This window comes from Hordeum vulgare, chromosome 6H, assembly GCF_904849725.1.
Source record: "Hordeum vulgare subsp. vulgare chromosome 6H, MorexV3_pseudomolecules_assembly, whole genome shotgun sequence".
Lineage (NCBI taxonomy): Eukaryota > Viridiplantae > Streptophyta > Magnoliopsida > Poales > Poaceae > Hordeum > Hordeum vulgare.
The window spans coordinates 5,686,454-5,829,382 of NC_058523.1; the positions used below are offsets into that span (position 1 = coordinate 5,686,454).

At 45.4% G+C, this 142,929-nt stretch overlaps 11 protein-coding genes, 1 long non-coding RNA gene and 1 pseudogene across 14 annotated transcripts in view; 5 read left to right on the forward strand and 8 right to left on the reverse strand.

The window, feature by feature from the left end:
• Window positions 1-2,740, reverse strand: part of LOC123401396 — a 3,560-nt gene extending 820 nt beyond the window's left edge. The window contains exons 1-4 of the mRNA XM_045095185.1: window positions 2,479-2,740; window positions 2,050-2,371; window positions 739-1,877; window positions 38-107 (exon numbers count right to left, since the gene is read on the reverse strand). Coding sequence (XP_044951120.1) covers window positions 58-107; window positions 739-1,877; window positions 2,050-2,192 — 1,332 coding nt within the window. The 5' untranslated portion in view covers window positions 2,193-2,371; window positions 2,479-2,740 and the 3' untranslated portion in view covers window positions 38-57. The remainder of the gene's footprint in view (window positions 1-37; window positions 108-738; window positions 1,878-2,049; window positions 2,372-2,478) is intronic.
• Window positions 2,741-4,628: 1,888 nt separating this feature from the next.
• LOC123401626 (extra-large guanine nucleotide-binding protein 3-like) lies at window positions 4,629-10,803 on the reverse strand. Its single transcript, XM_045095462.1, has 9 exons — window positions 9,622-10,803; window positions 9,388-9,525; window positions 7,468-7,572; window positions 7,178-7,360; window positions 6,625-6,802; window positions 6,303-6,547; window positions 5,782-5,954; window positions 5,502-5,690; window positions 4,629-5,407 (listed from the first exon to the last, which is right to left on the reverse strand). The coding sequence occupies exons 1-9, from the start codon at window positions 10,570-10,572 to the stop codon at window positions 5,020-5,022; spliced, it is 2,550 nt and encodes an 849-aa protein (XP_044951397.1). The 5' UTR covers window positions 10,573-10,803; the 3' UTR covers window positions 4,629-5,019.
• A 12,956-nt stretch (window positions 10,804-23,759) lies between these two features.
• Window positions 23,760-24,642, reverse strand: LOC123402755. The gene has a single exon (XM_045096707.1). The coding sequence runs from the start codon at window positions 24,493-24,495 to the stop codon at window positions 23,998-24,000; it is 498 nt and encodes a 165-aa protein (XP_044952642.1). The 5' UTR covers window positions 24,496-24,642; the 3' UTR covers window positions 23,760-23,997.
• Window positions 24,643-30,342: 5,700 nt separating this feature from the next.
• Window positions 30,343-33,524, forward strand: LOC123403176. The gene is made up of 4 exons (XM_045097131.1): window positions 30,343-30,446; window positions 30,542-31,743; window positions 32,586-32,669; window positions 33,234-33,524. The coding sequence occupies exons 2-3, from the start codon at window positions 30,594-30,596 to the stop codon at window positions 32,624-32,626; spliced, it is 1,191 nt and encodes a 396-aa protein (XP_044953066.1). The 5' UTR covers window positions 30,343-30,446; window positions 30,542-30,593; the 3' UTR covers window positions 32,627-32,669; window positions 33,234-33,524.
• Window positions 33,525-38,118: 4,594 nt separating this feature from the next.
• On the forward strand, window positions 38,119-38,612 carry LOC123406262 (histone H2B-like). The gene has a single exon (XM_045099748.1). The coding sequence runs from the start codon at window positions 38,174-38,176 to the stop codon at window positions 38,423-38,425; it is 252 nt and encodes an 83-aa protein (XP_044955683.1). The 5' UTR covers window positions 38,119-38,173; the 3' UTR covers window positions 38,426-38,612.
• Window positions 38,613-53,355: 14,743 nt separating this feature from the next.
• LOC123406261 lies at window positions 53,356-54,202 on the reverse strand. Of its 2 annotated transcripts, XM_045099747.1 has the most exons (2): window positions 53,941-54,202; window positions 53,356-53,865 (listed from the first exon to the last, which is right to left on the reverse strand). In XM_045099747.1, exons 1-2 carry the CDS (start codon window positions 54,085-54,087, stop codon window positions 53,638-53,640), a joined length of 375 nt encoding a protein of 124 aa, XP_044955682.1. In that variant the 5' UTR covers window positions 54,088-54,202; the 3' UTR covers window positions 53,356-53,637. The 2 variants fall into 2 exon arrangements, with proteins under 2 accessions (XP_044955682.1, XP_044955681.1); XM_045099746.1 differs by having other exon boundaries at window positions 53,356-54,201.
• Window positions 54,203-55,520: 1,318 nt separating this feature from the next.
• On the reverse strand, window positions 55,521-56,659 carry LOC123406260. Its single transcript, XM_045099745.1, has 2 exons — window positions 56,349-56,659; window positions 55,521-56,185 (listed from the first exon to the last, which is right to left on the reverse strand). Exons 1-2 carry the CDS (start codon window positions 56,570-56,572, stop codon window positions 55,774-55,776), a joined length of 636 nt encoding a protein of 211 aa, XP_044955680.1. The 5' UTR covers window positions 56,573-56,659; the 3' UTR covers window positions 55,521-55,773.
• Window positions 56,660-57,893: 1,234 nt separating this feature from the next.
• LOC123406259 lies at window positions 57,894-62,870 on the reverse strand (annotated as a pseudogene).
• Window positions 62,871-66,661: 3,791 nt separating this feature from the next.
• On the reverse strand, window positions 66,662-70,577 carry LOC123406258 (lipoxygenase 2.2, chloroplastic). The gene is made up of 7 exons (XM_045099744.1): window positions 70,001-70,577; window positions 69,579-69,868; window positions 69,247-69,475; window positions 68,807-69,169; window positions 68,615-68,700; window positions 68,332-68,442; window positions 66,662-68,118 (listed from the first exon to the last, which is right to left on the reverse strand). The coding sequence occupies exons 1-7, from the start codon at window positions 70,371-70,373 to the stop codon at window positions 66,772-66,774; spliced, it is 2,799 nt and encodes a 932-aa protein (XP_044955679.1). The 5' UTR covers window positions 70,374-70,577; the 3' UTR covers window positions 66,662-66,771.
• An 11,238-nt stretch (window positions 70,578-81,815) lies between these two features.
• Window positions 81,816-89,906, forward strand: LOC123406263 (WAT1-related protein At3g30340-like). Its single transcript, XM_045099749.1, has 10 exons — window positions 81,816-81,904; window positions 82,608-82,687; window positions 84,565-84,767; window positions 85,053-85,115; window positions 85,347-85,463; window positions 85,533-85,938; window positions 86,338-86,489; window positions 88,483-89,074; window positions 89,304-89,455; window positions 89,658-89,906. The coding sequence occupies exons 2-10, from the start codon at window positions 82,673-82,675 to the stop codon at window positions 89,788-89,790; spliced, it is 1,833 nt and encodes a 610-aa protein (XP_044955684.1). The 5' UTR covers window positions 81,816-81,904; window positions 82,608-82,672; the 3' UTR covers window positions 89,791-89,906.
• Window positions 89,907-93,564: 3,658 nt separating this feature from the next.
• LOC123404848 lies at window positions 93,565-94,788 on the forward strand. The gene has a single exon (XM_045098795.1). It carries the CDS (start codon window positions 93,565-93,567, stop codon window positions 94,786-94,788), a length of 1,224 nt encoding a protein of 407 aa, XP_044954730.1.
• A 2,859-nt stretch (window positions 94,789-97,647) lies between these two features.
• On the reverse strand, window positions 97,648-100,192 carry LOC123402642. Of its 2 annotated transcripts, XR_006611323.1 has the most exons (5): window positions 99,986-100,192; window positions 99,670-99,724; window positions 98,953-99,015; window positions 98,423-98,477; window positions 97,648-97,898 (listed from the first exon to the last, which is right to left on the reverse strand). It is a non-coding gene; the product is annotated as an uncharacterized LOC123402642 (long non-coding RNA). The 2 variants fall into 2 exon arrangements; XR_006611324.1 differs by lacking the exons at window positions 99,670-99,724; window positions 99,986-100,192 and adding an exon at window positions 99,506-99,537.
• A 2,855-nt stretch (window positions 100,193-103,047) lies between these two features.
• LOC123406010 (wall-associated receptor kinase 4-like) lies at window positions 103,048-106,524 on the forward strand. Its single transcript, XM_045099513.1, has 4 exons — window positions 103,048-104,008; window positions 104,458-104,934; window positions 105,054-105,149; window positions 105,253-106,524. The coding sequence occupies exons 1-4, from the start codon at window positions 103,084-103,086 to the stop codon at window positions 106,464-106,466; spliced, it is 2,712 nt and encodes a 903-aa protein (XP_044955448.1). The 5' UTR covers window positions 103,048-103,083; the 3' UTR covers window positions 106,467-106,524.
• The last annotated feature ends 36,405 nt before the right edge of the window (window positions 106,525-142,929 follow it).

Below are 142,929 nucleotides of genomic sequence, written 5' to 3' on the forward strand. Positions count from 1 at the left end.
GGTATATACACAGAGAAAAAAAGATAAATTACATCACCTGTTCAACCAACAGAGACATCACCCGTTCACATGTTCAGCTCCACCATCTCCAGCAGCAACGCGCCTGACTACAAGCAGAAGATACCCAATAAATGAAGTCACATATATTGCCATGTGCAAGGGAGAATAAATAATACAAAATTATCAAGTAATGAAGGGCATGTTACAGGCTTATGGCAGTTTAGATATTCATAGAAGATTTGCCCATCTAAAAATATCCTGGACGAATTTGCTCTAGTTATGTCAAATGGGTGAAAACAAAGATGCTCAACTTGAGAAAGTTGACTCGTAGAATGTACATTAATTAGTACTATTATGTGCTAGTCAAATAATTACTTTACAAGTAAAGATATTGAGTGAATGAATAGAACATGCTTTGAGTTCTCAAATGTGCCAACCGAACAACCATTTCACAAATTAGGTCAATATATAAGCACATACTGATAGGATTAGCTTTACGCATATAGTGATGACTAGGCAGCAATAACTCTAGTTATAGTAATAAACAATGGTTGAAAAATATCATAACTACCATCACCCTGGCAAAGAAACGAACTACTCAATTTGCTATCAAATATTTAGTCAACCCTCAAGCACACTGGTCATATTGCAGCAGAATGTACCAAAAGTAATTAGAATGGAACTCAGCAAAAGTGACTGGACTTTGTTACATATGCAATTCAGAAACAAGGTATTTACCTGTAGTATAGAAACTGGTATAGGGATAATATATTCTGAAACTCCAAGGATCTCCTCTACCAATATTTGTGAACTGCATCGTCTCAAGCTGCAGCGTGAAGTCACCTGAATCCGAAGAAAGAAAGATGGTATTTGTGTCCTCGTCATACCCTCGCATGAGCAGTACGTTCACGTGCGGGGATCGTGGAAAACGCTCGTCCAGTTGAACCGTTTTCTGTAGCACCCATGAGACAACACCATCAGAGTTAGATTTGCTTGCCCATAACTGAATGTTCTGTTTTGACAGTTGAATAACAGCCATGCCAAGGGCGCCATCATCTGTCCTTAAGGGCTGAAAACGCATGAAGTGGGAACCATGGACATCTGTCGGCTTCTTGACAATACTAAGGCTCTGTCTTTCAATATCAAACGCAAGGACATCACCTTCTTGAATCAACCAGTAAACTGCACTCCCAATGAGGACGCCGGGCCTTGACAGCATCGGACCTGTAGTCACTATCGAGATAATATTTCCCCAAAAACCAGACGCCGAGTCATAGACAACACCAAATGCACGGGTGCGGCAGGCGCAGATCAAAACTAATTTGAATGGACTTGAGAAGCAATCGCCATGCACATGTCCATCTTCGGCGTCAACACACAGCAAAGTGCTGTGCCAGTACAAACATTTGGCGTAGTTGTCGAGCCCCTTTGGAAAAGGCACGTGGCGCTGTTGTCCAGTTAGGGGCTCCCACACGACGATCTCACGCCGCGGCTGGCTGATCAGGACAGCGAGGCCGTGGCGGCAGCCCATGAAGTCCCAGTCTGATTCCTGCGGCACGGCGAATCGCTCGGCGGGGGTGCGGTCCGGCGGGTCTAGCAGGGGAGTGAAGAGTGAATCTGCGCCAACATGCCTTGAGAAGAAGCCGAGCAGAGGAGGCTTCTGGTGGTGCTTGCGGAAGCGCTTGCGGAACACGGGGTCGGAGAGGATGCTGCCCCAGCGCTTGCATACGGCAGACGCGCGGGGCAGGGAGGACGGCTTCGGAGGGAGACGGACGAGGATCTCGATCAGGAGGTTGTCATCGCCGAGCACCGTGGACACGGAGCCGGCACCTTTGAGCACGAAACGCCGCAGCCTCCTGCCGTCCACACGCGGCGAGCTGGCACAAAAAAGGAAATCAGATCAATCGACACACTTACGCAAATCAGGGCGGCTGCCAGGATCAAACACACATATGCACACGCACCATCCATCATGGCGTAGCATACACAATGTAAGTAGTGTACTGTTCAAAAAAGAAGAGGGAGAGGAAATTGGATGGGGAACCTTACCCTTGGCCTTGGGGAACCTCAGCGGGATCCATCATCCAGCTACCAACACACCTTGTCTTGTTCTTCTTTTTTTGAGGCAAGAATGAAGGGAGATCTGAGCTGAGTTGGTACGAAGACTGTCCGTAAGCTATAACATGGCCCATCCAAGCTCAGCCGAATCCATCAGCTACAAGATCTAGGCTTCACTTTGCTCGCAGGAACGCACATCACTATCTAAAGTCTAAGCTGCTAAATTTGACCAATGGCGGCACGTACTCTTGGGCGGTCCGAGTCGAGATCCCCTCCCTCAGGCGATGGCGAGCTGGCCAGGGTTCCTCCCCTCCTAATGGCGAAGGGAGGAAGAGGATCAGCAAGGAATGCAGACCGAACTGGAATCGGGTAGCAGGATCTCCCTTTGGAAAGAAAGCAAGAGGATTTAGGGGCGCTCACCGTTGCTCCCGGAGGAGAGGAGCCGTGCCGGAGCGCCGCCGTCGGTCGCCGGGAGGAGCTGGCTAGCTAGCCAGGGGCAGGACCGTAGGATCTCTGCGGAGGAGGTCGAGGGCTTGTCTGATACGGGATGCGGCGCCGAAGGGGATGGGAGCGGCGGCCGCCGGCGCCGGATGTGGTCGGCGCACGGGCTGAGACTCCCTTTCTTTTCCTTTCTTGCCCTTCCAAATGGTTGCTGTGTACGGTGCGTACAAGGGTATCAACGTCTTTCCCACTTGGTGTGGTAATGTGATACTCTACTCTACTCACTGGCACTAACTTAGGCACCTTCTAAATACTCCCTCCGTTTCTGAATACTCTTGTAAGTTTTTATATAGATTTTATTAAGAGCATTTTTATGGTACCCTGTACTGTTACAGATCAGATGGAGCAGTATACAATTGTCCACCGTTGATTTCGTAAGGGTAGTATGGTCATCATTTTCTGTTTTGCATTGTAACGTCAACCCATCAACAATCGCGGTCCCTCTGTTCGTTCTGCAACCTGAGCCGTAGTTGAACTCATCATCCCGGCGTGCTCCTGCCACAACCCTTCGCCTGCACGCTTGGCCTAGACTGTCAGGCACTCCTCGGCTTCACCGCGGTGTCCTCACACCTCCAGCCGTGCCTCCCGGCGTGGCGCGGATCATCCTCTCACGCACGTCTACGTCCGTCAGTACAGGCTGGATCTCGCTAAAAATTTACACGTTATTTGTCTTTGGTACCATGGTGGTTCATCACTTATCTTTTTTTTGTTTGTTCATCTATAGAGTCCTTTCATTGACAGCTTCTGAAATAGGCACTACATCTAATTTCCCTAACCAGGGGTTGCCAAATAACAGGCGCTCGTTGGGATCGGACAGGGCATACTGCCGAGCGCCTGATACATGAGCATGTCGTGGAAGGGGATGCGTATGAAGACGAGATGCAACAGCGGTCGGCGGAAGAGGACGGGGAGGAGGCCTCGTCGAGGATGACGTTGCCGGTGCGTGCGACACCACGAATATGGCTGGTAGTGCCGCCGGAATTTAGGGACGTAGCAACGTCAAACCACGAACACGACCAATAATCGGGGAGGCAACGAGGTGGCCGTCGGAATCCAAGCCGATTGGTGTTTGCGTACGTCCGTGCTGAAAGAAGGAAGAAAACGGCCGGGTGGGCTTAAACGCGAGGAGGGCTAATCCTTTCTCTCTTCTTAAATTACCCTCACATCACATATACCGCTGCGCGCAGAGCGGACGGTGTCATCGATACTGTTGACGATGGGACTAGCCCAATTAAGCAGTATAGATCGATCATCATCATTGAATTCCGAGAATGGACGGCTCATATTGGTGACAGGGTACAGTAAAAGAGCTCATAAAAAGACTACATACGAAAAAAATGAATAAATTTCACTAGGCTCCAGTCTTTTTAAGGTGGAGATGTAGAATTTTAGCATCGCGGCAAATGAAACAAGTCTACTTTCACAAGGTCTATTACAAGGTGTTTTGATTGGAGCAATGAGGGGTGGAGTGAGGAAGAATGGGAGGAGAAGGGTGGTTGATCCTAGACCTTTTCAACAACTAAAAAGGTTTAACAATGATTCCGAGCCACCAACAACAAAGGTTAATCGGCAACCAAACCACTAATGGTGTGTCCACAAGGAACGGGGACGCATTTGTGGTCATATATCCGATGGTTCTAGACCCCCGCGTCCAAGGAGTTAGGATTTAGCTCGTCGTTGGACAAGGTGCGCAACCACATGACCTTTTTGATTGATTGAAGAAAAGAGCAAATCCAAAAACAACTAGCGACACTAGATTACTGTAACAGGATCATGAGTTCTAAAGAATGTCCAGATGGCCGCCTCCTCTTTACAAAAGCAACATTGTTAATAGGCAGTCCCTTTTAGCAAGATAATTCGTCGTACATACCATCCTTCTATATTCATTGTAAATACCATCCATGTATATCAAAAACACATAAAGATAAACTCCGGTGTAAAAAAAACGCTCTTATATTGTGGGACGGAAGGAGTAATATCAAGGTTAGAGGCAAAAACCAAGCCAACAAAAAAAAGTGTGTTGCTTAATGCTTTCCTCAGCTGAACAAAAAGAAACAAATGCATACTGCTGCCAGAGCAAACTCTTTTCTTTTTATTGTTTATTATCATCAGGGCCATGTCTTTGTTTGCTGTCTACTTCCCCAAAATGAATACATACATACTCCAACAGCAGCAGTCTCAGAACGAAATTAATCAATTGGTGCCGGTCAATCTGTGCACTGACTAGAAAGAAACCGTTAATACTACATACACACCAGCGGATCAATCATGCTTCGTCTCTATCTCAAGAACCAAGACAAAGACATGAAAAACATCCCATCCATCACATGAAAAACTTTTTACAGACCAACAATCAATGAATGATTTTTTGTACGGCGCGAAACGGAACCGACTGGCGGAAAAAACGGAGCGTCATTGGTCGGAGCCGGCCTTCGCCAGCCGTCGACGGGGCAGCAGTGCTCATTCGGCTCTGATGAAGGGGGAGGAGCTCATCTCGGTGGTGCTGTAGAAGGACTCCTCCTGGTAGTAGTTGTCGTCCTTCTCTTCCTCCCACTTGAGCACCTCCCGGATGTACTTGAAGGCCTCGTCCACCGTCTGCCGGTCGCGGCCGCGCGCCTGCCACACAAACAGCTTCCGCCCCGTGTGGTCGTTGTACGCCTCCTTGAACTTCATCGCCACGTAGTAGTACGCCTGCTGGGCGAGGGACTGGTTGTTGCTCTGCGTCCGCACCGGCGAGAAGTCGCCGAACCACTCGCACGCCGTCAGCGGGGCGCGGCTGATCTTCTCCTCGAACAGGTCGTACTTGTTGAGCACCAGCACGAATGGCGTGTCGCAAAAGCATGGTTGCCTGCTCCAACATAAGTTACAAATCGAAATGACGAAATTTCCATTGTGAAGACCATGATACCAGCACCAAGAGTAGTGGAAAAAGTTTCGCATACCTGATAGTAGCCTCAAATAGCTCCTTGCTTTGCATCATCTTGTTCTGAAGATTGCCGTTCACAGGTGGGCCCACTAGGTCATAGTCACTGAGCGCTACGCAGAATATCACCATGCGAACATCCTCAAACATTTCCACCCACTTGCAGCCATCATTCATGCCCTTGGCGCTTACTCTGATCAGCTGAAATCTGAGGAGCAACACATATTAAGATTTGAGTACGTGTGCACGGTCTACACGATTCTTGCACAATGCATGAAGGAGGGTAAGAGATTAATTACTTGGTTAGAGGCTGAGAATGCGCCTCTGGGTTGTCGATGTAAGGTTCAGACATGGGGCTGCGATCATCAAGGGTGAACTCGATGAAAGATAGCCCATTCCCCTGGGTTACGCCTTCAGCAAAGATCACATCTTTCTCTGAAGGTTCATACTCATTGCTTGATACCTCAATAGCCTGCAAGAATATGCCATGTATTGAGAAACGAGTTGAATAACTTGAAAACAGAAAAACTATACACGGTCCAAAACTAGAACATGAAAATAATGAAAATCTTATGTTAACAGTCCAACATCAATGCAAAATTATCAATCTAGAACGGAAATTCGAGATCCTTAGAAGATGGATTTAACACAAGAATGTTTCAAATCGGCAACACTGAATATATAAGATTAGCATATGTTCTGGAAGTCGTCAATTGCTGTAACCGAAAACGATAATCTAATGAAATTCAGTTAAATGCTACGAGTTCATCTTATTGTATAAGGTGAAAATAAGTTTGATTCCAAAGCTCTGAATTCATACCCTGCTCAAGAAGTACTCAGCAACATCAGGGAGGAAATGCAACTCATCCTTTCTTTTATATGTTGCTTGTATGGCAGGATCCTTCCACATCTCATCGACAAATGGAGCATATTCACGCGTTGCGGCAGGGAAGAATGCATCTAGATCGCCCATTGCTATGATATCCAAAAGCCAATCGGAGAATTTCTTCAGCCTTGCATTTATCGAGTATATACACGAATCTGCACCATTGGCTTTATTTTCATCTGCATAAAAGAACAGTTAAGTATAGAGCATATGCGCCTGAAGAAACAAACAGGGGCAAATGGCTTGACAAGGTTACCTTTTTGTGCTGCTTCATCCTCCGGGATTGTTTGATCCAATTTAGATAAAGCCTCTTCCTCAAAACGCTCACGGCCTTCTAGCAAAATTCCAAGATACTTGAACATATTACTTTGGATCATTAATTTGATAGCATCAAGTTCATCTTGGGTGAACCTTGTTCCATAAAGGTACTTAGCCTGATACACAGAAGACAAGTATCAGCATGAAACATGCAGGAAATAGCAGAGGTTATAATTTATAACCTGTAACTATGTACACCACTGCATGGTAGAGACAACACAACTCTACAGAATGAACCATGACTCATGAAAACTCTGTAAAAAAACAAGTTTTATGCCTACAAAAATAATCCTTGTGATTGCGCTATACGAACATCAGAGCCCATCTCAGGTATAGCCGAGTTTAGGTTTGTGCAAGGGATCAGATAATACAGATGGGTCATTTCTGCTACAAGTAATCACTAATGACTTTCAAGAGGCTGCTCTATCACATAGTTACAGGGTCAGATTGCGAGTAATTCTAGGCATAAGTGGTGTGAAATCAGATCAGACCTGCTTAAATATAGTGCTTGTACCAGCACTAGGTGGTCCAAGAAGCAACAGTTTTTGGATTCTTTTCTGATCCAAATAATCAGGGACAGTTCTTGGTACAAAGGGAATTTCGTCCTTGGTTCCATTAGAGTCCCCAGGAGGCACCGGAAGTGAGAACAAGGCACATGCAAAACGTGTCAAGGCCTGGTCATAAAAAGAAAAGGAAAATACCGTTAGAAATAATCACACCTAGCTTAAGCTTTCAAGGAAATAACAACAGGCTGGAATTCTATTATAACTAAGATACTTACTGACTCCCATATTTTTCCTTTGATGTTGTTCTGTCCTTCTTCCTCATAACGACCATCGTCGTAAACCCAGAAATGTGTATCACGTGGACACTGAACATTTGCAACCTGAAAGCATGATGCGAATGATGTGAGTATGTGAGAAAAGACCTCTTCCAAGGCACGTCGCTTGCTTCCGCAGGTACAGGGGCTCTTTAAATCATGGGCGTGTATCCAAGACCGCTGGGCTAAAACAGAGCATAAGGTGGTAGTGTCGGTTACTGGTCCTAGCTACAGCAGAGAACTTCCATTCATCAATTAGTATTTAATAGAACGCTCAACAGAATGACAAAACCATTGCATTTATGAAAGAAATAAGTCCTAATTTGTCGTGAACTGGGAAGTCTTAAAACGGATATGGCAGTCATCGTGTCACATGACAATTTAATGAAACAAATTGGTTGTTCTTTTTTCTTGTCAGAATTTGGTACTTATATCCTTAGTAATGATTACCTGGATATTTGACTTTGGGGTGATTGCCGTTAAAACAACAGAGTATATAATTACAATTTCTGGAAACTAATGGCAAAATGTATGGTATTTCAAGCGAACCAATATAATATATTGAGATTCAAACTAATGCGCTAACGTCTCAGGGTATCAGATCGTTTGCGCTTTACGTGAAAAAATAGCTACGGTCTCAGGGTATCAAATCACACTGGTGCATACAAAACAATTTACTATCTGTCATCACTTGCTTTATTGACTGATCCTGTGACTTCCTTAGTTGTCTACGTTAATGCCTCATTATTAGCTTGAAGAAAGGATACTCAAGTAAACGCAGCTATAACCGAAAATAAATGGTATTGTAAAGCATAGATAAGAGTCCAAAGACTAAGTATAGCTAGGGCAAAAGGGTGCTGAGCTAAAACAGAGCATACGGTGCTAGTGCCGGTTACTGGTGCTAGCTACAGCAGGGAACTTCCATTCATGAATTAATATTTAACAGAGTGCTCTACAGAACGACAAAACCATTGCACTTATGGGGAAACCCTAATTTGTCGTGAACTAGGAAGTCTTATAAAGGGATATGGCAGTTGTCCTGTCACATGGATCTCATTAGTAGATTTAACGAAACAAACTGGTTGACCCTTTTTCTTGTCGGAATTTGATATATCCTAGTAATGATCGCATGGATCTCATTATTAGACTTGAAGGAAAGCATGCTTAAGTAAACACAGCTGTAACAGAAAATAAATGCTATTCCAAAGCATAGATAGGAGTTCAGACACTAATTTATTCCTTCTGAATGCAGTGGGTTCTTAGATCCAAATGATGTGAGGAAAGAGTCCTTCAAAGGCACATTGCTTGCCTCTGCGGGTGCAGGGACTCTTCAGATCATGACCGCGTATCCAAGGACGCTACAGCAGGGAATTCCATTCATGAATAAATATTTAATAGAGCGCTCTACAGAATGACAAAACCGTTACATTTATGGGAAATCCTAATTTGTGGTGAACTGGGAAGTCTTAAAATGGATAAGGCATTTATCGTGTCACATGACAAACTGAAAATTTAACGAACAAACTGGTTGTTCCTTTTTCTTGTCGGAATCTGATACATCCGTAATGATTGCGTGGATCGCATTATTAGCCTTGAAGAAAAAGGATGCGTAAGTAAACACAGCTGTAACGGAAAATAAATGCTATTGAAAGCATAGATAAGAGTTCAGACACTAAATTATCATTTCGTAGGGCAGTGAGTCCTTATATCCTTATAGCCAGGCCAGAAGGGGCTCAACAGTTGTGCCGCACCTAAATCCTCGGGATTTCCCATAAAAGCACTATATCTATAAGCAACCTAGACGAATAAATAAATAAATATTTGCCGAACGGTGAGAGAAGATGTTAGCTGGGGTAATAGAAATGGAAGTATTTTTATTACCTTGAGAATTTTCAGCTCACTCTTTGTAATTTCCCTTCCGTTTATATAAACCTGGGTGTTACCGCTGCTAGCCTTGGCATGAAGCTTCCCCGTGAAATTGAGGTTAGAGCTAACAATCCTGTCTGGCTTTTGTCCTTCCTGTGATATGAAAATGCGAGGATTTTATACATAAGCACAAAGTTGAGTTCAACATATACATAAGCTGAGCTCCTAGTGGTTACTGATTATATATACCTTTCCCCATAAGCCCGACTCCTTGTCGTACCAATATCTACCAGGCTTGAGCTTCTGAGGTGGCCGCGAGCAACTAAGCAAGTCGGTCAGCTCCTCTGGCCTCAACGGGCAGCCGTTCACGATAAGTTGCTCGGGCCGAAGCTGGTTTGCTTGGCACTCTTTCTCAGCTTTCAAAATCTGCCTTACTTCCAGTGGGCTGAGCAAACGTGCGAGTGTCCTCGAGCTCTTCCCAAGCTTGGACCTCTTGGACTCGTCGATGGGCTCCCCGATGCAGGTGACGCACTTGCGGCCTTCGGGCATCGACCCCATCATCCTCAGCACGCAGTAGCCGCAGTACCTGGCGTCGCAGACGATGCAGGCCTCCTTGCTCTCCCATTTCCTCTTCCCACACCGGTTGCACGCCATCCGCCTCCGGCGGCGCCTCTTCTCCTGCTTGGTGACGGCCACGTACTGCTCCGACATGTCGTCGCCGCTCCCGCCGCACTTGCTGTCCGGCGTGAACCCGAAGGTCACCACGGGGGCCCTCCTCCCGTCCCGGCTCCCCGGGCCCGGCGAGCTCTGCGCCGAGCCGTGCGACCGCGACCGGGAGTCGTCGTCCTCGTCGTCGAACTCCTCGTTCTGCAGCACCGAGTTGACGGAGCCCGAGCTGCCGTCGCCGCCCTGCCTGGCGGGCTCCCCGCACCGGGCGATCCGGGACACGGGGAGGCGGACCGGGTCGACCACCGGCGCCACGGGGAGCCCTCGGGTGTGGGGTCCCGACGCAGGCTCCGCCGTGGGGATCTCCACCGGGTCGACCCTGGGGAGGTCGTAGGGCACCGGCGGGCCGTCGTAGACGAGCGCGATGGAGTAGTCGAGGTTGGGCGCCTCCTCCGGGACGGGGGCGCCGGGGGGCAGGATCCGCCGCATCATCTCCTGCCAGCTGCCGCCGTCCGCCGCCTCCGCCTCCGCCATGGCGCGGCGGATCTGGACGGCGCCGGAGCGCTAAAAGCTCGCGCCTTTGCCCGTCAAAAACCCCCAATGCTTGATACGGGGGCGCGGCGCGGCGGAGGGGGCGAGGATTGGGGTCGGGTAGGTGGTGGCGAGAGGAAGAGGAAAGGTGGAGGAGGAGTTGCTGCTCGCTGCTGCTGCTGCTGCGCTGTGGACTGGAGGAATCGACTTTTTTTTTTTTGGTCATACTCGTGCTGCAACATGTGAATAACTGGAAAATGGATCTGAAAATGAGGTCGGCTTCAGTTTCTACTTTTACTCCAACCGGTAAATTTTTCTGTATGCAGAGGGGCATCATCGGCTCCCTCATCTTGTCTCTCAGTCTCCCAACTGTCAACAAATAAGTACAGTAATTCTTTAACATATCTCTCACAAACACATCTCAGAACATCTCCATCACGAAAACCCAAGGAAAAATCAACTTCAGCATGACTGTTTTCGTACTTAGTTAATACTAGTATATAAGTTATTTTCTGATTTGAAAGGAAAATATCCTTCACTGTACACCATCACAGGTCCAGATTCCATATCACAATAAACTAGACGTACGTTAAATCATGGGTGCATGACATTTCATAGATGTCTATTCAAGTCATACACTGTTATTGACCCATAAATTCACATGCCTCATTTGCTCCTTTCTCTCATCGATCCCCTACAAAAGAAGTCAGTATCCATATGCGATGGCACACAGTGGCTAGGATTGTCGATGCAGGATCCATGATAAAGTATGTTGTCTCGCCTACATAAACAAAGGAGTAGAAGCATTTGAATGAAGAAAACATCCTTTCAATAGAAATGTCCATCAGGTCTATCAGCACAAGGCCATGGATCAACAATTATTCAGTTGGTTTTAATTTGTGCAGTCGGTATGGCATTCCAATCTGACCTGCTGAAAAATTTAGGATGAAAATGACCGGGCTCTCTAAAATATTCCCCTATGGTGCCCCCCCGCTTCCACCACCTCCTCCTCCAGAACCAGATTAGCCTGTTGTGGCTTGCGCATCATGTTCCCCGTTGTTGGGTGTGGGTGTGCGTGTTTATATTTCTTAGGGCTTGTTGAGTTGTGCCCTCAGCGAAATCCTTTGCTGGTGTCTTGTGCTACTTATGTGTGTTTGTGGGTGTGCTGAACTTGGGTGTGTTGAACCTATGTCGTTTGTATTGGTCTGGCGGTTTGTTTTATTTATAAAGCGGGACGAAAGCCCTTTTCGATAAAATATTCCCCTATAGAGTAAATAAAATTAATTGTATACATATTCTTGCATGTGCATATAATGCAATCTGACTTATTACATATTTCTTGCCATGATTTTTTACGACATTAGCTCTGTATAAGTTATGGTCTTTTGTTATTTGCAGTTTCTTAAGTTGCGATGTCGCTTAACTAAAATTTAGTTGGTGTACCATCAACTATTACCATGGATTCATTTGCTTGAGTAAGATGCACTCTTTAGCAACTTCCTCCTCTCAGAAAATAAAAATGATATAAGGTGTCAAGCTTGATAATATATGCGTCCTTGCTACTTTTCCTAGAATGTGATTATTTATGAGTAAGAAATTGTATGATTAGAAAAAAATTAAACACAATGTGGTTTTCTTCAATATAATACTCCCAACATATAACGAACAAATGGTGTTTTGCTTATGTCTTTCATAAAGGGCTAACAATGATATTTACATGAAGATTCGGAGATAGTTAGACTGCATGTTCAAATCCATGTATTCATAAATAAATATAATATTTTTATAGGCAACTTCACATTCTTCTGAAATGAGGCCAACAAATGTACGCTTAAGGTAACCATTCATGTATGAAAGAGTTCATTGATTTTTAACTATCTTATTTCATATAATGAAAATAGAAAGAATATAGCCATCTAATAACATGCTATCTAAAAGCATATATTTTTCTATGAAAAAATTAGTTTATGTTTCATCCAACGTACACAAAATTTATTCATAGAAATACACCCCCTTATGAATCATTATCTTCTATAATGTGGTTTCTAAGGTAATAATGCATAACTAGCCCGTGCGACAACACGGGTTCGCGGCTAGTTTAACCAAATTGACAAATAAAATTTTTCTAGATCTTCAATTGGAGCCGTGGTTATTTTGGCTTTTGATGTTGGATCTGGGAAGGAATTTTTGTGCATTTTAGGTCCTTCAAATTTTGGGCGGGTCCTTCGTGTTCGTGTGAAGATAATGAACCTCTTCTTCATGGTCTTTGCGGTAGTGGTGTTATGGACAGCCCGCGACATTGATGGGAGGTCGACCCAGGGGTCATGGTAATGTTGCCACGACCATTTTTGCAGCAACGGTGAGGTTGTGGCCTCCTTTACCCCCTTGGGTATATCACTGGTGCTACATTTGGCCCCTCTGGCGGTTCATGTTCCCTCTCCATCACATCGGTATTCTCTTCGTCCATCAAACGTTCTATTTAAGAAGTCGTTTCGGTCCTTGGTTTTTCGATCTACGCAAGGCTTCAACGGTGACAACCTTTTCGGATTGTTGATCCTACTAGACCTTTGCACGACAACTCCTCGACCACGGGATATAATATCAGGTGGGAAACGGTGATGGAGAGGCGGCGACAGCGGTGCATCTTCGGCTCACATTGAACATTCAGTATGTTTGGCTCTCTAATAATTAACTTGGTTGTAATTTTATTGTTTCTCAAGATGTCTTGCATTGATCGAAATATTTTTAATATAAATCCTGAGTTTTTTTGCCCAAAATATTGTGGGTATGGGGTAGTAAGTTTGCATTCATGGGTCTCCTTAATTGATATTTGATTCCTTGTAACTACTTCCTTGAAGTAACTGTGGTTTGTGTAGGGTAACGTAGCATAAATTCAAAATTTTCCTATGCATATTCAGATCTTCCTATGGAGAGACCAGCAACGAGAGAGGGGTAAGAGCATCTTCATACCTTTGAAGATCGCTAAGCGGAAGCGTTGCTAGAACGCGGTTGATGGAGTCGTACTCGTAGCGATTCCGATCTAGTGCCGAACAGCGGCACCTCCGCGTTCAACACACGTGCAGCCCGGTGACGTCTCCCGCACCTTGATCCAGCAAGGAGAAGGGAGAGGTTGGGGAAGAACTCCAGCAACACGATGGCGTGGTGTCGATGGAGAGACGAGGTCTCCCGGCAGGGCTTCGCCAAGCACCGGCAGAGAGGAGGAGGAAGAAGAGCAGGGCTGCGCCGAGAGAGAGAGATGAAAACCGTGTCTCAAACAGCCCCGAACCCTCAACTATATATAGGGGAAGAGGGAGGGGGCGCAGCCCTTAGGGTTCCCACCCCCAAGGGGTGCGGCAGCCCCAGATGGGAGAGGGGGCGGCGGCCAGGGCAGGGAGGAGGGGTGGCGCACCCCTCTGGTGGGCCTTAGGCCCACCTATGCTAGGGTTTCCCCCTTCCCCCTTTCTCTGGTGCGCATGGGCTGGGTGGGGGGCGCACCAGCCCACCTAGGGGCTGGTTCCCTTCCCCACTTAGCCCATCTAGCCTCCCGGGGTCGTTGCCCCCCTTCGGTGGTCCCGGTGGTCCCGGTACATTACCGGTGACGCCCGAAACACTTCCGTTGTCCAAAACCATCCGTCCTATATATCAATCTTTACCTCCGGACCATTCCGGAGCTCCTCGTGGCGTCCGGGATCTCATCCGGGACTCCGAACAACTTTTGGTAACCTCGTACAACAATTCCCTATAACCCTAGCGTCATCGAACCTTAAGTGTGTAGACCCTACGGGTTCGGGAGGCTGGCAGACATGACCGAGACACCTCTCTAGCCAATAACCATCAGCGGGGTCTGGATACCCATGGTGGCTCCCACTAGCTCCACGATGATCTCATCGGATGAACCACGATGTCAAGGATTCAATCAATCCCGTATACGATTCCCTTTGTCTGTCGGTATAGAACTTGCCCGAGATTCGATCGTCGGTATACCTATACCTTGTTCAATCTCGTTACGGTAAGTCTCTTTACTCGTTCCGTAGCACGTCATCGTGTGACCAACTCCTTAGTCACATTGAGCTCATGATGATGTTCCATGGATAACACTGTGTGCGTGTAGTCGTCGCACTGTATGGACGGCCGGACAAATCGATTCCCGCAAATCGTCGGCTGCGCAGGGAGGACGAACTCGTCCCTGCATGCGGTGATGCGCCCTTGCCGGGGCTGCAGGAGATGCTCCCCGACCACTCCATCGCTTGGCGCAACCACCGGCGGCCGGCAAAAGCCAAATCCGGCGGCCCCGCGATGAAGGTCCGCAGATCCGCAAATCCGGCGACCCGCCGGCGCAAGGGGGGAGGGGAGGCCTCGTGCGTGTGGCGGCTTTTCGGCGAGCTCCTGCCGGCTGCTTTCGCCTGAATCTTGGGCGGCGAGGTGGCGACGGCGTGAGGGGGGAGAGGGGAGGCGGTTGGTGGGGGAAAGCGCGGGCTGAAATGTCCCTCCACCAACCGCTTCCGCTTATATGCAGGGCACCGCGGCGGCAAGGGGGAAACCACGAATACACGGATTGGGGCTGTGATTTTGCGGTGCCTCCCAAATTTTTTTGCAGGCCGGGGCGGGATGGGGATATGATCGGACAGGTTTTTCCGCTCCGACCTACATTTTAACCGTTATTTTCTGGATCGGCACAGGATGCGGGGTTTGCTAGAGTTGCTCTAAGGTGTGACAAGACGAGATAGACCACATCTACGACGTTCCGAAAGCAACATCAAAACGAACAACGTACTGCAAGGAAACATTTACTGCTAGCTAGGATAACATTTACTAGTAGTACTACTGCAAGGAAACATTTGAAAACGAACAAGGCCACCGACCGACAGACGGTGTCGCAGCAGCTCAGCACACTCGGTTGTAGTAGTTATGGCCTTTGGATCGGTGTCGCAGCATCTCAGCACACTCGGCAGGTAGCAGCAGTAAATAAACCAGGTAAAAACATCTCAACCTCCAACTAGCCACTTACTACAACTGATCTATAGTTCAATTTTTCTTGAGCCGGATCAATAATAAATAATAATCCGTTGATTAGCCACGGCGCAAGAATGAAAAAAAGAGTTGTACCTTGACGAACGAACTGGGAAAAATATCAGGTGATACCATCGTTCATATGCTATCATGATACATGTTTTGAAAAATCACATTCCGATGTGTCAGAAAATAGCAAACAACAATTGTGGATGTCGTTCACAAAACATATGTCTACAAGTCCATAAAAAAATCAGATCCAAATTCGGAATACCTATTGAGAGACAAAAATGATAAATCTAGAACGAATATTTAGTGTTAAAAGAAGACAAAACATGAACAGTATCAGAAATGGCACTATTCACATATAGAATTTTCTTTTTCTCAATGTATATTTTGAATTTTAATCTAATTTTTTTGCGGGTTACATACGTATATCTTGTGAATATCCATATCCTTTTTACAATCTTTTTTGAAACATCTAAATGTAATTTTTTAAAATTTCTAGCATGGGAGCACCTAATAGGTGGTATCCACCCGACGAACCGAGGCGCATCGGCAGGAGGAGCCTTGGTTCCTGTTGTGTGCGTTGTTGGGCTGGGCCCGGCATTCTAGGCCGTTAGCCCGTGGGCTGAATTCTCAAGAAAAAAAGAAACATATTTCGGTGAACACACCGTGCTCGTGTGCCTAAAAAAAGCGGGGTTCGTAGGAAAAACCAAATCACTTCTCCCTGTCAAATACTTTCTCCGTTCCTAAATATAAGTCTTTTTAGAGGTTCCACTAAGGGACTACATACGGATGTATATAGACATATTTTATAGTATAGATTCACTCATTTTGCAACGTAGACCCCTAGTAAAATCTTTTAAAAGATTTATATTTAGAAACAAAGGGAGTAGTTTATTATCCAGGACATGAAGGTTTCTGTTGGTGACTTTTAGTTGATTTGGCCAGTTATTCAGCTGACATGGTGCTTCTTGCGTTAATCTTGTTAATGGTATGTATTATTAGGCACTGCATAAATAACTATTACTAATGAAATTAAAATGTATTAGTTTTTCTCCATATACACTTTAAAATTTTAAAAATCGACGCATATACAAAAATAATGTATAGAAATATAAAAAATTTAGAATGCAATTCAAAAAGTGTCATTCTTTATATAAAAAAGGTGAAAGATCAACTATATAGGTATGGTCCGAGCGCCAAACATGTATACCGTCCACTACTGCAGCAATTTTTGTTTTAAATTGATGATTTTCGTTAATTTGATGGAATTTTCCTGAAACTCGATGAGCTTATTTTCAAATTTATGATAGATTTTTCAATTTTAATGAAACTTTTTTCAAATTCGATGATTTTTTTGATTTCAATGAACTTTGTTTTTCAATTTGATGAACTTTTTTTAAATTCATTGTACTTTCGTTAAAACCGACGAATTTTTTACAGAACCAATGAACCTTTTATCAAATTCGATGAATTTTTTCGAATTTGATGATTTTTTTTAAAAATTTGGCGAACGTTTTTTAATTCTCTGAACTCAGCTTAAAAGTTGATGAACCTGTTTTTAAATTTAAGTTTTATTTTTCTACATAATTTATATTGGGTGTATGTTAATGTTTCTTGTAGTAGCCAGCAACCATTCGGTCATGAGTTCGAATTCCAGCTATCCCCTTTTATTATTCATTCAGTATTGCTAAGTTTTTTTTCTTCACGTTCCCGTTGAGCGGGTCATTGGGCCAGCCCGCTAAGCACCCCTGCTAGCGCTAGGATCACCAACCGACGCTTAGAGCGCCAGATAAGAGCTTCCCCGTTTTCAACTCATGACATCTTTCGGCATGTTTAGAGGCGTCTCTTATTGGGCCCATTTTTGATCCTTAAGAACTTTTGATCTGCTAGCGGCCTGTTCTGCCATTGGGCCATTTTCATCCCGCGGTTCCATTCACCCCATTAAAGGCCCATGGAATTTACATTGTATGTGCCGATGGCCCAAGGAAATGTGAACACACCAGATCTGCTAACATGCTATCTGGGACGAACAATTTAGGTAATTCAATCTTTTTAGATATGTGTTTTTTTCTTGGTTATCCAAGTCAATCCCCAATTGAAGGATCGATTGGCTCTTTGGGCAAGGATATAAAAAGATGCTTTATTCATCACTAACATCACCGTCGTCGACGTTAAACGATCAAAAAACCTAAGCTACTAGGATCTAAAAATGATCCAAATGGTTGACCCGGCGACCCCCTCATCATCGACAATCGAGTTTATCGGTAGAGGGGAGCCGTCGGAAGACGATGGCGAAAGAGACTCTCCTTGCGAGAAGTCGAGATCGCCTTTCCTTTCTTCGTGAGGAAGAAAGAAAAAGTACACTTTTTTTGCGGGCAGGAACAAAGAAAAATTACTACATGAAGCTAGCATATGTATGGAAGAGAATACATGTTCGAAGCTGACACGGGAAATACACTACTCATCACGATTGAGTACAATTAGTCTTGCTTACGTGAAACATATACGTGTCCGACTCCAGCCAGGCACCTAAGGGCGAACTCAAATAACAAGTCCACAAGGATTGGTGGATCATAACACAGGACATGCCGTCGATGGCGTCACCGGCACAGTGGGCCGATCTCCCTGACGATCTCCTTCACGTGGTGTACCTCAACGTCGGCAGCTTGCTCCACCGCGTACGCTTCGCCGCCGTATGTAGTTCATGGCGAGCCATCGCCATCGCGGCCAGGCACGCCGCGCCGCCGTCCCCGCCGTGGCTCATCTTCCCCTCCTTACACGGCGATGATGATTGCAAGACAATGCGTGCATACTGCCCCGAGGAAGGCAGGGTCCTGCACATCCCGCTCAAGAGCGAGGCGCTCATCGGCAAGCAGCTAGTGGGATCACACGACGGCGGCTGGGTCGCCGCGCTCGGGGACGACAAGCAGCTTGTGGTCGCCAACGTCTTCTCCGGTGTCGAGTTGCTCCTCCACGCAAAGAACATGAGGAATGTCTACTCGGGCTCCAAGGTCGTCTTCTCGAAATCCCCCGAGTCAAGTGACTGCATCCTCGCCACCATCACCCCGAGAAGCGGCGTCGCCCTCTGCAAGATTGGTTGTCTCGCCGGCAGATGGACGGCAAACACGGTTAACGGAAAAACGCTGAAGGACATCGTATTCTACAACGGGAAATTGTATGGCCTCACCGCCTCCAAGGGCCTGATCAAATTCAACATAGGCATGAACAAATATGGCAGGCCACTGGTCACCGTTGACGTCGAGTTGCATGTCCGGACTGTCAGCGAACCCTTGGTATGGTCGACTGACATCGTTGAGCTGCAAGGCAAGCTAGCTATGGTGCTAGGGTGGTTGCCATCATACGACACGAGCCGTGAGCCTTTCTTCAAGGTTTTTGTGCTGGCCGATGATGAATCGATTGCGAAGTATGCTCATAAGTGGGAGGAGGTCACAACCTTGGGTGACTGCGCCTTATTTTTGGGGAAAATGTCCAGGTCGGTTGACGTGCCAGCGGTTGGGCGTGGCGGTGTGCAGAGGAACCACGTCTACGCTGATGATATGACGTACTTGACAAGTTTGGATAGCCATTGCGTATATCCTATGCAAGGCGAAAGTGGTGACAATGTCACGCAGAGGATCAAATCAGCAGGATCTTATGTAGCAGCTCGCGCGCTAGCTGGCATGTGGGTACTCCCTCTTGGCATATGGGTACTCCCTCCTTATTTCTAGACCACAAAGTTTCAACTTTATTTCCAGTATACCTGGTAAGAACTAATAAGATATTTTATTCATTTTTGTATGATGTATTGATTAAATTTGATGTTTAATTTGAGAATAATATGACTTGAATGTTAGTTTTGATCGATTCATGTTAGTTTTTATGATTCATCACCGGAATGGCGCACATCATGCAGCTTCGCCGATAGCTCCCCACGATCCAGAAGCGAGATATATCGTAATCAGTAGTCGCAAGTATACTATGTTCCCGTAAAATTCATGATGAAATACATTTTATTGTGAGCAACAGAAAAATCATGTATTTATTTTGAAGCTTTTTTATGGTACCTGTATTGTTGTGGAAAAGAGGGAGCAATATACAATTGTCTACCGCTGATTTCGTGAGGATAGCTTAGTCATATTTCTGGTGATTAATTTCAGCCTATCAACGATGGAGTCCATTAGAAGAAGAAAATTGACCACCCTGGTTCTGGCGTTGGCCGTCGCTCTGCTTGCCGCCGACTGCACCGTCATCGAACTCGAGGTCGCAACCCGGCGTGCTCTGGCCACCACCCTCCTGTGTTCTGGTCGATCTATGGAGCCTATCGATTCATAGCTTTGGAAATACGCAGTACATCTAATCTCCCTACCCGACGGCCGTGAGGCAGTCCTGCCGAAGAACAGTGCTCGTTGGGTTTGGACAACTCTACCATACCGCCGGAGTGCCTGGCCATGAGCTTGGCCGAGGAAAGGGACGTGGGCTCCCGGACGAAGCTGAGACACAACAGTGGCTGCCGACAAAGGAAGGGGTCGATGTCTCGTCGAAGAAGATGATGACGATGTAGTGTCGACGAGCACGACCGGGAATAGAGAGGTCACCAGGTGGCTGTACAAATCCGAACTGACCGGCGTTTCAGTGCAGCCATACGGGATATGTGAAGAGGAAGGGTTGACTTGGTCGGGAGGCGGGCTAGTATTTCTCTCTCCCTAAATTACCCTGACAGGAGGTGTACTACGGGGTGCCACTGATACTGCGGGATGATGTTGCTCGTCCAAATAAGCAGTATGGATCAATTATAACCCTTGAATTTCGAGAATTGACGGCTTATATTGATTGCGGGGTACAGTAAAAGAGCTCTTATTTTGTGTGTGTGTGTGTGTATGTCCTATGCCTCTGTAAAATTTCATGATGAGTCACACAAAATGTTTTATTGCATCCACTCAAAACCTCTTGCAAAGAATCATTATTTTACCCGTGATGCAATCAAACATGCTAAATTTTGTATGATGCAATGTACCTAACATTACAATCATATATATGTCTTTCTAATTCCTGTGTTTTTGGAATCGTGCAATCAAAAGAGGTCCTAAGAGTATGCATATGTTTCCTGAGTATACAAACTAGCGCGGTACACGCAGAGACGACATAAATTCCTTCTCTTGGCTGAACTGTCGTTAGCCTAGCTCACCAATCACCGGAACAATGGCACCATAATGCCGCCGTGGCACCATTTGGAGGTACGTACACAAGTGCGGCGGCGATCTCAGTGGCGATTCTCAGGCGCTCCTCCCAGGAAAGGGGCGACAACCCACCGTCATGCTTTGATTGGGATGGACGGTGCAAGAGGTCATAGAGCGTGCCATTGGAGATGAACTCGTAGATTTTTTTTAGAAAAGAGATGAACTCGTAGATGAGCAGGGGGACCTCAGATTCGAGGCAACATCCGTGGAGCTACACCACATTCCGGTGGTTGATCTGCGAGAGGATGGCCACCTCGTTGATGAACTGGTCGATCTCGCTCATCACTGCATGGGTTGACTTCGTGATGGCAACCACGCGTTGGTCGGCCAGGATGCCCTTGTATCCTCAAAATTGTTGGTTGCCTGTTGTATCTCGTCCAAAGAGATTAACTTTGTGCCGTCGCTGGCACTTTTGTTGGAAGAGGTGAGCTGTTGTAGCAGAATGCCTCTATTCTTACGGAAATGCCTCTTATTCTCAGATGTTTCTCGACGCTCCTCTTTCACCCCCTAGTAATGATGGCAACAATAGCGGCAAGTAACAGAATGCCTCCACCACTACCGAGTCCAATGCTGACACCTGCAATAGTTCAGTTGATGGTCGGTTGAAGTCAAGTATATATGGAAGCAGTAATGCAAACACACACTGCTGAAATGACCACCAAGTGGTACAGACTGCTTACCTAATAGTATTACACTACTGGTGCATGTATAGCTCCCAAACTTATTGTGGCAAATACCATGGCATATGTATTTATCTGGCTGTAGGCACTCATTAGCATCTGTAAATCACACATTAGATAGTGTCAGTGGTCATGGTGATCCATACAGAACTATGGAATATGGACCCAATCAAATAGTATAACCGAACAACAATTAATGTGTGCGCATATATACCAACCTGTGCATCCATCCTTGATGTAAGGATTTCCTTGAAAACCAGAAGAGCACTTGCACCGGTAACCCAGATGTTTGAGTGTTCCATCCTCGGTTACATCGACGCACTCGCTGTGCGAGCTCAAGCATCTATAATCATTCATGTCTACCTTTGCATGCTCACATGTGATTTTGTCAACCGCCCATTTCACCACTCCCCATTTCCCGGACAAGGAGTAGAGTGCAGAATCCGAGCCCGAACCAGAGAAGAAATCATCTGGCTCAGATTCCTCGTGAATGTGCAAGACACCATCGTCAAGAGATATGTCACTGACGACCATTCGACTAGTCAATTCAAGGACAGGGAGAATGGTCCCTGGCATACATGCTAAGAGCATCTCTAGTAGTACCCTCAAACCCTCAAATCCTCAAACCAGTTTAAGGGTTGAAAATTGACATTTTTTAACACTTTTAAGGGTTGAAAAACAGGGGCAAAGACTAGAACCTTCAAACCCAACCCTTATAACGGAATATTCCCGCGGATCGGCGAGGAGAGCTCGGGGCAGCCTCTTGCCACGGGAGGCGGAGGGCGCGGGTGGGGGGGGGGGGGTCGGCGGAGGCGGCCGGGGCGCGGGACGGCGGCGGTGGCGGCTCGGGTGGGCGCGGGAGGGAGTTGGGATGAGAAATTTCCCTCCCGCGCTAGGATGGATCGAAGTGAGGGTTGGGGTAGATTTCGCTCCCCAACCCTCACTTCTACAGGTCGGGAGAGGGTTTGAGGGTTGGATCCTCAAATTTTTTTTAAGGATTTGAAGGTTAAGAGGTTCTAGTCGGCGCGTTTTTTTGCTCGCAAACTGTAAAACAACAGTTATTTTTAAAGATTTAAGGGGTTGAGGGTACTGCTAGAGATGCTCTATGTAGAGATGCACAGCTGCAAAGCAGCCTAGCTTTGTGCCAAATGGGAACGGGATACTGACATTCCCGCATGATGTTGGACAGTCCGTTCCAGGCTGGATGGAGCCATAAACTGTTGATGTTGAAATATTGAAAAATTACACCAAGGAGTTTGGCCAGGTTAGTTGGACATGATCTTTGAAACTAATGCCAAACTTCTGAACCAACGAAACAATAAAACTCATACCACATGAAAATTTTAAATGAAAATAGTGGCATCGCATGGCAGACAAAAAAAATTGTTTGGTTGGTTGTTGAAGACCTCAAGGATTTTTACTTGTGCTTGTTAGCCCTCGGCATCAAAAGATCATAGTAGAAGATCATAGATATGGTACTTCTCAGCCTAGTATACATTAATATTACTTCTGGAACTAATTATTTTTTCTCCTCTTTTGAAGGGAGTGGCCTGGGCTGCTCAAGCTAGTATAATGGCGAATGGTAAACATGTAAAATTTTGGGGAGATATCTAGTTTGGGCATTGCTACCTTGACACACAGTGCTGGGACCTGTACATGATTGTTCATGGACAAGGCAACTCTGTTGCTGATGTGTGGCATGGGATGAATTTGAAATGAACAATTTGGGAACATGTTTTTTTCCCTTTGCATAGTCATGGCTTTGGCCTTATGACTTTGCTTTTTGCCGGTGTGATCGGTTTGTGCGTGTGTTGTGTTGGCTGTGTGCATCCTATTTTTGCAGAGGTTGGGTGTGAATTGATTATGATTGTATACCTCGATTCCACGTTATGATAAGAGAGGCGCTGGCAGCAGTGAAGGTAATGATAAGCGAGGCCCAGCCGCTCAACCCCGCCGACAACATTGTCGGCAGGGGATGGGACACCGAGTCCCGCCTCGCCCCCGAGCATCTGGCCTACATCAAGCACTTGGACACCATGTTCTTCAAGCTCCTCCGGGTGGAGCACACTGGAAAATGGGACGGACCGTTCACCGGGATGCTGGAAACGAGCGCCAACATCAGCAGCCGAGGGGACGTGGCCGCCCCGACTTCCAGCAAATACTCATGATGATCAACTCATGATTCTTGCACATAAATGTAAGCTTCTTTGATGATATCCAGTCTTTTATATTTCTCTTTATGGAATTATACAACTTTTTGCGCATCAAGCTGCACATAATTTTATTCATTACAAACACTTGACAATAACAACAAAGTGCAGACAGTTCAGACATACACATGTTGCTAACAAAAACTCAACCGACTATAACTCGTACAACGATATACGCTGCAAGGAGCGCATAATTTTATTCATTACAATACAATACACACAAGTACGAAATGCAAATACGCAGCTGCCAGCAGCACTAACTCCAGGGCTTGTTGCATTTGTTCATGAACGGAAGCAAGGATTTTGGCGCTCCATCCTAGCCAATGCTTCACGTATCTCTCTGATACCTTGCATCGCCTCTCCCAGGTCGCTCCTTAGACGCCGGATCTCTGTGCTGAGATAGGACATCCTCTGATCCATGTTCCTACTCAGATCTGCCAGGATTGCAACCTGTTCATGGGTCTCATGGCCTTCCAATTGCTCAGAAATTTCACGAGGCAGTCGCTTTATCAGCTCTTTTATTTTTTCAACATCTTTCTCTACTTTGATTTGATTGATCACCTCATCATGATCGCTGCCTATGTCACTGCCAAGCTTGTTCAGTAAAAACAAGTTTGTCCAGTTGAGCTGCTTATGCTCCCCAAAGCCCCCTTCACCAGCGATTATGAAAGGCACAAATTTTCCATAAGGCCCACCCAGATCAAGGTAGCTGTTTGATGGAAGCTCCCTACGCTCGAAATTGGAAGTCCTAACTCCTGCCTGTGGAAGCCTATAAGCCATTGATTATCACTTACTTGCGAAGCTGAAGAACTTCGGCGCCTTTGGAGAAGAGAACCTTCGACTCCTGCTGCTGCACCCTCCCTCTAATGCTAATGGTGTCTATGGAGCTGGAATTGGGATTTCTATTTTCTGAGGCATGCTTGGATGGATGATCCTGATGTCCTATTTATAGAGTGTAAGCCACATGTGAAGTTGCTGGAAACGCTCACAATCGTGTCATCAACTCATCATGGCTCTGATTGAAGTGGCAGTCACGGGTGAAGCTGCTAGAACACTAAGGACGTGCGCACTTTGACCCTGTACGTACTTGCATCTATATTATGGACAACAACCATGCACAACCCCAGTATGGACAGCAATAATGTACAATAGGGTACAAAGATCATACGTGAATCATGCAAGGATATTTGTACACATTGGCGTTAAATCTTCTTTTAAAGAAAAGGAAAAGGCACCACGTCACACGTCAAGCAGCATTAGATAACTAAACTAGTGATCTAAACACTCTTATATTAGTTTACGGAGGAAGTACTTACTTGCATCTCGGAAGCAACCATGTACCTTATGGGCAAAACTTATCTACAGTACCAGTGTGCGCAGCAAGATATAAGACAATTTCATATGTTACTAACGCAAAGTTATTGGGTTTTCCTGGTGGCATCAATATCTGGCGGTTAGAATGTCGATACTTGATAAATGGAATAAGATCAACAGAGGTGGTTTAAATTTTTTAGGCCCCCAACCCGATAGACGGCGGGAAAGGACCATACCTCGGCCACCGGGGTTAAAATTTTGAATGAAATTCAAGTAAAATATCACACAGTGCAGTAGGGTCCGAAATATATTTAACCCTAAAGTTTCGAGGTAAATTCAAACTGTTTCCTAAATAAATTTAAATTATGTTAGACTTCATAAAAATTATCTAAAATATGAATTCTGAAAATCCGAAATAATTTGTTCTTTGAGAAATTAAAAACACTACTGGCCACCAGCCCGTTCCATGTCAGCAATATTTTTTGATAAAGAGCGTATTTATTATCTTAAAATATAGCATCAAGTGAATACATGGTATTGTGTTAACAACCGACCTCCGCATAACTAGGATCCACGGAGCCAAACTCCAAAGATCTAATAATAAGAAAAGGAAAAAAGATAAATCAGCAATAGTAAAGTTCTATAGACCGATATACTATTCCTATGCCGAAAGGGGTGGTGGACGGATCCAAAAATTATGCTGCCACCCATACTTGAAACCTCCATAGCCCCCTCCTCCAATCGCATACACACCACTTTAAACAGCGATTGGTACTACGTTCGTTGTAGCATAGACCACATACGAAGCACCGTAGCCGCGTAGGTTTTCAGACTTCCAATAATGCGCATAGTTGCTTACACGTGTAGCCAGATGCTTGGGACGCATATCTAGGTCGAGGACCTCTAGCAAGGGCCCCCACGCAACAACTGAACCCGCAATCCCAGTAATGCCGCCATGATCTTGCGTCCGCTAGTCATTGAAGAGGCCAACCACCACCAGCACCTGGCCTAAACGTTTAATGCAGATCGTAGACACATATTGCATGACATACTGTAATATTGTATTGCAAGCCCTTATCCTCACAATCATGCCATCATGGCACTGCTTGAGGTGGTGAAGCTGCTAGCAGAACAGTGATGACGTGTCCAACATCACTTTGTACGCACCATCACTTTGCACTTACTTGCATTTGGGCAGCAACTGTGTATCTTATGGGCGATCGTCGGAGACTCCTCACTGGCGATCGTCGGGTACACCTTCGATGACCGTCAGGACTCCTCCTGTGGTTGTCGGGGAATCCTACGGCGATCGCCGCGGACTCCTCCAGCGATCCAAGGTTTTTTAGTTAATAAATTCGCAGTCCATCTAAAACAAATGTTGTTGTAAATTATTCATATTCTTTAAACCATAATTCCACTTTTAACACATTATATAAGAAATTTCATTACAAATGTGTAATATCTGAATATGATATTATTTTACTTGTTAAATATTTACAAATATTGTCTTGGGTGAAACTTAATCTCTAGCACATGGTCTATTTTTCTTTGGTACTGGCGGTGATCCGGATCGCAAATAAACAAGATGAAGCTAGATGTTAATTTACAACAGATTTCTCTTTCAGTTTACACGGGGTCTTGTAAAAACTAAGTTTGCCAAAATTTGGACAAAATTGTACACGTGAATTGTAAGACGAATTACGAATATCTCTCCTACGTTTGCCAAAAAAAAATCATGTTCTCATTTTTACAAAGCTAGCAAACTAAGATGTATGACCTTCAAAGTCTAGAAAAATGGAATATGAATAGTTGGAAATTAAGAAAAACAAGTAAATAATATTCTTTCTTCAAATTTGGCCATTATAAAATAGAAATGCAAAATAAAGATTTTTATCCTTCAGAGAATAAATACGTTTCCGTAATGATGCGAAGTTTCACGGGCTTCATAAAATTATATGATAGAAAAAATTATTTATCCACATTCGACACTATTAACATTATAATCACCTTATCAACCGTAGCCTAGTAGGGAGTGATTCTAACAGATAAGTGTAATATCATTCCTCCTAAGATCACCCCATACGCATGGAGGAGCAAGCCAAATCAGCTTGAGTATATGGTCGTTTCCACATAAACAAAGTAGCCAACCTCCTCATCTAGGATAGGCAGGCCCATTGAGGCAGATCGATCCAGCTAGAAGGTGGCGCTGATCAGCCCCACCTCTAAACTTGGTCACCGAAGGCCTCTACCAGGGGCCCCTTCCTCTTGCAGACGCTGCCATCACCATCGCCTTGGGCACACACCTCCTTGTCATTGAAGCTGCTACCCCAGTCGCCCATAAGATCTTAGGTTTGCTCGTCGTTGAAGAGGATCACTATCACCGCCATGTAGCCTTAACATTGATGTCTGGTCCTAGACACATATTGCATGACATATTGTAATATTTTATGGCTGATTCAAATCTGATTTTTTTTTCATATTGGAGTTGGTTGTTTGAAAGGCAGCGAGATGTTTTTGTTGAGATAGATGAACATATCACATAAAAGACGGAACCCCTTCTCATGCCCGACATTATTTAGCTTTCTTGTTATTCAAGCGAATTTCATGATTTTTTTTTAGATTCAGATATCCTTTTCTGATTCATTACCCTTGATTTCTATTTATTTGAATGAAAGAAATCAGTAATGTTTTCCAATAAATAAAAGATACGTGCCATGGGGTTTTGCACTTCATAGCATGAGTATGAACATGTTGTACGCCTATATAAGAATCTAACTGGAAACGACATTTTTTTTCATTTTTCATTTAGTTATCATGAAGTAGATAACCTGGATTATAACACCCCCCCCCCCCCCAAAAAAAAAGATAACTATGTTCATATATTGTTGTTACCGAAAAACGCTTCCGCCCCGCTTTATATATAAAATAAAGAACAACATCATCCGGAACAAACCCACGCCACCACCACACGTACATCCAAGGCAGGATACAACCCCAGGCTATTGTCCCAATTATTCGAGGAGCAAGAATCCACTAGAATTTGACGTCAAGCTTTCGACCATGTCAATTCGAATGTTTTTAAGGAAATTGGTATATGCTGAGGATGGAATGTTTCGCCGGCAAGCATGGCATAACCACCTTGGTTAATTCTTTTGCCAGGAAACCACGGTGTTTGTAAACCAAACTTGCCATTGTCATGCCAACTAAATTTGGCATCAAAAAGTTCAATTTGCCATGCTTAAAAATCTGAAGTCGTATATTTTTAACATTACCAGAGTTCATTGGCCCCGGGATTTATCATAGAGACTGAGTGACAAAACAGAGAAGAAAAACACCACGCCAACCGTGCGTCTCTACAGAGATACCGTGTTTTGCCAGCCCTCCACCACGCTCCACTCCCTCGCCATCACACATCCCTTGATCTCCACCCTTACACGGCCTCTTTCGCCCTCGCACTAGCTTATCCCTATGACCAACAGTGACCCTCCGGGCCTTCCCCTGAAAGAAACGGCGAGTTTCCGTTGTTTTATTGCTTGTCTCCTAGATTTCCAATCGTTTACGTGTGTTGCATCCTCCTCATCTATTTGCTATTAGGAACCTAACCATAGACTGAAGTATGAGCAACACGTTGCGGGAGAGCGGCCCCTCTAGATGGCGAGCACCTCCTCCATCGGATCCTCCTACGCATGCCTCCGAATCCATCCTCGCTCCGTCAGGGGTCTGTCGTATGCAAGCGATGGCGCAACATCCTCTTTGATGCTGAGTTCGACCGCTGCTCTCTCAAACACCGCCGGAATCCACGGCTTCTTGGCATCTTTCCCAGGGTTGGTTGGCAGAAAACCGGTGTTCACTCACATCCTTGAGTTACTGGACTGCATCCGCACCGTCTACATCTCGGTTTTGTTGAGCATTTTGCATGACCATGGGTTGCATAAAATCAATCATTACTGGTGCACCATAGAGATTGAATCCAGTAGCAGCGGAGTTGCAGCGTTCCAATGTAACCCGCCTCTACCACATTCCTACAGGTAGAGTTCACATGAATGCTATGATAATATGATTACTTTCAAACCGAACAATGCAATATAATTAATATGTAGGCCATTTTCTGTTGCAATAGCTATATCATCATCGATGCGTAGCTAAAATGTACTACTGTTACTATAGTTGTAGCCCGCTACCGGTGGTGTATATAGTATGTTTTTCTGAGATCCCATCAAAAACATTTTACTCAACTATGAAAACTTACATCTAAACCAACAGAAGGCAGTGCAACACAGGCCTCAAAACTTTCTTGCTTCTCACATTTTACATCTAAACCAACAGAAGGCAGTAGCATTAAAAACAGAAGTAATCAATCTCGGTTTTCACAAGAAGAAAAATAAAAAAATCTTGCTTCTATGCAGTATGAGTTGTAGTAACTTTCAGCAGGATTCCCTTAATTCGAAAAAAGCTGCGTTGAGCAGCCCAAAACAGAGTCTTTGTTCATATGGCCTGGAAGTTTGCTGCTGTATGATAACATTTAAATTAATATAGGATAATATTTTCAATTAATATAATAGTAGCATTTGTTGAGCTGATGAGAGGACGCTGCATGTGATGGTTATGGGTCACCACATGCCGAGCAGGAAATAAATACTACTTAATCAAGGTAAGATTGACCTGGTATATATAATAGATTATCTCTGCCATCAATCGGTAGCATCATCTCAAAGCTCAAGTCTAGCAGGAGTTGGAGCGGCTTCGTCTTGCACTGAATTTCGGTGGAGCTGTCAAGTCATGCCTGGCCGACAGGTGCTACGCTGAGTCATGCCTGGTTCGCAGGTGCTACGCACGACAAATCTCCCGGAGTCTTCGCATCTGGACGGATGAGCGCAGGGCGGTGGCGCCGTTGGACGCCGTGGTGGCGTCGACGGATGTTTGAACTGGTAAAGATGATGCAGATCTTTTTCTGAAGATGGGTCAGTGGTTCGATGATGATGGCGGCTTGTAAAACGTGTACGTGAGCTGTGCGTTTTAGGTGTGCTGCACCGGCTGTTGTTCCTGATACGTTATGTGGATGGATTAGCGACAACACCGGTCTTAGATATGCAGGATGAAAGCACTCTACATTATCGAGTTTGTAGGTGTGAGTGATGGCTTTGGATGGATTGATGTATATTTTTTTAGACCTTTGTGGAATAATTAATAAACATGGCTGCATGCATCGATTGATGCAGAGACCGGGGGTTTAACCTCCTTTTCTAAAAAAATAATCATCTCAAAGCTCAATTATTGCCTGATACATTCAGCGATTGCTACGATTGACTTTGACATCCTGTCGGCCCTGAAATCAGAAGCAATATAGGATAAGCGCAAGTTAGACCGCAGCACCACCGTCCCCAGATTTCCTACCCCAAGCTCCAGGCGAAACAGACGTGAGCACTCCCTGCTTTTTTGTTGCATCTCTCCCGTACGTGTCTTCCTTCCTCAATCTGATTTTGATGATTCTGTTCCTCTATTTGTGTTTTAGGAACTTTAGATCAGCTCGCTTTCGCTTCAGGGGATTTCAGCTGATTCACTGTATGAGCAGCACCGATTCTACGCCGTCGCCGTTGGCCCCCTTGGACGACGAGGACCTCCTCCAAGAGATCCTCCTCCGCCTCCCTGCACAGCCATCCTCCCTCCCACGCGCCTCCCTCGTCAGCCCGCGCTGGCGCCGCATCCTCTCCGACCCCAAGTTCCTCGCCTGCTTTCGGAGACACCACAAGAAGCCTCCACTCCTCGGCTTCTTCGCCGAAGAATGGGGCATGCCCACCGTCTTCAAACCAGTAGATCCGCCCTATCACATCCCTGCCGAGCGCTTCTCCGTGCCCAAGCCCAGCAAACCCTACGCTAGCTGGGACTTGCTCGGATGCCGCCATGGCCTTGCCGTCCTAGTCAATATGTGGCAGCATCGCCAGATCATTGTGTGGGATCCCCTCTCTGGTCAACAACACCGCGTGAATTTTCCATCGGGGCTTCATAAAAATGAAGTGGCATTCTGGCATGCCTCGGTGATGTGTGCTGATGATCAAGATGGGCACGTGCACGGCGATTGCTTCTCGAGCCCTTTCAAATTGGTCTTGATCTGGGTTGTCAGACACAAGCAACCATTCGCTTGCCTCTACGAATCCGCATCCGGTGGATGGGGAGAGATTGTCTTCACGGACATTACTGATCGAATTTATTTCATAAGTCCTGGTGTCCTTGTTGGGAATGAACTTTGTTGGTTGCTTAGTGGAGTTGGCGTCCTAGTGTTTGGTCTTGCAGATCAGAACCTTCGTGTGATTAAGACCCCATCATGTATTACCCTATCCTTCGGATCCGTTCAGCTCATACGGACAAAGGATAGTAGACTTGGCCTAGCATACTTGTCTGAACTGACCATTCAGTTATGGGAGCAGAAACCAGACTATGATGGTGTTGTCAGATGGGTTCTTCTGCACACAACCATTCAACTGGAGGACCTCTTTCCACAGATGTTTATGGACGAAGAAAGTGTAAGAATAAAGGGGTATAATGACAAGTATGTAAAAATAAATGGGTATGATGAAAACACAAATGTCATTGTTCTGTCTACAATTAGAGGTGACTTCACGCTCGAAGTTGACATGATGGAGATCAAGCATATTATTAAAAGAAATTTCAAGTCTTCGAACATCTACTATCCCTACGCGAATTTCTATACCGCAGGTAAGTCCTTCCTATCTATATTGCACAAGCATAACAAAATCCAATTAGATTGTTTTGCTAAGATCCATTAAGATAGTTTTGTTAAGTGATCCATGAAATATTGCTGATGTGGGTAAAGATCGACTAGATATATAAGAATATGCTCAGTATGATGATCGCATGGTGATGTAATTTCTTAGTTTAAACCGGGGCTATATTGATGGTAGGACAATAACATATTTTTACTATGTTGCATCCCCATTGCTACATGTGAAGTACCGCTTTGTTGCCTACCCATTTCTACTTTCATTTATCAATAATTATTCATTAGGGATTTCAGTTTTCTTGTAATTGGAAAATGACAACAATTAATTTCACTAAAATGAGATTGATACAATATGTTCTCTTGAATAGAAATTTGATTGGAGCATTTGGAAACTTAAAGCTTGTTGTATGTTCCAATTCCTTCTCTTAAAAATTAAAATATTTTTTGCCGATCTTGATATTAATCATTAATTCATAACAACATGTACTTTGTTAATTGTCAAAAAACTGTACCAGTTCAACTAATTCAAATGATGCTATATAGTGCAAATTCTATCACTAAGATATCCTAATATGTACATACTCTGTTCCGTCCATTGGTCACTACTAGTATAGGTGCTCTCGTCAACACTTGTGGAGATATGTGTTTTCTATGAACATCTAATCTGCCTTACAATTCTTGTTTTTTACATGATAATAATGTGGCTTCACTTCCAGACATTGTAACAAAAACTAAATTCAGGGCCTCCAGTTATAAACATATATGGCTGTTTAAATCAACGCTATCTCATTTGGGTTTTGTCCTTCTTTGCATGTAGCCAAGGGAGTTGGATGGAAGTGGTTGGATCTAGAGCTGTGAACACATGAGATCTGCTGACGTTCTATCTTGGATGAACAAGAAGGTAAATTTATCTTCTTGCCAAGTGTGTACTTTCAGTCTTCAAGGCAATTTTTTTTTTCATCTTAGATACTCAGTTTATAAGATGATGAATTTTCTAATTAAAGTGCATGAATTAGTTTGGTTACTGAACAGTCTAGTCTAGTCCTTACATTTCTAAAAAGTATGTTGTTGATTTCAAACGACCTGGGAAGAAGTCTAGTATTTGCCTCTAATGGATGGATGCAAGCTTATATATTACCAGTATAGATCTGGGAGATTATACTAGTTTCTACTGCGATCATATGTATTTATATATGCGGCAAGGAGAATTTAGAACATGTGAACCATAGAGGTTGAAAAAAGCATATATTTTGAAGGTATGCCATTATAAACGTTTTCTCTTTCTTTCTCCGTTTCTATTCTCACTTATTTTGTCTAATAGTGTTTTTGGACGATTAAGCTTTCGGTATTTTCTTATAATTTGTACAGTGATGAAGTCAAAATTTATTGTCAGAATCATGCAAAATTAAGATTTCTGTGAGAGTTGCATAATTGGATGAACCAGCCTTTATTTATTGCTCTGCAGGTATATATCCAGTTTTATACATGGGTTGTCTAGCATGTTATGCTCGATGTTCAGTTTTCTCCTCCTCTGTTGGCAAAAATTCTCAGGTTGCACATCAAGCATCAAGGTTTGCTGACAAAAAAAGCTTGTATCTACCAACCAAGAGCAAAAGAGATTGCGAAAAATAAATAAGATGGACATTTACCATCGGTGCAGAACATCACGCACCATGTCGTATAAAGAACATTTAATAATTTCGTATGTAATGGCATATTTAATCTTTGTCAAAAAAAGTGTGAATTCAACTTTTCACCCTGTAATTGTATATTTGTGACACATATTACCCCATTTCGAGGAACTTCTATCAAAATATCAGTTTTTTAAGATTTTTAATGCGCTTTTACCCTGATTTTGCATTTTGGTTGTTTATGCTAGATAGGGTCAGCATGTTGTCTCAATATTTATAAAAAAAATGTGTAAATATCGGAAGGCATCATTTATGATCAAGTTCGGGCTTCTCTGGTTCATCTGTACCAATTCTCGTCGTCGTCCAAATTTTTTGGACCCCTGGCGGCCCCACACACCGTGCCTAATAGACACCAATCAGAAAACAAGGGTTCAAAGCTTCTAAAAGGAATATTATAGACGAATTTGCACTCGACGGGGTAATTAGGGTCACAAATGCATATCTAGGGGGTAAAATATGGAATTCACTCGAAAAAATGGCAGATTTAATGTGTTATTCTTTTAAGTTGCAAGTTCAATTTGATGTACTGCTGAGATGTATTTTGATGTACTTATGGACCTGCTGGTATATCCAAAAATTCTGCATGCCGCACAATCATGTTTCCGATCTGTGGCCGTTGACACTGCATCAGTCAGATATCAATGTATGACTCAATTGATCTGTGATGATTAAGGTGACGTCTTGCCGACAAGGAAACATTTTACTCAGGTGTACTACTGTTTCTATTGTTTAAGCCTGCTACTGGTCATGTATTAACTGGAGTATATAGTACTCATGAGATTTAATACAAACATTTTGCTCATGTGTGCAAGACAGGTATCAAAACTTATTTATCGTTTCTCACATATTACTCGAGAGGATAACTTGCAATTTTACAGTTACATCAACACGTCATTATAGGCAATAGTAGTAGAAAAATAGAAGAAACTAATCTTGTTGACCGCGTGGGATGCATAAGTGGGACACTAATTAAGCCGAAGCATCACTGTAATATTTTAAGTTAGACAGTGTGCAACTGGTGACAGCGTATGATAGTTATGCTGCATGTGATAGTCAAGGTACGTACGATTGACCTGGTAAATATAATAGATTATCTCTCCCATCAGCATCTATCCTAGTTGTTTCTTCTAACTGATGATCCGCAGTATCGATCTCAATTGCTCCTGTCTGCCGTGAGATTAGTATCAAAATTTGACAATCACGCCTTCCCCGACCTCCGACGCTTGACCTCGCCCCTAGCTCCCGATGACAGAACAGCGGCGCTCCAAGCGCAACAGACGGTGAGCACCCCTATAGTTTCTCTCCGATAACTAGCCTGCTTTCCCTATTGCACTTTAGGCGTCGATTCATGTGAGCTTCTCCATCGGTTCCTTCACTTTTCGTGTTAGCTAGCTCCGTGGATTCCCTAATCGCCTTATCGTATGACCCCTAGGGCCCTAGGTAGATGGATGGATCACGGCTCATGGATTCAGAAAAACAAGCCAAGGAATTGGAATCGCAGCTGCCACCAGGTGGGTTTCTCACCAACGTTTAATCCAATGAATCTTGAGTCTTGTGTTCATATCAAGGCTAAGATGCACGACGGTATTTTTTTTTCTCATTGTGCAGATGGCAGATGGTTAGCTTGGATGAGCCGCCTCCATTCCTCGCCAGTTCACCCCCTGGACGACGAGGACCTCCACCAGGAGATTCTCCTCCGCCTCCCTCCATAACCATCCTCTCTCCCCCGTGCTCCCCTCGTCTGCCCACACTGGCGCCGCATACTCTGCCACCCCAAGTTCATCAGATGCTTCCGTAGACACCAGCGGATACCCCCGCTTCTCGGTATCTTCCTCAAATAATCGGGCTTTCCAACCGTCTTCAATCCTGCTCTCGACCCACCAAATTGCATCCCTGTCGAGTGCTTCTCCTTGCCCAAAAATCGTTTCCATGCCAGTCAGAACTTTCTCGGTTTCCGCCATGGCCTCGCGGTGAACGGAGCGGAGTCGCCGGCGGCAGCAACAATAAAAGGAACGAGCGCGTGGAGCCAGAGGTGATCTGATCTCATGACGGCTAGGGTTGGCAGGTGCCTCGCTTATATAGGCTCGGCCGGGTGGAGAGACGTGGGCTGGACCCACATCCGAGACGGTAACAACCCACGATCCGACATCTCAGATCGTGGCGCGTCCGTTATGTATTCTCCGTTCCTGACCAGCAAAAATAAACGCGTAGATATGGGCTCGGCTCATTCTCGCAAACCGCGGTAAGTCGTGATGTAACGTGGCGGGCAGCGGAGGACTAAGGCTGGGGGCTCGGCAAGACAGAGATCACCCCCGAGCCCACGCGTCGTGACGAGGCGAGGAGAAGGACTGCGCGAGGGACTCTTCTCTTCTCTTCTCTTGCTCCAATAACATGTAGAAGAGATATTCTTATAAAGGGGTCCAACTCCTTCTTCACAAGCGGGGTGGGACTAAACTTCTCCCCATCTCTTGTCATGACACCACCTACATTGACCCTTAGAGATTTTTTGAAATTGTCTTATGGGCCTTGAGCCCATCTCAGATTTCAACATTTTCAACATCTTGCTCTACTTTGATATGATCAATCACCTCATCATGATTGTTGTCTATGTCCCTGCCAAGCTTGTTCAGTAAAAACAAGTTTGTACAGTTGAGCTGCTTAAACTCCCCAAAGCCCCCTTCTCCAGCGATTATGAAAGGCACAAGTTTTCCATAAGGCGCACCTTGATTAAGACAGTTGTTTGATGGAAGCTCCCTAGGCTTCAAATTGGAAGTCCTAACTCCTGCATGTGGAAGCCTCTAAGCCATTGATCATCACTTACTTGCCAAGCTGAAGAACTTCCACACCTTTGGAGAACAGAACATTCAACTCATGTGTAAGATGGACATTTACCGTTGATGCTGAACATCAGGCATGATGTCGTATCAAGCAAATTTAATTATTTCATGTGTAATGGCAGATTTAATCTTTGTCAAAAAAATGGTAGATTAGTGCGTTATTCTTTGAAGTTGTAAGTTCATTTTGATGTACTTCTAATCAGAGATGTATTTTGATGTACAAACATGTTTGCGTTATTGTTACATACAACACGCAATCGAACATGATGAAGAACGAAATCAAGCAGAGCACACAAGATTTTAACGTCGAAAACCCCTCCAACACGAATGGGAAAAACCACGGACGCCAGCCAGCCAAACTTTACTATATCGGGAGAGATTACAAACGCCGAGGATTTACAACTGATCAACTTATCCCGTGCGACGGCATACAAGAGGTATATATAACACAAGAGTCCTAGGTCAACCCCGATCCGTACCGTTTCACTATGCTCCACGTCAGCCCAAGCCTACCGGCAACGGGCCTCGTTCCACTTGCTTGTCAGAAGTTGGCCTTTATCTTTAGAATATGTATATTGCTATGTTGCACTTGCTAAATGCTAAGTATGGTTCTGTGCATACAATGTATTTTCACCAGCCGGTTGCTAACTAGTTGAAACTAGCACTATTATCCTCCGCACTGTTTGATTATGGATTGATGAGAAATTTGCAAGTAAATCTTGATTAATACATTCCCTTCGAACATCGATATTGCCATAAAATCTCCTTCATTACTTCGTAATGATTATTATCCTTCTCCTTGCACTTGGTGATATATGTGGCATTTTCTATTTCTTTTTCTTTTTATTGGGCAGGACTGTGCTGGTGCCCCAGCGTTTCCTCTGTTTTTTCACTTTGTTGGACCGTGTTGTCTTGATGCTGGATTATGTGCTTTATATATAAAGCGGGGCGAAAGCATGTTTCGAGATTCTTTTACAAATTCCAATCCTTGTTACAAAATATATGTTTTTGCCCCTCAAATTGTATTAAATCTTAATCTTATCCATTGATTTATTGGACTGATTTTCCATGTAGGCATTGCTGGTGGAGATGGTGAAACTAAAAATGAGGACATAGATCTTCCATTCTTGCGCTATCTATTGAATCGACTCTAAACTTGATCCTTCTTGTAGCATATTGGTTATTTCATCTTGTATGGTGTTGTTTGTGAAGTGGACATGTCGTCCAGTGTCTTGTTGAGTTGTTTCGGTTAATATGCTTGGATTTGTCAGTGTATTGTCATGTTGAAGTCAGCCATCTTCCTTTATGTCTCGACAACTTGGTGTTCCACCATGTCATGTCAACCTTTTTGATTTTCAGATCTTTGGCTGGTAATTTCTGTGCGTCTTTCTAATATCGTTTGCTTGATTCAGCTTTGGATTGTTGCTGTGGTTGCCATATCCTGTTGTTTGGTTCTGAATTTTCAATATTGTTGCTGTTGTACAACCTTTCGTGTAGAAACTGTATCGCTGGGAGTTTGCATATTTTGCAGCAGTGTACCAATAATATCCTAGTGACCTCCATAGCCTACGTCGTATTTCCACCATCCTATAATGTGTTTATGCAATACAATAGAATGAATTATGAGTCTGAAAGATACAGCGAACGTTATGCAAGATTTATCCTCATGGCTTGTACAGTTTATAATGTTATATGCAACTTGACAAGGGCCCATGATGGGCGTGAGCGTCACTGATCCCGTCAGCAGCCAATCAGCCCGCAGCTCCTCCCCTACCTCCACCCTCTATATAAAACGCATCCCCTTCCACATCCAACTGCACTACTACTCCTACTGCCATTTCCTTTCCCACCAGTTGTGTTCATCCAAGCATCCAAGGATGGCGCCCAAGCCGGCAAAGAAGAAGCCCATGGACAATGTCGCGGCGACGGAAGCAACCAAGCCAGCCTACAAGAATGTCGCGGCGGTGGAAGCAACCAAGCCAGCCGACAAGAATGTCACGGCGGCGGAAGCAACCAAGTCTGCCGAGAAGAAGACCCCGTCTGGGGAGACGCCCAATACCGGGACATCTTCGCGCCCGTCGCTGAGGAATTCCTTCGTCAACGACGTCTTCGAGAGGGTCGCCTCGTAACTTGGAGCGCGATGGCAGGAATCCTTCGCTTCCTTCCCCCACGACCACGAGATCGATCATTCTCGTTGTTGATTTCTGAGGGTGTATCGACTATCGAATAATAATGCATGGCGTCTGCATATTTGTAATATTCCATCGGTTTTTGACATATACAATATATAAAAGCATTACATATTTCGGTTGGTTACCACAAGCTTTCCCTAACCGTCAAACCGTCAACCACGCTGTAACAATTAATCATTTTCTTCCTCGCGCGCGGTGTGATGAGAATGGGGTAACTAAATTTAGTACTATTTAAGCATATACTCCCTCCGTTCCTAAATATAAGTCTTTGTAGAGGTTTCACTAGTGGACTACATACGAATGCATATAGACATACTTTAGAGTATAGATTCAATCATTTTGCTCCGTATATAGACCCTTAGTAAAATCGCTTAAAAGACTTATATTTAGGAACGAAGGGAGTATATATATACGTACTAGTGGGAAGTGCAACTTTTTGTTTCTTGCGGCGAGTGGGAACGGCAACTTGGATGCATGCATGGGTGCTGCCACCTAAATATAGTCAATAATTTTGCTGGAACAAAGGCCTAATCATTTCTTTTCTGTGAGTTCATGAAAGTACAACGAATACAAGAAATAATAAAAATTATATCCAAATTCGTAGATCATCTAGCGACGACTATAAACACTAAAGTGAGTCGAAGTCGTGCTGACGTCATCGCCCCTCCCGACCTGGAGCCTCCGCCAACGACCTGAGCATGGATGAGCTTTCTTGTTGACATGGGGAACAGAGGGGGGAGAATGGAGGAGGGCAACCATGATAAAGCTCCGCCGTGCTTAGGCGTCCGCTTTGTTGCCATGCCAAGGGCTCCGAGGGAGGCGCTTGGCATCGGCCAGAAACTAAGAGGGAGAGAATAGAGGAGTCCACACATGTGCTTAGGCAGGGCATGGTTTCTTGAAGAAACTAAGGCGTTGGATTTTGCTCTGCTTACGCTTGAAATTAGGGGAAAAACTTAAAGTTCTAGCTGTTTTAACAGGTCCCGCTATGTGTCATAGTCCGTTAAACTTATGAAATGGTGGGGTATAGCAGGCTATAGCCTAGCTATAGCTGATATGGAGGGACGACGCTATTTTGCGTAGCCCACTATTTGAAACACTGCAAAGAACCGAGATAACTAACAGTTGTAGTTAACGAACAAGAGACTAATAGTGCCCTTACAGAACAACAATGGATGAAGATCAATCACCTAATTAACCTTATCAACGGATGGCTTCATGCATTTAGGAAAATCCAGGCCCTTCTTGTGGATCAAGAGGTCGTAGCAGTAGGCCTCTGGGTTGTAGCTCAGGTGGACCACGGCGTCCTCTTACTTGTTTGTCCCTTCTTCTTATTCTTCTTCTTCTTCCCGACGTGTGCTCCCCCGGCATCGTCGGGAGACTAGCAACTCCTCCCCTTGCTTCTCTTTGTGCCTTATGATGCACGGTATTGCCGAACCCCAAGTAGCATTGACGGACGCAAGCCATGTAGGAGTCAGGGTCCAAGTCTGGATCAACTATGTCTTCGCATTCGAGTTCGCAAGACCAGGGCGGGTGGACGACCGTGTTCCCTTGCTTCATCTCTTCTTGTTGGAACACATACCCACACCTATGGCTACCTAGCTAGCAGGTGGCTATCTGGCTGGCCGCTGAACTATGCTATGCCTAACAAATAACAACACAAAAATGCATGGATGGATTGAGGATACATGCGCGCACGAGCCTGCATACATATGTGATCTTCTGTTTGGGAGACACTAATTAAGCATCAGATGCATGTGCATTACTATACATGCAGTTGCTTCAAAATCAACTCTAGGTACTGTACAAGATAAGACTAGATTAAAGAAGCAGCTAGGTACTCCTCCATCGTTAATTCATGCACACATTTAATTAATAGTTCAGTCAACTTACTCACCATCTACGTTCCGCCAGGCCATGCAAGAGGTATCGATCCGATCAGCTAATTAAGTTCCGACATCTCAGGGCGTGCGATGCACGAGCTTCCGTTAATGTTTGACTGACACGTAATTGCCATCCTCTTCCACATCCAACTGCACAATCAACTACTCCCACCAGTTGTGTCCTTCCAGGCATTCAAGGATGGAGCTGATGTGGTTTTGTGATGCTATCTAGTGGGCGGCTCTGATGGATCCAATGCACCAGCTTCAGATCAGATCCAACAACTACGTTTGGCCGCACCACTTGCTTGTTGTTTATGCTTTTGCCTTGGATCCACCCTCCCGAGAAGCAAAAACTCACCTAAGTGGCCACTTGTTGCAATTAAGCCGAACTCGTCGCTGTGTAGCATTTTTCTGTGTTGATTAGCATGGGTTCTTATTGACTTAAAATGAAGCATCATGGAGATGCAAACCTAAGTGCAGATTCGGTCTCTGTATAGTTAGGATGCACACACAACCAATAGCATCACATGCATATCATATAATTAGTTTGACTAAAAGAAAATCGGAAAACTTGTGCACTTGAATTGGATCTCCATCTTGACGGGTTATTTCCTCGTTTGGTTGACCTATATGTAAGAACGTTATTTTATTCTCGTTTGGCGGGGTATAGAAGTGTGTTCTTCCATACATACGTACATACATAGATAAACACACACTGTATTTTTGTTGAATCTATATGACAGACTTTACCAACGACATGTCAAACATTGTTGAGATGTAGTAAGATGATGTGTAGTAGTTCGATTGATGATTCCGGGCTCCTGCATCAATACAGTTTAGCACGGCGACTATAAAGTACTCCATCCGTTCCTAAATATAAGTTTTTTTATATATTTTATCAGGGAACTACATACGGAGCAAAATGAGTGAATCTACACTGTAAAATATGTTTATATACATTCGTATGTAGCCTTTTAATGAAACCTCTAAAAAAACTTATATTTAGGAACGAAGGGAGTATATTATAGCTACTAGAATGATTGTGCTTACGACATTTTTACATCCAAGCTGTTACAACACTGTGGATCAAGATACATTCACTGGATCGCTTCCATCAACAAGTGAGCTAAAACAAGTTTAATCCTCTAACGCTTTCATGGATGCACTTGATGCTAGAAAGATTCAGTTGTATCGTCAGCGCTTAAGCAACATCTTCTTTTGTATCACCTTACAAGTCGATGCCACAAAAGTAGTTGTCAAAAACATATTGGCAGCACTATGTGCAGTTTTCTTATTTCACCCCCTTTTATTTCAAATCTGAAAACAACGGTGGCACACACAGACGATTGTGTGCTAACACATGGATATGGAGAAAATGGAGGTAGTCAACAAACATGGTAACAACGTGCTCCCTCTGTTCCTACATATTTGTTGGTGAGGAGAACTAAACTAGCTCTCGCCAACAATAAATATTGTGGCATAGAGGGAGTACAAGATTGTAACCTAATCAACAACTTGTAATAAGGAAAGCAAAAGATACTGCGAGGCGGTACCAACTTCTAGAGGACAATAGCTTTCTCAATCCAAGAAGGTCAGGTTGACAACGCACGGCGGACCCTCTTCCTCCGTCCTCTCTTCTTCCGGTCGCGTGCCCTCCGCCCTCGACGCCGGGAGACCGATTCCTCAGGGTCTTGCTTCATTTGGACCTGCCTCCTCGCATTTTTTGAGGCATTCCCCTTGGTCATGTATGTGGCGGCACATGAAGGAGCAGAAATTTGGGTCCCAGCGCAGCTGGTATGGGGAGGCATCCTCCGCTTGCTTTTTCTTCTCTTCGTCTTCCCGTCCGACGCGCTCCGTCGGCATCGCCAGTAGCCCAGCTCCTCCTCCTCTTCCTCCTCCCGCTTCTTCTCCTTCCACACCACTCTGCTGGCACCGTTTGACGCAGGCGTTGATGTCGTCGGCGTGGCGGCAGCGCACGCGACAGGTAGCCGGGGCACCTATTCCTCCGACTGACGTCCCCCCTTCTGTCGTCCTCCCATGGGCTCGCAGACGCACGCCCCACAGGCACGCGGCGTGGCAGGGTTTGTAGTCCTCCCGGCCGCTGCACAGTGTCTTGCAGGAGTTTGGGCTGGTCTTGGCCGCCGCCGCCCCGACGACGAGCAGGGCTAGGCCTAAGACCACGCAGGACACCAAGACGCCGGCGCTGCTGCTCTTATTCGAACCCATGCCCATGGATAGCTAAGTTGCTGGTTGATAGCTAATTAAGGCTTAACTTAGCAGCTGTGTATGGTTGCTGATTGATGGGTTGTGGAGACGGGGACACACGCACATATAAAGAGGCCGGTGAAGCTAGCTAAAGGTTCCTGTCATGAATTTGAGAGGGTGTTTGTTTTCAGGGACTTATTGGTTTAGGAACTTAAAAAAGTCTCCATAAGTCCCATCTAAACCAAGCAGGAGTGACTTATAGGGACTTATAATGGTCATTTGGTTTAGATGGGACTTATAGAGACTTTCTTAAGTTCCTAAACCAATAAGTCCCTGAAAACAAACACCCTCTCAAATTCATGACAGGAACCTATAGGAGGGACTTATAGTGGACTTACATAGCCTCCTGCGGGCCACCACAACATGGGCGACGCTGTTAGTACTAATCTTGTCATCATGTATCTGCATATTTGGTTTAGTCATGCATATAGCATAGTTTATAAAGTTCTTGTCCGGCAAGGTCTCGACTGAGCGTGCAAAGAAGACGAGATGCTAGCTGCCGTGTGATAAGGCGTGCAAGGTGTGTTGCAGCACTGCCGTGAGATGTGGCAAGCAGGCGCGAGACGGATGGAGCGGCTGGACAAATCAGTAGAGAAAAATGGGCAAGTCATTAGTTACATACACGTACGTAGTAGCTAGTCCTTGGGATCCTAAGTACGGAGTAGATTCTAGGAGAAGATAAGGCCACAATAGTGCATGGAATTAGTTGGATAGTTAGCTATCTTTATGCATGCACATTTTAGTGTTCGCATCCTTGAGTGATTTGAGGAGGTGGGCGTAGTGGCCTGTGTGCATGGGATGAGTCTGATCCTGTGTATTTCTAGTGCTTTGAGAGTAATGAGGAAATCAGCCGTGACGTGTATAATGAAAAATAAAATGTAGTCTCTTGTTTCACCAACAAGAAGGGTGTCTCTTGTGCAAAGCAAAAGCTGATCTTCTCCTTGGTTGTGTGCGTGTGGGGTAGAGTTTCTCACCATGTGTGTGTGTGCGCGCGTGCGTGAAAAGAAGAAAGATACTCCCTCCGTTCTTAAATATAAGACATTTTAGAAATTGTACTATAAACTACATATGGATGTACATAGACATATTTTAAAATATAGATTCACTCATTTTGCTTCCTATGTAGTATTCTAATGAAATTTCTAAAATGTCTTATATTTTGGAACGGAGGGAGTAGTTGTAAGCCAGAGGAAGGAGGAGCGGGCGCCAATGGACGCATGCATGGTATCGACCCGACATGTGCGCGCGTGCATTGCATGTGCATGAGTGGATCAGATCGTATCAAACTCGCTCTTTATCCATAGTTTAAAACAACTATTTGCGCGCTATTAAGAGCTTCCTTGTTTGACTGTCGACCATGGATCGATCTAACCTCCATAGAAGCAAAAGCTCAGCTGCATGCCACGCATATATATAAAGGCTATGTAGGTGGGTGGTTCAAGATTAAGGCTTAACTTAGTAGCTGTGTACGTAGCGGTGTAGACGGGGACACACACACACATATAAAGAGGCCGTTGAAGCTAGCCAAAGGTTCCTCTCATGAACCTGATCAATCTTAGCGAGTACCCCGTGGCCACAACCACACGGGCAATGCATGTGCACACACGGATCGGACATCAACTTGCTCTTTATGTATATGTATATGTCTACTTGCTTCAATGCATTGCCCATGTGGTAGCTAGTTTGTGCACTGTACGTTAATGATGTCACAATAACACAATATGGAACTGAAACAGGTCACTCCAAAAAGGGGATACATCTAGTTATGAATGAATAATTGAAGAATATTTGTCATATTTTTGTTACATGAGGTAAACATTGTTGGGACAAACCCACCGGCGACCCAAACGCCGGACGAAGGTAAATGAAGGAGACACCACGCTTTTTTCCTGCTACGAACGCCCCTGCCAACGAACGGCATGTATGTTGCCTTTATTTCTCCTAACGACTCAAACACATATACACTGAGGTACACACGCACACACGCAGCACAACCTCGAAAGAACTCTCACGTCGATCGGGCGCACACCACGATCCCGATGGAGACTAATACGACCTTCCAGTGTCGGGCCCTAACACCAGCTGGCCACTGGTACGTAGTTTCCAGTATCGGGCCTTCTCACCTGCCCGTCACAACTGGCTTCTGTTGCCCGCCACAGCTGCCACCTTAGCTGTTGCGACGTTCTGCCCATCGTGTTAGATAAAACGAGATCAACGAGACACGAGAGACACGGATTTTTACGTGGAAACCCTTGCGGGAGAAAACCACGGACGCACGAAGGCGCAATCACTATGAGGAGGAGTATTACAAGCACGAGACGACAGACCGTCTTTAGGTGCGACTACATGGAGTATATATGAGGGGCAATACATAAGAGTCCTTGCAGGACAAGTAAACGAGTTGTACTCGTACGCGTCGGTACCAACGCAAAGGCCCACACCGTTTGTACTACGTCTAGTCCAATACGGTAGAATTTGGATCACAATTTAACAATCTCCACCTTGAGCCAAATTCCCTCCAGTAGTCGAAGAAAGTGAATAACTCCATCCAAATCAGCTTAAACACATTGTGCGACTAGTGAGAAATACCAACTAAGCCTGAGCAAAGCTCAAACTTATTGGTAGGAACTGGCTTTGTCATCATATCAGCTGGATTATCATGAGTACTTATCTTGCATACCTTCAAATCACCTTTAGCAACAACATCTCGAACATAGTGAAATCTGACATCAATGTGTTTTGTTCTCTCGTGATACATTGGATTTTTTGTAAGATATATAGCACTTTGACTGTCAGAAAATATGGTAGGGCAAGATGAATCTCCACAAAGCTCAGTGTACAAACCTTTCAACCAGACAGCTTCTTTGCATGCCTCAGAAATAGCCATATACTCGGCATCAGTAGTGGAACAAGCCACAATAGACTGCAAAGTTGCTCTCCAACTCACAGCACAACCACCAATGGTGAAAACATAACCTGTGAGCGATCTTCTCTTATCCAAATCACCAGCAAAATCAGAATCAACAAAACCAACAAGTCCATCTCCAGTTTTCCCAAACTGTAAATAAGCATTAGAAGTACCTCGTAGGTATCTGAAAATCCACTAAACTGCATTCCAATGTTCTTTTCCAGGATTAGCCATGTATCTACTAACAACACTCAGTGCATAAGATAAATCCGGACGAGAACAAACCATGGCATACATAAGTGAACCAACTGCACTCGAATAGGGAACTCTAGACATGTACTCAATATCTGCATCTGACTCAGGACATAAGGCTGATGATAATTTGAAGTGTGCAGCTAACGGAGTACTTACTGGCTTGGCATTATGCATATTAAAACGACGAAGAACTTTATCAATATATCCCTTCTGACTGAGATATAATTTTCCAGATGGTCTATCTCTGGATATTTCCATGCCAAGTATTTTCTTTGCTGCACCCAAATCCTTCATCTCAAATTCATTACTCAATTGCTTCTTTAGTTCATCAATCTCTGACATGCTCTTTGCAGCAATTAACATATCATCAACATAAAGGAGCAAATAAATAGCTGAACCATTGACAGTTTTCAAGTAAACACAACTATCATAATTAGACCGTTTGAAACCTTGAGAGAGCATAAAGGTGTCAAATCTCTTGTACCACTGTCGAGGGGATTGCTTCAATCCATAAAGAGATTTCTTTAACTTACAGACAAGCTTTTCTTTTTCAGGAATAACAAAACCTTCAGGTTGTTCCATATAAATATCCTCTTCCAATTCTCCATGTAAGAATGCAGTTTTAACATCCAATTGTTCAAGCTCAAAATCATTCATGGCAACAATACTAAGTAAAGTGCGAATAGAGCTATGCTTCACAACAGGAGAAAAGACTTCGTTATAGTCAATACCTGGAATTTGGCTATAACCTTTAGCAACCAACCTTGCTTTATATCTTGCCTCATCATTAGGAGAAACACCTTCCTTTATTTTGAAAACCCACTTGCAACGAATAGGTTTCTTCTCTCTAGGTAATCTTACCAAATCCCAAGTGCCATTCTTTTCAAGTGATTCCATCTCATCATGCATAGCAGTCATCCACTTATTACTATCACCAGAAATAATAGCCTCGGAATATGAAGAAGGCTCAGCATTACCTTCAATTTCTTCTGCAACAGATAATGCAAAAAAAAACAATATTGCACTCCTCAATTAACCTCTCAGGTGCATTAATACCCCGCCTAACTCTGTCACGTGCGAGATTCCAACCGGGTGGAACAATAGGCTGATTTGGAATGACATGTTCATCATCAAAGACGGGTTCATCATGTGCATCAACATTTTCCTTATCAGAAGTATCACCTGAATCAATAACATGCTCCACCTGAACAGTAGGCTGCTGAACAGTAGACTGCTGTTCACTCTCAATTGGAACATTAGTAGGTGCAACATCATGTAACATAGCAGATTCATTAAAAATAATGCTCCTGCTAATAACAATCTTTTGTGTTTCAGGATTCCACAATTTAAAACCTTTAACACCAGATTTGTAACCAAGAAAGATGCACTTAACAGCCCTAGGCTCCAACTTCCCATTATCAACATGAGCATAAGCAGTGCAACCAAAAACTCTCAACTGTGAATAATCAGCAGGTGAACCAGACCATACCTCAATTGGAGTTTTCTTATTAAGAGGAATAGATGGTGAACGGCTGATGAGATAACAAGCAGTGGAAGCGGCCTCAGCCCAAAAACGCCTATGCAAACCTGCATTGGAGAACATGCAACGGGCTCTGGAAATAATGGTCTTGTTCATACGCTCAGCAACACCGTTTTGTTGAGGAGTATAAGGAACGGTGTGGTGTCTGACAATGCCTTCAGACTTGCAATAATTCCCAAATTTCTTAGAACAGAATTCCATACCATTATCAGTGCGAAGTATTTTTTACCTTCTTTTCAGTTTGTCTCTCAATCATAATCTTCCACTCCTTAAAAGCTGAGAAAGCTTGCCATTTATGCTTCAAGAAATAAGGCCAAACCTTTCTCGAATAATCATCAATAATAGTCAACATGTAACGAGCACCACCTAATGACCTTTTGCGAGATGGTCCCCATAAATCAGAATGCACATAATCAAGAATACCTTCAGTTGTATGAGTCGAAGTGTTGAACTTCACCCTCTTGTGCTTGCCGAAGATACAATGCTCACAAAATTTCAATTTACCATTTTGGTATCCTTTAAGAAGACCTCTCTTATTTAACTCTGCCAAACCAAGTTCACTCATATGTCCAAGACGCATATGCCAAAGGTTAGAAGCATCACAACTAGAATTCTTTGAAATAACTGGAGTAGCGTTACCTGAAACGGTAGAACCTCGAAGGTAATAAAGACCATTGGTCGAACTTAAGTCACCTTTCATCACAATGAGAGAACCTTTGGTGACCTTCAAAACACTATCTCCACCTGAATACTTGTACCCCTTTGCATCAAGGGCACTCACAGAGATAAGATTTCTCTTCATCTTCGGAATATACCGAACATCTGTCAAAGTTCTGATTGTGCCATCAAACATCTTGATTCGAATGGAACCAATGCCTTCAATCTTGCATGGTGAATTATCAAAACCCAACACGGAACCAGCAGCAGTAGTAGAATCAAAAGTAGTAAACCAATCTCTATGCGGGCACATATGAAAAGTACACGCAGTGTCAAGTACCCACTCATCATTGGTCTCAGCACATCCAGCAATAACAACAAGAGCATCATCGGAACTTTCATCACGAGCAACATTAGCAGAATTTTCACCTTGTTTGTTACCTTTCGGTTTGTATGTGCCATTCCTCTTTTCCTTGTTCTGCAACTTGAAACATTCTGAGATGTCATGCCCGTCTCTCTTGCAATACCTGCAAGACTGCTTCTTGTCTCTAGATTGCGACCGGCCCCTCTGGCCGTTCTTACTTTTGCCACGGTTTCCATTATGTGAGCTCTTCTCCTTTGTCCTGCCACGAACAGATAATCCCTCGGCTTGGGATGAACTCGAACCATCATGAGGCACCATTAATTTCATCTTCTCCTTAGAGTTCAAAGCTTCATAAACTTCATTAAGCGTGAGAGTATCACGACTGTATAATATGGTGTCTCGAAAATTGGTATAAGAACTTGGCAGCGAACAAAGTAACATTAAAGCAGTATCTTCTTCATCATACGTAACCTCCATTGCAGCTAGATCGGATATGATCTCTTTAAATTCTGAAATATGATTCAAAACGTTACCTCCCTCGGGTAACCTGTGCATGAATAATTTTTGCTTCAGATGCATCTTGCTGGTGAGATCTTTAGTCATGCAAATCCCTTCCAGCTTTAACCATAGAGCGGCGGCAGTTTTCTCGCTCAAAACTTCCTGCAAAATATTATTATGCAAATGGAGTTGAATTTGTGACAAAGCCTTACGATCCCTTCTTTTCTCCTCAGCAGTCTAATCCTCAATTCTGTTCTTTCCAAAACTATCCAGTGCATCATCATAGTCGGCCTGCGCCAACAACGCCCGCATCTTGACTTGCCATAGGGTAAACCTTGTGTCACGGTCCAGCAGCGGAAGATCGTACTTCATGGAAGCCATGAGTAGATAAATCTGTGTACACAAAGTAGTACAAGCCGGCAGAAAATTCTTGACAGAATTAATATGCGGAGCAAAGAACTAGAAACAATAGCACCTGGTAGCTTCGGTTGTGGATGTAGCAATTGAGAACGAACCAAACAAAAAATCTGTGTTACGTGTAGCAGCAGCAACTTGCTTGATGGATTTTGCTCTGTGGCTGGAAAGTAGCAGCAGCGACTTGTGGCAGTACTCCGATCTGACGAGCGGCTACAGCCACGAATCTTGGTTGCGTGGAGCAGCAGCACTTGCGGTAACAGCGGCAGCCTCCTCGCGAGCGAAAAAACGGATCGGGTCGCGACGAGGCGCGCGATGGAACCGAGGGGCAAGCTGGCGAGTGAAATAAAAAACCCGGATCGAGGCGGGGACGCGTTAGAACCCTAATTTCTCTCGATCTGAAATCTCGTATCTTAAACCATAGCTCTGTATACCACTTGTTAGATAAAACGAGATCAACGAGACACGAGAGACACGGATTTTTACGTGGAAACCCTTGCGGGAAAAAACCACGGACGCACGAAGGCGCAATCACTATGAGGAGGAGTATTACGAGCACGAGACGACAGACCGTCTTTAGGTGCGACTACATGGAGTATATATGAGGGGCAATACATAAGAGTCCTTGCAGGACAAGTAAACGAGTTGTACTCGTACGCGTCGGTACCAACGCAAAGGCCCACACCGTTTGTACTACGTCTAGTCCAATACGGTAGAATTTGGATCACAATTTAACACATCGCTACAGAGGGAGGAGCACGGACGATTGTCAATATAACAGCAAAATGAATTCATCTTAACGTACTAATTAATTCTCAATATATCACTTCAAAGTTGTTCGACATAAGAAACAAACATCAATGTATCACATTCATCTTAACATACTAATTAATTAACTAATAGTTTTCTGGCTGATATATTCATGACTTAGTTGTAAACATAGTCAACAACAACCATCATTTGACAGTCAGTGCGGTTGCTCTTCCCTATAGTGATTACCACAAAGGTATCCACCCTCAGTTCTCTCTTTCCCTTGATGAAGTCCTGCCAGATGGACTCATGGAATGATATGCGCCCGTCGCAACAAGGGACGATATGGGAGGTCCGGTTGGATCATTTTTTTCCTTCTCTCTTGTCCAGTCACTGACCGGACGGGTCCGCGGGCGTATGAAGGGTCATATGAAGGATCGGGCTATAGATGCTCTTATTTAACTGACAAACGATTACCCTATTGGGGACACCCTGCAGCATTTGCATGTGCGTAGCTGCATCATATATCAACTTGCTATTTGTGTTCATATATAATATATGCACTTGCTTCCAAATTAACATATTAGATTATATTAGGTACTAGCTGTATTAGGTTAGCAGAACTGTAGTGGCAATTAATGCAAGTTGTCGATCAACACGTCCAAGCTTCCTTGTTGGAACACCTACATATGTGCGCCACTTGCTCCCCTTCGTTGTTGCTTGTGCAGTATATATATCAACTTGTTTTTGTGCATATATATCAACTTGCTTGAAACGCAACTAGATTCATTCATGCTAACTGTAATTACTACCTCTACTCCTATTGTTAATATTAGCTTCATTGTTCTTGTATTTTATAATAGAAGTTAAATATTGGCATCACTCTGTGCTATTATAATTTCCCCATCTGCACTGTTCCTGTAATAGAAGAGACATTTGCTTTAGCGCATTCATCTGTCATGAATAGTGGTCCAGTCTTTGATCAATCCTTCATCCCGGTAGGTGTTTCTCGTTTTGGTTATGAAGATCATTTTCCGGCAAAAGTCATTGTCGAAGATACCAAGCTTAGAAATATGAAGGTTTCTTTGTCCAAACTAGACGACTTGCCAAAGTCTAAATTTGCTTGAGCTCTAGTACCAGATTTCATTTCATCCCTTAAGTGGCAAAATTGTCTAGTTCCAATCATTCATGATTTTACCTTACCAAAATGGATTTAACCATGATGTTGTGCTTGTTCTGTACAGCCAAATGATTTTAAAATGGATAGATAATAAAATTTTGCAGAACAAATAATTTGGAAAAATAGACAACCAGTACGAAAAACATTGTATGCTTTTTTATGGAGTAAAACAGCTCTTTAGATTGAAATTTACGAGGAAAATATATATTTTGAAAACAAGGAATGCTCATGGAATATTGAAAAATATCTGAGTATTACAAAGGAGTTTCTATACTTTTACAGAAAACATGTTTTTTTAATCCTACTTCCAACAAAGTTGTCAGCTGACCTAGGCCACCACCAACCACACCCGTTCAAATCTAAAGATGGTGGAGCTCTGATACGCTGCCCCAATGCACGATCTCACCACCACCAGACATGCAGGTGTGCCGTAAGGTAACCCGTTGACGAGTTCAGCGTGCACCCCACTCTGACAAGGAGGTCAACACTCGTCGCCCCATGCCGCCACATCCTTCGCAGGAACATCCAAGTTCGGACCCGAACAGCGTGTCGCCCCCCGAAAGAGCATCACGGTGAATCACGACTTGCTGAGCCCGACCACCACATTTCCGGTAGCAGCTGGACAACACCCCCCCCCCCCATCTCCCACCCCCACCGCCTCATGAGCATACGTTAGCCGCGACACAGCCGGCCATCGCCTAGATTGATTAGCTATGAACGTATCTAGTCAAGTTTTAGTATTTAGATACTCCAATTTCTAGAGAAAGTTAAGCCAATAATTTTGGAACGGAGGGAGTCAATTCTTATATATGTGGGATAGATGCACGGTGTAACCTATGCCAACATAATACACATGCATGCGGGGGAGTCGACAGCGTGTGCCGGAGCATGGATGGCCAGGGTGCGATATTGTGATGGTGTCATGAGGAGGAGCGTCCATAGTCAGGTCTTGGGATGTAACTTTCGTCGGTGAACCTCGTTAAAAAATCTCGGCGTCATGCTCCGGTGATTGCTTTGTCCTTGGTAGATTGACTAACGCCTCGGACTAATTCAAACACCGACTACATCATCATGGGGAAGGGGGTACCTCTTCACATGGCTTGATTTTCTCCAAAAATATCGGCTTACAACTATTATGACGAAAGATCTTGATAATTTCTCTAGATGGATGGATCAAGCGAGAGATCTATCTTCATCCATTCTATCAGATCAGACCCGACATCTGTGCGCTGGGCTTCCACGAAGGTTAGATTGCCATCACGTACAAGTGCAGCTTGGCTACTACCCCATGGCGAGTCGATACATCAGCTTAACTACTTCGTAATGCCCAGATGCTGCAGGGTTTACATGGATGTCAGACAGAAGAGGTGGGCCAACTAGCTCAGTTAATATGTGGTGAATGCATGTGCATGCAGCCAAGCCGCCAAATTATTTTGCTCTGAGTAGATCTAGTGCAGTTAGCGCGGCGTCCCATGCGAGACATGTCCACTTTCATTCTTTAATTTTGGGCAATGAAAATATTGGGAGCACTGTTTTGTTGGTCTTGTTAGCTATATTAGATTAGCAGAGGTATGCTGACATTTAGAGCAATGTGTCGAGCTTCCTTGTTTGACGGCCTGCATGTGAGCAACTTGCTGCTCTTGTTTGTCTTTTGTGCAGTAGATACATGTGCACAGCTGGATCATATCAACTTGCTTGCTTTTATGTTACATATCTAATGCCACAAACTCAACTTAGTTACATATCTACATGTAGTTTTTTCTTTTCTTTTTTCGTGCATAGGCATAGCTTTGGTCTTGAAGGGCTTTGCTCTTTGCCGGTGGATTCTTTTTTGTGTGTTTCTGTTAGTTGTGTGCGTCCAAGTTAAGTAGCCATTGTATTTGTATCCCTATGAGGTTTCATTGTGAGTCAATAAAGTTCACGCATTGTCTGAAAAAAAGATAACTAAAAATAAATAGTATGACTCTTTGAAAGTACGTGCAGCAGGCTCCACCGATAGGGAGTGCTCCATCTGGATAGATCGGGTTACAAGGCTCATTTTTTTTTTTTGAAAAGGAGGCTGAGCCCCGGCCTCTGCATCAAGTGATGCATGCAGCCATACAAGGCTCATTTAGAGTTTATCTTAATTCTCGTGTCAATCCTTTAAAAACAAATAGTTTGGCAATGCCACCATATGACACCATAAAACAAATAGTTCAACAACAACTACTTCTTTTTTGCCAAGGAAAGGGAAAGGGATCGATGGGAAACTAAAAAATAACGAAATGATGCAAATATGATAATAACCTTACAACAAGTAGTTGAGAAAGATCGATCACCTAATTGGTGAGATCGACCATGGGAATCCACCAGGAACTAAAACACCATGTACTCACGGGCGTCGCCCTTCTTGGGTTGTGAGATGGCCTTGCAGAAGGCATCATCTTCCGCTTCCCTTCTTATTCCCGTCCGGCATGCTCGGTTGGCATGGCCAGCACCTCAAATCCTCCTCCTCTTGCTTTCTCTTGCTGTTGCTGCTTCATCTTCCTCATCTGCTTGGCATCCTCCAAGACACCGACGATTCCGGCACCAGGGTGGCACTGATTCATGCAGGATGCGTAAACATATGGGTAGTGCATATAAGGAAGGCACTGCAAATAGCAGCTAGCCATGATTGTGGTCTTCTTCAGCCCCTCGGCCAGCACTGCCCGTAGCGCAACTCCTCCGCCTGCTTCTTGCCCTTCTGTTGCCCCATTGTCCACCAGAAGCACAGCACCGCTGCCGGACGAGATGCCCGGCATGTCCTTGCAGAACACGCAGTCGCGTGCCTCCGCCACCACAAGGAGCAGCGCTAGGCCTAGGAATACACCCGGGAGAACAACGCTGCTGCTGCCCTTCTTGGAACCCATGGTCTTGGCTAGCTAGCTGCGTGGCTGGCTGCTGCTAAGATGGACGGGCACGCTCACATATAAAGAGGCTGTCTGGTTAAGCTAGCTATGGTTCCTCACTTGAATGTTGAATCTGATCCATCCAGCTTCCTTCCTGCCCTCCACCACCTGCATGATGAACCTTTGTATTGTAGAAATAAATCAGAGGTACAAAGAAATAAATCAGAGGTATTGTAGAAATAAATCAGAGGTACCCTTGCTTCAATTTGTGGAAGCACTCACTAAGTTATTTACAGGAGTAAAAGAGTTCTTGCATATTGTAGAAATAAATCAGAGGTACAAAGAAATTAACAATGCTGAACGGCCTAGTATACACAAATAATGACTAATGACCCTATTATGGAATCGTTGACATTGACGTGGTTCAACCCAAAAAAATCGAGGTAGAGACATAGACATAGACAAGGTACTGCCGAGATAGAGACATAGACATAGACATGGACATGGCAGCTGCCGAGATCGTTGGACATTTGCACGACCTTCAGAATGCGATCCTCCTCTGCTAGGGACACACTGCGGCATGTGCATGTGCATAGTTGCATCATGTATCCACTTGCTATTTATGTGTATATATAAGCACTTGCTTCCAGATTAACTAGGTACTAGCTGGATTAGATTAGCAGAATTGTGGTGACAATTAGCGCGATGTGTCGAGCTTCCTCGTTTAAGGGCCTGCATTTGCGCCACTTGCTCCTCTCGTTTGTCTTTTGGGCAGTAGCTAGATACATGTGCACAACTGAACCATGCATATCAACTTGCATTTATATGTATGCATATCCATTGCCACAAACTCAACTTGATAAATGCATGCCAACGTGTGTGGTAGACATCATTAGGTTCAACTCTTTCCGGGAACAATTGCACTTCAAAAACCTATTTAGCGCTATTCAAAATATAGGACTCCGATGCCCCCATCCATCAAAAGGAGCTATTGTACCTACGTGTAATTTTGAGACTCTTGGATGACCTTTTTTTTTCAAAATGTCTAAGACCTCCTAGAATCCGTTTGATCTAAGATCTAACGACTCTCAAGAGCCCGTATGATAGTTTCATCTAAACCTTGGTAGCACCTCATATTTCCCCCATCGATCCGATCAGACCAGACCTGACATCTAGACATGTGCAGGTGCAGCTTCTTTGCTCCTTCCTGGCCAATCCATGCATGCATGATGCTTCTGGGTGGATGTTGACAAAAGCCCGTGGATCCACGGGCTCAACTGCTATGTGTTGAATGCGCGCATGTACATGCAACCTTGTCGTCAGTTAGCACGGCGGCCCATGCGTGACGTTTCCCCTTTCATTCTTTATTTCTTGGCAATGAAAATATTGAGAGCAGTGTGTGTCAATCTAGTGCAGTCAGCTTCATTATATTTAGAGTTAGATAGCTCGATTCCTTGACGTACGCCATGCATATAACCAGAATTGCCAAACACATAGCAGAAAAGGAAAAACAGTGGTGGCCTTAAAAGGGCGGCACACACACAAGAGGTTGTGTGCTCGCACATGAAATATAAAAGGAAACCAGAAATAATAATTAACAACAAGATCGACCACCTCATTAAAACCTTGTTAAAACAAACGACGATGTCCGTGCAGTGCAGGAGGCAGCAGCAACTTCTTGACGATAATAGCTTTGTCAGTCCAAGTTCAGGCTAAGGGCGCGTCCTCCTCTTGCGCCCTCTTCCCACAGCGGCGCCAAACACATGGCGTTACACTACAATCGCGAAACCATTCGCACTTTACTTTCCCCACAGACGTCAGCCCATCAACGGCTTCTGCTATTGCTTCTTCTCCTCCAGTTCCTCCATGGGCCGCCAACCGTGGGTCGTCGTCCGGCATATTCTTGGCGTAGCACTCTCCGACGCATTGATCTTGGGGAATGACCTTCTGCTCACGGCAGACGTCGTAGCACCAGACCGGGTCACTCAGGTGGAGGACGGCATCGGCTTGCTTCCCCTTTTCTTCTCTCTCGCGTCCGGCACGCTCCGTCGGCATCGCCAGGCGACCAGCTCTCCCTGCAACTCCACCACATCCTCTTGCTTCTTCTTGTCCTGTCACCCTGTGGGTCGCGAAACACCAATTAGTTTTAGCTGACATAACTAAAGCAAGCAAATTGATCCCGGAGACGCATCAACAGATTCAGCCAGCCTAACACGCTATTTCTCTTAGGAAAGGAAACCAGTTAGCTCACTTAAGAACAAAAGGAGAGCAGTACTACGTACCTCCCGTACAAGCACTCATTGTAGCACGGGCCGAAGTCCGACTCGGACCGCCCGCGGCACAACGCGGAGCAGTAGGCTGCATCCCCATGCTCTTCACCCAAGTTCCCGGCTCTCCCACCACCTTCCTTGCCCGCCGCATCGACGACGACGAGCAGGACTACACACCACACAACAACGACGCCGGCGCTGCTGCGCTTCTTGTTGGAACACATACCCACAGCCATGACTATCAACCCAACCCAAGGTGTATGGATTGAGTAGATGGGAACACCCGTATATAAATAGGCCAGTGAACCCAGCTGTATAGCCGGTGTCGTCCAAGATGTGGATATATATGTGATCAGATCCGACCTCTGCGCGCGCAATGCATGTGATCACATATCCACTTGCTTCCAAATCAACTACGGTACTGCAGCGCTAAGCTAAATTATTGGTTTAAAGAAATGATTGCTCGCAGGAGCAATGGATGCATGCATTGTTTGACCGCCCCATGCTTGCTGTTACTGCATCAACTTGCTTTTGTGCATAATGCCTGCCAAGTTACCAACTCGTGGTGGAGATACTACATGTTGTACTTAGAGAATCTCCAGCAGACGCCAAAAACAGCTTCACGCGTTAAAAATCTGTATTTTTGGGCACCGGACAGCACCAGCAGAGACTGAAAAACACATCACGCGTTAATGTTTTTAGGCACACACTAAAAAGCGCCATGGCAGGCAGCAAATTTAAGACGCCGGATCGCGCACGCTTCATTATTTACACTGCGTGTTCTTTTGGACGCGCGTTTTTGGACATCAGAAAAAACAATGTTAGTCCCCGGACAACAAAAGTGCTACACCGACGCGCTAAATTTTTTATTGCACGCGAAACTATTGTGCGCCTTTTGGAGATGCTCTTAAATGCAAATACATATTACCTTCATTCCTCCTGTTCTTTCTTCTTTACACAGTACAATTGCCGTTGCCCACATACATCTACATAATATGAATGGTATTACAAATTGCCGTTGCCCACATACATCTACATAATATGAATGGTATTACAAATTGCCGTTGCCCACATACATCTAGGTATTACAAATGGTGGTCCAGTCGTTGATTCTTCATCAGAATAGGCTGCATTTCCTTTTGGTTATGAAGATCATCTCCTGGCAGAAGTCGTTGTCGACGGACCAAAACTGAAGGGCGTACTCTTTCTTCACTTTCTTGAACCCATCTTCGCAACATGAAGGTTTTGCCTTATACCTAGAAGAAGACTTGCCAAAGTTTACATTTGCTTCCTTTCTAATACCAGATTAGTTTTGTCCCTTCGATCCCAAAATTGTCTAGTTCCGATCCCTATTTCATTATTTAAAATAAAAACAAAATTCTGGGCTATACGAAATATGATCGAAACTGTGAAACTGAAATGAGTTGGAAATGTATTCAACATTGGCCTTTTTCTCAAAGTCATGTCGCACGAATTTAAGCTGTGGCACTTGAAGAGAAAACCATTTTTACTCTATTAAATTTAACAATGTGAAACAACAGATAATATATGTTCTCCTCAAATGGAGATGCTGGTGGGAACACCCATCCCCATCACCGTTTTGGCAGCCATAGGATCACCGTCCGACGGCCTTAGCTGCACATACGGCACCATGCCAGGACCATACCGGTTTTTCCTCTCGGGGTCCCTGTTCCACTTGTTGACCTGCTCCCCGATCCTCAACATCCTCTCCCTCAAGTCCTCGACAGGGCCGGTCCTAAGATTTCAGGGGCCCGGGGCGAAAACAAAAGCAGGGGCCCTTTATGCATCATGCATGTTTTCATATTTTTAGACACGGGTTGCTCTTAACTTTTACCGATGGAGTGGAAAACCAACATATCACGTTAGTTTTATGATTTAATTGGTCATGAGTATATTAATTATATCTTACTTTAAATTTAGCCAAGGAAGTTGCATATACAGTTTGCCACACACACAAAAATTGAACGGCTAAAATTAATTTGGCCACCTAAATAAATTAAATCCACCATGCATCCTCTAATTAATACTTTTCAGAATTTTAGCTATTAGTATATAATTAATCCATGAATCCTAGTAGTCATTCTATCCCATTGTCTTTCATCAAAAACCAACACAGCCAGATTCATTAGTCAGAAAGCCGGACTACTACAACCTACTCTTTTTCGCTAATTCACTAGCTACTCCTAATTGTGCCCCTAAGGGCATCTACAGTGGCAGTTGCTTGTGCATGCCCTAATGAAGATAAAACAAAGATTGAAAAAGTAAAAAGTCATCTAAGCACTTTGACTTGCAACGGCAGATGCTAATTGTATGGGCTAAGTAAACATCCCGGACGCTTACTGCAGGAAGGAAAAGCATGTGGCGCACTTTTGCGTCTGACGCCTCACCAGGAGTCAACAAAGCAACCGCTAATTTTGCGGGGATTTTGATCCTAACGCAATTCTTTAAGCGCTGCATTAGACATGCCCTAACTAGCAACGTATCTAACAGAACCTAGATAGTTCTTGGATGATGAATCAAGGAGATGCTTACCTGTTCAGTTGCTCAAAACTGGGGTATTGTTACTCCTGTTCGACGAACATGAAATCACCTGAGTCACGTGGTGTTGCGCCGATAGGTCTCCGCGGGAGGACGTTGTGGCGGTGGGAGTCATTCGTGATATGTGTTTGAGGGATTGATTTGCGGCTAGGTCGATCGCTGATATTGTTGTATGTGGGTTTACATGTGGGAAACGGAAAGTCCACTAATTCAGGAAATCGCTGATTTACTTTCCCACTACTGCACCTTCACGGTTACACCTAGATTAGCGCAGGATCATTTTTATGGGCCTAATACACAAAGCACACATACGTGGGGGCCCCTACGTTTCGGGGGCCCGGGGCGGCCGCCCCCCCTGCCCCCCCTCAGGGCCGGGCCTGGTCCTCGAACGCCTTGTTGATCTTGCCATTCTGTTCCCACGCCGGATCTTGGTACGTGCCCAAGTACTCCTCGCCCGACGAGTGCGACGACAGGAGGTCCAGTATCGCCATCACCAGCGCGCTCTGGTGCTGGGATGGCAATGTGTCCAACAACACCTTGTCTGGCGCCTCCATGAACGCGTGCATCCCATTCCCGTCGGCTCCCATCTCCGACGGCATGTTTATGCGGGCTATGTAGGGACGGTTTGGGACGTAGCCACCAAATGGGTACTGGCTAAAGTTGACGGCGGCGTGATGCGCCGACGCCACCCACATGATGGTGGATAAGGTCTGGACCAAGCTCTCGTGGCAGTCGAGCTTCGGCCACCATGGCTCATCCTTCTTGTCTGCATGTCCTTTGGTGCGCACCTCATCCCACCAAGCCTGGAGCTCCACGTCGTCGACGATGTCCGCCGCACCTGGGTAGTAGTGCGCCACATAATCGAACGCCCACTGTTTGATGGCATCCCAAATCAGCAGGCCATCGTTGGCATAGGGGTAATCATGTATTGCCAGCTCTAGCTTCCCATCCTCCCCTCTGACCGCCATGCCCCTCCAGATGAGGTCCTCCGGCAGCACCTCCTTATCGAACCGCCACTGCTCGGCGTAGGCCGCCGAGCTGATTTCCATCCATGGAGTACTTCCCCGGCGAGAAGGTGCTCTCGATGATCCCGTCGGCGTTGATGAGCAAGCTGCGGGCCTGGGCATTGATCTCCATGGTGAACCGGAAGGACGGGTGCAGCAGCCGGTAGATAGGGTGCATCTGGCTCAGCTGCCTGTTGGCCGCGATGATGTACGGCTCGACGCAGCAGTGTGTCCTCAGCCAGTGGCTGACAAGCTGATGGTAGCCAGTGTCGAGGGAGACGACATGAGCCTTGGCGAGCTGCCACTGCCAGGACCCAGTGATGCTGGCTTCGTGTGCTGATGCCGGCGTGAATACCTCACGCCACTGTGGCTTGCTCGCGGACTTGGGCCTCGTCAGCTCGATGGCGATGGGCCGGAGCGTGTCGTCGCCGGCGAGGAAGAAGAGCGCACGTGCCCCGTACAAGGTCGTGCCCTCCAGCTGCCGCACCTTGTTGACAAATGGAAGGTACAAGTCATGGTAGTCCAGCATGAACAGCTTCTTCTTAGCCACGGCCTGCATGCAGTCATATATATTAGGTGCTCAATTCTTACTACCAAATATATCATTTGCTCTCCAACCAAATAGTAATCAAACTGAAAAGACATATGATGATTGGGTTTGATTACTACAATAATTATATTTGATACAAGTGACATGATTGAATGAAAATTAGGCTTTTCTCATCAGGAGCTTTTTCAGGCATTTTTGCATGTTCAGATGGCCAGTTTGTTTAGATGTTGACAGAAATAGATTGGTGGAGAACATCCATTTACACACACACACACACACACACACACACACACACACACACACATATATATATTGAGAGAGAGAGAGAGAGAGAGAGAGAGAATACGATGATGGTCGCTGAGATATATAATTCGAGGGTGTAGAGAAGGCGGGAAACAAGATACCTACCCTGACTAGTTGGATGCTGAGTGGATTCATCCCTGCAAGGGTTTCACGCGCGAACTCCTCGTCTCTGAACCAAGCAAACTTGTCCCCTGCATTTGCAGGTCTGGTGAGTTGATTCTAAAGAATGCGTTAGCTCGAAATAATAAGAGTGGCAGATTTCAGGTCCAAAACTTAATGGTGCCAGCTAAAACAAGTAGCAGGACTTGATTTGTACGCACTGTCGTGAATCTCGGGCGTTTCAAACTTGAAGACTCTGCGTATCCCCTCAAAAAACTCTGCCCCTTCCTGCTCAAAGAGAAGAACCGCCTCCTTCTCAAGAAATTCAGCGATAAATTTGAACCTTCCACCATCTGGCTGGACTGGCTGGTTCCTGAACTGATCGTCATACATCGCGTTGATGGCGTCCAAGGTGGGGAAACTCTGGCTGCTGTGCTTCGACAACTTCATAATCCTGCATATCCCGTGGAGCACCGACATGAGCAACTTTGTGTTGAATGCTGCCTCCTTTTGCTCCGTGAAATTCTCGTCCTCGGGAACGTAAATGGATACCCCCTTGGGCGGAATAGTCTCCGACAACGGATCTACACACAAGATTCATTCATTCATTCATTCATCTACTCGTAGTATATAGTAAAGCGGTTGCAACTTCGAGAGGTAGTAGCAGTGTTTTAAATTGCCGGCTATTATCAGCTATAGCTGCCGCTATTGTTGTTTCTGCAGTGTCCAACTATTTTGCTTTCCTTCACAATCTTACCGCTATAACCTCAAATAGTCCAGCTATAGCCCCAAATAGCTCAACGAAAAAGCCAGACGCTAAATCCAATAGCCGGTAATTTAAAACCTTGGGTAGTAGTAATAATGTACATTTCCAGCAGTGAGGACGTCCCGTGCGGCAGCGTCGTGGGTAGGGGTGCTCCTTGCCACCGAGAACAGGCCGATTGGTGTTGACGTCTTGGCATGCATGGGTCCCCGAGATCGTTGTACACGTCGTAGTCGTAGATGCGGTCGTATGCCTTGCGTTCGCCATAGCCGGTGCCACGAAGGGCTACCAGCTCGCTCTCACGCAGCCTCTCCACGCCCTTGGGAGTCTGCGACGGGAGGTATGAGTGCTGCACAGCCGCACCCGCATGTAAATGGTAAGCTAAGGGTGAAAGCACGTATTCTCTTCCTACTTAGTTTGTATTCGTAAAGTAAATCCGGTCATGGTGAAGTGTAATGAAGAGAAACCGACCTCGAGAGGGAAGAAACTACGCTTTTCAAGGCTGTAGCTAGTGTGAGGGGTTGATCCAGGAGTTGCAGTGGAATAATGCAACGGCGGACGATCCGGGGTTCTCCCCAGCAGGGAAGACCTTGATGTCCCCTAACAACATCTCCGTGTAGTGGTAGTTCATCACTTGCACGGCGCCAATGGGGCCAAACGACGCCGGCACCATGAAGCTAGCATCGTACATGTGCCAATCCTTCTCCAAGCTGCGAGAGTACTGGACTTTGCCGGAGACTCCATCCCGCTCCTGCCCTGTTTCTGCACAGATATAGCTCAGATATGTTTAAATTTGACCAAGTCTACAGGAAAAAAACACTAATATCTACAAATGCATTCAGAGAGAGAGAGAGAGAGAGCACGCAATAGAAGGAAGAGGGGACGTTTCTCACTTGCATCCAGTTCGGAGCTAACAAGCTCGAGGTACAACCAATTTTTGGTAATGAAATTGTAGAACCCATCAAACACCCGATCAAGCATGTCCTCTTTTAACCAGAAATTTTTCATGTTTACCGTCACAGTGGCCGTCAGCTCGACGGTCTGCTCAAGGTCAAAGTGGAGGTCAGGGCGGGCAACGGTGTTGGTGGCCGGCCCATTATCTTGGGATAAGTTGGTGGTGGTGCTGGTGGCAGTGCTGGTGGTGCTGCTGCCTACTTGCGAGGTGCGGCGAGCACAGCCCGATCGCCGGCGAGCACCCCCCGCCGGGCAAACGGGATGACATGTGCGCCTACTAGGGGCATTGTTGCGGTTTGCATTGTAACCGTGCGTACTTTCTACTGTGCAAGGGAATGGAAGGCAAGGATGTTGTATTTATACAGATGGAACAAGTGTGATGTATGTTTGTGTGTGTAAATGTATGTAGCAGGGGAGCACATATATGGATTTCCTCAAATAAATAGATAAACAAATACCCATGCAAAAATATCCACAACTACTAAGGACATATATGTCCTTATCGATATCGATATATGTCCGGAATTATTCGTGTGCACATGCAGCATATATATATGTGCACATGCAGCATCCATGCAAAATGCCGTGTGGTGTGTGTCTGGAATCGATAAGGTCCGTGTGGCCTAGATAAGTGTGTGCATATACGTCCGGTGTTGTTCTTTTGGCTGGGTTCCAGCGTAGATGCAGTCCAGGCATGCATGCAGCACATGTGAAAAATAATTTTTATATATTATAAAAGATCATGGAGTACAAAGCACCTCAAGCATAATAATAATTACACCTTGTTTCCACAATTGTTTAGTACACCAAAATTACATTATACTCAGTAATATATTAAACACCTTGTTGTTATTATTATTTTTGTTATGTTTTCTATGTTGACTACTATCTTATTTTGCAATTTTCCGGTGCATTATTGGATATTTGTCTGCTCTGCTTAATACCTAGTTTTTTTCTTTTCTTTTTGTGTTTTAGAAAATATTTTTTTCCTTTAGTTCCTTTCAAGCGTAAACAGCTGGAGCGTGGAGACACACAGAAGAATGTTTCACTATCTGCCCTGTATGTAGTGGACGAATGTTTGGAGAAACCGGCCTCCCTCCCTATAATGAAAGCAGCCCTTGCCTCTTTCCCACTGCAAAGGGAATGCATGGTTTCAAGCATTTCGAATTACTACCTTATATTTATTTGTATCATCACTATTTCAATCTCATTTGATGTGATATGTTATAAGTCGTATTTACATATGTTGTTACATAGTAAATGTTGTATTTACATACAAGAGTATCTTGATCTTCTATAACTAGAACTGGATACTTGTGATATCAAATTAAAAATGTTGGCTCCGAGATTGCTTTTTGCAGGGAGTTGAGAAAGGATCTTTGGGCGTACTTAATAAATTTGTTGCAACTAAATTATTACATATGTGTTACTGATCTACACTCTTTTAATGCTGCAAGACACTGAATATTCTAGTCTTCGATAGGACCAGGCCTTCTCTCTATTTTGGCATTTCTGCAGTCTGCCCAAAGATATAGCCCCATTCCTTTGAAACTAATGCATACGTAGTATAATTCTGATTTCAGTCTTGCAAGTACTTTGGATGAGTACTCACCGTTGCTTTGCTCCACTTTTTTCCTCTTGGTACGATTGTCGCGACAAGATGACGGAGCCCGAGAAATGGCTGATCCCGCTGACGAATACTACTATCCCGACGGAGCGTACTACTACGTGAAGGCTGTTGAGTAGTTTGGAGGCTCCCAGGCAGGAGCAGCGGCGACAACTAGAGCCACCACGCACAACGAGCAAAGCTGCGGCCTTTTCTTACATTCCAAAATGTTCAAAATGTACCAGTGGATGAACTATATATGTGTATTTAAATATATGGTTGAATGTATAAATATTTAGATGCATGGATGAGTTGTATATAATAGATTTGTTTTCAAATCTAGAAATACACAATGGTGGCGTCGTTGGGTTTTGATCACGTCACTACTACCAGTGAATAGTTGTGGCGTGGGTAAACGTCCACGCCATTGCGATATCAAATGGTGCTAGTATGAGTGAACAGTGCCACACCATTAGTATGTAGAATATTGATGGGGTGGCGGTCCGAACTCGTTCATCGGTATTTTATTAACAATGTCGTCATATTGATGGTGTCGACCTTCCACGCCACGTGATGTGGTTTTTAGAATGTTGACACTAGGGTTTTCTACACTAGTGAGCTCAATGGACCGCAAACTGGTACTGTCTAGGGCCACTGCTATCGGTCTTCACATCAGCCACTTTCTCGCTACACACCTTGAGGTTGGTCATCGGAATGGGACTCCGCAGACGAGAAATCGTCGAGTTTGGTCCAACAGACAAAGAACCATGAAGGAAAAGTTCACTCTCAAGATCATGGTTCGAAAACTCATGTCAATGCTATAGATGAAAGCAACGCTAACACTCGGTCTAGTGCTTTGCTTAGAGCATCTCTAGTAGAACCCTCAAACCCTTAAATCCAAAATCAGTTTTAAGGGTTGAGAATTGGCCATTTTTGACACTTTTAAGGGTTGAAAAACAGAGGCAAAGACTAGAACCCTCAAACCCAACCCTTATAGCCTAGTTTTGAACACTATGAACATGCACGCGGAGGAACAGAGGATACAAAAATGACTTCAGCCACGGAGGAGCTCGCGCTCGCGCTCGCGCTCGCGCTCGCGCTGCCTGGACGAGGCCGTCTCCCTGGCGTACCGCGCGGTGGAGCTCCGCCGGGCGCCGCGGCCCTTCTCGGCGGGCGGCCGCGACAGGCGCGGCGGCGGCGGCCGCGGCTGGAGCGCGGGGGGCGGCGGCGACGGGCGGGGGCGCGGCGGCAGGCGCGGCAGCTGGAGCGCGGGGGGCGGCGGCGGGCGGGGGCGCGGCGGGCGCGACGGCGGCGGCTGGAGCGCGGGGCCGGGGCCTGGGCGCAGAGGGGCGGCGGGGCCGGGGCCGGGGCGGCGGCCGGAGCGCGGGGGCGGGGGGCGGCGGCCGGAGCGCGGGGGGAGGCGGGGCGGTGGCCGGAGCGCGGGGGGCGGCGGCCGGAGCAACTTCCTCGCGCGGGCGGGAACCAACTGCCTCCCGCGCGAGGTGGGAAGTGGAGTACGGGTTGGGGGCAGTTTCCCCCCCCCCCCCCCCCCCCCCCCCAACCCTCACTTCTACAGGCTGGGAAGGGGTTTGAGGGTTCGACCTCTAATTTTTTTTACGGGTTTAAGGGTTTAAGGGTTCTAGTCTACGCCGTTTTTCCGATGAAAACTATAAAAAAGCGGTTATTTTTAAAGGTTTGAAGATTTGAGGGTTCTACTATCTCTTAGGAGACCGAAAGTACAGGGCACGGGCACCTGCCCTGGTGGCCCAGTAACTGAATATGTGCATGGCTCGTGCGCTGCGCTAGTTAGCCTAGCTCTGGCTGCAATAGGAAGGCCATTCAGAGGTGCGCGGAGGGGCAAGTCCAGCTCGCCCAGAAGTAAGGCAATGCTCTCGTGCAAAGCCAAGAAGCTTAGCTTCAAAAACCACGCGCGTGTGGTGGCTCAGCTAGCAGCAAAGATGGTGCTGCTTGTGGAGTGGAGGAAGAAGCTTCTTCAGCTCCTGTGTCATGCATGTACGTCCAGGATGGAAAAGCAACCTACATGGATGTTTGTACATGCTCTACATCGTTGAGAAGAAGTACTTCAAAATCTGGTGAAAAAGAATGGGCGAAGGTGTCTAGCAAGCACCAAGGAATTGGCGAAATTTAAAGGCGCAAATACGAAGGAGTGTTAGCGTCATGCTATGGAAGAAGAGTTGTGGTCGATCCACGATAATAATGCATGGGAGCTTGTGAATCTTTTCAACATTGAAAAAGCCATAAAGCTCAAGTGGGAATTTAAGATCAAGCAAAAAGCTGAAGGAAGTTGTGTAAAGCACAAGGTACGTAAGCCTAATAGCCAAAGAGTACATGCAAGAGGATAGTGTGGCCCTGACCCTCAGCGGAAAGCACTCTCGTGGTTGCAGCCAACAAATGGCATCTGAAAACCATATATCCACTCATCAACTAGGAGAACAGATGTTTATACAAGTTTCACTATGTTATAAATGTAACAAAAAAATGTCGTCTTTTCTTATTGCGACAAATGTGAATTCAATAAGTTCTATTAATTGTGTTACATTTGACACTATATGAAACATGTATGCATCTCATTCTGATTAAATGGAAATGCTGTTCGGAATGCCCATCTCCATCACCGTTTTAGCGTCCATCGGATTACCGTTCAATGGCCTGAGCAGCACGTACGGCACTACGCCGGCACCGTGGCGGTTTCTCCGGCTGTCGTCCTTGTTCCACTCTTCGACCTGCTCCGCGATGTCTCTCATCTTCTTCTGGAAAACCTGAAACGCCTTGTCGACCTCCCCATCCCTTTGCCAAGCCGGCTCCTGGTGCGTGCCCATGTACTCCTCGTCCGACGCGTGCGACGAGAGGAGGTCCAATGTCGCCATGACCATGACTGTCTGGAGTTGAGACGGCAACGTGTCCAACCACACCTTCTCTGGCGCCGCCTTGAACGCGAGCATCTCCTCCGGTCCCATCTCACACGGCATGTTCCTCCGGGCAATGCTCGGGTGGTTCGGGACGTACCCAGCCATGGGGTACTGCCCGAAGTTGACGGCGGCATGATGTGCCGAGGTGACCCACATGATGGTGGCCAGGACCTGGACCAGGCTCTCGTGGCAGTCCAGCTCCGGCCACCATGGCTCGTCCTGCTTGTCAGGGTGGCCTTTGGTGCGCACCTCCGTCCACCAATCCTGGAGCTCCTCATCGTCGACGATGTCCGCCGCGCACGGGTAGTAGTGCGCCACATAGTCCGACGCCCACTGCTTGATGGCATCCCAGACCAGCAGGCCATCGTTGGCGTACGGGTAGTCCTCTATTGCCAGCTCCAGCTTGCCATCCTCCCCTCTGACCGCCATGCCCCTCCGTATGAGGTCCTCCGGCAGTGCCTCCATGTCGAACCGCCACTGCTTGTCGTACGCCGCGGAGCTGATCTCCATGCTGAACTCCCCCGGCGAGAAGGTCTTCTCGATGATGCCGTCGGCGCAGATGAGCATGCCTCGTGCCTGGGCGTTGATCTCCATGGTGAAGCGGAAGTGCGGGTGTAGCAGGCGGTAGATGGGATGCATCTGGCTCAGCTGCCGGTTCGCCGCAATGACGTACGGCTCGACGCAGCAGTGCGTCCTCAGCCAGTGGCTCACAAGCTGGTGGTAGCCGGTGTCGTGGGATAGGACATGGATCTTGGCGAGCTGCCACTCCCAGGACCCCGTGACGCTGCCGCTGTATCCCGATCCCGGCGTGAAGACCTTGCGCCACTGCTGCTTGTGTGGAGACTTGGGCCGCGTCAGCTCGATGGCGATCGGCCGGAGCGTGCCGTCGTCGGCGAGGAAGAAGAGAGTGCGTGACCCGTACATGGTCTTGTTGTCCAGCTTGCGCACCCTGTGTACGTATGGTAGCAGCAAGTCGTGGTAGTCCAGCATGAACAGCTTTTTCTGAGCCACGGCCTGTATATATATATATATGTGTGTTGTCAACTATCAATGATCCACAGACAAGCTAATTACGAATACTACTTGTTCATGAACACTCCCTTCGTCCGGAAATACTTGTCACGGAAATGGATAAAAGTAGATGTATTCAGAACAAAAATATGTCTAAATACAACCATTTCCGGACGGAGGGAGCATATAGGAAGTTCCTTGGCTTTTAGTTCTCACCTCTTCGGCCGTCATGATACGGTTGATCTGCTTTTCAATCAGCTCCTTAGTGATAAGGGAGTCCGCCGGGCCGTACTTAAGCTCGTCCAGCTTGCTGACGATAGGCAACTCCTGGATGCATAGTTTTCATATTCAGTCCTCGCTAATCTATTTCTCTAAACATGCACATATTCCACACCTCAACATGAAAATATGCATGAGAAAATGTCCACGTCTGTCTAATTATATGGTGATGATCTGAAACTGATATATATTGGTTTAGTGTAGGTGAGAAACAAGGTACCGTGACTAGTTGGATGCTGAGTGGGTTCATCCCTGCAAGGGTTTGCCGCGCAAACTCCTCGTCTCTGAACCAAGCAAGCTTGTCCACTGCATTTTAGAAGCATATTATGTATATGTCAAAAGAATATTATGTCATTGAATTCACATTCAAAAATGAAGTATTCGATGGTGTGATTTTGGGATCTGCACGTACTGTCATGAATCTCGGGGGTTTCGAACTTGAAGACTCGACGTATCCCCTCCACGAACTCCGCCCCTTCGAGCTTAACCAGATGAACCAGCTCCTTGGCAAGCAAATCCAGGATGAGCCTGACCTTGCCCCCTTCAGGCTGCACGGGCTGGTTCCTGAAGTCGTCGTCGTACAAGGCGTCGATGGAGGCCAAGGTGGGAAAGCTGGGGAGGATGTCCTTGTTCACCTTCAAGCCAGTGCATAATCCGTGCAGCTGTGACAACAATTGCTTTGTGAGGAACGCTTGCTCCTTGCGCTCGGTGAAGGTCTCGTCCCGGGGCACGTACATTTCGCCCTTCTTGTGGGACTCCTCCTCCGAGGACGGATCTGCACCACACCGCAAGATTCATTCATCCATCGTTTAATTATCTATCTATATATCAATGGGGTATAGTGGTTTGTACCTGTCTTGCTGCGTGGGCGGCCCGTGCGGCAGCGCCGTGGGTAGGGGTGCTCCTTGCCGCCGAGCACGGGCCGCTTGGACTCAGGTTTGCCGAGGTCGTTGTATACGTCGTAATCGTAGATGCGGTCATGTTTCTTGCGCTCGCCGCAGCCATTGCCGCGGAGGGCCTCCAGTTCACTCTTGCGCAACTTCTCCACGCCCTTGGGTGTCTGCGACGGGATGTAGGATTTCTGCACATGGTAAGCAAAGTGGTCAGCAGACGGTAGTGATCTAAATGCTCTTATATTTCTTTACGAAGGGAGTAGTGTAACATATAGTGTAACGAGTACCGACCTCGACAGGGAAGAAGGTACGCTTGTCGGGGCTGCAATGTGAGGGGTCGATCCAGGAGTGGCAGTGGAATAACGTGACGGCGGATGACTTTGTTGGGTCTTCACCAGCGGGGAAGATCTTGACTTCTCCTAGCAACATCTCGGTGTGGTGGTAGTTCACCAGGCGCACGGCGCCGATGGGGCCAAACGATGCCGGCACGGTAAAGATGGCTTCATATAAGTCGTAATCCTTTTCGGTTTCACGCGAGTGCTTGAGTTTGCCGGAGATTACATCATGTTCCTGCCCCGTGTCTGCAACCGGACAACCACATTGTTCATTTAGGCCATGTTTCTAGTCGAGAGAAAAACAAGCCATCTTCTACGTAGACAAACTTGGAGGAAGACGAGCGCACGCAATAATACGATGGGAGGAAGGTTTCTCACTTGGATCCAACTCGGAGCTGACGAGCTCAAGGGTCAGCCATGAGCCGAGAATGAGATCGTACGCCCAATCACGGGCCCTTTCCTTCTTCTCATCCGACCACCAGAAACTCTTCATGTGCACCGACACCGTGGCCTTCATCTCGACGGTCTGCTTGAGGTCGTACTGGTGGCCCGGCTTGGCGACCGTGGTGAGGGCCGGCCCATTGACGTCGGTTAAGGTGGTGGTGGTGGTCGTGGTGGTGCTGGTGCTGCCGACCCTGGTGCGGCGGGAGTTCGTGCTCGGTTTTCGGCGAGCCTCTGCCACGAGGAACGATGCCCTCCGGCTCAACGGGACGGCACGTGCGCCTACCAAAGGCTTGGTTGCCGTCTGCATTGTGGCCGTGGCTAGCTAACTAGCTATTACTAAGAGGAATGTAGCTATGGTACGTTGTGGTAGTAAGCAAGGGGAGGAAAGGGTGATGGAAGGATTTGGTGCCCGAAAGAGTGAGCCCCTGGATGTCCTATTTATGGGGATGGAATGGAAAAAAATTCGAAAGACATGTTGCTGGAAAGCTACTCCAGCGACATATATTTCTTGTTTCTAATTTTTTTTTTGACATGGGCAACATATATTTCGATATAGAGGGAGTAGTATGTAGTCATGCATCCAGTCCCGGGCCACCTATATGGACGTACGTGCGCGTGGAAAACGTACTCCGTGCCGGTATCTTTGTGTGCTGCACATGCTCATACAAGGTCCATGCAAAGTGGCCGACAGATACATGGACGTACATGCGCGTGGAGAACGTCTACATGGACGTACGTGCGCTGTATGCATGTGGACGTACCTGCGTTCTAGTACTAGTAGGCAGGGAGACCAAAGGGTGACGGAAGGAAAGAGTAACCATGGATTTCCTATATATGGGCCGTCAAATTATTTATCGATCTATATACTCCCTCCGTCATAGTTTAGAAGATACGTTTAAATTCACGTGTATTTTCACAATAGACAAAGCTTAGGACGCATTGCAATTACTCATAGTAGCTAATTAGTATTCCTTTGTACTACTTTTGTGTGCGTCCATAACGTGAATGTTATTTTTCAGCCTATTTCACAGCCAATAAATTACCATCTAGGTGATCTAGAGAATTTACAAGCACGCCTTGATAGAGTATACTTCTGGATATTTATGGGATGCCCAGCCGTGGAGCGCATATATTGATTCCCGCAATTAATTCACGGCCCATTCCACATGAACGTACGTACGTGCACGTGAAGAACGTAGTGGGCAGTACAAATAACTTGCATTATTGTGTGTGGATGATCGATACGTCCGGTTATCAGTTTTGGCTGGTTCTTCCCAGCAGATGGACACAGATTCAGATGGACACAGATTCACGCGCGCGGAAACGAGTTCCACGCTCGCTACGCTCCTCCCAACTAGGCAGGCATTCCCACTGCCAAAGGGTTAAATTCGCTTGGTTGCAAACATTTTGTATTCCCTTCACTTCACAGGTACCGTGTCTATTTTAATTTCAATTTGTACGTTTTGCAGTGAACAGCAGATTTCATCGCTCATGGGCTCGTAATGTCATCTTTCTTGCGTCTACAAGATTTGGATGCACACAAGCAACACAAAAGCGCAAACATATTAGGAGAACGTGCCTAAAACATTCTTATAAAACAAGCGTCTCATATAATATAAAGGAATGATGAACAAGCGCCACTGTTATTAAATCTGCCCATGAAGGCTACATCTTTGATTTTTACCCTAAGTAATAATTCCAATAAATATCTGGACTTCGATTTGTAGATCAAACTTAGATTTCATCGCTCATCGGCTCGTAATGTCATCTTGCCGTCTACAAGATTACGATATATGCACACACATGCAACACAAACGCGCAAACATATTAGGAGAACGTGCCTTTTGAAAACCATGTCAAAGCGAAGTCAAGTGTGCAACGGAATATATAAACATCATTGCATCAACCACCGATGAGAGCGCCGGTGGAAAACATTCTTATAAAACAAAAGTCTCAGTTCTCATATATAATATAAGGGAATGATGAACAAGTGTCACCATTATTAGATCTACCCATGAAGGCTACATCTTCGATTTTTACCCTAAGTAATAATTCCAATAAATATCTGGACTTCGATTTGTAGATCATACCTAAGGTTATTACTTCGAAGCTCAAGGCCATGTGCTCAAAACCTCCACTGAACGTAAGCCACCATGCTCTATTGACCCCACTTTCAGTGAACTCACCGCTCCAAGCCAAACTCATTGGCTTGACGTAAATATCACCTTGCATCCGAACCTACCACGTATATGAGGCAGATCGGCGCACACCCTAACAGCTTCAACAAGTTCATCGATGTCGCCCAAAGACCATTGAAAGAGCCATCTATGAGCCCGATGTCTTCAACGGTGATGGAAGTAGACCGCGGACATCGATCGTCGATACTACCAAATAACACCCTAAGGGCCAGCGGCTTAGCCAAAAGACATCATGTAACAGTGCGATGGCCACTGAGTGGAGCCACACACCATTTATCCTCGAGTGCGCCTGATGCATCTATGCTAGGCACAAAGGGAACGATCGTTCGCCCTTGACGGTGTTGGTCGATGAAACTAAAAGGATCTTGAATGTTGAATGTGAGACGCGTGTTGTAGCCACTCATCGGGAACAAAATGGTGCAAGCCATATGCTTGCCCAGCTTGATCATCGTACGGTCCACACTACAACCACGGTTTGGCTCACTTCTAGATTGTAGAAGTTGTTAACTTTAGTGTTGCCAATTGAGAAATACAAGGGGGTTGTGGAGATATATTTGCATTGACACGACCCCCGCGTCACCCCCACTCAAGCAACTCAGGCGGTGCCGCAACCCTAGCTAGCTGTCAGAGGCGATGCCTCCTTGCTTCCCTCACTCCATTGATGTTGGGGGATCCCGCTGGACTAAGCCCCGGGGGGCGACGACGATGGCGGGGTCTCCCTTTGTCCTGCATAATTAGGGCGTTGAAGGTCCCCTCGGCATGAGGAGGCACAATCGATCGGGCCTTTGCGGTGCAGCGGCCGACACTGCCTCGCACCAGGCGATGGCTGCGGTCGGTGGCGATGAGGCGGACTACGTGGTGAGTGGCGGAGCGACTGTTGACCATGCCTTTGGTACAGCGATGGCTGGTTATGCATCGACCGACCATCAGATCTCGAATCGGTGGCGACAGCGTGGAGGGCTTGGTGAACAGGTCGGTGGCATGCGTGGTCTGGCCTTGGTTCAGATTTGATCTGGTCGGTGTGTCCTGCTTGCTATGCGGTGACCGGGATCGATGGCGTCTCGTGCACACAATGCTAGATGGAAATTCATCTAGCACATCCAGATGAAAACCTTGCTATCGGCTAGGTGCCAAGGCCAGCGATAGTGCGCTTTTCCGCGTTGTCCACTTCTTGAAGGCATCGTCGTGGAGAAGCTCCAGACTTCTATACCCTACCTCTGTTGAAATCGTAGATCAGTCGATCGGATGACGACGTCGCTTTTGTGTCGTTCCACCATTGGGGTGTCATTCTTGGAGGTGTGCATTAGCTCAATGGACCAATGGCCAGTTTCAACGGTTGAGTGGCACTGCATGTGATGCATCAATGATGTGAAATCTCTGCAGCGTGGCACCGTAGGGTCTCGGTGATGGATGCGTGATAATTGACACGCGTAGAGACATGTGTTGTGTGGCACAGTGATGGCATGGAAGGCGGGCCTAACACGTTCGATGCATCGTTACCTGCTCTGATGACGGGTCGGTGGAAGATGGTGGCGGTGGCCTTTACAGCGTGGCATGCAGGGCTCGCTAAGAGTGAGTTGGACCATTTGTCTGTCCTAGACCCGGCGAGTGCAACTTGGTTTGCGTCTCTGGTTTCAGATGTTGGGCTTTGGTTTGAGGTTTGGGCAGTCGACCCCAACAATACGCACCCCTTCATCAAGTTGATATATAGTAGTAGCGGCACATGTTGTCATTGATGGTGGCTAGACTTACTGATATATTACTTTATAAAATCCTAATAAATAACTAATAAAATAATTGTATGCATCGTCTTGATACGGAGGTCGTGAGTCTAGGTCATCCTGAGTAATCCTGGTCAATCAAATTATCCCATTGGCAAAACAAATGCTGTGATCAACTAGATTGTTTGATAAAAAAATCCTAAACCTATAAAACCGAAATGAAATCTTCAAGAATGCATGATTTTTTTTGTTGATCACGAAGAACTCCCAAATCTATTGTTTTTCATGTTCATGTTCAAGCATTACTATTAGAAAAAGGGACTACATAAGTTTAATCAAATTCGAACCCATGTAACTTGATTTTCTTTTAGAAACAGCTGTAATTTTATTCATATTCATAACAATACCAGGTACACTCTTATTTTAAGTTTCAATTTGTTTGACGGATTTTTTTAGGTTTGAATAACTAGACGTGCACGCATCGCTCCACCCGTGCTGGAATTGGGCTCGGTTTTCGTTTTCATGCGGCCCACTATCGCAACCTCTTAGGACATGTACAACGGTGTCTACTCACCCGTCTGTGACGAGTGACATGTAGGATTTTTATCTAGGTGGAAGAGAGAGAATGAAGGGAGAGAAAGAGGGTGTCTATAATTCGGCAGATGGTCCATAGCCCACGAAAACGAAAATCGCTCCTTACCGATAGCCTTCGGCCGTTGTAGGCGCGGGCGTCTTTAATTTGCTACCCAACCGTCGTTCCGTGCTGCACAATGATTCCTATTTTTGGTGGAGATACAGACAGGATACAGAAAGACTGTTGTATAGGGTGTCTTTACTCTTGACTACAGATGATTGGTGCAGACGGGGCTATCTAATCTAAATCTAAACTAATGTACATGCCCTTAGGGACCCTACATGCCCTTAGGGACCCTCCGCCGCCATCACCTGCCATCGCGACGGCAGCACGTCGCCACCGACTCTCCTTCTCGTACATGTGGAGGCCTCCAGTGTCCACTGCTGGGCTTCGAGCTGCACGGATGAGCCACCGCCGTTCCCTGCCAGCGCTGGTGCCGGCACCGCCGCTGGACGACGAAGACCTCCTGGAGGAGATCCTCCCTCCGCACCCGTCCTCCCTCACACGCGCTTCCCTCGTCTGCAAACACTGGCGGCACATCCTCTCCAACCCCAGATTCCTCCGTCGCTTCCGCGATCACCACCCGAAGCACGACGCCAAGCCTCCACTCTTGGGTTACTTCCACAAAAAATATCGACAAATTTGGTCTTCACACGATTAGACTCCACACGATTTGGTCTTCCACAAAAAATATCGACAAATTTACTCCGGCGAGCCTCGTCGATTGGACTCCACACGATTTGGTCTTCTTCGGCTGCCGGCATGGCCCTCCTCCTTGACCGTGGACCCCGGCATGAGGTCCTTGTGTGGGACCCCATCACGGGGTCCGATGCCACGTGGGCTAGACAGAGGCGGCGGTAGGCTTGTCCGCAGTGTCGCGGCGCTCTCCTCCGCCAGGGACGATCATCATGTTGATGGCCGTTACAAATTGAGACCATTTAGATTGACGCTGGTTGGAGACGAACCTAAACGCGCAAAGGCATTCGTGTGTCTTTATGAATCCAAGTCTGATGTGTGTGTGTGTGGGGGGGGGGGGACATTATCTCCATACCAACAGGGAGCATATGGTTACTGGATGTGTCCGCTGGGAGATGGTAGCACAGGGTATCTTCAACCGGTTTGGATGACGTCATGTTAATAGGATAGGTGTTTAGTCATCTATATATTTTGTCATCTCCGGCTTGGGCAAGAAAGATGCCTTGTATCGCTTTATTTTATTTTTGCTGCACACTTCATGTACTTATTGAAAACTTGTTTTTGTTTTTAATAACATCTATTGATGCAGAGGTCGGGGCTCAGCCTCCATTTCGAAAAAAACCATAGACATGGTTTACATGGAAATGCCCAGCATCTTGGTTGGGGATACACTTTGTTGGTTGCTTTCCTCCGGGGTATCCTTGAGTTTGATTTTGAAAGCATTGCCCTTGTTGTGATTCACAAGCCGGAGGGCGCCCATGCTACTACCAATTGCTCGTCTTTCCAGCCGGCCCTTACGGATGGTTGTCTTGTGTTGTGACAGAGTTTGGTCGCCTCGGCCTGGCTGTTTTATCCATGTCAAAATTAAGCATGCAGTTATGGGCGAGCAAATCCGAGTGTGATGGTGGTGCTTCATGGGCGTTACAGAAAACTGTCCAACTGGAAAATCGATTTTCAGAACTCCTTGTCCCGGGTGCAACAATACTGGTTGTGATAAGAGCATGGTTAATAGTATAGCCAACTGCTGGATATAAGCAGTTTTATAGCCCATCTTATAGCTAGCTTGTACAATAGTTAGCTATAAAAGAGTACTACTTTTATCATATATGACCCACCTTTCATTCTCACAAAGCACCGCCCGCTTCCCTTCTCTCTCCTCTTCTCTCTCATCCAAATCAGCAAAAATATAGTATTTTAATCCTTACAGCCTGCTGACTGTACCTTATTGTACTTGCTCTAATGGGGTACGTATGATGAGGTTACAAATGTCGTCTTCATGTCTTCGGAATATGACGACTTCATGATCCACGTTGACTCTATGCAATTGAGATATCTTGGTGAAAGATAATGCATGGTTTTCCGAATGTATTATCCCTACAGAAATTTTCGGACTGCAGGTAATATATACCTTGTCTTTGCATTGCATACGTGAGAAATCCTGGTCACTTATTTTGCTCAGATTCACTACAATTACTTCGGGTGCATGTATATTTGACTTGATATTGTTGGTATGCTCAGACTCTACTGGATAGTTAAGAATAAATTAAATTGTTACTTTTTTTCTATCCGGATGGTGATAATATTTATAATGTAATCATTTAATATCCTTATTTCATACGACAGTACTTATACGGGTAAAAAGGTGGAACTATAGGTATTGTTTCATGGTCAATTCACGTGCATAAAATGTTTCGTTTGTATTTTCATTGTTTGTTATCAGCTCTTCATCCTGCAATTTGGCTTTTAAGTGTCGCATGATATATTTGACTTTCCTCATATATGTAGCTCTATGTTTGGTTATTTTGATCTTTTGACGCTTAATTATCTTGAATCTAATACGATCTATGAAGAAAGGAAGTTCTTGGGTAGAAGAAGAGTGAGCCGAGCTGTATGCTTGTCTAGCTGCTGGATGTGTGGTCTAAATACAGTATTTTATCTGTGTGTTTTTTTTCAAAAACAAATTTAGTTCGTATTAGATTTGGATGTTAGATGTAACTTTTGAGACCATGATAACAAGATGTAAGATATTGATGGGATGGTCTCATCTTTCCTACTGTTGGTTCGCATTGAAGATACCTTCAAAACTTCAACGAAATACAAGGGTCCTGCCCTTGGTTTGCATTGTGATGTTTTGATGGTCTTGTTTTACATGAACCGGTGTGGTTTAATCCTCACCCCGTGTAGGTAAGATATTGATAGGAAGTCTGGGATATAATAACATCATGCTAGTACATAGCTCTGCATATGCCACCAGTTTACAAGAATGATTACATTAAGAGATCTTACACACAATAAAACTTGTAAAAGAAGGCTTCCGAAGAGGATACGATGGCACGCTCCAATAGCTCGCGAAGCGGCGGACTGCCATGGCAAAGAGGAGCACCTACATGAGCGCATCGGCCCTGCAACCATCGTCGGCCAACGACAGGGAGGAGCAAAGGCAGATCGCAGCCACCTCACTCACCGCTCAGAAAAGGAAGCTGCAGTCAAGGAAGAGCATGCCCTCTATTGGAGCCTCGGTCTAATGATCCCTGATGACCACCGTTTCGACTACATCAACGAGCTCGAGGAGGAGGATTAGGAGAAGAATGGCATGAGGGCGACGAGGAGGAGTAGAGCGTTGGTGCCAGAGTAGCTAGCAGTAGTAGGAGCTAGCAATGTTGAAGGGTGATTCTATATTTTGAAAATGTCACTTACCGACATTTCAAGTAGCAAAATATATGTGAATTTGATGACTTGTTTCCCACTATTATAGGTAATTTGACTGAAGTTTGTTCTTAACAAGTTCGCGTGCGTGTGTGATGTCTGGTGTGTGTGTGAGTAGTGCCTTCTCTAGCACTAACGTGTGCAATGTGTGTGTGAACAAATTTGCTGAAACGTACATCCCACATGAGACGGAAAATATAGAGGCTGATTTATGGGGGTGTAATGACTTTGTCCATCTGCCGCTGAGCCTGCAAAAAAAAAAAAAACTCAACAGTGCACTTTATAATGGTTTTGAAGCCGCACATATGGCGACTCTGCTATAGTTGCTCTTAACATAGTTGCGTAATGGGAGAATTAGAGTTAGTAGGAATCACCTATTTCGGTATATATAATTGCATCTAACTTGAACTTTTCACAATTGATAGTATGCATCAACAATACATTATAGTCTCGGTTCTCTCAATTCCTACACAAACTTTCCTAATCAATTATTCACTATTTTGTCATGTTCCAAAAAAGTTCAGCACTTGGTTGCTGAATATTGCTTTTGGCTCCCGAGCTCACTGGAGGTCTTTAAATTCAAACTTCAAATTCAATGAAAATTCGTATTTTAATATTTTAAAAAATTCTGAAAAAAAACATAGATAGATGAAGGTATAATACACAAGTGTGTAAATTTTCAGAACAAAATACGTTGAAATGAGGGCTGTACAAAAAAGACAAATCTGAAACCTTTTAACACATGTTACTATTCATCATTTCAGACCATGAATTTGTCTTTTTTGTACAGATCGCATTTCAAAGTATTTCGACCTGAAATTTTACACACACACGAATCACATCCTTGTTTAGTTGTATATTTTTTTTCAGATTTTTTGGAACTAAAATTTTCGAATTTTGAATTTTTCAAACATTTCGGCCTCCATGGCTCCCGGGAGCCAAAACGCCATTCTCCTTGGTTGCCTTTTTTTTCCTATAATGCCTAGTAAGTTTCTTAGCAATCTTCCAGCATATGATTGGAGATCTCTCTCTCTCTCTCTCGCTCCCCCTGTGTGTGTGTTATTTCTTTTTACGTAAATTCTGGTTTTAACCCTCTATTTCGACATTTTGGATAGAAATTGTTCCATTTAATAGATTTGCATTTGTATAACTGCATTTACAGAAACTTTTGCCAAATTTTAGCATTGAACATAGTAAGAGCATATTTTATAGCTATGTCAAAACTGGCATTTAAACTTAAATTTTGGTCGGCTGGCGGTATCATTGGAGGATGAGAGTATATAGAAGGACACAAGGATAATTGTTTTCTTTTCACAAATACTTAAAGGTTGTGTATCTTTTTGTTGATATAGATGAAGTTGAAACAAGAACAAAAAAGGGTACATCACATGACACAACCACAAGATGGCTTAACACTGCCAGGAGAAGACAGGAATGGATGCTCATCCCAAACAGAAGTTGTAAGAGCATTTACAGCCGGACCCCTCAAATTCGCCTCAAACGCTTGGGTAGCCCGCCGGTCACTGACTAGTCATAAAAAGTCGACCCATCTGGACCACTCATACCAATCTCAAACGTCCGGACTGACCGGCACCCCTCATATCCATCTCAAATATAAGGACGACATGAGGGCTCGCGGACGCGCCCGGGCATGTCCGGTTAGTACACCACGTAGGACGCGACCCCATCTGGACCACCTTTTCTCTTTCTTTATTTATTCTTTTCTTTCTTTCTCTTCTTCTTCATCAATCATGTGCAAGTGACCCGTCATTTGAGGAAAAATACGAGAGGTGTGACTGCATGGATGAAAAAGTGAGGAGGGGATCAAAATTGATATGCCCGATCACTAACCGGTCGTGTCCGCGGGCGTTTGAAGGGCGGGATTTGCAAGTTTTGGCTGTAGATTCTCTAACATAAGACGAAAAACTAACATGTCACGAGTTGGGCTGCCACTTTGGAATTGGAGCTACACCCGCTGCCTAGGGATGGCAAAAGGCGTCACCGAACGCGCAAAAAATGAAGCTACGCCTGCCTCAACACATTTATTAATCGGGCCATGGCATGCGAGTCCGTGGGCTGCCCCTTAGGGCCCAGGCACGACCCAATTATTAAACGGACCAACATGTTGGCCCGATTAGCTGCTGGGCCACATATTTTTAGCCCCATGGGTTCATTTTTAAGCCCATTAGGCTATATATTATATATATATATATATATATTAAAAAATCAAAAAAATATATATAATTAAATGGGCCGTGACGTGTCGACCGGTGTGACCGGCTTACAAGCCCAGGCACGGTCCAAGACGTGCTGCATGTCGAACACGAGCACGACTAAAGGGTGCCGGGCCGAACCCGTCTCGTGCCGGGCTGGCATTGCTATCGGGCCGGCCCGATTGACACGGCCGTTTGGCAAGGTATACTTCAGAGTGGAAACAAAAATGAAAAAGAGAAAGAAAAAAAGATAGCCCCTCCATGTTCCCCGCACCCCGCTTGCCCAGACCCAGGCGCCGCCGGCGGCCGCCGTCCTCCGCCCCTCCCCGCGCCCGGCCGCGTTTCGATCCGACCTCCCGCCGTCACACGCGCCTGCTCCCTCTGCCCCACCTCCCAGCCTGCCTCGCGTTCGCCATCTGCGCCAACTCCCGCGCGGCGCCGATCCCGCCGTCCGCAGGAGCCCGTTGCCGGCGGAGCTCGGAAAGGCCGTGTCCAGGACCCTCAGGGGCGGTGGTGGCCGTCGTTCCCTGCCGGGCTCCGTGCGGGCGTAGCTACTGCTAGAAAAAATAAATCTTCAGACCCTAGCCCAGACGAGCCGGCGCCGCCGCCAATCCTTGCCGGTGCTCCCGCTAGAGGACGAGGACCTCCTCCTCTGCCTCCCTCCGAAGCCGTCCGCCCTCCCCCGCGCCTCCCTCGTCTGCAAGCGGTGGCGCGGCATCCTCCTCGACCCACGCTTCCTCGGCCGCTACCGCAGGCACCACGGCCGCTCCTCGGCTTCATGAGAAGGTGGGAGTACGGCATGAGGCACGAGTTCGTCCCTCTCCCGCGCAAGAAGCCCGACCGCATCCCACCGGCACGCTTCGCCGTGCCCAGGAGCTGCAACCCTCAGGACCGCTGGGATTCCTCGGCTACTGCCACAGCCTTGCCGGCATGCTCAATGCGTCCCGGCGCAAGGTCGTCGTGTGGGATCCCCTCACTGGCCAGCAGCACCACGTCGTGCCTTTTCCACCGGAGATCCGCAAGCTCCGAGGGGAAGGGTTTGTGGATATGGCACGCCGCGGTGTTGTGTGCCAATGCCGAAGATGGGCGCGCACGGCAATTGCTTCTTGAGCCCGTTTAAGTTGGCCTTGACATGCGGCGGAAGGACGGGTGCATTCGCTTGCCTCTACGAGTCGCTTCGATAAAGCCCAGCATCCTCATTGGGAGTGCGGTTTACTGGTTGATATATGGAGGCCACATCCTCGTGTTTGATATTGAAAGGCAGACCCTTGGTGTGATTGACAGGCCGGCAGACGTCCATTGGACCGACATCTGGTCCTTTCAGCTCTTACGGACGGATAATGGTTGTGGTCTTGGCCTCGCAGTAATGTCAGGACTGAGCATCCATCTTTGGGAGAGGAAACTGAACACTGGTGGTGTTGTCGGATGGGTGCTGCTGCAAAAGACCATTCCACAAGAGATAATGTTTCCGCAGAGAATGCGTAGTGACCACAAACAGGCGGCGGTGGTGGGGTATGATTATGATGAGGAGTCAAATGTGGTTGTTCTGGCTACGTTTACTGGCGATTTCATGCTCCGACTTGAGTCAATGCGGTTCAGAAGAATTTCTGAAAGAAATGTCTGGGATAATAATACCATCCATTATCCCTACAGAAATTTCTATACTGTAGGTAATACTCCCTCCGTACCTAAATATAAGTCTTTTAAGATATTTCACTAGGTGTCTACATACGGAGCAAAATAAATGAATCTATACGCTAAATTATGTCTATATACATCCGTATGTAGTTCATTAGTTGAACCTCTAGAAAGACTTATATTTAGGAACGAAGGGAGTACATCTCTACCTTGTGCGTAACAAGATTCATCCAAACACTATCAGCATGTGCTTCTGTATTAATGTGTATGCGATTAAGGGCCGACTAGATATTTTAGAATACTTGAGCTGTTTGCTTTTTTTATCAGTCTGGTGATCTTCTGGAAAACTGCCCATGTAAATCTTTATGTGCCAGGCTAAATTAAGTCTAGAACAGAAATATAACTATATCTGTTGCTGCCTGGCAATTGCTAACTATGTTTCTGTGCTTGTATTGGTCAAGTTCATTAAATTCGAATAGCTCTAAGTAATGCCGTGACAAAAGTTTTTGTTGGACCTATTGGACTTAGCTGGTACAGATTCTCTTCTGAATAATTCTGGTTGGATGCATTTTCTCTGAACTATGTTAAATGGTTATTGTCGTTATTTCTTCCACTTGGCAATAGATTCGGCTTGATTTAGTGGCCTTGTCACAAAATCTACACCCATCCTAGTTACATGAACATGTAACCTTCCTTGAGTTTTCATTTGGTTTATTTGCGTTATTTTGCTTCTAGGCAGCGCAGTTGGGTGGAAATGGTTGGATCTGAAACTCTGAGCACATAAGATTTGCTAATGTGCTATGTTGGTTGACCAGGTGAGGTGAATATTTATGTTTTTACCGTATTTTTTTTGTTTGCTTACTTAATTTATAAGATGATGTATGATATATTGTGTTAGATTTTTACTTTCCAGAGCATGAATATGTTTAATTTCTGCACTGTTTAGTCCTTTACATTTCTGAAGAGCATACCTTTGAGTAACATACCATATGTTTCTGCTTTGTCTTCTTTGAGCCTCTCATATGCACGTGATACACAAAGTGAATCTCAAATAACTTGAAAATCTAACTGACTGCAATCCTGGGTTCGAACCGGCCTCCTCACTTGTGCCAAGAGGTCCTGGGTTCAAACCGGCCTCTCTGCATTGCACTGTAGCAGGGATAAGGCTAGGTTCCTATAAATCCCTCCCCAGACCTCACCTTGTGTGGGAGCTTCTATGCACTGGGTCTGTCCTTTTTTTTACTGCGATTATGTGTAGCAAAAAAAAACAAACTTGACAGCATGTCAGCGTTACAGTGTGAAGGTGTGCCTGTAGAACTAATTGTTCTTCGATCACTAGGATGATGTTTGTTTTGTGTTGTTTCAATAGAAGTTTCTATTTAAGTTACCGTAGAGGAGAAACATTCATAATAGGGGAGTCCCCTGTGCATGAATGCATGAACGGCAGGTTGAGAAGTATGGTGGGGGAATCGGCGATTGGTAAGAGAACCTAGATGGCTAGTGGTTATCCTTTGAACTGGGGCCCTCAAGCTAATATACCTCAGAGTGTCAATACTTTGTATTTTCCGAATGCTGCTGTATAACGGAATCAATGTTTCATGGCAGTATGCTGAAGCATGCTGCCCATCACATGAATCTTATGCTCGTGGTTATGCTGTTATGCATCCTTTTCAGCATACTGTCTCTCATATGAATGTTATGCTCGTGGTTATGCATGCTTTCTGATTCAGATATGTGTGAATACAATCTAACAAGAGTACGTTACCTGGGTGAGGGAACCTCTAAGACCAGTTTCTATATATGTTCTGCATGAATGGTTTTATCGTTTTGGCTTGTGGGTGTTGCGTAGTGTTGCCTGTGTTGGACTTCCGTTTGTAAAACCACTTTTAAAAATTTCTCCAGATCCTTGTTCGTGCTCAGTTACGCCCATCCTCATCCTTGTTGTCTTTTGCAGTTTTGCTTGGAACATGACACCATGTGAAGAACAGGGGATATCGGGAAGGTCTTTAGATCAGAGAACATTCGTAGCAAAGCCTATCTTAGAGTATATGCGAACTTTGTTTTGAGCCAGTCACATGTTCGTTGTGCATCACTGGATTAGGATGTATCTGTAATTAGATCAGGTGCTCCTCTGCTCTGTTTGTGAGAACCCTTGTTTGAGAATACCTATCTGTATGCTCAGAGTCTATCTGTGTTGCGACACATCCTCTCCTTGTGCTAGGTGTGTTCTAGACTTAGCAATGTGCAGTTATTCGACGCTATCCATTTTATTTTGGAACGGAGGTAGTGCCGTTCTTCCTCAACACGGCAGCTCTGTTCACCGTTCCTCATCCACAGTGCTTCCTCTCACACACAGATAAAGCTAGTAGGTGATCTAGTGCCCTCATCTATTCCTTGTTTATTCCAGGCACCATCTAAACCAGTAGTCATGCATGCACTTTGTACCATTCCCCCACTCAACTTGCGTTTGTGTACCCTCCCTGCCTGCTCCAATTATCAGTGCTTAGCATTTACAATAGCATTGCTTTCTCGCATATAAAGCTACTGACCTGACTGTGATAATGCCCTCTCACATCACCACATGCACATGCAATGCTTGTATATATTGTGTATACTATAGGACAGATAGGGTCGAGTCTGCCCCCTGGATAGTTAGTGCCCACCACCAGGACCAGTGACAAGACGCCTTAAGTTCCAGGTTTGTGCAGAATCAATGGGGTGGATGGAGCTGCTGAAGCCAGTGGCGGCCATGATCGCCTTCGACACGCTCTTTGCCGTGATGACAGTGCTGGTGAAGAAGGCACTCGATGGCGGCCTGAACCCTGTCGTTCTTATCGCTCTGCGGCAGCTTGTTGGGGCGGCTTTTCTTGCCCCAATTGCATACTTCAAAGAAAGGTTTGTGGGGGAAGAACTTGACCTTCCGAGTTCAGTTGCTCAGTTGTTTTTGTATGATGTTTAGCACCTGGCAACTCATGCTGATGATATGCTGCTACATGCATGATCCTGTCCTCTGCAAGTTTATCTCTAAAAACTTCTGTTAAGCTGATGGTGCACTGCATGATGTTTTCAGAACCATGAGATGTATCTCTTCCTTGGTGTTCTAAATGTTGCGTTGTTGTATACTAGTGTATATATTTCAGTATCTAGAAATTTGTCCTAATTATTTTTAGTTGATTTCAGGAATGTAAGGCCAAGATTCACAAAGGAGATCTTTGCCTACTTGTTCATGAGTGCGCTACTTGGGTAATGTTACTTTGTCTTTTTGGAATCCTAATTTGGTAATGCTACTTTGGTCTAAGTGCATTGAACAGGAGACAATTCAAAAGAGTGCTGTAAACTACTCCCTCCGTCCCAAAATAAGTGTCTTAAGCTTAGTACAATTTTGTACTAGAGCTAGTATAAAGTTGAGACACTTATTTTGGGACAGAGGGAGTATTATTTTTCCCTTTTTTGTCTGAATGTGTGTTTATACAGGGCACTATTCGCTCAGTATCTGTTTTTCTTGGGCTTGAGCTATACCACTGCTACACTGGCTGCAACCGTCTCCAATATGACCCCAGTCTTCACATTCTTGATCGCCATCCCTCTCCGGTCAGTTTCTTAATTGACACATATTTTCAAGTTACAAACTGTTCATCCAGACTGAAACTAGTTACACAGGTCAGAAACAGTAGATGTGAGGAGCAAGGCTGGTCTGGCGAAGATTGCAGGAACACTAGCATCTGTCGGTGGCGCGATACTGCTGAGCCTGTACAAGGGTGCTGCCCTGACTCACGCATCATCCTCGGCCCAAGAACACGCTGGAAATGGCACAACGGGCACCAGTGGCAGCAAGGGGAGATGGTTGCTGGGCTCTGCGTTACTGCTGCTGAACTGCATCACCTTCTCATTATGGATGCTGCTGCAAGGGAAGCTCACCAAGAAGTACCCTGCAGTCATCTCCAGCACCGCGTTCATGGCCTTGTTCAGCTCACTGCAAGCAGGGGCACTGGCAGTCACCACCCAAAGGCGCCTCTCAGTTTGGCTGCTCCGAGGAAGTATACAGATTGCAACAGTTCTTTTCGCGGTACGTAAGATATAGCTCAGATAACCACCAACCTGTAAAGAAGCAATTAAATCTTCCGTTATCTATGAAAAAAGACCACCAGCCAATCTATTCCTTTCTATAGTACACAGTACAGCAATCTAATCCTACTTGCCTGGACATAAACCAGAATTATTTAACATCAACTTCTTGACCTTGCTATTCTAGATGATGTTTGGGGTTGGATTTGGTAGTGTAAGAAGATCTTATTCCAATTCTTCACAGCTCTGATAGTATGACCACATTGTCCCGCGAGTTAGACACATGCCTTGGTCTGGCACAAATAAGTGTAAATTCAGTCTGGAACAGGAATTTTTGCCACAAAGAAGGGTTCAGGTTCAGTGCGATTTAACCTGAAGCTTTGCACTTTTTGCTGTACAGGGAGTGGGAGTATCGGGGATAGGGTATGTGCTTATGACCTGGTGCATCGAGAAAAGAGGGCCGGTATTCACTGCAGGCTTCTTGCCTCTCATTCAGATCATTGCTGGAGTCCTTGATCTCCTCGTCCTTCATGAACAGCTTTACGTGGGAAGGTATTGGCTTTAACTAAAAGTTTAGGAGAGCAACTGTATGACAAAGAAATATGCAAAATAAGAATAAACTCTATTTAGTTGTTCAGTAGCACATCATGCGAAAAATCATGCTTACTAAATTTACTTTCTCAAAGTCTAGTACAGATTATAAAGGATTGGAGCATCACCAAAGAACTAACCATGGATAGGGGTGCGTGGAAGCTTGCTATCCATGTGCCAGAACCATGAGTTGGTCGCGAGATCTTATGGGTTTCACCTCTAGCCTACCCCAACTTGTTTGGGACTAAAGGCTTTGTTGTTGTTGTTGTAAAGTCTAGTACAGATTATACTCCCTATGTCCCATAATATAAGAGCGTTTTTGACACTACAATAGTATAAAAAACACTCTTATATTATTGGACGGAGGGAGTATGTCCTAATTAGATTGAAAAATAATTAAAAAAAATTCTGATGCAGATATCGTTGTACACTTGTACTATGACTTATCACCTATAAGGACTAAGAATTGACATGCTTCTTAAATGTTGCAAGTGTAAATACCTATCAACACCGACTATCACGAACAGACTAACAATTGACATATTTCTAAGTTGCGTACAGAACTATCGGCCAAATGACAAGTTTGCTTTAAGACATACAACTTCGGCAAAAGAACGGAAAAGTTACACTTGTGTTTCCCTTTTTGTCCGTGAAGTGTGGTAGGTGCTGCTCTCGTCATTGGAGGCCTCTATCTTCTCCTCTGGGGGAAGAGCAAGGAAGCATCGTCAGCTGCTGTTTTATCACAGAAAGGACTGGAGGAAGATAAGGAGACGCAAGAAAATTTGTGAAGTATAGAAAGGGCATTCTTAGTAGTTAGTCTTTGGGATGTCAAGAATCACCTAAAATGTTCCAACTATCTGCCCTGGCCCATGCTCTATATATGTACCTTGCTACAGCTTTGAATAAGCCAGTGTCATACTTGTGATCATTGCGCACTTTACTTTCTGGTAGTGTGGTGCCTGGTGAGGTTGCTTTCCTTGCCTGTAGTATTCAACAGTGTACCAAATGATTACGGAAAACCCTCGTTGGTGGGTTTTACCGCCTTCATTGGAATGCAAAACTAGCCATAACTTGTCATTGAAAATGACAGTTGAGCAGGCGCAAAATCACACTAACAAGCAAAAACGTGAATGTTCAGTAGTGGTGTTTGAGTTGAGCAATTCACGGCATCTTGTCATAGTATTGCCGACTCAAGGATAGCATTGCTGGTTGACATATATATACCAGGGTACCTTTTTTTACCAATGGCGAAAATTAGGTTCTTTTAGATGCTTTTGGATGTACTTTTGATGTTAGGAAGTGAGAGGACTAGTCCACATACATAAAAGGGAGTTTCTGCAATCTCAGTGCTTCCGTCTTTTCTCCACTTTGTTGGCATCTTATGTAATGTTGGCCGGGGCACCAGAAAAGGTAAGGGACTGAATCAGGACATATATTTTACTTTCACGTTTGCACTACCAATTTGATTCCTACTGTCTACTGATATGCCATTTTATAGATTATTGTTAAAAATCTTCACTATTACTAGTAAGTTGTCACAAGAGTGGCAAAGGAAATAATTTATTATGTTGATAGCATATTGAATGAGAGCCATCACTTTTGGTCAGTGAATAACATTGCAGGGCTATATATATAGTCAGACAGTTAATGAGCTTATCAGTCATCTTGTAGCTGCAATCTTACAATGTGGGTGCAGGAGTGGAAGCCAGTGATGGGAATGCTGGCCTTCGACCTCATCTCAGCGGTGCTGACGGCGCTGGTGAAGAAGGCACTGGAGCAAGGGCTGAACCGCCTGGTCCTCGTCACCTTCCGGCAGCTGGTCGCTACCATCTTCCTTGCTCCAATAGCCTTTTTCAAAGAACGGTATGCAAACCCATGCGCCCTTGTACATACAATCTGCATTCATTCCCTGGGTGACTGAAACTGCATGGCGCCATCGCATTCCTGGATGCAGGAGCACGAGGCCCAAGCTCACACTGGAGATCCTGACGTACCTCTTCTTCAGCGCCGTGTTTGGCGCGGCGCTCTCGCAGTACACCTTCTTCTACGGCCTGCAGTACACCACCGCCACCTTCGCCATAACCTTCATCAACCTCTCTCCTGTGCTCACCTTCCTCATCGCCGTTGTGCTGAGGATGGAACCGCTGAAGCTGAAGAGCATGGCGGGAGCCGCAAAGATCGTCGGAACGCTCACATCGCTGGCCGGCTTGCTGCTGCTGAGTCTCTACAAGGGCGTGCCTCTGACGCACCAGGCCACCACCGCACATGGCCCGGCTGCTCACCACGCAGCAGCAGCCTCCAACGGCAGTGGCAACAGGAGCTGGATGCTGGGCACCGTGGCTTTGCTCTTCAACTGCCTGTGCTTCTCCTTCTGGCTGCTGCTGCAGACAAAGCTGACCAAGAAGTACCCGGCCATCTACTCCAACACTGCCATCATGTTCTTCATCAGCACGCTGCAGGGCGGGGCGGTGACGTTGGCGATGGAGAGACACGTGTCGCTGTGGATGCTGACCAGCAAGCTGGAGATCATTACCGTCTTGTATGCAGTAAGCTAAAAAACATCACCATCATCTTCTTGATTGCCTTGACTTGTACCACCTTCACAACAACGGAACTTGTCCAAAAAGAGCAAGTACTTACTTATATAAAAGCCATTGCTTTAGCTTAGAGCTTTCACAAGTCTATGCAATCAATACATACAGCAGCTACTTTGACCAACTTGAGCAAGTGAAACCAAAAATACTTGTCAATCTTACAATGAAATTACATGTGCAGGGTATAGTCGGATCTGGAGCTGGGTACCTGATAATGACTTGGTGCGTGGAGAAGAAAGGTCCAGTCTTCACCGCGGCCTTCATCCCCATGATCCAGATCATGGTAGCCACCATCGATTTCTTCTTCCTCCATGAGCAAATCTACCTTGGAAGGTATGTTCTTCTCATTTTCAAGCCCCCATGTCGTTTTGCGATGATGATTGTCGCTGCCAAGTTTCATATATACATTGTTGTTGCCAACTGAGTTGTTGTTGTTGTCTTGAGATAAACTAAGCTAATAGTTTCAGCAATCGAGTTGTAATAACAACATATATTTCTGCCTGTTGATTATCATTACATCGACATGCATGTACAGCGTGCTAGGATCCGTGCTGATGATACTGGGGCTCTATCTTGTGCTGTGGGGAAAGAAGAGGGATGCAGCATCTGTAGCTTGTACCACAACCACTAACAAGCAAGTCGAAGAACAAGCTGACGACAAGCCGTGAAACTGTAGAGAGATTACACCCTTGGAATCGGCTATCGCAATGAAAATGAAACAGATAATATCTAGTTTTTCTTCCGATTTTATATACGTTATACATATACAAGGTTGTTTCTAGCTGGTGCTAGTGTTCTCTTCTGACCAAACTACTCCCTCCGTTTCAAAATATAAGACCTTTTAGAGATTACACTAGGAGACTACATACGGAGCAAAACGAGTGAATCTACATTCTAAAATATGTCTATGTACATCCGTATGTAGTTCATAGTGCAATATCTAAAAGGTCTTATATTTAGAAACGGAGGGAGTAGTGAATAGTGGGATTTTAGTAAATGAGCCGACAGCTCATTTAGCACACCGGTTCCTATGCATATGGGAAAATTATATGCGATTACTGGTCAAATGGCACTTCTTCCTTCTCAAAATACTTTCTTGTGCTACCGATGCATTGCAATTTCCTTCATATTTCACCATCTTTTTTTCCGTTGATCTTATTATGTGTATGATTTAGTTGGCAAAGACATCAAAGTAATAATGGCTTTACCTAGCTTTATATTACTTGTCCAAGAGCAATAAGAAACATATTCTCTTTTTTAGAATGAATAAGAAGCATATTGTGCTGTTGCTGGCTAGTTGAGGCTAACTAGCTCCCACAGTCAAAGTACACTTGCCCTCTTATGTATGTGGACAGATTGGGTCCTCAGATAGCAGTGGATGGAGATATGGAGGGGAACTTTTGGAACCTGGTGTATATACACCCTATATGCAAAATAAAAATAGCAATTCAACAAGAAGTCACAAAAAGAAAATTACATTTTGACTTCTTTTAATAAAAAACATTTTTTGATCAAAATAGTATGAATAGTGACCTATAATAGCAAATATATTTTTTATTTTTTTGCCTAGAAGTCAATGTTGACTTTTGTTTTCTTGAAAATTTATATAGTAGTGCAAAACAAAGTCAAATTTAGTCTAAAAATACTTAGGAACTATTTTAACTTTTTAATTAATTATTAAATAAAATTCTTCATATACGGTGTATATATATAGAGTTAATTGCAAAAGACTACCACAATTCGGGCCGTGTTCACAAGTTGGTGCTATCTTTCAATTTTTTCGCAAATACGTACCAAGATACATGCCGTATTTTGCAGATCCTGTATTTCTATGTATAGATACTCTTTCAGGCACAAGAATGACATAAGAAATAAAAATATACAAAATATGGCCCGTGAAGAAGTTTGTTATACAGGCACCTTTCAGGGCTGATTTTGTTTTTTGTGTTGAGATTTGCTTAGATGTCCAAACACGTTGAAATTTGGCATGGACCTCATGAATATTGTTTGAAAGTCACCAAGATCAGATGAGTTCACGAACCGAAATGGATCCTTCTTAGTTGTTACTTTATCTCTTCTGTCCCAATATTTTACCAAATAAGATTTAGTAAACGAGCAGATAGCCCATTTAGCACACTGTGATTTTGACAATATATTCCCCCGTAATATTGACACCTTCCAATTTTGTTCATATTTTTTCAAACACTCATCAATCTTAAAATATATGATTGGGTTGATTGCGATGATAAAGTTATTATGACTTTATTTGTTGTTATATTGTTCTCTTAAAAGCAACTTAAAAAGGAATATTCCGGCATAAGAATGACATCAGAAATAAATAAAAGAGCAAGTAATATATTCCGGTGTCGAGTTGAGGCTGCTGAGCTAAGCAATTTGGATGCCGCTGATGTAACTAGCACAATTAAAGTGAACCTTCAAATATATTTCTTTTGTTGTATGTAGACAGATTGTGTCCTCTCTCCTGAGATCAACACAACATAAAAATTTGCGACAGCCGCACAATGCTACACTTGTCAAGTTAGCTGCAATGGCAGTGGGACCTGCTGAGTTGCAAGTGGTATAAGTCTATTGCCCAATACACTTGTCATTGACTGCAAATCTTTTTAGGAAAAGAAATGCGTCTCACGATGTTCGAAAATAACTCCAAGGTCTGGAATGAAGATTACATTACTCAGCAAAATTTGTTTGGTTATGCAACATCATTCTAAGAATTTTAAATATTACTATGTGAGACATCATAGTTTGAGGATCACATTTCAAAGGCTATCACCCCTCCCCAATCCTAGCTTCTATTTTATATTTATCCTCAGTTAGTTGCTGTATTGTCCTTCCCAAGTCACCAAACCGTGCACCCATGAACGCATGACACCTTAGTCCTCTTTTGCAACACTAGTAAGCTGGCACGTGCATTTTCAAGCGACATCAAATAATTGTTGCCTTTCTGTTTCTTGCCTATCTCCAATCATTCACAAAGATTTTGTAGTATAAGTCCTCTCAGATTTTCGCATAGTTACATGATGTATTCACCATTCTTTATAAATTGGTAAGATGATTTAAGGGTAATACCAACCACCCCGGCGTCTATGTGATGCCTAAGGGGGGCACCTAAGCACTTAAACAGACATAATGGCAATGCACCTTGTCCCTTAAGCACCCAAGAGAGGAAACCTTATAAACAGTGCCATTCACAATATAAGTCTCATGACATGAATAGAGAAACATTCAAATCAAACGTAAGCATCCAAATTTGATTGGGCAGATAATAAGTCTATAATTTGTGTGTCGAAAGGAAGTACAAAACAAACAAAAAAGTGTAAGCAATATAACATAGGAATACTAAAAACGAAATGACTATTGAATAGAATAAAATATCGGGTAGTACAATATTCGAACCCGAGCCTAATACCGAACCTAAAAGGTGTCCTGAGAGGCATCGTCGGGGCGCAGCTGGAGTTGCCCTAAATAGACAAGAACCACTAGCTAGTATAAAATCTGACTTAATTTTCACTCTCTGCACCATGCATGCATGCGATGACGTCGTCAAGATTCTCTCTAATGCTTAAAATTCAAAAAGTTTTATCTTTAAACCGTTAATTCAATCGTTGATCTGTTTTCACCGTTGGCTTTGTCGCGACAAGATCTTCGAAACTAGATTTCATATCAACATGTTCCGACAAACTTTTTTTCCTTCCTTAAAATGTTCCGACAAACCTGCCTCAATCGATTCATTGTACACCATGTTAAAACAGAGGACGTAAACATATGAAGTACTTGAAATGCTTATCATTTTTTTAAATGTGCTATCTTTATCTTCCGTTGAAACGCACGGGCATTTTTGCTAGTCATTACAATATTTGCATAAAAGAGAATATCGCTCATCCAAAAGCAAATTCTAATATAATACTCCCTCCGTCCCAAAATAAGTGTCTTAAGCTTACTACAATTTTGTACTAAGCTAGTATAAAGTTGAAACATTTATTTTAAGACGGAGGAAGTAACTCGAGAACAATATTTTCATGCGACTAACTGACCAATATTTGAATCAATATTTGCTTATAAAATGTTGATGAAAAGAAAGAATCCGGAGTTACTAGTATACTTTCTTCATCCGAAAATACTTGTCACATGAATTGATGAATCTAGATCTATTTTATGTCTAAATACATTCATTTTTATAAATTTGTGTAACAAGTAATTGGGGACGGAGGAAGTATTTTGTTTGGATACCAGCACGTAGAGTCGTACTGGGACACAATTAGAAAATAAATTTGATACTATAATCCTGCGACGCACCATTACTACTCCGATCCCACATCATTAGACGGAGCGGGCGGATCTAAAGGATCTGTCCTAATATAAATTCTACCACCTCCATCGGGACGGATCGGATCTTTCCCCCGACTGAATTGTCTCCTAGAGCCATGCCAGGCAGCGCGGCCGCCGTCGCCGCCGGCAGATCACGGACGCAATCTACAAGAGGGCCGCGGCAGACGGCAGCGTCACTGCCGTTGGACGTGCTGGTGGACATCGCCACCCGCAGCGACCCGACCACCCTCGTGCGCTGTGCGGCGACGTGCGTCGACATGCGCTGCCGGATCAAGGACGGCACCGGCCTCCGCCTCCGGCACAGCGACCGGTTCGTGCCCTCCCTCCTGCGCGGCCACCTCATCTTCAAGTACGTGTTCCTGGTGGACTCCACAGCGCAGGACGCCACCAGGCTGCGCAGGGTCACCAGCGACGGCATACCCCTCGCCTCGCGCGACGGGCTAGTCCTAGTCCTCACCCGCGTGGGCCGAGAGCTCCGCGTCTGCGACCCGGCCACCGGTAGCAGCCAGACCTTGCCGCCTCGACCGGCCTTCCCTGTCGGTGTGGTGGACCGCATGGACGCCGGACGATACATAAGTTATGTCTTGCTTGTGGGGGGCGGCGACGACAGTAAGGGTGCCGCCTTTGGCCGGCATTTTCAAGTGGTCATGGCGTACCTAGAGCTTTCGCTGAACCGGCGTGTCCTGCAGCTCCTGACATTCTCGTCGGAGCACGGCGTATGGGGCCGCTGCACCGAGGCACGGGCTCATAACCTGTGCGGCAGCTACTTGCAACGAGGCCTCGGCAGGGCCCTGGTCATTGGCGGCACTGTGCACTGGTTGGCCATGAGCGACACCTCGGCTTACCTCCTCAAGCTCCACGTCAAAACGGCGCATTTGACGGTGACGATGCTACCCAAGAGCTTCGGATGCACAGAGTGGGACAGCCATCTCCTAGCGACATCGTCGGCTGGCGCGACCCTAATTGTGCTCGTCACCAATGGCCGCAAGATATGGTCTTGGTCGAAGCAAACATCCAAGTGGCAGCAACGACCGGAGGCGGTGATCGACAAGGATGCAATCTCGAGGTTCCTGGACAAGGAGGGACGAGGCAATAATCAAGTGATCATGAGGGGAAAAGGCACACTAGGTCTAGTGTGTTTCGCTGAGAGGAGCGGCATCGTGCTCATCACTTCAGGCTGCACTTTCTTCTGGCTCGACTTGCGGTCCATGGAGATTGTGAGATGCTTCTCGGATTCTCGGCTCCGGGACATGGACAAGAATATCCCCTATGAAGTGAATTTGACGGAATGGGTTCCTACATTCAGGAGCACTTTGTGATTCAATCCATTCTTCAACAACTTTGTTTAGAAAAATCAATTTAATTTCAGTAGTTTTATTTTCTGGTTACATTTTTTTTATTGACGGCGGCTATGCTCCCCAAGAGCTTCCCCGTCGCAGGTGGCACCATAAACTCCAGCACAGTCAAAGCAAAAAGCCATCAAGCCAAGTGCCACAGCAACTACCGCACGTGGTAAGCAAAATGAAGGCAATATTGTTTTCTGAAACACCGTCACTTAGCGTCTGATTCATTAAAAAGGTTAGAGTAGAATTGCTCGTTAATTAATGAAAACCTAGGAGAAAACCATTACAGGACACCCAAAAAAGGGCACCACGGCTGACTTGGCACCCACAACACCATAAACACTGCCGAGGAGAGGACACCGTCGAGATTCTTTACAATGTCGTGTCTTCACCTCTCCGCGAGCAAGTGACTCCGACTTCGTCACAGACGACCCGTCAAGACCCCTCTGAAAGAACGACACTCGAGGCCGTTGCGCTTGAGCTTCATGAACTGAAGTTTTTTTTTTTGAGTGGTAAGACCTCGTTATTAATCGATCACGAGGTTTACAAGAATAACAATTGGGTCAATGGGAACTCCCAGCCACATGTGGCGATCGCCCTCTAAAGGGCTACAAAACTTAACCAAACTATGAGTTTCTTTGTTCTTAACTCGATCTACTTTCAAAATAGAAACTAGAACTATAGAAATTCTGAGCTCCTTCAAATGCCACCACTTTCTTCTCCGATCTTTGATATACTGGTTTACAGTCACATGAAATAATAAGTCGGTCCACCCAGATGTGTCTAGAGCGAGTGCTAAAGCTTCTTGACATGCAAGCACTTCCAGTGTCCCTGGATCTGCTATGTGGGGAAAGACCATAGCGGAGGAGCCCAGATAATGCCATGATGATCCCCGCAAACAACCGCAACGGCTCCCTTCCGCCCAGTCTTCGACAAGCCTCCATCGACATGAATTTTCACTTCTCCTGGACGTGGAACTATCTCAGATCGCCAATAGGCTGGGCCACCCGGGACGCCATTGAGAGATGATTGAATTGAGGGTCGTTTGACAGTTTCCAATTATGTGATATACCTTTCAAAAAAAAGAATGTGTGGCGTGCGGGCTTTGCATGATTCCCTCATGGATCAATTTCCTTCTCGCGGACCATATAGCCGATAAGGTAATAACTAATTTGGTAAGTTTTGCATGTGGTATATCCTCAATCATCGAGAATATCCGTCGACATGATTTCAGTTCGTTGACTGACTGGAGATGATGATCAACTAGGTCATCATCGGATAGGGCCGAAACACAGCGTGACGCGGAACACACCTATATAGGAGAAGTACCTCTTCCAGGCGGAGTAGGAGCCGGTGGACTGGTCAAGAACCACCGGGACACGGTCAAAGATGTTGAGATTGCGAACGACGGTAACATCCGGGCCAGCAAACGGATTGCTGCCGAAGGAGATCAAGGAACGCGGAGAGACCATGGTGGTGTCGGGGGATGAAGGGGTGGTGGCGGAAGTGGTGGAGTGGGGATGCGGCGGCGACGACGGCAATGGCGACGCTCGAGATGGCGCGGCGGCGGCAGCGGCTGTGGTGGCGGCGGCTGCGCAAGAGATGGCGCGGTGGCGGCGACTGTAGTGGCGGCGGCTGCGCAAAAGATGGCGCGGCGGCAGCGGCGGCTAGGTCAGGAACGTGGAGGAAACTGATATCATGTAGAAGGTTAGGTTTAGGCTGTGCAACATTCAATATTGATTGAATGCACTAGGCACGTATATATAGATACAAGATGGACCTCTACCTCAACCATACAAAGACTAAAAGAAGGGTCCAATAGCACAATATATACATGCACAAATATACATTCAACACCAAAGGCCCTAACGTAGAATCCACCATCGCTGATGCAGTCGAAGATTCAAGATCCAACCACCCAGCACAAGCCGCATTGAGGCCGCCGCCGTCACCGTGTCAATCTCGCCCGACCGGAACCATAGCTATGAAGCTTAATCCTAGACTACAGCTATACCTGGCAAAACAAATGAGTCCAGCGACCCCTCCCCCACCGGCAAGCACCAGACCCTCGGAGACGAGGTGTGGCTGGAAACAGCGCCGGCCGTTTCTCTCCTCCCTGCTCGCCTTTGAGAGAAGGGAGAGAAGGGGTGGAGCATTTGTGAAGAACTCTCTTCATGTTCTTTCTTTCGGTAGAGTCGTCATGTGTGTGCGTTCTATGCGAGCCGTTTATCACGGGATCAACGTTGTACGATGGCTTACTTGTCACTCAGGGTGGACGGGACGAGCGGTCTTTTGGACTGGCTCGTGGATCAAAGTGGACCGGACCGAAAAAGCCCGGACCGACAAAAAGAAATGTCCGGTCCGGTTCGTGAAAAGGGGACCGAAAATTGATCGGCCTGCACTACAAGAAATCTGTTAATCCATGACGGTCCCTGCCCGTCGTGGATCATCCCAAAACTGTCATGCATGCCCATGCATGACAGATTTGAAATCCGTCACGCATATCGCGTCATAATTTGATATAGCACCTTCCTTGACGATTCTTGACCGTCATGGATTTTCCCCAAGCCCGCCTGGCCCAAAATAGGATATGACGGAACAATCCGTCACCGATTTACATGACGTGGATGTAACGTGGAGCTAAGATGGCATCTACGTGGGTCTGACGTGGAGGCCAGCATGGCCTATGTAGTATCCAACCCAATTAGGTTTTGCCCCAATAATTTCATTCCAGTCCAACCAATTAGCCCTTCTTTTCACCCTAGATTATCTTTTCAATACATCATAATTTACAACAAGACATGTAATTATATTCATTTAACAAGACAATACAAATTTGCAACAATCTGGTCTGATTTCAAAAAGCAAAATTAGTATCAAAACATCACAAGCATATTTACAAGGTGCTATAAGCATAAGCATCTAATAAAAATCAAGTAACATAACATCATTGAAACTGCAGTACTACATGATTTTAATCTCCAACACTACACCATCACTTCCAGGAAGCTTTCCAGAGCCAAGTAATTCCAAGTAATTCCTGCTAAAAAGCCTCGGTCGATAGTAACACGAACTAACTGCCAAGCCTGCAAAGAATCCAAAACACAAAGAATTACACTTCATAACAAACAGCTCCCAAAGGAACGGAGGGAGTAATATTAATTACATGAAGCAATAATGAAATATAACAGTATATTTGTAAACAAGGCTTGAGCATGCGTAGCAAACCTGGATCAACTTGCGCAAGAACTACAGATTTAATTTATTTCATGGCTTAAGCAACTTGGAAAACATTAGATGCATATACAGAACAGAGTCTCCTTGAAGAAGAAAGAGACTGTAAAAATGGTGACTGGTGCACTCATCTTTAAGAAAACTCAATAACACATTTACACACACATTGACACCATTTGAGTGGTTTGTCATGTCATTTTCAGATTCAGAATAAGCTAATAGAACCAAGCACAGGAAGAAACTAAACTTGCTTATGAAAATATCTTCTCAAGTTAAAGTGTTAACCATCAAGATTTCTTAAAATTTGGTGAAGCACATTTGTACATTAAGAATGTTAGATTCATAAAAAGTGAAGAATAAGGGAGGAATAACCCACTATCCGATGGTTGGCAGGTCTGCAAGGACACCGAGATGACATGCTAAACCAAAACCTGTTGAACATACATTTATTAGAGGATGACCCATTCACATATATTGACTACAGCTAGGTCAGCTTGCCACAAATATGCATAACATAACAAGATGTATTGTAACACCAGATTTTAATCCAAAACGAATTTTGTGCCTTCATAGTCATGTACTTTTTGTTCTCGTCATCATAGGCACACCAACAGGAAATAAAACACACAATGTCATGAGATACCTCAGAATATATCCTCAGTATTTCTGTTTGCACGACAAAGAATCTTTACATCTAGTTCCTATTCCCTTATGCGTACATTTGCGCAAGTGATATCATCTAACTTAAGCATGCTTGCAATTTTTTCTTCTATGGAAGTTCCTGTTTGCTAACAGAAATTCTACACAGAACATCATGTTTTAAATAAGTGTCGTTCACCAAATACACACAACCAAATCTAAGGTTAGTGGAGTTGCAAGCACCACAAAGGATAATTTTATTTCTACCTGAGGGTAGAAATGATGAGCATTGATCTTCATCTTCTGTAGGAGACCAAGAAGAATGGGGGCCTGCACAAGAAGATTGTTTCTTTACACATGATACATGCAGGTACCTAAACTGAAAGAATACAAGAAAGATAAATGATCACAGATGTTTGCAACCAAACAAGGAAGCAAAGTCAATCACGATTACCTCTCCTATGTTTTATAATAGACATTGCCCTGCCAATACTAGACTCACATATAACTCTAGAGATAACAATAAGCTGAAGGCATGTCGAGCACGTAAAAAATAACACTGATTAAATCAGATTTTTTTCAGCCTGATTTGCACATTGGGGCTACTGTCCAGGCATAATAAACTTTGTATCGTTGATGCAAGTAAGACAAGATTGTTCAGTGACACAACAGTAGTCCAAGAACTTTATCTTATTTACTGTCAAAGCAAATTAAACTGTTGAGGTCCAATTGAAGTGGCTGCCACGGATACACTGCACGCGTCTTGGTTTTCTCGGTTCCAAACAAAATCACGAAAAGAAGCGGATATTGTGCGCAATACCTCTCTGAAAGCAAGAAAACCGGCGATGTACGACACTTGCATCCGGACAACATCAAACTCCTCATGGACAATTTCCAAAGTATCAGCATCCAGAAATCTATGGGGATTGAGGAAATCGATTTCCAAAAATCGCTGCTGGGGATTGAAGAAATAAACAAAATTACCTCTCAGAATCTCGCCAGCAGCATCACTCTTTCGGAAATCAGTAGCTTCGTGAACCTTAAAACAGAGGTAAACAGTTCAGAACAAATTACCAGGAAATTACCGGCTTAACAGTACATTAAACATATTTCAGCAAACATAAGCATGTGAGAGTTCAGATTGGTAGATTTCTTCTACGGTCTTGCAGCCGAAAATTGCCCAAAACCCCGGCTTTCCAGAGGTTAAGAGGCCAGCTAACTAACTATGTCCACAATTCATAGCAACTAACTAGTACTAGCACTGAAAAATATTAGAACACTTGCGTGTGGGAGTGCAGACCTGGACGAAGCGGAGGCGTAGGTCGGCAACGTTGGCCCGGATTTTGTACTAAGCGGAGGTGTGGAACCCCGCCTCCTTCAGCTTCCGCCTCTTCGGCCCCGAGTCCTGTGGCTGATGAGGAAAAGGAGGGGGGAAATGGGAGACCTGGGCCGCGAGTCCTGGGGCTGGAGGAGGAGGAATCGGCCAGGTGGCGGTCTCGGCGGTTGCGGTCGGAGGGGCTGGAGCAGGCGGCGGCGGGGCGGCGAGGTCGGCGGCTGAGGTCGGAGGGGCTGGAGCAGGCGGCGGCGGGGCGGAGGTGTTGGCTGCCGCGGTCGGAGCAAGCAGCTAGAAATGCGCCCCGGTTCTCACCTGTCACGGCGAGGGCGCCCGGTCGGTGCCGGCGGCGAGCTTTTCCTCTCCGGGAACAGGCCGACGACTCTCTCTCTCTCTCGTAGAGCGGTGGCGGCTCATGGTTGATACGGGAGGAGAATGGATAAGTGGAAGGGGAATTAGGGTTAAATGGTAAGTCTCGAAAATTTTGAGCACCCGCGCTCACCACTTAAATTTTGAGCCCCCGCCCCCGCTCTATTAGTTTTGGTCTCTCTTTTTCTCCTACCGACATGTGAGCCCCACATACCTACACATCTGAGAGAGTCATCCGTGACGGTCAAATACAAATAAAGAAAAAAAGGCCCGGTCCGACTAGGCCTGGTTGGTTAATACATGACGGTTTTCGTGACGGTCTCTCGATGTCTGTCATAAAAGGACTATCATTTTGGATCCCATTTGCACATTTCTGATCGATGATAGTTTCCATGACGGTTAAAGGAGACGTCATGAGAAATCCATCATGGATTAACAAATTTCTTGTAGTGCTGGTTCGGTCCGGCTCGGTTGGACCGAAGGGGATGCACTTCTTCCGCCCAGCCACTGGCGACGCCTTTTAGATCGGGGATGTCATGTGCGAGCATGGTGTTTAGGTCAGGAACGGCTCGGTCCGGCTCGCAAGGAATGAAGAGAGCAAACACTGGAACGGCTAAGGTCGCAAGGAATGAAGAGAGCAAACACTGGAGCTGCTAGGTCTTAAACTGCAAGAACTGCTGTCGTTGCAGCTAACTAGGACCTAAATTGCAACTAAATAGGAGCTAAACAGCTGTTGGAAAGGAGTGTTCCAATCAGTCCTCACGGTCCTAAAAAGACTGATCTTTCGAGCCGATTCTGAAAATACAGAGCGATGGACAGCCAGGTCCGGTCCGGTCCGGACTGCCGGCGGCCGATCCAAACGCCGGTGCGGTCCGGGACCGAAACGGACCGGACCGTGTCCAGGCCTACTTGTCACCTTATATTATTTGATGGTATACTTTGTTCGATTGTTGTTCTATATATAAAGCGTACGAAAACTTGGTTCACACAGAAAAACTTCCTGGAGGATAATGAAAAATATGATTTTTGTTCTCATCGAAAGTGAAGGTTCTCTCACAGATAATTTAAAGGAGCTTCATGATTTGGCGAATCTTTTATAAACCCGGCATAGCCCCTTTCCATTAGGCGAGTACAGAATTGTGGTCGCCTGTTCCACTATTTTCCTACGCGTGGAATTATTTGTAACTGACCATTGATTGGCAAACTGGACACATCATAAAAACTAACCAAACGCAAACTCTCTTCTTTTTTTTTTGCGTGTGAAATATTGTATTACTCAACTCATAATAACCGAACCGAATCATAACAATATCATGTACACCAGGTCATTTCCTTTTTGTTTCTTGAACATTCATTCATTTACGTTTAACATTGTAGCTGTGTGAATTCAGATGTATTGGTCGACGAGCATCTGAGACGTGCACGCCTACTTGCAAACACACACGACAAAGATTAGTGTCAATCCGAAAAAGACATGTCTATAACTAGTAGTCAACAATTAATTAATACTAGTGCGACCTCCATTCAGCTAACAAACATGTACCAAATTTTTCCTTGTGTGACGTTCTACCTTCAATCAGTCTATCGTTCAGCTAACAAACATGTTTGTAGTATCTGGCTAGATGTTGCTACCACCGCTCTGGTTTATTTCTCTTTTATTTTGTGCCAAATTTTAACGTTAGATTTACATAATAAAATATTAATGCATGTGACTAAAAATAATATCATTAAAAACTATGCTAAAAAATGAATTCGAAGATAAAAAAAAATGGTGACATGCTTTAATACTCTGTTACTTAAATTTATGATCAAAATTTAACACAAATTACAAAGAGGATCAATAAATTAGGATGAATGTAGTACTATATAGCCCTCATAAGTTTAAGCACCACCCCCGGTACTATCCATCCCATACCAACGGAAATACATGCTAGGAGGGAAAAAATAATAATTAAATAAAGAGACAAAAATCTGATTTTTTTAATAAACTTGTCCTTTCATTGTACTTGTAAATATAATTATAGAAAAATTAGAAACCACGTTGACTTTTTTAGAAAGAAAAGAATCAGGCCAAAATAACCTGAATAGTGACCTATAATAGCAACTTTTTTTGTTTGTTAACGCTTAAGTCAGTGTTCGTTTTTTATTCCTCAAAATTTACATAGTTGTGCGAAAGAAACTCAAGTATATTCTAAATAAACTTGTAAGCTTTTTGGACTTTTATTTTACAAATAATATGTATCCAATGCGAAATAAATACAAAGTAGAAACCACGACCGCAACCTACCAGCTCGGAAATTTGCTACTCAGTCACTCTTACAAAACTAAAGATGTCGCCCTCGCATTTGCATTTGTTGACCGGCATCTGCGACGTGGATGCCTACTAGTCCAAGCCGGCTTGGGAGACGGGCGACTTCCATACACACACCACGAATACAAGTGTCAAGCCGAAAGGGACATGGCTACAACTAGTCAACAATTAATTAATACTAGTGGTAAGCTATATCAAAATGATGAAAAAAAGTCTTTGGGCATGAGTGACCTACAATCAATCAATCAATCAATCGTACAGCTAACAAACATGGAGTATGTATCTGGCTAGATGTTAGTATATAGCCCTCACAAGTTTAACCACCATCGCTGGTACTATCCATCCCATGCCAACACAAACAGCAGACAAACATATATACTACAAGATGAGCGCGTTCATGGTGTCGCTCGTGCTTGCAGTGCTCACGCTGCCGTCGGCGACAACAACCATCGCTAGAAGAAACTGCTCCGACGCCTGTGGCTATGGTGACATACCTTATCCGTTCGGACTAGGCCCTTGGTGCTCCTTGCCTGGGTTCAATCTCACTTGTGCCGTCCACAAGCACACCAACGACAGATATCTCCTGCTCGGCATGGCCAACTCAACCATGGAGGTGGAGTTCCCCTCCGTGGGTACCAACCCCTTCGTGCGCGCCAGGATCTCCTACATGGTGACAATGATCCCCAGTGTCCGTGACTACACCATCCGTTGGGAAGCTCCAGGTAGGCCTTTCGCCATATCTGGCTCGTCAAACATGTCCTTAATCATTTTTGGTTGCGGTATCACGGCCTCAATGTTCCTTGTCGACAACAACTCGGCCGTCGACGTCGGGAGCTGCTCGGCGATATGTGCCCAAGATGAAATCATGGAGAAGCTACCAGAGGGAACATGCGATGGCATCGGTTGTTGTTCCATCAACATACGGGTCAACTTGAGGGCCTTCACCCTCAACATCACACGCATTGTCGGCGATTCAGTCGGCTCGAGCATGGTTCATGCCTTAGTTGCCAGTGGTAAGTACCAGTTTTACTTCAAGCCAGTCGATGCCCTAAGATCGTCCCTGGTACCCTCTCTAGTACCCCAACAAGCTACACTGGATTGGTCTATTCCCTACCATCCCAACTGTAAGCATGCCATGGAGGACAGGGCTAGTTACGCATGTGTTAGTAAGAACAGCAAGTGCCAGGACTCGAGGATCGGTGGATATTTTTGCTCTTGCCTATGGGGAGAGGGAGGTAACGCCTATGTCGACGACGGATGCCCCGAATACGAACCGCCTGCACCGCTTCCACCACCTCTCCCTTCGCAAGGTAAGCAACGACTAGTTGACTATGTGACTATTTTATTTTATTTTTGTATATTTTCCTTCTTCTCATTAACTGTTTTTTTTATAAAGAGTGTGTTATTGACTCATAATGTAGCATCGAGGTATACAATCATAATGAATTCATAACTGGCCACTGCATAAATAGGATGCACACAGCCAACACAACACACGTGTATGCAATCTATGATCTTCTACTATATCTATGATGCCGAGGGCTAACAAGCACAAGTAAAAATCCTTGAGGTCTTCAACAACCAACCAAACACTTTCTTTTGTCTGCCATGCGATGCCACTATTTTCATTTAAATTTTTCATGTGGTATGAGTTTTATTGTTTCGTTGGTTCACAAGTTTGGCATTGGTTTCAAAGATCATGTCCAACTAACCTGGCCAAACTCCTTGGTGTAATTTTTCAATATTTCAACATCAACAGTTTATGGCTCCATCCAGCCTGGAACGGACTGTCCAACATCATGCGGGAATGTCAGTATCCCGTTCCCATTTGGCACAAAGCTAGGCTGCTTTGCAGCTGTGCATCTCTACTTAGCATGTATGCCAGGGACCATTCTCCCTGTCCTTGAATTGACTAGTCGAATGGTCGTCAGTGACATATCTCTTGACGATGGTGTCTTGCACATTCATGAGGAATCTGAGCCAGATGATTTCTTCTCTGGTTCGGGCTCGGATTCTGCACTCTACTCCTTGGCCGGGAAATGGGGAGTGGTGAAATGGGCGGTTGACAAAATCACATGTGAGCATGCAAAGGTAGACATGAGTGATTATAGATGCTTGAGCTCGCACAGCGAGTGTGTCGATGTCACCGATGATGGAACACTCAAACATCTGGGTTACCGGTGCAAGTGCTCTTCTGGTTTTCAAGGAAATCCTTACATCAAGGATGGATGCACAGGTTGGTATATATGCGCACACATTAATTGTTGTTCGGCTATACTATTTGATTGGGTCCATATTCCATAGTTTTGTATGGATCACCATGATCACTGACACTGTCTAATGTGTGATCTACAGATACTAACGAGTGCCTACAGCCAGATAAATACATATGCAATGGTATTTGCCACAATAAGTTTGGGAGCTATACATGCACCAGTAGTGTAATATTAGGTAAGCAGTCTGTACCACTTGGTGGTCAGTTCAGCAGTTTATGTTTGCTTTACTGCTTCCATATATACTTGACTTCAACCGACCATCAACTGAACTATTGCAGGTGTCAGCATTGGACTAGGTAGTGGTGGAGGCATTCTGTTACTTGCCGCTATTGTTGCCATCATCACTAGGAGATGGAAGAGTAGCGTCGAGAAACATCTGAGAAAGAGGCATTTCCGTAAGAATAGAGGCATTCTGCTACAACAGCTCACCTCTTCCAACAAAAGTGCCAGCGAAGGCACAAAGTTATTCTCTCTGGACGAGATACAACAGGCAACTAACAATTTTGAGCGCACCCGTGTGGTCGGGCGCGGGGGCCATGGCACCGTCTACAAGGGCATCCTGGCCGACCAACGCGTGGTTGCCATCAAGAAGTCAACCCATGCAGTGATGAGCGAGATCGACCAGTTCATCAACGAGGTGGCCATCCTCTCGCAGATCAACCACCGGAATGTGGTGAAGCTCCATGGATGTTGTCTCGAATCTGAGGTCCCCCTACTCATCTACGAGTTCATATCCAATGGCACGCTCTACGACCTCTTGCACCGCCCCTCCCAATCAAAGCATGACGATGGGTTGTCTCCCCTTTCCTGGGAGGAGCGCCTGAGAATCGCCACTGAGATCGCCGCCGCACTTGCATACCTCCACTCAGCGGCGTCCGTGTCAATTCTACATAGGGATGTCAAGTCCATGAACGTGCTCCTGACGGAAAGCCGCACCGCCAAGGTATCAGATTTCGGCGCGTCAAGGCTGATCCCGATGGATCAGACGCACCTTGTGACCACTGTCCAAGGAACGTTTGGGTACCTGGATCCAGAGTACTACCACAACGGCATGCTCAATGAGAAGAGCGATGTTTACAGCTTTGGGGTGATCCTTGTAGAGCTGCTGACGAGAAGGAAACCCATCATCGAGAACGAGCACGACGAGAAACAGAACTTGTCCAGCTACTTCCTGTGGGCTATGAGGGAGGGGAGGCCCCTCCAGGAGACCCTGGACGTGCAAATCCTGTTGGAGGAAGGAATCAACAAGGAAATGGTCCTGTGTGTGGCTCGGTTGGCGGAAGAGTGCCTCAGTCTCACGCGATGGGGCAGGCCTACCATGAAAGATGTGGAGATGAGGCTGCAGCTCCTTCGTGTTGCACGGATGGCCGGCCAGGACCAAGTGGTGCCACGGCGGCATTATGGTGCCATTGTTCCCGTGATTGGTGAGCAAGGCTCACGACAATTCAGCCAAGAGAAGGAGTTTATGTCGTCTCTACGTGTACCGCGCTAGTTTGTATACTCACGAGACATATGCATACTCTTAGGACCCCTTTTGATTGCACGATTCCATAAACACAGGAATTAGAAAGACATATATATGATTGTAATGTTAGGTACATTGCATCATACAAAATTTAGCATGTTTGATTGCATCACAGGTAAAATAATGATTCTTTGCAAGAGGTTTTGAGCGGATGCAATAAAACATTGTGTGATTCATTACGAAAATTTACAGAGGTATAGGACACACACACACACGCACATACACAATATATCTAAAAAAATAGAACGTAAACTTGAAAACATGTTCATCAACTTTTAAGAAAAAATCATTGAATTGAAAATTTTCACCAATTTTTTTAAAAAAAATCATCAAATTGGAAAAAAGTTCATCAAATTCGATAAAAGGTTCATTGGTTTTGTAAAAAGTTCATCGGTTTTAGCAAAAGTACAATGAATTTGGAAAAAGTTCATCAAATATACAACTCGTGCTAGGCACTCTGCACATGCCAAACTTAAGTAAACGAGCAAGATCATCTTTAGAAGGAAACGCCACCTTGAAAACAGTTTCCGAAATTGCAATAGGCTCCCACCGAAAAGTTGATGACACAAGATCTCGGAGCTGTTGCACCACCTGGTCCACAGTCATCTTACCACTGGCAACGGTGATCTTACCAATAAGCACCACATCTGGCACATGCGTCGATGTGGACACAACAGGGGACTCAAAGAACATAAGCTCCTCAGAACAAACCCCATAAATAGCCATAATGGGCATCAGACCCGTCATAAGAGGCACGAAGAAGATCCGTGCACGGGCTTAAGACATAGCTCGCATAGAACAGCCGAGCACTCGGACACAAAATGCCCATTCTCACCACACCGATAGCACGTCATCTTTTCCTTCTTACGTGCCCACTTTGTTGGACGGTCTCCTCCCTCCATCCTGGGAGCAATATCACCTTTGTCCAGAGCCACAACAGTCTCGACAGCCCCTAGCGGCGTAGGAAGAGAGGTTGGGGGCGCCTCGGGTTGCTGCGCCTGCTCAACGTTGTCTGCAGCAGCAGAATCCACCTGTGGCGGCGCTCTCCTACCACCACCACGGCCTCCCCACCGCTGCCGATATCCACCCCGCTTGGGACCAGCCGGCCCCGGCACAAAATTCCCTGTGGGACCCGAGAAACCCTGTCCCTGACCAGCATTAGACTGCCATGCATATCCTCGACCACCACCATGCGACGACGATCCGCGGTGCTGGCCGCCGCCGTATGCGTTAACTCGATCGTCTCCCCACCATCCACGAGGCTGCATGCGATTGACATCAACCCCAGCCTGCCCTCTCGTCTCACCAGCAATTGAAGTGGCCTGCACCCCCACCGCCACAAAGGACTTTGCGGCAGGCTATGCAGGCATGCGAGGCCCCTGGCCGCGTGCACTGCCTGTACCCTGGTTCCTGGCCAGCGGCGCGCGCTGAGTCGATTGCGGCAAGGGCGCTCCTCTTCCAGCCATGACTGGCGACCGAAGGGCAGGAACACGCGGCGCTCGACCAGCCTTCTGTCGAGGGAAGCCAACCCTAGCGATCTTACATACAGCCCGACCACCTAGGCCAGAGTCCTTCTGGCGATCCACCAGCCCAACATCAGGCCGACTTAATCCCGACTGGGCCAAACACCCAGCCCGCGGATCAGCACGCACCGATGTAGAAAGGGCCGGCCCGTCCGCCGAAAAAGCAGCCGCGAGGAAACTGTCCCACAGACTGCGCGTAGACTGCGCCAACAACGGCACATCCGACGAAGACTGCATCGGGGGCATTGGTTTAAGCTGACGCTGATTCAATATTTCCTCAGGCCAGCAGCAGCCAGGAATGAAAAAGTCAGCTAGAGATATTGGATTTCTACTTACCTTAGGAAGTGGCCCGATCCAAGGTTTCGGTAGGGAAGCCCCCTTCTTCCTCGTTGGTAATGGGTAGTCTTGCTGCAACTTGCACTCCACCGACACCCCCAAAGGCGTTGCTGGAGAAATCGGAGATGGAACCGAAGAGCACGAAGCCGAAGGAACATCATCCTCGACGTCCGAATCGTTATCTTGATCTGCAAGAACCCAGAATCTCCCACCCACACGAGAAGGAACCGAAGCATTCTGAATCTTCTCCCCACAAGCGCTCCCCAAGGAAGAAGGTTTTAGCAAGAAAACTTGAAATCCATCCATCTCAATCTCTAACCCGATCCTCAGATCATTTGGAATAAGATAACAACCTGCAAGAATATCTCCCTCCGCATCTCTAATCGTCGCCCACCCAGACGAATGATGAACGACTAGCGAACCAAATTGATCTATCCTAGATGCATCATTAGAAAGCGAGAAACGAACCTCCCACCGACCATGAACACCTGCAGAACAACCATCTGTAATAGAAGGAAGTCCAGAACTTACCTTGGTCTCACACGACGGCTGCCGGGACTCCGCGAAAGTCTCCCCGTCGTCGGGGAGGAAGGCGGCGATCTCACCGCCGCACACATGGTCGACGTTAGACCCCCCGCCCTTCGCTCCAGGATCCACTCCCGCCGGATCCGCAGTCGCCTCTGCTGTCGCCTCAGCAGACTCCCCCCGCATAGAAAAGGTTCCTTGGTAACTATTCGGAATAGGTCCCATACGACCGCTCGGAGGCACTCATCAAGACCGCGGCAGAGGACGGCAGGAATAACACCTGCAGCAGAGTTTGGTTGGAGAGCAGGAAGCTGAGGCAGTGCTGACCCGTGTCAGCCATGAGATGTACACCGGATTGTGTTCCATCGGAGCTCCACAAGCGATAGCAATGACCTTGTCAGGGCGACTACTTAGTAGGCCGGTGAGGGATGTCATGAGGAGGCATGGTAGGCTACTTACTGGGTGTACAAGATAACATACTAAAATGTGACGGTGTATACTCTACAACTTTTACAATCTACAATATACAAGTATAATGATACAAGGTACACTAGAAATAAACTTAAAACTTAAAATGTGACATACTCGATTATTCTTGGTTGGCTAGAAATAAGGAGGGAGTACCCACATGCCAGTTTGCGCGCGAGCTGCTACATAAGATCCTGCTGATTTGATCCTCTGCGTGACATTGTCACCACTTTCTCCTTGCATAGGATATACACAATGGCTATCATGGCCATCCAAACTTGTCAAGTACGTCATATCATCAGCGTAGATGTGGTTCCTCTGCACCCCGCCACGCCCAACCGCTGGCACCTCAACCGACCTGGACATTTTCCCCAAAAATAAGGCGCAGTCACCCAAGGTTGTGACCTCCTCCCACTTATGAGCATACTTTGCAATCGATTCATCATCGGCCAGCACAAAAACCTTGAAGAAAGGCTCACGGCTCGTGTCGTATGCTGGCAACCACCCTAGCACCATCGCCAGCTTGCCTTGCAGCTCAACGATGTCAGTCGACCATACCAAGGGTTCGCTGACAGTCCGGACATGCAACTCGACGTCAACGGTGACCAGTGGCCTGCCATATTTGTTCATGCCTATGTTGAATTTGATCAGGCCCTTGGAGGCGATGAGGCCATACAATTTCCCGTTGTAGAATACGATGTCCTTCAGCGTTTTTCCGTTAACCGTGTTTGCCGTCCATCTGTCGGCGAGACAACCAATCTTGCAGAGGGCGACGCCGCTTCTCGGGTTTTTTTTTCGAAAAGGAGGCGTTGCCCCGGCCTCTGCATCGAGTGATGCATACAGCCATTTTATTAATAACACATAATGGTCCGAGAAAAAGTTACAAAGTAGTCCGAGTAAAGAGAAAAACAAGAAAAAAGAAGTTACTCGAAAAGGAAAGGTGATCTCGACTTCTCGCCAGGAGAGTCTCTTTCGCCGCCGTCTTCCGACGGCTCCCCTCTATCGATAAACTCGATTGTCGATGATGAGGGGGTCGCCGGGTCCATCATGTGGATTGTTTTTAGATCCAAGTAGCTTAGGTTTTTTGATCGTTTATCGTCTTGCTTCGACGACGGTGATGTCAGTGATGAATAAAGTATCTTTTTATATCCTTGCCGAAAGAACCAATCGATCCTTCAATTGGGGATTGACTTGGATAACCAAGAAAAAAACACATATATAAAAAGATTAAATTACCTAAATTGTTCGTCCCAGATAGCATGTTAGCAGATCTGGTGTGTTCACATTTCCTTGCCGCCCAGCTGCCCAGCCTACAAGCAAAAGAAGCCCAAACCTGATAAATATTGAGAGCCAATGATAGTAAAGGAAGCCACATCTATTGCCAGGTCTATAATAAGAATGGTAAGACTGTTTACATGTTAAAAAATAGTTCCAATATTCATCATACGTGTGGCATATTAGACATCCGCACATACACCGTGTATGATGTAAATTCCATGGACCTTTAATGGGGTGAATGGAGCCGCAGGATGAAAATGGCCCAATGGCAGAACAGGCCGCTAGCAGATCAAAAGCTCTTAAGGATCAAAAATGGGCCCAATAAGAGATGCCTCTAAACATGTCGAAAGATGTCATGAGTTGAAAACGGGGAAGCTCTTATCTGGCGTTCTAAGCGTCGGTTGGCGATCCTAGCGCTCGCAGGGGTGCTTAGCGGGCCGGCCCAATGACCCGCTCAACGGGAACGTGAAGAAAAAAAACTTAGCAATACTGAATGAATAATTAGAGGGGATAGCTGGAACTCCCAGCGCACTAACCACTAGACCAAATAAATTTTGTGGTTATCCCTTAAAAAATACAACTAACCTCGCCGGCTACTACAAGAAACGTTAACATACACCCAATATAAATTATCTAAAAAAATAAAACGTAAACTTGAAAACATGTTCATCAACTTTTAAGAAAAAATCATTGAATTGAAAAAATTTCACCAATTGTTTAAAAAAAAATCAAATTGAAAAAAAGTTCATCAAATTCGATAAAAGGTTCATCGGTTTTAACAAAAGTACAATGAATTTGGAAAAAGTTCATCAAATTTGAAAAAAATCATCGAAATTAAAAAAATCATCAATATGAAAAATATATATCATAAATTTGAAAATAAGCTCATTGAGTTTCAGGAAAATTCCATCAAATTAAATAAAATCATCAATTTAAAATGAAAATTCCTGCAGTAGTGGACGGTATACATGTTTGGCGCTTGGAACATACCTATGTAGTTGATCTTTCACCTTTTTTATATAAAGAATAACACTTTTTGAATTGCATTCTAATTTTTTTATATTTCTATACATTATTTTTGTATATGCGTCGATTTTTTAATTTTAAAGTGTATATGGAGAAATACTTTTATATTTTAATTTCATTAGTAATAGTTATTTATGTAGTGCCTATTAATACATACCATAAACAAGATTAACGCAAGAAGCACCGTGTCAGCTGAATAACTGGCCAAATCAACTACAAGTAACCTACAAATTAACGAATTATTACTGATCCGGCTCAAGGAAAATTGAACTATAGATCAGTTGTAGTAAGTCGCTAGTTGAAGGTTGAGATTTTTTACCTGGTTTATTTACTGCTGCTACCCGCCGAGTGGGAGAATCATGTCAAGAGCTGCTGCGACACCGATCCAAAGGCCATAACTAGCCAGCGTCGGTCGGTCGGTCGGTGGTCTTGTTCGTTTTCAAATGTTTCCTTGCAGTAGCAGTACCCCATCCGTTCCAAAATAGCTGTCTTAAGCTTAGTATAAATTTGTACAAAAGCTAGTATAAAGTTGAAACACTTATTTTGAAACGGAGAAAGTATATGTTATCTTAGTTAGCAGTAAATGTTTCCTCACAGTACCTTGTTCGTTTTGATGTTGCTTTTGTAACGTCGTAAATGTGGTCTATCTCATCTTGTCACAGTTTATTAGGTGATCCACGCGTGTTTATTTGGATCAAAACGAACGAAAACACGGGCCTGTAAACTTAAAACTGTTGGTATTTGATCTAAGGCCCAACGGGCTGTAGAGAAAAGAAAGAAAGAAAGAAAAAAAGGCTAAAGGATAAACATGAAAGAAACGAGAAAGAGAGGGCCACGATCCAACGAACGTGCCCTCGTCACAACAGAAGCGCCCTGATCAGGGGCACCCTAACCAACGTGGTTTTGGTCCCCTGTCGCCAGCGCACATAAAAGGGTTGGGGACAGCCGGCACCTGTGTGTGAGATCCTATTCGCGTACGGACTACTGCTGCCCCCTACATCCCTAAAACTCTAACCGATCTGGGGGAGCACTACACGACGGGAAGACCATCACCAAGCTCTGCCCCTGTTCCAGGGCAGTGCCGGTGGCGCCCGGAGGGACGCCGCTTCCCGACACGATCCTCTACCCCGAGCCTGCATCACGCCTGCATCGAGCAGGCACGGGACATCGCATCGGCTACATCAATGGCCTCAACCATTGGTGGTAAGAACCAATCTCTCTCTCTCTCTTATATTGTTTAGGTGGTCTAATTACTAGGCATAAGATCCAGTCATATTAATCCTACGGAATTACCTCTAACAATGGTATCAGAGCCGTTTAAGCCTAGATTAGATCCCTAAGATCGATCTGGTTCATGATTATTGGTGTTTTAATGCCACGGGACGGTGCTAGTTTTCCCAAGAATGATTAAACCATGTTCTGTTAATGTGTTTATGTCACGTTTCCGCGCTACGTTTTGATCTCTAGGCACTGTTTTCGGATCATGACTAAGAAAATAGAAGGAGGGGAGTCAAATGTTTCAAAGAAATCATGCCAAAATCCCAAATCAGAGGCAAAGTTTTTGTCTCACCTATTAACGTCGGCTTTCGGATCCGCGCGGCCGTCGCCGTGCGTGCATCCATGGCCGAAACGCTGCTGTCCTCCGGGACGGCGTGCGGGAGGATGCGCGGGGCGGCTGCATCGCATGGCTCTGCGCCTTGCACGTCGCCGTCGCCGTCGCCGTCGCCGATTAGATGCACCACCGGAGCCACGCTCGACGGAGGAGCGCGTGGGACGAAGTCCCCTGCACGCTGCTCCGGTGAGCGCAGCTGCCGCGGCGCCACACCGTGCGCAGCTCCGGCGAGCGAGGCTGCTGCCGCGGCGCTGAACCCGCCGTCACTGCCGCGTGCTGCGCGACGCGAGGGAATGGGGAATGGGGCTAGGGTTCCACCCCTGTCCCAGTTTTCCCTCTGCTGGGATCGATCCGAGCCGCTCGCTCGATAGGACGGTCCTGGCAGAGCGGTGCCCAGACAGGCCTTCGGCCGCTCAACGGGCCGGTAGCGCGCATGGGCTTCGGCGGCCAGACAGGCCTTCGGCCGCCTAACGGGCCGGTTGCGCGCATAGGCTTCGGCCCGAGTTGTTTTAGGCCACAATAAGATTCTGCGCATTTTCTGTTTTACTCAGTGCATTTTCTAAAGTTGTTCTAAAAATGTTTTTTGCACTGTTATAAATAGAAAATTAACAGAAGAATAATGTTGACAAATTATGTTTAAGCTTTCTGAATAAAATGGAACGAACGAGAAATTTTATTTGGAAATTTTTTATGAAAATAATGTCTATGTCATTTATGGCATATTAATGTGATGTTTTCTTTTTGTAATACAACCAAAGTTGTTTTACAATTCTGATTCATATATATTTTATTTTATGTTAATTCCTTATTATTTTCTGCCCAACGGTGATATATTTTGGAATTAAATTTTTGCATGAAAATTGATCAACCAACATAGGTTAATTTTTCTGCAATTTAATTTAGTTATGATGTTCTTTCCCTTTACTTATGATATTTTCAAATTATGACAGCTTCCGGTCCTCGTGGTTTCGAAAACATCGAGCCACTAACAGGGAACAACTTCCAAACATGGAAGGACTTGTTGCTATTGCACTTAGGTTGGCATGAGGTTGACCTCACGCTTAGAGAAAGTAAACCAGAGGAACCTCCAAAGGGTTCCACTGGGTATGCTGAGCTTAAGAAAGCCTATGACACTAAAGTTGAGCAGTGGGAGAGGTCGAACAGAATGGCACTCCTAATTATGAACTTCTCCATCTCAACTGAGATTAAAGGGGCTATTCCCACTAAAGAAAATGCCGCCGAATATTTGAAATCGGTGGAAGAACAATTTAAGGGCTCAGAGAAAGTGTATGCTGATGAGCTTTTACACAAGCTGCTTGCAAAATATGATGGGCAAGGAAGTGTGAGGGAACACATATTAAGTATGAGCAATGCCGCGGCAAAGCTTAAAACCATGAAGTGTGACTTGAACGAAGAGCTTCTTGTGCTCCTTGTTTTTAGGTCACTACCCTCACAGTTCAATCCATTTAAGATAAATTACAACTCTCTTGAAACTAAATGGAAACTACCTGAGCTCATTGCACATTGTGTTCAGGAGGAAGAGAGAATGAAAAGTGAACAAAATGATCAAGTTTTCCATGTTAACTCTGGAAAAAGGAAGCAGGAGAACAATGCTCCTGGCAATAATGTGCCCAACAAAAAGCAGTTTTTTAAAAAGACTCCTCCAAAACCTAAGCAATGCAATGAAGCAAGCTGTTCACGTCTCGCTCCTCCAGCGGCTGCTCCACTCAATCTCAAAAATGCCGCTGGAGAAATGATTTGCAACTTTTGCAAAGAGCCTGGTCATGTCAAGGCAGACTGTCCTGGTTTCCTCAAGTGGCTGAATAAAAAAGGTAAAGATGAAATCACCCTCGTAGATGAATCTCTATATGTTGATTTTTCTGAATCTACATGGTGGATTGACTCAGGAGCGACTGTGCATGTCGCTAATTCCTTGCAGGGATTCCATACAAGCCATACCCTAAGAAGGGGTTCAAGAAGACTTAATGTCGCAAATGGAAAGGAGGCTGAAGTTGAAGCTGTGGGCTCCCTCACCTTGAAGTTGCACACTGGTTTCCTACTTCAGCTCCAGGACGTACTTTATGTACCTACATTAAGTAGGAATTTGATTTCAGTTTCATGTTTAGATGATTATGGTTTTCATTGTTCTTTCGGGAAGAAACAATGTTTCTTAAAATATTGTAATAAGGATGTTGGTCTCGCCGTTCGACGAGGCAAACTTTATATGTTGAATCTTTTCGAATATCCTATATGTGTGAATCTCTGTGAGCTGAATATGAATGTATGCAATCATGAAAAAAATGGGAGAAGTACCAATCCTTCTTCAAAATTGTGGCACCGTCGCTTAGGCCACATTTCGAGGGGGAGAATGGAACGATTGATTAAAGTAGAAATACTTCCTCCACTAGATTTCTCTGGCGCGGGCAATTGCATTGACTGCATTAAGGGAAAGTATGTAAAAACAATTAAGAAAGGAGCAGTAAGAGCCACAAGGGTCCTTGAACTTATTCATACTGATGTATGTGGACCTTTTAACGTAAAATCTGTGGATGGTTTTGATTCTTTCATTACCTTTACGGATGATTTCTCTCGCTATGGCTATATTTACCCCATACGTGATCGGTCCGAAGCTTTGGACAAATTTAAGATTTATAAAGCAGAGGTTGAAAACCAACTCGATCTAAAGATCAAGGTAGTACGATCTGATCGCGGGGGAGAATATTATGGCAGGCATGCTCCTTATGGGCAAATTCGAGGACCGTTTGCTAAACATCTTGCTGAAAATGGAATTATTGCCCAATATTCAATGCCCGGTGAACCTCAGCAAAATGGTGTAGCTGAGCGTCGCAACCGCACCTTGATGGATATGGTACGAAGCATGCTTAGTCATGCAAGCTTACCAGTAAACCTTTGGATGGAGGCATTGAAAACAGCTGCACACATCCTGAATCTTGCTCCAACTAAGTCAGCACCGAGCACACCTTATGAGATGTGGACGGGAAAGAAACCGAGCATGAATTACTTGCGTGTGTGGGGCTGCCCAGCTGAAGCTAAAGTATTCAATCCACAAATTAAGAAGTTGGACCCAAAGACAATTAGTTGTTTTTTCATTGGGTACCCTCATAGAGGAAAAGGATACCGTTTTTATTGCCCAGGTCACACCACCAAGTTTGTGGAAACCAGGCAAGCAGTATTTTTTGAGGATAATGAAGTCACTCAGGTTAGGGCAATTGATCTTGAGGAGAAGCGGGTGTATGTCCCATCCCCGACTATCCGAGAGAGCTTTATCCCTATGACTATCACGCACGAGACACCGGCTGGTGATCCCGAACCTGAAGTGGATCCTCAATCTGACGAGGAGCCTCAGCACAATGAAGATCCTCCTCAGGACGAGGACTCCCAACCAAATGATGATCCTCAACCTAATGTTGATCCTCAACCTTCTCGGGCAAGAAGAAACACGCATACTAATGAGCCCGTGAGAAGATCGCAACGAGATAAGAAAAAGGCCATCCCAAATGATTATGTCACTTTCATGTGTGAGGATGAAAATGACATCGGGAAGGCACAAGATCCGACCTCATATAAAGAAGCCACTAAAAGTGAAGACGCGTCCAAATGGATGGTTGCCATGGAAGATGAATTGAAATCTATGAGCTCGAATGATGTTTGGGACTTAACAGAAGTTCCCGATGGAGCCAAAAGGGTAGGCTGCAAATGGGTCTACAAAACCAAATATGACTCCAAAGGGAACGTTGAACGGTTCAAAGCGAGACTTGTAGCAAAGGGTTTTACACAGAGAGAAGGGATCGACTATAACGAAACCTTCTCACCTGTCTCGGCAAAGGACTCCTTCAGAATAGTCATGGCACTTGTAGCTCATTATGATTTAGAGCTGCATCAAATGGATGTCAAGACGGCAGTTCTGAATGGTGACTTGAAAGAAGAAGTCTACATGACTCAACCTGAAGGTTTTGTCATGGAAGGAAAAGAACATATGGCATGTCGTTTAAAGAAATCCATATATGGCTTCAAGCAGGCTTCAAGACAGTGGTACCTAAAGTTCGACAAGGTTATTAGAACTTTTGGTTTTAAAGAAAATGAAGTTTACAACTGCATATACGTTAAGTTCAAAGGCAGTAGGTTCACAATTTTAGTCCTATATGTGGATGACATTCTGTTGGCTTGCAGTGATAAAGATATGCTGCAAGAGACCAAGAGATTTTTGTCCTCGAATTTTGACATGAAGGATCTCGGTGAAGCCTCGTATGTCCTTTGCATTGAGATTCATCGAGATAGGTCCAACGGAACAATAGAACTATCACAGAAGGCATACCTTGAGAAAGTACTAAAGAAATACAATATGCATAAGTGCTCTTCTACACCTGCCCCCATAGTCAAGGGTGATAAGTTTGGGACATTCCAATGTCCAAGGAACCAAAATGAAGCTGATCAGATGAAGTCGGTTCCCTATGCTTCGGCTGTCGGAAGCATCATGTATGCTCAAGTGTGTACACTCCCTGACTTAGATTTTGTAACCGGGATGCTTGGCAGATTTCAATCTAATCCAGGACCGGACCACTGGAAGGCCGCAAAGAAAGTCTTGCGTTATATGCAAGGCACTAAAGATTTCATGCTTACATATAAGAAGTCTGATAACCTGGAAGTTATTGGTTACTCAGACTCTGATCTTGCCGGGTGTGTGGATAGCAAGAAATCCACGTCAGGTTATATATTCACACTCGTCGGTGGAGCCATATCGTGGAAAAGCTCCAAGCAAACGACAGTTGCCTCATCTACGATGCAGGCAGAGTTTATAGCATGTTTTGAGGCCACTGGGCAGGCTGTATGGCTAAAGAATTTTCTTCCCGGACTTAAGGTGGCTGACAGCATTTCCAAACCACTCACATTGTACTGCGATAATGAACCCGCAGTTTTCTATGCCAATAACAACAAGTCAAGTGTTGCTGCCATGCACATTGACCTAAAGTATCGTGTTGTTCAACATAGAATCCAGAATCAAACCATTAATGTTAAACATATCAGTACGACACGTATGCTTGCGGATCCGCTCACTAAAGGCTTACCACCCAATATATTTCGTGAGCATGTAGCCGACATGGGATTATTGGAAGCCTCTTGATTCTGGAATAATGGGACCACTAATATAACCACTCCCCATTAAGTAATATGTATTCCGTTTCGAGATAGGATGAGTGCTATGAGTATGGCGGTTCAATGGCATGACATTTTGTGGTTGTAACACCTTACTCTGGTACATCATTCCTATGGAGAATGGACAAATGTTAATGAGCCTAACGATCAAGGGGGAGAATGTTGGTATTTGATCTAAGACCCAATGGGCTGTAGAGAAAAGAAAGAAAGAAAGAAAAAAAGGCCAAAGGATAAACATGAAAGAAACGAGAAAGAGAGGGCCACGATCCAACGAACGTGCCCTCGTCACAACAGAAGCGCCCTGATCGGGGGCACCCCAACCAACGTGGTTTTGGTCCCCTATCGCCAGCGCACATAAAAGGGTTGGGGGCAGCCGGCACCTGTGTGTGAGATCCTATTCGCGTACGGACTACTGCTGCCCCCTACATCCCTAAAACCCTAACCGATCTGGGGGAGCACTGCACGACGGGAAGACCATCACCAAGCTCTGCCCCTGTTCCAAGGCAGTGCCGGTGGCGCCCGGAGGGACGCCGCTTCCCGCCACGATCCTCTACCCCGAGCCTGCATCACGCCTGCATCGAGCAGGCACGGGACATCGCATCGGCTACACCAATGGCCTCAACCATTGGTGGTAAGAACCAATCTCTCTCTCTTATATTGTTTAGGTGGTCTAATTACTAGGCATAAGATCCAGTCATATGAATCCTACGGGATTACCTCTAACAAAAATATGTTTCTTTGTTGTTTGTTTGTACACACTTTTAATGCATATTTACATCGATTTGCATTCACATGGACACGAAACTGACCTGTTTTGTGTCCGCTCGGTGTCTGTCTTGAACCTGCCTGTCGGCCGTCCAACCATCACCGCAGTCGTAGTTAATTTGTACACCTACCTTTGGGTCCGTATGGCAGCGGCTGGAACCTCGGGAGTCCACGTCATTTTAACTGCAAGCGTGGGGGTGGGGTCGGAAGGGATCATCCACTTCCCGTCCACATGTAGTCACGCCCGCTCCCTCATCGGCGAAATCAAACCCTAGCAAACAGTAGCAATGGTTGGCTTCTTCGTTTGCATCGACACGGTGGGTGCTGCTACCATCGGTGGATAGGGCTCTTCGTCGATCATGGGAGCATGCGTACATCGCGATGCACCACGCGCGGTACCACTCGATCATGCTGACGTTCCTTGACGTTAACCTCCCGCATGCGTGGCACTTGGACCTACACCGCATCTCCATGTCGATGATACCGCGGTCCGCGAGGGCGCGCTCCAAGGAGATCCGCATGTGACCCTTTCTATGCAGTGGATTCACCCCACCGAGATGTGTGGTTCACGGTCGAGCATTACGTGCACTGCCATGGCGCAATCTAGCTCGATGCCGACTATGCACCGTTGCCCCCCTACGTGGGTCTAGAAGAGGAGGAGTAGGATGGGGCCTACCAAGCCGCACTCGAGGCGGCCCTCTAGCACGCCCTGGAGGAGTCCAAGCGTGAGGAGCAGACGCACGTTGGCCCGGCATGGAGAAGGCCCTCCAGCTGTCGGCGACGAGGCATTGCATCCCTCCGACACCGCCATCGCTGCTTGAGCAATATCCCATAGAGGTTGTGTTCAGGCCACTCACTGGCGAGAGGTACGTGTAGGCTGGCATTGTCCGTGAGTGGGTGAACAAGCCGCCTGTGACGATGCCCGCGACGCCGACGCAAGAGGCAGCGTACCACGAGTATTGAAGGCAACACTAGCTGGCGGGGGAGCGGGCCGATGGGGACCGCTAGATGCAGGCCGAGCACGAGGAGGAGCGGTGTGCTCGCTACACATGGGAGGAGCAAGAGGAATGGCGGGATCATGCAGGGGAGGAGTGCCGTGGTGCACAGCTCAGCTCAGTCGTCGACGCCGCAGACGGTGAATGAGGCGGCTCGAGACGCGCGGCAGCATGGCGTGCCGTGGGCTGCGACCCAGCCGAACTCCATCGACCTCACCAGCTCTAAGAGCATCTCTAGTAGAGCCCTCAAACCCTCAAACCCTTAAAAATAATCGTTTTTTTTACAGTTTTCATCGAAAAAACGGCGTAGACTAGAACCCTTAAACCCTTAAACCCGTAAAAAAATTTAGAGGTCCAACCCTCAAACCCCTTCCCAGCCTGTAGAAGTAAGGGCTGGGAGGGAAAACTGCCCCCAACCCGTACTCCACTTCTCACCTCGCGCGGGAGGCAGTTGGTTCCCCGCGCGCGCGAGGAAGTCGCCTCGGCCGCCGACGCCCCGCGCTCCGGCCGCCGCCCCGCCTCCCCCCGCGCTCCGGCCGCCGCCCCGCGCTCCCTCCGTGCCCCGGCCGTCGCCCCGCCGCCCCTCCGCGCCCCGGCCGCCGCCCTCCTTGCCCCGCCGCCCCGCCGCCCCCGCGCCCCGGCCGCCGCCCCTCCGCGCCCCGCCGCCCTCCGCATCTCGGTCGCTGCCCACCGCGCCCCGGCCGCCACCCCGCCTCCCGGGAATATTCCGTTATAAGGGTTGGGTTTGAGGGTTCTAGTCTTTGCCCCTGTTTTTCAACCCTTAAAAGTGTCAAAAATGGACAATTCTCAACCCTTAAAACTGGTTTTAGATTTAAGGGTTTGAGGGTTCTACTAAAGATGCTCTAACGACAGGGCAACGCTTAGAGCAACTCTAGCAGACCCCGCATCCCGCCGGCCCGCAAAACGCGTTTGCAGTTCGCGTAAAACAGCTTTTGCGGGCTGGCGCAGATGCAGACCCCCAAACGGATCCGTAAAAAAGTATATTCGTGGAATATACTTTTTATGGGTCGGCTTTGCGGGGTCTGCTCTTTGCGTCGCTGCATCCCGCATATCATCAGCCCACAAATATCAAATAAAACATAATTCAACAATCGAAAACAAATTGAATTATTTGAATCAAACATAATACAATAATCATCCGCATTACGAATAATTATTCAAATATCCGTAGCAAACTTAAATAGTGCAATACAAAACTTGTCATGAATACAAATACAAATGAATACAAAAATAAGTCACTGTCCAGCCCTTAGCCAATGATGTTCAATGAGATCTTCCTGAAGTTGAAAGTGGGTGTCTGCATTTTCAATCTCCTTGTATGTCTAAAGAAAAGCACTAATGCGGTTTGGGTCTCTAGCTGGTTTGACACGGCTACCCACATTGTCATAAAAGAATTCTAAGTTAAATCATCTCTCATCCTCAAGAATCATATTGTGCAGGATAACTCAACATGTCATGATGTTCTTCAAGGTTTTTTTTATCTCTATCTATAATTTTTTATGGTTCCATGCTATTATCTTGTCAACTTTGAATGTTTTGTATGCATTTTATATCTTTTTGGGACTAACCTATTAACTCAGTGCCAAGTGCCAGTTTCTGTTTTTTCCGTGTTTTTTACCTTTTTTATAAGAGAATATTAAACGGAGTCCAAACGGATTGATGAATTGATTGAGGAAGATTAAGTTTGCACGGGGTCCTGCTTCGGTAAGGGTTGTCGCGGAGAACTATCACGTACATACAAGTGCACTTGGCTCTAAGCCCCTGGGGATCCAATTCTACCAAGTGTAGAATCTCCAAGTGTCCGAATCCTTTGCTAGGTTGCCTTGGGTGTGCTTTTATAGCTCAAGGGGCGTCCACAGTGACAAACAACCATGATCAGATAGCTAACAATGCTATCATACATAACTCTGGCACTTCTTTAGAATGTCGTGTCATCACCTCTCCGCGAGCAAGTAACTCCGACTTCGTCATAGACGACCCGTCAAGACCCCTCTGAAAGAACGGCACTCGAGGCCGTTGCGCTTGAGCTTCATGAACTGAAGTTTTTTTTTTTGAGTGGTAAGACCTCGTTATTAATCGATCACGAGGTTTACAAGAATAACAATTGGGTCAATGGGAACTCCCAGCCACATGTGGCGACCGCCCTCTAAAGGGCTACAAAACTTAACCAAACTATGAGTTTCTTTGTTCTTAACTCGATCTGCTTTCAAAATAGAAACTAGAACTATAGAAATTCTGAGCTCCTTCAAATGCCACCACTTTCTTCTCTGATCTTTGATATACTGGTTTACAGTCACATGAAATAATAAGTCGGTCCACCCAGATGTCTAGAGCGAGTGCTAGAGCTTCTCGACATGCAAGCACTTCCTGCAGTGTCCCTGGATCTGCTATGTGGGGGAAAGACCATAGCGGAGGAGCCCAGATAATGCCCATGATGATCCCTGCAAACAGCCGCAGCGGCTCCCTTCCGCCCAGTCTTCGACAAGCCTCCATCGACATGACTTAATTTTCACTTCTCCTGGACTTGGAACTATCTCAGATCGCCACATTGGGCTGGGCCACCCGGTACGCCATTGAGAGATGATTGAATTGGGGGTTGTTTGACAGTTTCCAATTCTGCAATATACCTTTCAAAAAAAGAATTTGTGGCGTGCGGGCTTTGCATGATTCCCTCGTGGATCAGTTTCCTTCTCGCGGACCATATAGCCGATAGACATCCTTTGACTTTTTAAAAAACTAATACACCTTAGGCCGCGCTTGGATGGTCGTATTTCGATACAGGGGTATTTAACTTACACTTGTATTTTACTGGTGGCCGAACAATTTTCGACTGAAAACAAAACGACGGTTCAAGGTCTGTATAATTTGCAGATGTATTTGATGCCGAAATGATGAGCCAAGCAGAGCCTTATATTAAGAAACGGAGGGAGTAACTAATTTGGTAAGTTTTGCATGTGGTATATCCTCAATCATCGAGAATATCCACCTCTTGGCATTCGGTTCGTTGACTGACCGGAGATGATCAACTAGGTCTTCATCGGATAGGGCCGAAACACAGCGTGACGCGGAACATTCAATGAGGGAATGTAGCCACGAATCTTGAGCTCCACGCATGCATCTGGCACATTATGAGGCGAGGTGAGTCGGACACAATAAAGGCCCATCCCAGTCCGGCCCATATAAATCCCAACACATCCAAAAGAAAATGGCACATACACACTAATAGCTCTCCTCTAAAAAGAAAGGCAAAAAAAAAAAAAACACTCTTCAGCTCAAGCATGCACGGCTTGTGTACTCTTTTCTTCTGCTAATTAGTGGAGTTATGCAAAGATGCTCCTGGAATTTTTATTTTTTTTTACAAAAGGAGGCTGAGCCCGGCCTCTACATCGAATGATGCATGCAGCCATCTTTATTACTTATTCAATAAAGGTCTGACAAGTACATACATCAAACCATCCGAAGCCCCCTCTCACACCTACATACCGTGATAATGTGGAGTGCTCTCACTCCCCATATCTAAATCCGGTGTCGTCTCCGATCCATCTACATAACGTATCGGAACGCACAGTCGGTGCAACAGACCTAAAGCGTACACCACATGCATACGTTTTAGAAGCCGCCGCCATCATCCTCGAACCGTTGAACCATCTTCAGGAGAGAGATCCGCATAATCCTTGTCAGTCCAGCCATCCGTCGACGCCACCACGGCGCCCAACATCACCACCTCCCCGCGCTCGTCCATCCAAACGCGAAGGCTCAGTAAGATCTGTCGTGCGTAGCACCTGCCGACCAGGCATGACAAAGCGTAGCACCTATCGGCCAGGCATGACCTGACATCACCACTGAAGCTCCGTGCTGGACGAAGACGCTCCACCTCCTGCCACCGTCCTCCAGCACTGCTCCACAAACGATGCTCCCTAGAGAGGAACGACACCGCAATGCCGCCATCGTCCGATCTGGAAAACCAGATCCTAGAGTTTCCCCCGGAGCAGGACAAGTGCATCAACAGTAGTTACAGAATGAAGCCTTCATCAAGGTAATGACTCAGAAAGCCGCCATCGTTCGCCGTCGGCACGGTTTTCACCGGCAACCATGTCTCCCCACCATCAGACCCGTCATCCCCGGCGGAGGGGACGCCGCCACCACCATGGTCCCAGGTAAGCCGTCGCCGTCGGCACCGCCAAGACCGGATTAGATCCGGCCAGCAAGCACCAGGAGAAGGCACCCGGAACCAGGCTAGCGCGGTGGATCAGGCTGGATTACCAGGCGACCCGGCCCCGGGAGCCGAAGCCGCCGCCACACCGGGCGCCGTCGTCCAGGCTCTGGAACCCCGCCGCCACCAGGAGCCGCCGGCCGAAGACACCGCCGTCCCGTGGGCCGTCGTCCAGGCCTGAGATCCCCGCCGCCACCGGTAGCCACCGCCCCTGGAACGAAGCTGCCGCTCCGGGAACCGCCGCCGTCAGACGCAAGATCCCCGCCGCCCCGGGAACCGCCGCCGTCCAGACGCAGGGTCCCCGCCGCCACCTTCATCAAGGCCACAAGCCAGTGCCGTGGCTCCCTCTGGCAGCGGCGGAGGAGAGGGAGAAAGGGGGAAAATGCGGCGGCGGCGGTGCTAGGGTTTCCTCCGAGCCGCCAGGGAGGAGGCGACGCGGGGGACGCGGGGCTGCCCTCGTGGAAATAAATATGTACCGTATAGCTAGTTTATAGTTTTGCCACCGAAAGAAACGCTAGAAAAGGCGAGATACATGTACGATTACATGCCTTCGATTAATCATTTCGTACAAGAAAATGGGATTTTTTATAACAAGATCGAAGTGATCTCATAATTGATACTAACGAATACGACCAGAATAGGATCTACAAACTAATGTGGCTTAATCCATGGAAATACTTTTCTCGACGTTGTAAGAAATGCATGGCGCCTGCCTAGGCTTGCTCTATGTTATTTGCCTTGCCAACCTTCTCAACGCTGATCTCTTCGGTTTTACCGCTGGAACAAGCCACGATGAGGCCGAACATTCCCACGTTCAGGAGGAGGAGGATCTTGGCCGTGAACAGCTGCATGTCAGGCATTTTTGTGTCAGCACAAACGAGTTCACTCAAAATGCCCAAACTGATGAAGGGTGGACACATGCATGCATGTGCAGCTGAGGTGCGTGTACCTTCGCTTGCTTCGGTGCGTAAGCGAGGTAGATGACGATGTAGAGGGTTTCGATGACGCAGCCGGCAGAGTTGATGGTGATGAGCAGGACCTCGTCGGACTTGAGCAGCGCGTAGTAGATCGGCCACAATATGGCGCTGAAGAGCGCCACTACGTACGGGACCGACTGGAACCCCTGTGTCGACTTGCTCCGGTAGATCCGGTAGAACGTCGGCCTAGATGTCATACCCCCATGAACCATTAGAGACCAACAAGCTAAGCGACAGAGAGAGAGAGAGAGATAGAAGTTGAGGCTTACAGTGGGGAAAGGTAGATAATGTTGCCTGCATGGTGTTGGCACAGACCCGATCAAGCGTTGTACGTTGGCTCTTTGACGAATACTTTCCGTCGACCGAACTCGTACGTACAATACCATGTTGATCGATTCTTCCTGAGACAAGGTGCACGTACAAAGCTAGCTAGCAAGCAGCCTAGTAGCTGGATGGATTTTACTTGATGTCAGCTAGCTTCGAATACTACTCGGTGTCAGCTAGCTTCAAATACGAGCCAGATCAAGTCGTCGGCGGAACACTGAAAAATACACGCACGCAAGACAACACTAAGACGCCGAGGTTGATGGCTCCGGGAGCGTGTCGCTCCCGAATATTTCTGTGTATTGCTGTGATCTGATACAATATTACAGGGGTACTTGTACGTATATATAGTAGCTAACCAAGACAACTACTAATCCTATACCTACACGGTGACGGTTTCAAGTCCAAGCCGGACTAGGACTCGTGGTTAATTCCAACACATGGAAGCAATACGGAAGTTAGACACCTACTCAAAAAAGAGAGCCCTATAGTTCTTTTTTCTTTCTTTGCAAAAAAAGAGAGCCCTTTAGTTTACATCTCTCTTTTCCTTTCTCCCATTTTGTTTGCCACCTCCAGCGACTAATGAACTATTCTAGATATATTAGTTTACTCAAAAGAGCAAACAGCGAGGGGCCTTCAACAATGTAGTGACGAGGGACAAAAGAGGAAGGATTGATCAATAGGAAGACCCATACTGATCTTCTTGCATAACACAAAGACCCTATCTTCTCAGTACACTCTTTCTCTCCCAACTATTGGAATGCATTTGTTATGCAAATTGTTGCACACTTCAAGTTATCCTAGGTAACGCCAGCTTAGCCATACAGTTATCCTAGGTGATCGTGTGCGGGGATAGTTTCTTGCCCGTCCCCAAAACCCGTCGGGTCTCCTAAACCCAACGGGAACTCGTCACTGCGAGCAGTAAATCAAAATAGCAGCATTTGAAAGAAAAATAGAAGCATATTGCAGCAGCAAAAATCAGCATATTTAAGCAACAAACAAAGTATATTTCAGCATTAGCAACATAAGATAAATAGTAGCGACATGCAATAGCGTTTCAACAGCAAAAAGAGCATATTTCAGCAGCAAACCTTGAGCAAATTTCAGCACAATACAATAGTATATCTCATCATCTTTTCAGCAATAACATTAGCTAAAAGGAACATATTTCACGATAATACAATAGTCCATTTCAGCAATAAAGGTAATCATATTTCAGCAACAAACAGGGGCATATCTCAGACATACATGGTTCAACTACAATTCATGGTTCACAAATCATGGACATAGTGGCAGTAGCAATTTGGACTCCACTATATGTATTTCTTGCAAGTGTACTTATATTGGAATTGAATTCTTCAAGCTGCAGCTTTTAAGTCAGTTTTATTTGTTAGGCATTTGTACTGAAACACATTTTGATGGGTATTGTCGGGTTTCGGGTTCAGGGACTACCGAAACAGGTTTAAACTTTAAACCCATGAAACATGCCGGGTTTTATAATGTGCCCAGCAACAACCCTGCAGCGATGAAAAGACGCCCATCCCCGTCCCCTAATAGGGCAAAAATCCGCGAGGACGTAGATTTCGTGCCTCCATTGCCATCTTGAGCCATACCAGTAGACTCCGGAGAGCTATATATATGTACTCCTGAGCTGCAAAAGGTTCGCAACTCCCCCACCCTCACCCAATTGGCCATGCGTCTAATTCAATGACTCAGACCAGTGTTGAACTCTAGCTTCTGTAATTTATCAGGTGATACATGCGACCAAACCATGGTTACGACCTGCAATGAACTTGAAACATGAAAATTCCTCTTTTAACCATATTTGCCACTGTTTTACCGACCCCCTCCTCATCGACAAGTCATCGGGTCTCGTCCTTTCATGTTTGCCGCTTCGGCGACGTACGGGGCGGGGAACGCGTATCTGTGATGCGGTGATATAGTTAGGTATCCTAATGGTAGAGCTTACTTCCTCCCAACGGCAGCACACTAGTGCCGATTTTGGCGTCGTGCCGATCAAGAATAAGGTTTCCCCGACTCCCGGTCAACCTCATCGGTGAGTGTATCACCGACAACATTGAGGAGGATTGGGAGTCGTCTAGATCGGTGGATCTGGTTGTGTCTTCAACTCTTCATGTCATGCATTTTGTTTTCGAAGGTGTCTTTAACTTGGCGGAATGGACGACGTCCAGTGAGTTGATCCTATGACTCGGTCTAGGAGTCTGCCAACTACTCCCTCCGTTCCTAAATATAAGTCTTTGTAGAGATTTCACTAGTAGACTACATACGGATGCATATAGACATAACTTAGAGTATAGATCACTTATTTTGCTTTGTATGTAGACTTATAGTGAAATATCTTAAAAGACTTATATTTAGGAATGGAGGGAGTACAATTTAGGATCTTGTCAGTACATTTCCTGAACATATGACTGGCCGGATCTGGGGTGGTCCACCAACCATCTTCACCGCCTTCTTTTGGTACAATGTTCTATTTGCCAGATCATTGTTAGTGTCATATTTCAACTGCAATCAGCGACTTCCCAAGCGCTGCATGAACTTCTCTGTCTTTGATGGTGTTTGGTGTTCCAAAAGTGGCATCGATCTTCGGTGATGGGTGATGGCATCCTGTCAACCAGTGCATCAGGAAGGCAGTTTTCCCAAGGAGATGGTGTATTAGTAGTTTTTTGTGTGTGTAAAAATGACCTTGTAACGGTTAGTTAACTTTAATATATGCCATTTTCTATTTCCCCCAAAAAATCATCAGATGAGATCGAAAGCTCTTTCTGTTTTTAGGAATTATCATGTATAACTTGCAGACATCAGTTGGATTGATGCCAGATCATGATAACAGTCAGCAACAACTACTTCACCGCCACTCATATATGTACATAAATGCACATGGAGTTTGTACATCTTAATATTACCTTATCCTTCTGTGTTTTCATAGTTTTGATAGAGTTACAAGACAACAGCTGGATCAACTTTTGTTCTTGTCGTTTCTCTCGAAAACTTAAGGAACTTTTGTTCTTATCGCTGCACTCTCGCGTCCAGGCCACCTTTTTTTTGACAACTTCCTCCCACTTTATTCAGCAATACGAGTAACCATATCGTTTACAATAGCCGGGATAATCTCAGGAGGAGCTGAGTCCATCCAACAGCTAGGGGGGGGGGGGGAGATTTTGCTAACTTAGCTAGCTCATGCGCTACTTGATTACTATCTCTACCACAATGATCGTATAAAACATGCTTGAATTCCGATCCCAAAAAGAAACAATCATCGATGGTTGCCGAAGCTGCCGAAGAAGAATATCCCTTCTTAAGATCCTCCACTATCTCCAGATTATCAGAGTTCACCACGATTTTACTGCACCCGATAGTTCTTGCGAGGTTGAGCCCAAACCTTACCGCCAACGCTTCTGCAGTGTTCGGATCATAGCATATATCAATCCTATCATTTGCTGCTGCCAAGAACTGCCCTTTTTGGTGTCTGATAATTGCCCCAACCAATCCACAGAGGAGGTCGTGATCAAAACCTGCATCGACATTCAGTTTTACATAGCCCTGTGGCGGCTTGCTCCAACCTCCAGTGCGGCCTTTTGCTGTTTTGGCACATGCAATGCTGAAATTTGCCGACAGTCCACGTATGGCTAGGGCAATTTGAGGCGCTGTTTGGATTTCATCTCAACCACAGATACCAAGCAGCAGTAGCAACCACCTCTCGTAGTTTAGGACAACCCAAAAGAGTGATTCCTGAAGTTTCCATATGCAACAGCTCATAGATGACATCCTCACCCGATTTATACTTAGTGCATACCCTCTTAACAATATCGAACAGGCCCAACTGCTTCCAAACTGCTAATGATCTGGGGCCTTCGAAAAGGAAGTGGCAAATACTGTCTGGACCCTTCTTGCATTCTGGACACTGGGTTTTGACCTTCATATGCTTGGATGCTAGTACTGCCCGACAGGGGATAGCGGACTGTAACAATCTCCAAATGAAAATTCTGATTTTTGCAGGGCATTCCAGACTCCATACCAGCTCCCATTTGTCACTTGGTGAAGAAGACCCAGTACTGACCTGTATTAGGTTGCCAAACCTGGAATTCCATTCCGTTTGATATGCTGATCGAACTGAGAAAACGCCATTCTTCGCTGGGCTCGAGGCAATAAAATCGTGCATCTCATAAACCGGCAGTGGGATTGCTAGAATCCGATGAGCATCCACTGGCCAGAAAGTTTGGTTCACTAGCTGGGTATCCCAATCACCCGTCACCGGATCGATCAAATCAGAGACTCTAGATAACAAATTTCCCCCTCTGATCGTAATCACTCTTTGGTTCGAGGATTGTGGTATCCATGAGTCCTCCTAGATGTTGACGTTCTGTCCATCACCAATCCTCCATATATAACCCTTTTTGATTGTTTCTACCCCTGCCAGGAGACTCTGCCATGTAAACGATGATCCTGGTTTGTGAACCGTGGCCAACAGATCATTATTGGGGTAGTATTTCGCCTTGAGGATGGTCGCACATAAAGATTCTGGCGCATCAATAAGCCGTCATGCCTGTTTAGCTAGGAGAGCAAGATTAAAACAGTGAATATCTCTAAAACCCATACCTCCATACTTCTTGGGGATGCACATTTTCTTCCAGTAGAACCAGTGCATCTTCATATTAGTTGCATCATCACCCCACCAAAATCTAGATATCGCGTCGGTAATTCCTTTGCAGATATTTTTCGGAATTTTAAAGACTGACATCGCATAAGTTGGTATGGCCTGTGCTACTGATTTCAAAAGCACCTCCTTCCCCCAGTAGAGAGACATCTCTCTTTCCACCCCATCAACTTTTGGACCAACCGGTCAATAAGGTATTGGAAGTCATCACTTTTATCCAGATGGAAGGTCCAAATATCTGTCATTCAACGCCTCTGTCATGATACCCATGATTGTGCACATATCAGTTTTAGCATTGGCATCCGTACTCGGACTGAAAAAAATGCTCGATTTCTGAGCACTAACCAGTTGCCTTGAAGTCAAACAGTAGCGATCCAATACTGTTTTTAGAGAGAGAGCATTAGCTACATTTGCCTTCATTAGGATCAAGAATCATCCGCGAATACCAGGTTTGTAACTGCCGGTGCATCCCGACAAACTTTAACTCCCACTAGATCACCTTCGGCCTCTGCTTGTGACAATAACGCGGTGAGCCCTTCTGTACAAAGGAGGAATAGATATGGTGATCGCGTCCAGGCCACTTCTTTTGTTCTTGTCGCTGTTTTATCCCTGTGATTTTGTTTTAGCGCTCTCTTGTGATGTGGCCCCAACATGTTTATGTTGGACCGTACTTGTTTTATCTCTAAAGCCAGGTGAAACCTTTTTTTTAATAATCATGCCGCGAACATATAACAGCCAGCTTATCACATGGTTTGTGATAAGGTTCCATCTTCCACAGGTTATCCTGCACACATGTGAAACATGTATGTAACGTTGGGAGTTATGAAGTGGTTATTCGCACGGTTGCATACTTGAATATCTTCTCAGTCACAACACGTGTGTCCCAAAAAAAACACGTATGTAAGTAGTATGAGCTGTATACGCGAATATTGCTTTTGGCTCCCGAACTCACTGAAGGCCTTTAAATCCAAACTTCAAATTCAGTGAAAATTCGTGTTTTAATATTTCAAAAAATTCTGAAAAAAATACATAGATAGATGAAGGTATAATACACAAGTGTGTAAATTTTCAGAACAAAATATGTTGAAATGAGGGCTGTGCAAAAAAGATAAATCTGAAACATTTTAACACATGTTACTATTCATCATTTCAGACCATGAATTTGTCTTTTTTGTACAGATCGCGTTTCAAAGTATTTCGACCTGAAATTTTACACACACACGAATCATATCCTTGTTTAGTTGTATATTTTTTTCAGATTTTTTGGAACTAAATTTTTCGAATTTTGAATTTTTCAAACATTTCGGCCTCCATGGCTCCCGGGAGTCAAAACGCCATTCTCCTGTATACGTTACTATACCCCCTCTGCTTGCTTCCATGATCTATGTTGGAACTTGGAAGGTTTCGACGTCACACATAAATAAGCTGCTCCGTTGCTCAAGACTTTTTTTTTTAGAAAAAGAGGGTTACCTCCGGCCTCTGCTTCAGCACGATGCATACGGCCCCTTTATTGCAAATAGTGAAATGGTTCAAATAGTCTTCAGTAGTACAAATAATCTGAGATAAAAAGTAAAAGTAGCCACAACCGGCCAAAACAGAACTAGATGCATGTCCATCTATCCTATTACTGGACTGCCATCCAAACCGGTTGAAGATATCCCGCGCTACCATCTTCCATCGGGTAGACCCAGTAACCAAAGGCTCCCTGATGTCCGCAGGAGTGAGTAATGACCATGTACGGATCAAGGCCGTCGCTCTGTGAAGTACCTGCAGAAATTGTATATTGATACATGTGTTAAAAACCACATCATTCCTGTAATTCCATATAGCCCAAAGTAGTGCACAAACTCCTATACGAATTTGTTTTGCAATCGTCCTGTCAACTCCATGAAGCCACGTTCCAAATAACGTGTCTATGCTATCTGGAGGCGTTATGTTAAAGGCTATATGAATTGTGTACCACATAAGTTTCGCAAGAGGACATAGGAGAAAGAGGTGCGTAATATTCTCATTATTATCACAGAAGCTACATTTAGTGCTACCACCCCAATTTCGTTTAGCCAAGTTATCCTTAGTGAGGATCACCCTCTTGTGTACAAACCACATGAAGACTTTGATCCTTAAGGGAACTTTGACTTTCCAAATAATAATAGATCTTGGAATGAAGGTAGTGTCTATTAGGTCGAGATACATTGATTTTACCGAATAAATCCCGTTATTCGTAAGCTTCCAATGTATCCTATCCGATTCAAGTGATAATTGGACATCCATAAGTCTCCTCACCAAATGGAGCCATTCCTCCCAACGGCGCCCTATCACAGCTCTACGGAATTGGATGTTTAAAGGGGTAGACTGTAAGATTGTGGCAACATATGTCTCCTTACGTTGCACTATGTTGTATAAGGATGGATACTGGATAGCTAGAGGCCTGTCCCCCAACCAGGTATCCTCCCAGAATCTTGTCCCCTCACCATTACCGACTATGAACTTAGTTCTGTGGAAAAACTCTGACCTTACTTTCATCAGCCCTTTCCAGAAAGGCGAGTTAGTAGGTCTGACATTTACTTGAGCCAAAGTTCTAGAGTGTAGGTACTTATTAGGTAAAATTTGTACCCACATTCCTTCTGTCTCTACAGAAAGTCAAAATAGCCTCTTGCTCAGCAAACATCTATTCTTTACCTCTAAATTTTCAATTCCTAGTCCTCCCTGATCTTTAGGCCTACAAATAATATCCCATTTAGATAATCTATATTTCTTGCAGTCCTCAACACTCTGTCAAAAGAATCTTGATCGATAGAAATCCAATCTTTTGCGTACCCCTACTGGTATCTCAAAGAAGGATAAAAGGAACATAGTCATACTCGTCAATACTGAATTTATGAGTATCAATCTTCCCCCGTAAGATAACAGCTTGCCCTTCCAGCAGCTTAATTTTTTTTCAAAGCGATCTTCGATACACTTCCACTCGCTGTTAGAAAGTTTCCGGTGATGAATGGGTATGCCTAAATATTTAAACGGTAGGCTTCCCACTTCACAACCGAACAATTGTTTATAAGTGTTTTGTACGTCTTTGGCTTTCCCAAAACAAAACAGCTCACTCTTATGAAAATTGATTTTTAGTCTTGACAACTGCTCAAACAGGCAAAGTATTAGTTTCATATTTCTTGCTTTTGCTATATCATGTTCCAAGAACAATATAGTATCATCAGCATATTGTAGAATGGACACACCCCCATCCACCAGATGTGGCACGAGTCCCCCTACTTGGCCTTCCTGCTTAGCCCTTCCTATTAGAATTGCCAACATATGAGCAACTATGTTAAATAGGATAGGTGACATTGGATCTCCCTGCCTGAGACCTTTAAGTGTTTGGAAGAAATGCCCCATGTCGTCATTGATTCCAACACTACCTTTTTGTACGAAGGATTCAATACATGTTCTCCATATTTCATCGAAACCCTTCATACGTAATGCTTGCTGTAGGAAAGGCCATTTTACCTTATCATAAGCCTTCTCGAAATCGACTTTGAAGATTAGTCCATCTAGTTTCTTCGAGTGGATTTCATGCAGCGTTTCATGAAGGACTACCACGCCCTCCATGATATTCCTGCTTGGCATGAATGCTGTTTGACTAGGTTGCACCACCTCATGTGCAATCTCGGTCAACCTATTCGTGCCTACTTTGGTAAAAATCTTGAAGCTGACATTCAGCAGGCAAATAGGTCTAGACTGCTCAATGCGCACCGCCCCTTCCTTCTTTGGCAACAGTGTCACTGTCCCATAGTTAAGATGGAATAGCTGCAAGTTTCCGTCATATAAGTCTTGGAACATCGGTAACAAATCCGGTTTGATAATATGCCAACATCTCTTATAAAACTCAGCCAGAAACCCATCCGGACCTGGAGTCTTATTATTCTTCATTTGTGATATCGCATCATACACCTCTTTCTCGGTGAAAGGCTTGGATAATACCTCGTTCTCGTCCGTCCCGAGCTGAGGTATGTCACCAACAATATGCTCATTCATGGACACAAAATTATCCTCTGGGGCCACGAACAACCTCTTATAATATTCCGAGATATATAATTTCAGATTCTCGTGCCCCACTATTGTACTCTCGTCTTGTTCCAACTGGACTATTCTTTCCTTTCTATGTTTACCATTCGCTATGAGATGGAAATATTGGGTGTTATCATCTCCTTGAATAACATGGCGGACTTTCGCTCGGAGTGCCCACTTCAACTCCTCCTCTCTGAGTAGTTGTTTGAGCTTTAATTCAGCGTCCGCTTTACATGACCTCTCATTGTCATCTAAATGAAATTGTTCATCCTTAATGTCTAGGGAATTTATAAGTTCGAGAAGTCTTTGTTTCTCTTTCTTATAAATCCCACTCTCATGCTTGGCCCAACCCCGCAAGAATTGTCGCAGGTGCCTTATCTTATTTTGCCACCTTTCGACATTGGAGTCTCCAACCGAAACCATATCCCATTCTCTGGCGATAATGTCTAGAAATCCCTCTCTTTCAAACCATCCTAATTCAAAAGAGAAAAGATTCCTATTGCCAATGTGTGTAGCTTCCCCTGAGTCTACAAACAAAGGCATATGATCCAAGATCGCTCTTGTTAATGTGCGAACCGAGACATTAGGGAATTTCTGTTCCCACTCCACGCTCGTGAGAACCCTGTCCAACTTCTCAAAAGTTGGATTAGGTAAGGAGTTTGCCCAGGTAAACTTTCTCCCTGAGAGCTCAATATCTCTTAAGTTAAGGCTTTCAATGATAGAATTAAACATGAATGACCATCTGCCATCAAAGTTATCATTATTTTTCTCATCTCGCCTCCGGATGATATTAAAGTCACCCCCACTGAAATTGGCAGCCTCTCATCACCACATATTCGGACAAGTTTAGCCAAGAAGTCTCTCTTAAGCTCAGGCTGGGCAGCTCCATAGAGTGCTACAAGAGCCCATTGAAAGCCATCCACTTTGGAGCGAACTCTAAACTTAACAGCAAAGTCCCCATATACCACATCTCGGACCTCAAGGGTATCACACCGTACTCCAAGCAAGATCCCACCGGATCTTCCCCTTGGTGGTAGACAATGCCAATTAAAATCAGCCCCTCCCGATATTGTATTTAGGAACTGAGATGTAAAATTATCCCTCCCGGTTTCCATTAAAGCAATGAAATCTAATTTTTGCTCAATCGTAATTTCAGCTATAAATCTTCTTTTAGCCAAGTCTGCTAGACCTCTGCTATTCCAGAAAATTCCTTTCATCGTTCATCATAAAATTTCTTAGTCGTTTTGAACCTAGCGCTACGACGCACAGCTGAAACAGGATAAATCTTTCTCTTCCAAACCCTCTTGGGTCTATCCTGAACAAGCGACTGGTCCACATAACCAGTCAAATTATGCGTGTTAGCATTCGTTTGTGAATGGGCCTCATACTCCTCCTCAATTAAATCATTTGGATCATGTGGCATAATGGGAGATGGCACAAGATCCTGACATAAACTTTCTAAAGATCCCAACCCTAAATCATTTATATCATTACCATTCATTAGTTTAACAACTACTATGTTGTGGACCATCTCAATTGCCCTTTCTGCCTCTAGGTCTAGTAAATCGTTAACTGATGTGGATATCTCCTTCCCATTACCACCGAGAGAAATCCCTATGTCATTTGCATTTTTAATAATCTCATTTTCAGAAACGTGCAAAATAGAACAGGTCGTATCAATAGGCATACCTGAAGAGATCTCGATGTCGCGAAGCTTAGCCACGCGCATAACACGGCCCATCTGTAGCTCGTCAACATCAGGCTGGGATTGCAGACGCACACTAGATCGCCTGGCCTCCGTTGCCGGATCTGGTATACCTCCAAACTCAATAACCTCATCAAGGTCCGGGCTCGTCATCTTGTGATTACCCATCACACATGGTTCCCGGCCCACCAGACTGGTATCATTATTGACAGCCTCCAAAGCACCCCCAGACACCTCCTGTACCCCAGACTTCTCCTGTAGCTGGTAACCTTGTGAAGTAGCTGACATGGTGCAACTCATCACAGCTGGCTGCACCTCACCTGGAGTACCAGAATCGTGACCAAATGACACGCCAAGGGGAGGTTGAACAGCCTCTATAGATCCATGCTCAGAAGTAGGAACAAGCCCACGAGAGCAACTCTCCTTGGGCGTACCTTTGGCGCCGCTAGCAGCAACATCAACGTATGCTGTAGGAAGCCTCTTCCCTGGATCCGTGGCACCATCTCCAGCAGCCAATGTCGTTTCGCTGGCATTCGCTGCTGTGGGAATTGCAACCGACACCACCAAGGCACTGCCTTTTGCATCAGATAACGGTGCCTTGGGAGACACTTTACCTGTCGAAGGAACTTCCTGGTTGTGAACAACATGAGCACTAAAACCCTTAGGTGCCCCAGACTCCGTGTCAGACTTGTTGTGAACGGGTGCCTCCACCCTGTGGTTGCCCAATACCAAAGAATCCAACGGTGATATAGACGGCAACTTGTACTCCGCCGGATCGCCACTGTCAACCCTTTCTCCCCACAGCTTGGAAGGTGCCGACATAGACCCGAAGGACCCAAATCTCAACTGATGTGTAAATGAGGAACCAAGAGACTGCCTTGGTGTTGCATTATCCTTCTGTTTGTTAGCAGATAAAGAGCCTCTATCAGCGCTTTCTCTCGGCTCAGTGCTCTTGTCTAGGTTACCCTCATCATCATGACCCTCGTCTGTGTTCATGTGAGCCGTCTTACCTAGCTTGTGAAAATGCTCACTTTCCTCGAGCTCAATATCAAGATCAAACCCCCTGCCGTCATAAGTCCATCTGACGGTGTCAGGAATATGCTCGACACTAATGACCGAAACAAATATACGAGCACTTCCCTGTGCTCGGGTAAATGTCATATCAACTTTCTTCGTCTTACCGATCAACGACCCAAGACTCTATGTGACCAAAAAATCATCTATAGCCCGATGCGGAGCACCAATAAAACGAACCCAAAGCTGGGATAGCGATGTTCCTTCAGGATCCTTCCGTGTCCAAGCATCAAACTCAAGAATACAAGTGCTGTTTGGGACACGACTCATCCCAAACTTAAGCAACCTGGCAAGATCTTCCTTAGTAGGAAACTCGACCCTGAACATCTGGTCATCCAGCTCGATGGGGTTCCATTGAAAAGATGCAGAGACCAGTTCACTCAAACGCTGTATAATCTGCTCCGTGGTCATTGTACCGCGAGTCACCTTAACGACTCCCGTCTTGGTACTCTTCGAAACTTGAGTAGACGCTTTGGGTGATTAAAAAAACATTAGTTCCGGGCAACAAGCCCCATACATGGTAACCACCGGTTTAGGTAGAGAGAGAGAGAGTTGGGAAATCTCCACTCTCATGTTTGAGTTTGCGGCAAATATCACACAGCTCTGCCTTACATTCAACCATGAAGTGTCCCTGTTCTCCGCATCTATAGAAGTCATTTTTTTCTTTCTTATGTGCCCACTTGGTGACTCTCTCCCCTTCTGGCTTATCCCCAGCTTTGTCTGTCGGATCCACTCGGGAATTAGCCACGGGCACTGCCATATCAACCGCAGCAAGAGCAGAAACTTTCTCCAGAGTTGCAGCTGGCAGAGCCGGTGCTTCAATTACAGTCCTGTCCTGTAACTTACTCGCATCATCAGCAGCAAGAGGGGGATCAGCTCGAGGTAAGTTAGGCCCTCGCGGCCGACGACCACCTCCCCGTCCCCCGCGATTATGGAACGGCTGCCGGTGCCTGCCAATAGGACCAGCAGCACCCTCGAGAAACGGCCTAGGGGGTCCGTTGAAGCCCCAGTTGACGCCATCACCGCGGCCGCCACTGCCCGAAGAAGAAGCTCGATGAATCCCGTTGCCATAAGCGTTATATCCATCATCTCCCCACCGGCAGCCAGCAAAGCCCCGTCCGGTAGCTTGAAGATTGGATCGCCCTCCGCCATTACTCCCGCCCCTATGACCGCGAGCAGCAGGAGGACCATCACCACGCCCCTGACTAGCGTTGTTTCCCTGTCCCATTGCTTGTTTCTGCGGTGGCTGGGAGCCTCTGCCCGACATCGAAGAAGAACGCAGCGATGGGATCCAGTGTGCCCTGTCGCGTCCCAATCGAGGAAACCCAGGCCTATTACGGGGGCTCACCGTATCCGATTCGAGCCGAGGAATAAAAATCGGTGTCGTAGGAGACGTGGGATCCGATATGACCTGGATGCAATCAACTTGAGACTCTAGATGGGCCTTATACCCATCCACGTTAAGTCTCACCATTGATTCATCCTGTTGCAGCCCACATGGGCCCAGAAGGAAATTCAAACGGGGATCTGATCTCAGGGATCGAGATCGCCGGCACCGGAGCGACCTCCACCGGCAACCTCCGTTTGTTCTTCTTCTTGTGGACAATTTCCCATGCAGATGGATGAATGCAGTCTGAAATTGAAAAACCTTAGGAAGAGGCCCCTGCCAAGATTTAACTGCTAACGATGGTTTCGTCCGCCGCCTTGGTGATCCATGGAACTCGCCCGTCGCCTGGCGGATCTTATCCTCCTTGATGTTATGACGGGGTAGCGCAGTGAATTCCAGCCCCTCCGAGGATGCCGGAGATGACATCTTAGCATGTGTTCCTTTCAAGATCTTTACACCGCCCCCATACACGGCGGGGCGGTCAAAGCCCGTTGCTTTCCGTCCGCCCCCTCCCGGAGGGCTTCAACGCGGCCCTAGTTATTTCCCCGCAGATCCTACTCTAGCTATCCATCTGCCTGTTGCATTCGAAAATAGCCTGGAAAACCAAAGAAGATGGACAGTAGGGCGAGGAGATTCAGAATCTGCGAGATGGGCAGTACGGCTAATCTGGATAAATGATACATAGTTTCCTACTGTAACAGATAAATGCAAATTAAGAACGTATTTACCGTAATGCAGTACGTAAAGACGGAGGCTGCACGGTGGCGAAAAAGCATTGATGCTTTTTGACCATGGGTTGATTGATTGCGTAAAAGGCTTTGGCCTCATGATCATGATTGAGTAAACAAGACATCCTTTGGAACTTGAGAGGAGCAAAGAACGGCTCTCCAGGTTTTGCTTTTCCTTTTGGGAAAAGGTATCTGATCTCTGTTGTTGGCGTACCTGTGCCATCTAGTCAGAACCACGGCCATATGCATTCAAGGGAATACTTTCCATCGTCCATGGTTGTCCAGATTGTGCATGCAATTGATAGCCGCCAGGCTTACGCTATTAGCGTACACTTACTCAGGTGGTTTCCAGTGCACTGCGAGGTTTGTGTGCATCCACAAATTGGTCCTATTCTTCATAGGTTTTGCATGCTTTGTTGGCCGAATTGTACCCCTTTGAACGCATACTAGCTACAATTGGTCATTCCGCACTCCACATGGCTGCTAAAAGGTGACATGGCCAAGCCAAACCAATTTGTTTCCACGGTTCATCAATGTGTGCCTGCAGAATCAACGTAGAGAGTTATCGCAACTCGAAAGACGCACTTCGGAGCTTTCTGAACCACTAACAAATTAATCCCTTCAATTAACCTATTCTGCCAGTCAGAAACAGTGGATGGTCATTCGAAAAAAAGAAAGAAAAAGGAAGCAACGGATGGTCGACCAGCAGCTGCTTCCTCCTATACGGAAACTGGCTAGCAAAAGAAAAGCGAGTAACTTAGATCAGTGCATGTCCAGATTCACTATGTTTGCAAGCTAGCTAGAATTAAACCAATGCCCCGTTTCAGCAAAGCAGAAATGCAGAATTATTTCAGGTCAAGACATGAGGAAGATCCTGGACGGGCGAATATTCTCGGGAGATGTATTTGCGGTAGTAGGCGTTGGTGAGATGAAAAAGGCTGTTGTACAATATCCTAGCTATCCACCTCAGCGGAAGGGATTCCATTATATGACGGTATGGAGTCAATCTCGGAGGTTCATGCTTTAAGAAATATACAAAAAGTTCAGTGGCTGCACCACCTCATAATGCCAATAATTAAGATATTAACAAAAGTTGGTGCAAGATATTCCAATGTAAATTGAATGTATGTAAACATACCCTACTCTCATGAGCAGTTCCGAGATACTTAGCACGCAAATGAAGACAAAGTCATCCTAGCACCTCTATGTCGGTGAAGCCTACCAGAGAAAGGGTAGTGCCAGAAATCCGGTAATAAATTCAGTGGAATGCAAATACCCATGAAAATTCTAGGACTAGATCCCATGTAGGCATGTTCTATAATAATGAATCTAACCAATTCAGCTATGTGCAGTTCGTGGTTCAGTACGACGTGAACAACCATATGGTGAAATTGCGATTTAGTATAACTCATGTACACATAAAGCTACATTTTTACAACATGTACATAAAACTAGGTTTTCTTAAAAATAAATATATGTCCAGCAGCACATTTTTCTCATAAATATTTATAGCACTATGATTTCGGAAATAAGTAGATCAGGACAAGCCTTTCGTTTGGATTGTGCACCAGACAATCTTTCATCCACTAGGAAATAATTGAAGCAAAAGCTTGTTCTCCATTATACCAGACAATAAAAAAAGGTGGTCATGATTTAAAGCGCATGATTTCCAAAGTTGACAGAACATTAGCGGCTGATTGATCCCCTTGGTGAGCCGTTTTTATATTACTACAAGTTAACAATATACCGACTAAAGCGTCAGAGTTTTGTAGAAATTGTCAAATGCAAGCCTCAGATTACTGAACAAAATACACTAGTCATATTTGAACAAATGAGCTTAAGAAATACAAACAGAATTACAAGAACTTGTTTAGATAAACGTCTTCTAATTTCAGAGTTTAGCAGATGGGTCTGCATTTCTCACTGGTAAGGTTTTTGTCTGATCCTATAAGTCCGATGGTACTAATAAATAGTGAAACAATCAGATCATATATAGGATGCGGATCCTGATAAAATTTGCCTCTATTATTTATTTTATTTTATCATATTAATGCAAACCTCATTTCTCCGATTGATAAAAGTTAGGATGCTCTTCAGATGCCTCGTTTCAAAAAAAAAAAAAAAAGAAAAAAAGAAAAAAAAAAGGATGCTCTTCAGATATAAAAAGGGAAAAGCAACAAATTAGCATGCCCCCTTTAGTAGAGCATGTTCCAGCTAACCAAAGTGTGTTGGTACTGTACGACCTTTATCTTTATTCATATCATTCCAAAGTTAATCATACATAGGTTCTAATCACAATCGGCGTCGTGCCATGCTTTCCCAAATCATACACTAACATACTAATGACCTGAAACCCATTTGGACAAAAGAGAGAGTGCACAGGAGATACTTATATGGCCAGGGCCTATGGATTAATTATTTCATGTGGATCAGTACTCTTTTCGTTGCACCTTGCATCATTTGGTTATCCGGGCCAGTTTTTGTAATGCCAAATTACTTTTGCTATATCTTGGGACAAACTGCCTCACCTCCCCTAGTTAGTGTCTTCGGATGCATCCGTGCTTAGCTGTTTCCACTTCACAAATCATTGTGATATTAAATGAACGAGTACTGTATTTGAGGGAAATTTCAGTATGCTGGTTTTTACCTAGTTATCAATCTGTTCTATAGGAACATATGATGATGTGATGTTGAGAAAGGTGGCCATATCCTGGTCCTCTAAAAGGTACAAGGATTCGATAAGTCAAGGATTAACACATCAGAAATGGCAAAGATTCCATTTTGGAAAGTAAATCTCTTTTTTATAGAGGGACGTAAAATAGCAAAAGTACGGTTCGGAGTCTTTTTTTTTTCTTGATTATTTGAAATCCAAATCGAAATGCCTCAACTTGATAAATTGACTTATTTCTCACAATTCTTTTGGTAGCGTTGCCATAGCGAATCCTACCCAACACGTCCAAAGTAAAGATTGGACTTCTCTAGTGTCTACTGGTTCGGATTCTAATAGAGGATCATAGTGCAAATAGAATCAGTCGAAAAAGAGCTACAAATTCAAGTTATGACCAAAGGAGGGATTGAGTTTAAATTCGAATGGAACAATTTTTTTAAAGTTTAAAAGTTTAATAATTTTGGATCACATGATAGAGGATATCATAATGAACAATTTGAAGTGCCATACCAATCCGAGATGTAGGTAAAAAGGTAAAGGGTTTCAAAGTTTTAGTGTTTGAGCGGTGATGTGACTCAATCCGGATCATCTAATTTGGGACCTAATATCTAATCTAGGCTGTTAAATTCAATATCAGCGGTTCTTATCGCAAAATTGGGGTTTGGTGTGGAATCTACAGAGTGCTCGTAGGTATTGATAGGGCTTCATCCTAGACTAGGCATCATTAAAAATCAAAGTCACTATGAAGTGCTACACGTACGACGATTCTCATCCGAACCACGTACGACCATCAAATCAAGCCGTATGTCTTTCAGCGGGTTAGCTAGCTCACGATGCGGATGCATCGTCGTACGTGCTTCGGACATGCATCGTCGTACGCAAATCATTTCCGA

Bases quoted from the DNA above. Each gene is read 5' to 3' on its own strand.
- LOC123406262 (XM_045099748.1), top strand. From the start codon at position 38,174: ATGGCGCCCAAGCCGGCAAAGAAGAAGCCCATGGACAATGTCGCGGCG.
- LOC123406260 (XM_045099745.1), bottom strand. From the start codon at position 56,572: ATGGCTGTGGGTATGTGTTCCAACAAGAAGCGCAGCAGCGCCGGCGTC. The intron at 56,186-56,348 runs GTACGTAGTACT...CGCGACCCACAG, and splicing joins AATGAGTGCTTGTACGGGAG to GGTGACAGGACAAGAAGAAG.
- LOC123403176 (XM_045097131.1), top strand. From the start codon at position 30,594: ATGAGCAGCACCGATTCTACGCCGTCGCCGTTGGCCCCCTTGGACGAC. The intron at 31,744-32,585 runs GTAAGTCCTTCC...CTTTGCATGTAG, and splicing joins CGCGAATTTCTATACCGCAG to CCAAGGGAGTTGGATGGAAG.
- LOC123406263 (XM_045099749.1), top strand. The intron at 85,939-86,337 runs GTACGTAAGATA...TTTGCTGTACAG, and splicing joins TTGCAACAGTTCTTTTCGCG to GGAGTGGGAGTATCGGGGAT. The intron at 86,490-88,482 runs GTATTGGCTTTA...TCCTGGATGCAG, and splicing joins GAACAGCTTTACGTGGGAAG to GAGCACGAGGCCCAAGCTCA.
- LOC123404848 (XM_045098795.1), top strand. From the start codon at position 93,565: ATGCCAGGCAGCGCGGCCGCCGTCGCCGCCGGCAGATCACGGACGCAA.
- LOC123406010 (XM_045099513.1), top strand. From the start codon at position 103,084: ATGAGCGCGTTCATGGTGTCGCTCGTGCTTGCAGTGCTCACGCTGCCG. The intron at 104,935-105,053 runs GTTGGTATATAT...TGTGATCTACAG, and splicing joins CATCAAGGATGGATGCACAG to ATACTAACGAGTGCCTACAG. The intron at 105,150-105,252 runs GTAAGCAGTCTG...GAACTATTGCAG, and splicing joins CACCAGTAGTGTAATATTAG to GTGTCAGCATTGGACTAGGT.
- LOC123406261 (XM_045099746.1), bottom strand. From the start codon at position 54,087: ATGGGTTCCAAGAAGGGCAGCAGCAGCGTTGTTCTCCCGGGTGTATTC.
- LOC123401626 (XM_045095462.1), bottom strand. From the start codon at position 10,572: ATGGCGGAGGCGGAGGCGGCGGACGGCGGCAGCTGGCAGGAGATGATG. The intron at 6,803-7,177 runs GTCTGATCTGAT...TCTGTGTATCAG, and splicing joins CAAGCACTATATTTAAGCAG to GCTAAGTACCTTTATGGAAC. The intron at 6,548-6,624 runs GTAACCTTGTCA...TCTTTTATGCAG, and splicing joins GGATGAAGCAGCACAAAAAG to ATGAAAATAAAGCCAATGGT.
- LOC123406258 (XM_045099744.1), bottom strand. From the start codon at position 70,373: ATGCAGACGGCAACCAAGCCTTTGGTAGGCGCACGTGCCGTCCCGTTG. The intron at 68,701-68,806 runs GTACGTGCAGAT...TCTAAAATGCAG, and splicing joins AACCCCCGAGATTCATGACA to TGGACAAGCTTGCTTGGTTC. The intron at 68,443-68,614 runs GTACCTTGTTTC...CTATGCATCCAG, and splicing joins TCAGCATCCAACTAGTCACG to GAGTTGCCTATCGTCAGCAA.
- LOC123402755 (XM_045096707.1), bottom strand. From the start codon at position 24,495: ATGGCTTATAGGCTTCCACAGGCAGGAGTTAGGACTTCCAATTTCGAG.